At 44.0% G+C, this 144,179-nt stretch overlaps 3 protein-coding genes across 6 annotated transcripts in view; 2 read left to right on the plus strand and 1 right to left on the minus strand.

Annotated features, from left to right (window-relative positions):
• The first annotated feature begins 3,641 nt into the window (after positions 1 to 3,641).
• BEAN1 (brain expressed associated with NEDD4 1) lies at positions 3,642 to 72,186 on the plus strand. 4 transcript variants are annotated; one of them, XM_073605566.1, is made up of 6 exons: positions 3,642 to 3,789; positions 4,013 to 4,211; positions 15,385 to 15,533; positions 28,016 to 28,222; positions 29,037 to 29,160; positions 67,435 to 72,186. In XM_073605566.1, exons 3-6 carry the CDS (start codon positions 15,473 to 15,475, stop codon positions 67,736 to 67,738), a joined length of 696 nt encoding a protein of 231 aa, XP_073461667.1. In that variant the 5' UTR covers positions 3,642 to 3,789; positions 4,013 to 4,211; positions 15,385 to 15,472; the 3' UTR covers positions 67,739 to 72,186. The 4 variants fall into 4 exon arrangements, with proteins under 4 accessions (XP_073461667.1, XP_073461668.1, XP_073461670.1 ...); XM_073605567.1 differs by having other exon boundaries at positions 3,662 to 3,815; XM_073605569.1 differs by lacking the exon at positions 3,642 to 3,789 and having other exon boundaries at positions 3,831 to 4,211; positions 15,401 to 15,533; positions 28,170 to 28,222.
• Positions 72,187 to 88,768: 16,582 nt separating this feature from the next.
• Positions 88,769 to 104,746, plus strand: LOC141112609 (uncharacterized). Its single transcript, XM_073605571.1, has 2 exons — positions 88,769 to 89,099; positions 102,222 to 104,746. The coding sequence occupies exons 1-2, from the start codon at positions 88,797 to 88,799 to the stop codon at positions 103,521 to 103,523; spliced, it is 1,605 nt and encodes a 534-aa protein (XP_073461672.1). The 5' UTR covers positions 88,769 to 88,796; the 3' UTR covers positions 103,524 to 104,746.
• A 4,439-nt stretch (positions 104,747 to 109,185) lies between these two features.
• The window catches only part of TK2 (thymidine kinase 2), a 57,746-nt gene continuing 22,752 nt past the window's right edge, over positions 109,186 to 144,179 (minus strand). The window contains exons 7-10 of the mRNA XM_073605572.1: positions 131,643 to 131,731; positions 125,108 to 125,187; positions 118,903 to 118,983; positions 109,186 to 117,260 (exon numbers count right to left, since the gene is read on the minus strand). Of these exons, the coding sequence (XP_073461673.1) occupies positions 117,183 to 117,260; positions 118,903 to 118,983; positions 125,108 to 125,187; positions 131,643 to 131,731 (328 nt within the window). The 3' untranslated portion in view covers positions 109,186 to 117,182. The remainder of the gene's footprint in view (positions 117,261 to 118,902; positions 118,984 to 125,107; positions 125,188 to 131,642; positions 131,732 to 144,179) is intronic.

The following is a 144,179-nucleotide window of genomic DNA, read 5'->3' on the forward strand; positions in this document are numbered from 1 at the left end:
ACTGACCCACCTCTCAGCCAATCAGGTGCACTGGGTCTGGTTACCTGTCACCTGATTGGCTGAAGCGACAGGCGCTGTGATTGGATGCCAGGCGTCCAATCATAGCAGAAGAGGACGGGAGAAGACATCGAGGACTCGAAGGGAGCGTGGAGGACAGCGCTGACCCGAGACAGGTAAGTGCCACGCGGGGGGGCACACTGGCAGCAATTGATGGGGCAAACTGGTGGCAATTGATGGGGCACACTGGCAGCAATGGATGGTTACAGTAGCTGCGTTTGATGGCACAGTGGTGGCAATTTATGGGTGCAGTGGCTGCGATTTAAGGGAAAGTGTCTGCGCTTGATGGGCACAGTATCTGCGTTTGATGGCACAGTGTTTGCACTTGATGGGTACAGTGGCTGCACTTGATCGCACAGTGGCAGCGTTTATTAGGCACAGTGGTGGCAATTTATGAGTACAGTGGTTGCGTTTGATGGCCCGGTGGCTGCGTTTGATGGCACAGTGGCGGCAATTGATGGGCACAGTAGCTGCGTTTGATGGGCACAGTGAGGCTGCAATTGATGTTTATTTTTTTTTTTTCAGTTTGTTTGAGCCCCCCCTAAAAATTTTGAGCACCAGCCGCCACTGGTGGCCACACCAAATATTGACACTTTGGGCCCGATTTGGACATTTTCACTTAGGGGTGTACTCACTTTTCTTGCCAGCGGTTTAGACATTAATGGCTGTGTGTTGAGTTATTTTGAGGGGACAACAATACAAGCTGTACATTCACTACTATACATTGTAGCAAAGTGTCATTTCTTCAGTGTTGTCACATGAAAAGATAGAATAAAATATTTATAAAAATGTGAGGGGTGTACTCACTTTTGTGAGATACTGTAATGCCCCGTACACACGGTCGGATTTTCCCATGGAAAATGTCCGATCGGAGCATGTTGTCGGAAATTCCGACCGTGTGTGAGCTCCATCGGACATTTTCCATCGGATTTTCCGACACACAAAGTTGGAGAGCAGGAGATAAAATTTTCCGACAACAAAATTCGTTGTCGGAAATTCCGATCGTGTGTACACAAATCCGACGGACAAAGTGCCATGCATGCTCAGAATAAATAAAGAGATGAAAGCTATTGGCTACTGCCCCGTTTATAGTCCCGACGTACGTGTTTTACGTCACCGCGTTCAGAACGATCGGATTTTCCGACAACTTTGTGTGACCGTGTGTATGCAAGACAAGTTTGAGCCAACATCCGTCGGAAAAAATCCTAGGATTTTGTTGTCGGAATGTCCGAACAAAGTCCGACCGTGTGTACGCCCTATAAGTCTTATTAAAGTTATCATTAGTATGCCATTCGATTCCGAAACAATTGATTTGGTGAGAATTAACCATCAGCCTCTCCATGTGATACATAAAGAAAATGCAGGCAGATATGGATGGACAAATGACATTTGGGACAATAGTCAGTAATAATGAATGAACTGCCTATTAAATCTTAGATAAATAGTCCCCTAACTGGATAAGTCGTATACTGTATATTACTGCTGATAACATCCAATCAACAGTAGGTGGCAGTATATTACAATGAAGTTTCCATGCACAGTATGTGATATAAGTTTCATGTCACAGTTTTTGAGAATCCTAAAAATACAAACTGAACCTTTCATTTAATGGGAAAAGTAACTTTCTCACCATGTCCTTACCATTGCATGTCACTCTTAGAATTTTTTCATTTACAAATTGAACTTTTTGAGGGTAAGGTAACTTTCTCACAATGTTTCCTTAGCCTTCTGCCCCGAACACCCCTAAGAAGGTGAAGCTCACCCTCCTCCCAAAAAACTTGCTATACTTACCTTGATCCCGCTCCAAGGCCCCTGGCACTATTTACAGTACATTTTCCACATTTTGTTATACAATGTCTTGAAAAAGTATTCATACCCCTTGAAATTTTCCACATTTTGTCATGTTACAACCGAAAACATAAATGTATTTTATTGGGATTTTATGTGATAGACCAACACAAAGTGGCCAATAATTGTGAAGTGGAAGAAAAATGATAAATGGTTTTCAAATTTTTTTACAAATAAATATCTTAAAAGTGTGGCGTGCATTTCTATTCAGCCCCCTTTACTCTGATACCCCTAACTAAAATCTAGTGGAACCAATTGCCTTCAGAAGTCACCTAATTAGTAAATAGAGTCCACCTGTGTGTAATTTAATCTCAGTATAAATACAGCTGTTAGTTAACAAACAGCATCATGAAGGCCAAGGAACACACCAGACAGGTCGAGGATAATGTTGTGGAGAAGTTTAAAGTAGGGTCACTGCCTGTTACTGTCACAAGGGATGTTTACATCCCTTGTGACAGCAATAAAAGTGATCAGGAATTATTTTTTTTAAAGGGACAGTGTAAAAAAAAATGAATAAGGAAAAAAAAAATGTTTTAAAGCGCCCCATCCCTCCAAAGAAACCGCATACTTAACTCGCATCCGCAAATGTAAACGGTGTTCAAACCACACATGTGAGGTACGTCATGATCGTTAGAGAGAGACCAATTATCCTAGACATCCTGTGTAAGGTTGGATTCACACCTATGCATTTTTTTGTGCTTTTTGCATTTTGCAGATTTGCACTGCAGGTCGTGTTCCATAGGAAACCATGTTAAATGGACTGTAGTGCAAATCTGCAAAATGCAAAAAGCACTAAAACTGCATAGGTGTGAATCCAGCCTAACTCTAAACAGGTAACCGAGATTTTTTTTTTTTTTTAAAGCATCGCCTATGGAGATTTTGAAGCAGTGTAGTTTGTCGCCATTCCACAAGTGTGCGCAATTTTAAAGCATGACATGTTAGGTATCTATTTACTCGGCGTAACATCATCTTTCACATTATACAAACAAATTGGGCTAACTTTACTGTTTTTTTTTTTCCTTTTTATTCAATGAAGTGTATTTTTTTCCCCAAAAAAATTGCGTTTGAAAGACCGCTGTGCAAATACAGTGTGACATAAAATAGTGCAACAACCGCCATTTTATTCTCTAGGGTTTCTGCTAAAATAATATATTAAAATAATATATAATGTTTGGAGGTTCTAAGTAATTTTCCAGAAAAAAATACTGATTTTAATTTGTAAACCACAAATGTCAGAAATAGGCTTGGTCTTGAAGTGGTTAAAATAAGACCTAGTCATCCTGTCATGAAGGTCCTTGTGTGGGAACTTCCTTTGATAAGGAGGCAACCTCTGTCAATTGTGCTCCTGGGTTGTCACCCTGTCACACAAGCTTCCGATGAAAATTTCAAGTAGCTGTTTCAACACGTGTTACACTGGCAAGATCCGGTGTTGTCACCATCAGAAAACCTTGGCCTGACAAATGCTATACAGTCATCAGAGTGCATGTAGAGAGGACATGGCTGCAAAAAGGCTGCAATAGATAAGCAGCATTGAAATGAAACATATAAAAAGAAGTAAATACAAGTTTATTTCTTTTTTTTTATGCTAATTTTTAATGATGCACATTGCTTTAACAAGCTAAATGTCATTTAGGTTGAGTAAAATAAATGACATGTTAATTTTTTTTAGGCTCCCCTTTAATTTGGATATCTTTGTCCAAAGAACAGGTGTACTTTAAATACGCTCCAATTCCAGTTTTATATTTTTAAATCTCCTTTGTGCTTTCTCCTAGGCAGCCAGCATCCGTCGCTGTGATGAATATTGAATGATTCATCCATATAACAGCTCCCCTCTCTATTAAGTCATCAGGCATCTCTCGGCCTGCTTTGAAGAAGAGAAGCCAGGTGACAGATCTCATTGATTATATATGGTGCGAATGCTTTGATCTGTATGCTTCCCATTGATTTCATCTGTAAAGAGGTGTTTTACAGAGATCTGCTGTCGCAGCCCCCCCCCCTCCCTCGTTATCATTCCCAGCACATAAAGCTCACAGTCAGCATGAATCTATCCGCTCTGCTCTATTCTCACCTACAATACAGGGTTCTGATGGTTTTTTCTGTGATCTAGTGCTGGCTCCAAGGGAGGGATCCATCCATATTGAATGTGAGAGTCTCGAGATAACCTAATCCTGGATTTTCACACAAGGAACAGGCCAACCCCTTCTGTCCGTCGCTGTCATTGATTCCTATGGCAAATGCAGCTCCTTCCATCCACAACGTCCGACTAAGCTACATGGGGACATCAACTACGGAGCTGGATATCATTGGTAAGCCTACGTGTTTTATTTTTGTTTGATGTATCCACATAGTGCTGACTTTGTGTTCATTGCCTAAGGCAGTCATTCTCAATCAGGGCGCCATGAAACCCTAGGGTTCCTCCCGAGGTTGCTGGGGTACCTTGAGTGGTGGCTGATTGACCTTCCATTTCATGGTGCTTTCATAGTTTTTGGGCCAACGCCACTTGGCAGGGGAAGCGGCTTGACAACAATTAACTTTTTAGCAATCTTTAAGCATTATTGACCACCACTGAAGGGTTTGAAGTCTTCCCACTGCCAGTAAATTGGTTTTAACAGGGGTACCTTGAGACCTGAAAATTATTCCAAGCGTTCCTCTAGGCCAGTGGACTCCAAACTGCAGCTGGATGCGGCCCTTTGCTTGCCTTTATCCAACCCTTGGGGCACTATTCTTCCTACCGACACCAACATTGGGGGTGTAATTTCTGCCACTGACACCAACAATAGGGGGAACTATTCCTACCACTGACACCAACAATACAGCACTATTATTATTTAAGGTACTTATATAGCACCGTCAATTCATACATTGTACATTCACATCAGTCCCTACCCTCCAGGAGCTTACAATCTAAGGTTCTTAACTCACATTCATATACTAGGGCCAATTTAGACAGAAACCAATTAACCTACCAGCATGTCTTTGGAGTGTGGGAGGAAACCGGAGTACCCGAGGAAACCTACACAGACACAGGGAGAACATGCAAACTCCAGGCAGGTAGTGTCGGGGTTAGGATTCGAACCAGCGACCCTTCTTACTGCTAGGCGAGAGTGCTACCCACTTTTGTGGACATGGTTAAAAGTGGGTGTGGTTAGTAGGGTGTCCCTAGATTTAATTTTGAAAATCTGGTGACCTTATACTAGAATAAAAAGGTTGACAAAGGCTGGCCTAAGGATTTAAATAAGAACTGCTTTTTTCCCACAAATAGAACTTTCTTTTGGTGGTATTTGATTACCTCTGCAGTTTTTATTTGTTGCGTTATAAACAAAAAAAGACCGTCAATTTTGAAAAAAAAAAAACAATATTTTTTACATTCTGCTATAAAACACATCCAATAAAGAAATGTAAAAAAATCGAATTTCTTCATAAATTTAGGCCAATATGTATTCTATTTTTGGTAAAAAAAAAAAAAAAAAAGCATATATTGATTGGCTTGCACAAAAGTTGTAGCGCCTACAAACTATGGGATATATATATGGATTTTTTTTTTCCCAGTAATGGCTGCGATCAGCGACTTATAGCGGGACTGTGACATTGCAGCAGACAAATCTGATTCTAAGTGACACTTTTGACACTTTTTTGGGAACCAGTGACACTAATACAGTGATCAGAGCTAAAAATATGCACTGTCACTGCACTAATGACACTGGCAAGGAAGGGGTTAACATCAGGGGCGATCAAAGTGTTAAATGTGTTCCCAGAGAGTGCTTTCTAACTGTGGGGGAGGTTCTTTTACTGTGGGAAGGCAGAGATCTGTGTTCCTGCTTAGCAAAAACACAGGATCTACCTTTCCTACTAACAGAACAGCAATCTACCTTCTTTACATAGGCAGACTGCCATTCTGCCTCTCTCGGGAACAATCAGCGGGTCCCGGCGGACATCGAGTCTGCTGGACCCGCTGATTGGCTCCCGCTGTATCCAATCACAGTGGAAGCAGGTCGCTGACAGCGCGCCAGTGTGCCCCAGCCTCAGAAGTGCAAAATCACATACCTGTATGTGATTTTGCACAGGGAAGCGGCCTTGCCACTGTATATGTACAGTAAACGGTCGGCAAGCAGTTAAATTAAAAAAAAAAATTAAAATGATTTTATTTTATAATTTTTTTTTTAATTATTTATTACAATGTTTAAATATTTTTTTTTTTACAATTTGTCATTTTTTTATGGGACAGGGAAGCCTGCATCGCCGCGGGAGGGCGGCACAGTGACAGGGGGGGAATCCGAAGCAGGCAGAACAGGGAGGGGGATCGGTTCCAGGGAAACAATTACAGGAATGATGGCCTGTGTCTGTGTCTCTCCCTGCAGCAGCTCAAAGCTGGCGGGAGGATGAGAAACCAACTTTCAGCTACTGAAGAGAGCCGCACAGGGCATCCTTCTGTACTTGTCCCTCCGTCAGACCGCACCGATTCCCCCTTCGTGCCCGCGCCCCCTACAGAAGGACTTATGTTCCCCCCCTATCAGCGGCCCTGTTCACTATGGGTTTTCTATAAAGGCAGCATAGCAACTACTTTTTCATTGCACATTGTACCTTATGTAATTACGTGTGGTAATTAATAAATGTTCGAATATAGGCATGTGACGTCGATACTCATTTTTAGGAGCCCTACTTTTACAGAAAAGTAAAAAAGAAAGAGGAAAGAGGAATGAGTTACTTCTTTCTCATTCAGCTGTATGTGTAATCTAAGCTTCAGCTGTTGAGCTCTGTTAACAACAGTTTTTCTTTTTCAGTAAAGCAGTTAAGGTTAGCCTGGTAAACGTGAAAAGTAGCCCAAAGGTCTACCTGCTGGCTGTAAACTATAAATTGTTCATATAAAATAGGGTTAATTTACTAAAACTGGAGAGTGCAAAATCTGGTGCGGCTGTACGTGGTAGCCAATCAGCTTCTAACTTCAGCTTGTTCGGTTAACCTTTGACAAAAAACCTGAAAGCTGATTGATTTCTATGAAGAGCTGCACCAGATTTTGCACTCTCCAAATTTAGTAAATCAACCCCAATATTTTGTAGTTACTAAGGTAACTAAGGTAGTTTATAAGGTAACAAGAGTGGTAAATCTTGGCTTCAAGTAGCTTTGTCCTCAAATCAATTCCTATTCATTCATTTTTATTACAAAAGAATGAAATCCTGTCTTATTTACAGTGCTCTACCAAACAAAGTATGTATGGCCAGCATGTTTTGTTTTGGATGGAGAAGGGAAGGATTAGAACCCCTGACAGGATTGTATAACTTTCTGTGACCATTTTTGTCATTGTCAGCAAAACTGAAAGTGTTGGTGTAACAACAAGCCAATCAATCAACGTGCCCAGATGCAGGCGCAGCCCCTCTAACCCCATTTCCCACAATTCCCTGGGTTTCTGGAGTATAAATTCCTCAACTTCCCTCTCTTAACAGCTCAGAGAGGCCACACCTAATGAAGCAGAGGCAAGTGCTCTGCAGCCAGGTGAGAGGCCCTCCACTGTCTAAACCGGTGCAGGGTCAGAGCCTAATAGCATGTAACTATTTCCAAAAACTCACTTACCTCCCCAACTGTTACCAGAATACTCCAATTCCAGTTGGGTGCCCCCTTGTGTCTTTGAGCCTGGGATCCCTTGAACTGGTCCCCTGTGTTACCAGAGCTATGCTGGGGCGATCAAAGGGTTTACTGTGTGCCTGACCAGGGCCTGTGCTACCACTAGGCAAACTAGGCAGCCGCCTAGGGCACACGCTGCTGCCTAGGGGCGCCCGGCCACTGGTGTTCCTACTCTCTTCTCTCTGCAACAAGCAACTAAGTCTCAGCATCAGCAGGCAGCAGTTCGCACATAGTGTTAGAGACGCAGTGGCGGCGGAAGACTGTGTCTGTGTCCCAACTCCCAAATGAATGAAAGCAAGCAAACATTCGTTGATGGGCACTAGTAGGCTACATTGGTGAGGCTGCATTTGATGGGCGCTGGTGAGGCTGCATTTGATGGGCGCTTCATTAAAAAGGTGGGGTATACATGGGCAGGACAAAGGGGGTGGGGTCAGGGGTGGAGCCAAGGGGGTGCAGCAATATGAGGTCCGCCTAGGGCAGGGATATGCAATTAGTGGACCTCCAGCTGTTGCAGAACTACAAGTCCCATGAGGCATAGCAAGACTCTGACAGCCACAAGCATGACACCCATAGGCAGAGGCATGATGGGACTTGTAGTTTTGCAACAGCTGGAGGTCCGTTAATTGCATATTCTTGGCCTAGGGTGTCAAAAATCCTTGCACCAGCCCTGTGCCTGACTAGTGCTTTACTACTGTGGAGAAGGTGCTTTTACTAGTGGAAGGCATGGATCAGAGTTTCTGCTTTACAGAAACACAGGATCCACGTCTTCTGTACTGACAGAATAACAATTTGCCTTGTTTACAGACAGGCAGACTGGCATTCTGTCAGTGGACCGAACGATCAGCAGGGCCCCGATGGCTATCGGGTCCGCTGATCAGCTCCCGCTGTGTAAAATCACAGCGGGAGCACCCAAAACCTGGACATGCAGAATCACATATATATAAGTGATTCTGCACAGTGTGGCCACCCTGTAGCAGTAAATCTGCTATGGGGTGGTCAGAAAGGGGTTAATATAATTCCAGCCTTGAAAGGGTTAATCTTCAATAGCCCCACAACCTTGCTGCTCTCGCAACCAGCTGGCACTGACTACTGCGAACACACAAACAAGAGAGAAGAGCGCACAGGCTCTGGTGTAAAATCCTTTATTTTATGATAAAAACTAGATAAAAATGCACTCACAAGAAAAAAATAATCAGAGATTATCAATCACATCTTCCCACCACGGCACTGCAGCAAAATACTCTCACCACCCAGCTGACAGTATGGATATGGCAGCAGTCCTGGATCAAAATACAGGCGCCACTGTGCATGATCTCATGCATGCTGACAGTTCACATGCACAGGAAAACGTGCTTAGGGTCAAATGATGCAAGCAGCTGGCTGCTGATGGGGTGTGTGAGCTGTTGCTACGACAACACGTTTCGGAGGGTGCAGCCTCCTTTATCATGTCCACCCAGCACCATTGTAATCATCCTTAAATAGCCTGACTTGGTATTGAGGGATTAACCTCAAAAGACCAACTAGTGGCCAGATACTGACAACCGAAACACGTTGAGGGATTAACACGGTTAAAGTGATACTAAAGTCTCTTTTTTTTGTGTTTAAATATAACAAACATGTCATACTTACCTGCTCTGTGTAGTGGTTTTGCACAGAGCAGTCCAGATCTTCCTCTTCTCAGATCCTTCTTCGGCCTCCCTGGCCCCTCCATCCTGCTGAGTGCCCCCACAGCAAGCAGCTTGCTATGGGGGCACCTGAGCCGAGCCGCAGCTCTGTGTGTCCATTCAGGCATATAGCAGTCCATACAGCAGCGGGAGCCAAAACCTTCTGCCTTTAGAACCACTTTAAGGCTTGACATGTTTGGTATCTATTTACTCAACATGTTTCGGAGGGCGTAGCCTCCTTTATCAAGTCCAATCAGCACCATTGTAAGCATCCTTAAATAGCCTAAATTAGTATTAAAGAATCACTAAAGTTTTTTTTTTATTTTAAATAACAAACATGTTACACTTACCTCCACTGTGCAGCTCGTTTTGAACAGAGTGGCCCCGAACCTGGTCTTCTGGGGTCCCTCGGCGGCTGTCTTGGCCCCCCCCCCCCCCCCCGCAAGGACTCAACACCTTCATGTGAGCTCCATCGCATGGTGTTGAGTGCTTGCGGGCACGCTCCCATGATACAGCCGGCGGCCATAGCCTCTCACTGTATCACTCGGCCCCACCCCCCGGCACACCGCGTCATTGGATGTGATTGACAGCAGCGCGAGCCAATGGCTGCTCTGCTTTCAATCCATCCACTGTAACCAATCAACGGCCAGGCTGAGCGGCGAAGAGGATGTCGGGGGCGAGTGCGGGACATTCGAGGGGTCAGGTAAGTAAAACGGGGGGGCTGGGGGGGCCGGTATTGTCGGAAGTTTTTTCCCCTTAATGCATAGAATAGAATGCATTAAGGTGAAAAAACTTTACCTTTACAACCCCTTTAAGGGATTAACCCATCACAGATTCACTAGTGGCCAGATACTGACAACCAAAAATGTTGAGGGATTAACACGGTTAATAAAGCGGAACTTTTTTTCAACTTTCCATCTATTAAATCTACTGCCCTTGTTGTTTTAACTTTGGATAGTAAAACTTTTTTTCTGCCAGTAAATACCTTCTACAGCCCACCTGCTTCTTGTCTGGTAAAAAACCTAGGCTTATGACATCATGCACAGCTCTCTCTCACCCCCGTGAGACTTTGCCAGAAAGGGATGGGGGGTGAGTCATAAGAGGGCCAATGAGAGCTGCAGGGCTGCAGAGCTGGAGGTGTGCCTCTGCATGTCTGTGTAAATCCAGGAAGTGAACAGGCAGCAGCTTCAGCTGCCCACAGTTAAAATGGATGCAGCCAGACTCAGTGGAGGGAGATTTCTGCAGCATATTTGGCAAGTACAGAATCACAGTATATATAAAATAATATGCAAAGTCATACCTCCCAACATTTTGAGATGGGAATGAGGGACACCTACTAGCAAACGTATGTAGGCATAGGACACGCCCCCTGCCACACCCCCTTAAAGGAGAATTAACCAAAAAAAAAAAGGTTCATTAAATCCACAAGGGCTTTCCTAAAGCTATTCCTTTATATTGGCTTTTAAAATTTACAAATGCAGAAATTTAGAAATTGGATGAAAGGTTTTGCAGCGGGGAACACTTTTTGAAAAGTGCATATTATATACAACTATATCGATCAGACCAAAATGAGGGACAAATGAGGAGGGAAGAGGGACAGAGGGACATTGCTCCAAATCAGGGACAGTCCCTCGAAATCAGGGACAGTTGGGAGCTATGTGCAAAGTGGTTGGAGGGAAGCTTCAGAATGGCAAAGATGTTTTTATTACAAATGATGTGAGCAGACTGCAGTTCCTCTTTAAGGCTTAACATGTTTGGTATCTATTGACTCGACACAACCTCATTCTTCATATTTTACAAGAAAAATGGGTTATATATTGTGTTATTGTGTTTATGTTCCCTGAAATTAACTTTAGTGTATTTTTTTTACTGAAAATGTGGTTTGGCAAACAGTTACTCTGATATTGTGTGACATCAACAAATTGCGACTGACATTTTATTGATCGGGGTCTCTTCTTGCAGAAAGGGGTTTTATGTAATCTTCTGGTCTAAAACATTTGTATGAAAAAATGGCTCTGACAGTGTAAGAGTCAACAATAGCTCTGTATGATGACGTTACTCTCCTGCGTTATCATTAGATTTGTCAAAAGAATAGAGCCATCCTCATTATAAATACGATTTATTGGAGGAAGCACATATGTTTTTTTTTTTTCAGATCTGCTCTGTCCAAACATTCCATGAAATATTTATCTTGATCTGACCCCCGTCTCCCTGGAACTGAATAGGTGCCAGTTCTGTAAATGAGTTTGTTTGTTGTATGCAGGGAGCTGTAATGACATTTGGAATAGACAGGCAGAATATTCGAACGGTCTAATGTAATTGTCCTTTCAAATCAAGGCTTTGTCTATCTGTGGAGCCAGACATGCAGCTCATTATCTCATGCTTAGAGAGTGAAATGGAAAATGAACATCATGCGAGGGAGTATATTATACCCAGCGGGCAGCTGGCTCAGACGGGCGGGCATGCGGTAGATTCATTAATTTATTTTTTTTTCTCTTTCGAATTGCTTGCCGAAACCACTCAGTGTGATATTTTGAAGGGGGTGATAACCCATTATAATGTTTGTGTAAGGAGAGTGGGCGGAGCTGGGAATTCAGGTGCATCGATCTCACTGCTTGAGTCCCTAATGACATAGCTCCCAACTGTCCCTGATTTCGAGGGACTGTCCCTGATTTGGAGCAATGTCCCTCTTTCCCCCTCATGTGTCCCTCATTTTGGTCTGATCTATATAGTTGTATATAAAATGCATTTTTATCTTTCAAAAAGGTGTTTCCCAGTGCTAAACCTTTCATCTAAATTCTAAATTGCTGCATTTGTAAATGTTAAAAGCCAATATAAAGGAATAGTAGTGGTAAAAAAAGCCCTTGTGGATTTAATTAACTTTTGTTTTTTGATTAATTCTCCTTTAAGAGGGTGTGGCAGGGGGCGTGTCCTATGCCTACATACGTTTGCTAGTAGGTGTCCCTCATTCCCATCTCAAAATGTTGGGAGGTATTCCTAATAATGTTGACCTTACACCTGTAGAATCTTGTTTCGACCATTTAGACGAGAAGGTTTAAAAATCGCTAGTCCAACCATTTGATGGTGCCTTCATGGACTCAACACATTTTGCACGACTTTCCATTCGAATACCATGTCAACATCTCGATTTTTATAGAATAAATGTTCTACTTCCAGAACAAGTTTGACAAGTGCATGGGCCTAAAATTAGTTAAGATTTTTCAAATTCAATTATTGAAAATTCGCTCATTCCCATTAAAGTGATTGTATAGGTTGTGATAAAAAAAAAACGTCTTATACTTACCTGCTCCGTGCAATGGTTTTGCACAGAGCAGCCCTGATCCTCTTCTTTTTGGGTCCCCATCGGGCGGTCCTGGCTCCTCCCCCAGCTGAGTGCCCCCAATAGCAAGCCTCTTGCTATGGAGGCACACGAGCAGACTCACTCCCGGGCCATGCTCCTGTGAATGGAGATTTCCATTAAAACACTGAGTGTGGCTCGGCCATGACCTTGCTCTCTCCTTATTGGCTCACTGGCTGTGATTGACATCAGCAGAAGTCAATGGCTCCCTCTGCTGTGTGGGCCAATGAGGAGAAAGAGAGACCAGGCAGAGCCGCTGCTCTCATGCACAATGCTGGATCGAGATCGGGCTCAGGTAAGTATAAGGGGGGGGGGAGCTGCACCCAGAAGGTTTTTTACCTTGAAGCATAGAATGCATTAAGGTAAAAAAAAACTTCTGCCTTTAGAACTACTTTAAATTCAACAAAAATTTTACATCCTCATCCTTCGATTTTTCTTGTGCTCACTTTGGTCGAAACCAATTGTCAAATCTTACCCTTTAATCAAACTTACATTCTGAAAACTACACTTTTCTAATGAAATTCTGCAGGTGTAAGACTAGCATTAGCCACCATGGCAGACATGATTTTGGGCCAAATCCTCCTCTCCATTGAACTGTTGGCCAAGTAAAAACACTTGTTCACTGTGTATGGATTAACAGCTGGATGGAATTGAAACATGTCTAGGGCTACGTGACAGTGAGAGAGGGGACCCCATCTGACCCACATCTGATATAATTTGCCCCCTAAATCATAGAGGGCCCCTGTGAAGCTGCACAGTCTGCACAAATGATATATCTACTTAGATTTGGAATGGTGCATTTTCAAGGTAAAGCTGGCCATAGACGGATCAAATCTTCCAGGTTTGGAATACTTGGCCTCAGTATTCACAGTAATCAGCCCTGGGTCGTTGGCTTTGAAATCATGGATGGTGAAAGTGGAGAGAGATAAAGTCTAATAGGAGTAGAATTGGTGGAATTGTACAGACATACTTATGCATACAGTATATAGTTATTAATAGAGATACCTCTAGATGAATGTTGTGGCAAAGTCCAGTTGCAGGGGTCTCTGGGGATTACGCGGTGTCTGTCTTTGTGTCGGAGACCTGAAGACGAGATCAGCAGTCACAGGGGTATCCTCCAACTTTTGTCCAACAAGCCTGGAATGGAACTTCTCACTAACAGGAACTCTGGTGTTGCACTGGAACTCAGTCAGCCCCATCTACTCTGCACTTTAGTCCCTGTCTAGAAGTGTCTGGAATAACAAGAGGGGCATATAAACGATATTGCAATAAACAGGATTATTTACTAATATATAGCAAGGCGACCACTACATACATACAGTAGCACAGACTTAGCTATCTGGCACTGGGGATGTGAAATAATACGTTTTCATGTACAGTACACTAGCAGCTCCTAAACTTGCGTTTAGGAGCTTTTGGAGTTTTTTTTGCTAAAGCTCCTAAAGCCTATGTGTTAATGTACACATAGAGGGTTATTTACGAAATGCAAATTCACTTTGCACTACAAGTGCACTGCAAGTGCACTTGGAAGTGCAGTTGCTGTAAATCTGAGGGGTAGATCTGAAATGAGGGGAATCTCTGCTGATTTTATCATTGAGTCATGTGCAAGCTAAAATGCTGTTTTTCATTTTCCTTGCATGTCCCCCTCGGATCTACAGCAACTGCACTTGCAGTGCACTTGTAGTGCAAAGTTGATTTGCCTTTCGTAAATAACCCCCATAGGCTTTTAGCAGAATTTAGAAGCTGTTGAGGTTAGGTGAGGTTCAACCTTCCTCTCCTAAATGCGGAGAATTGCGTTCAGGTTAGGAACGTTTTGACCACTGGCCATGGGAAAACGCAAAATGCCGCAAAATCGTGCTGCGGTTTTGCTGCTATTTGGACACATTTTGGAGTTTTCCAGCAGCCGCAGTAAATGACCACCAAGTGTATATGAAGCCTAACAAAGACAGGGAAAAGAGACTCTGTCACAAAAAAATTTAGATATACACTCAGCAGCTGCAGTTAGACTATTAGATCATAGGAATACTTGCATAATAGTTCCTTTAGGTCTGGATTTAGCAGCATGGACAGGACATGTAGCTGAGACATTCACTCTCTCCCCACTTCCTCCTTCCAGGGTTTCAAAGCCAACAACCCAGGGGCAAGAAGTGCATACATAAAATAATTATAGGCATTTACAAATTCAGACAGTAGAGGGCAGCAGATCCCTACACAAATGTTCTCAGAACTCCAGATTACTTGCAACAAGGCACATTGTGGTGTGATCTAGGGAACTACAGCTGTCTTGTAAAAAACAGAATCCTTGGACGGGTATGATGTGTTACTTGTAAATAATTAAAACATCAGTATTCAGTTTGGTGGACTGTACCAAGAAGAAGTCCGCTCAAAGGTGAGGGGAAGTTTTAGATGGGGTCTAGCAAATGTGGCCACCCATGGGCTTCTTTAAAGTCTCTATGACCAGCCAGGAGATTTCCAAAAAACTCTGGGTTTCTGGCTTCTTTCTGCTTATGCAGCATACCTCTCTCAGCTCGTGGCTGAGCGGTGTGATCCTTTATTTGGCTCTATGAAGGATCCTGCATAGCACATGTGACCAGCCAACCCTTTGCTCAGACCACTCCTTAAAAGAACAGTTCAAGGCAACAAATGATAGAATTCAGTGAATGTCCTCCAGCAAACTCTGCAAGTGTGTTAAAGGAATTAAAGGGCAATTGTACTTTTGTTGCCCCCCCGACTTTTTTTTTTTGCTTTACTGAGTTACCCCCATTCTGCTGCTGCCCACTAGATGTTATTGCCCCCCAAGTAAATACAATTGTTTTCTTATTTATTACGTGCTGTCAGTTTTCTGTTTTTTTAGCTCATCCCCGGAGCAGAGAAAGCCAACTCCTCAGAAAGGAAGTGACGTTTATAGCCCAGCCTCAGGCGTTGAATGACTTCTTGCTCTCGGGTCCTCTGGACAGATTACATGTCCGTCAAAGTCACATGCACAAGTAAGTCTGATTCTCTGAAAATAGGTGGTCTGAGTCGGAGGTACTGCTGGGAGTGGCGAGCAGGGTGCGTGGACTCACTGCTGGGAGTAGGGAGCAGGGTGTGCGGACTCACTGCTGGGAGTAGGGAGCAGGGTGTGCGGACTCACTGCTGGGAGTAGGGAGCAGGGTGTGCGGACTCACTGCTGGAAGTAGGGAGCAGGGTGTGCGGACTCACTGCTGGGAGTAGGGAGCAGGGTGCGTGGACTCACTGCTGGGAGGAGGGTGTAGGTTGAGCTGACTTGCTGAGTCACTTCTGGGACGGGGAGCATGGAGAGCTTAACCCCATGGAGCTGGCACCTCTCGACCCTTTAAGGGGTTTAGGATTAGGGTTGCCACCTGTCCAGGATTCACCCGGACAGTCCGAGTTTTGAATCATGCGTCTGGGTTTCAGAGTGCCTGAAACCCGGACACATTATTCAGACTGGACTATGGCTTCCCAGAAGGGTTGCTGGCTGCAGTTGTCTAAGCTTAGAGTGTCTGTTACACTCTCTTTCATGCTGCCCAAAGCCAACACTAACAGTTCCCCCAACACACACAGACGGGAGAGGAGAGAGGGCTCGATCTGCTCCTCTTCCTCCCGCCCCTACCCCTCTGTGTCTGCCCACATTCCAATCCCCAGTGTTGTGCCTCAGAAAAGGAAAGTGCGGGCTGGAAATTTGAAGTCCAGCAGCCTCAGATAGATCTGGATGAGAGGTACTGACTGCCAAGGGGTGAGTGAGCTCACCATCCATCCCTGTCTGTGACTGAAGTCTCCCCCCTTCTCTCTCCTGCCTCTGAGTGAGTACACTAAGGTAAATCAGGGTTTTTAGAGCACCCCTTACATCAGAGTTCTCAGTGTTTCCCCTTAAATCAGGGTTCCCAGAGCATGCCTTACGTTAGAGTCCCCAGAGTTCTCCAGTGTAAGAAAACTCTGCAAGGTCAGATGTAAAAAGGGAACTATGCAGGTTTAGATGTAAAAGGGGAACTCTGTGGACTCTGATGTAAAGGGGGACTCTTGTTATTAACTTCATATGGTTATAAATGTTATTTATTAGCAAAATATATGTATAAAAAAAAGTTGCTGTGCGTCGCTAAAGTGTTCGGGTTTGACTTGAAGAAAAGGTGACAACCCTATTTAGGATGCCGGGAGACGGGCGGGGTTTTTTGATCATGTGACTGCCATGATTGGCTGTCGGCCCAGCTGTATTCACACAAATTCACGCAAATGTGCGGCCGCTCGGCGTCAAGGCCCACCCGCCGAGAGGCTACATATTTGCGTGTGGCTGGCGCCAAGGGGTTAATTAACTGCTTGGATTGTGAAGTAGGGGGAGATAATGGGGTTGATATACTAAAGGCAAATAGACTGTGCAATTTACAGATTGCAGCTGCACTCTGAAGAGCAGTTGCTCCAGAGCTTAGTAAATGAGATGAAGCTCTGCTGACTTTCATCATCCAATCATGTGCAAGCAAAAATACTGTTTTTTTTTTTTTTTTTTTTTCCTTCCATGTGATTGGGTATTCTTTGCAAAGTAAAGCTTTACCTCATTTACTAAGCTCTTGAGCAAATGCACTTGCAGAGTGAAACTGCACTTTGCAAAGTGCACAGTCTAGTTGCCTTTAGTAAATCAATCCCCATGAGTCACTGCTGATCGGGAAGCTGAGCTTGCTCATCACTGGGTGGGGGGTGCAGGGTGAGCTGAGCTGCTGAGTCCCTGCTGGTAGGAGGGAGCGGGAAGAGCTGAGCTGTTGAGATAATGACTTCATAACTTCTGTGAACTTTGAAGATGAATTGCTCCACAGTGCCTGCAGCTACAGTGGTCAGTCAGATCATGTTTTATAGCTTATTTACTGATTGTTATGTATATGTAAATACCTGAATAGCCGGACTACAGGGTCACTTTAAAGCCATTAGACTGGCGTTATTGAGGTCATAAAGTCACTAAAGGCCCCATTCATTAGGGGTTAACAATAATGACGTGGTTTATGACACTAGACTAACACAAAAACCTAATACATTTTGTTTAATCCCAGACTTTGCATATCCGCCATACTTTCCCTTCTCTCAGCATCATTTTCTGCTAAAACTTCTTTTTAGAGTCTAATGTGATATTTCACAGGGAGAAGAAGACAGCAAAAACCAGCAGATGCCAGCTGATCCCTCCGAGTATTCCTAGCAAGAAAAGCTATTTTTTCATGTAATTAGTAGGGTAATTTTATAATGGAATTAATTAATTGCAGTACTTAGCAGCTACCAAAAAATTACAAGTGTAAGGATTTGTTTTATCTGTGGCTTGTAATGTCCAAATGGGCTTATAAAAGGGAAATAAATTGCTTTACAAGAAAAATAATTGCAGGCACATCCTCATCAAAGGGGAAAAGGCGTATGTATAAAGGGGCAGAATAAAATCTCCAGGCATAAAAAGTGTTTCCCAGTTGCAGATTCTGATCATAGGAAGCTGTGCTGTAGATGTAAAAGGTAGGCTGGCCATAGCTATGCAGATGTCTTCCCAGCAATTACAGACAGAAGACATCTGCCAGACCCAGAAAGCTCAGGGACCAACCAAACTCCACCTTGAGACTTGACCAACGGCAGCCAGATATTGAAGTAAGAACAGGGAAGAATATGCTCTGATAAACAGAGATAGTCCAACAAGTTGGAAGTCATGTGATACAGTTGGGTGAATTTTTGTGAATGACTAGCGCTATTTATCACCCTTCCCCTATCCTAATAAGGCCCAGGATCTCCCTTAAAGCGGAGTTCTGCCCATTTTAACATTGAGCTTGCATTCACATGCCCATTCACAGTGCATTTCTAAACTGCTAGATGTTTTTTTTATGTCTAAATACCTTATTTTGATGTATTTTTGCAGCACTTCTGGTCCAGCAACTTAACTCATAAGACGACTCCCTTGGACTCCTGGGATATCAGCGTCATCTATCCCAGGAGTCCATGGAAATTGCCTAATACTGAAATCTTGTTATTTCAAGACCGGAAATGACTGGGTTGTCCTCTGATTGACAGGTTGCCATAACAACGGGGCAGGAACTTCTGCCGATGCTGCCATTGCTACGGCAACCAGTCATGAAGAGACTGTGTCATGCAGTGTCATTACTGCGCAGACGCACGATCAGGAGGTGCATGCTGGGTAGCCAGATGCACCGAATCCCAGAAATAAGGGGGCTCAATGGCCCCCTGCCTGGTTCCGAGATCAGGTTCAATTGTATTGATTTAAAAGTAATAAGAAAAAACCCATTAGTAATATTTAAAAAAAAATGATTATGGGGACTGGAGCTCTGCTTTTAGCTGGCCGTACCCATTTAGAGTTAAACTTTTGCAGAAAAAATGGCAGAACATTCTTTCTTGCTATCATTGAGTCAACTAATTCCATTTAAAAGCCCTTCAAATTGTGTCTAGTCTTGCTATTTGAATGGAATCCCAGATGTATTAAACAGGTTTAACAATGTACAATATTCCTGAACGAAAACCACATACAGTTTCATCCGGCTCCTTCGAATTTTCCTGTCACTATGGTCAGAATGGCTCATGTAGCATTTTTATATGCTATACAATTTTATATGATATATTTATTTAAACAAAAGTGGAATTTCCTTTGGTGATAGGCACCGCCTTATTTCCGCTAAGCCGCGCTCCATTACTCCAGTTTGTGCTGGCTAAGTCAGAACTTTGCACCTATACTTTACACAATCTAGTCTCATTGACCCTCTGTCATTTGCCCCCTTTCTGCTTTCACAACCTCATTAGTTCTTGTTGACCACCTCCTACCCCTGCCACACACATACACACACGCACCCTTGCACACCATTAAATCACACTATTCTTTACCATTAGCTTGTGCCCCCCCACACCCCTTACCATCAGCTCCTGTTTTTCCACCATCAGCTTTTGTTTCCCAATATCCATCAACCCTTACACCTGTGGGTAGGGTGCAGCATGGTGCACCAGCAGCAAGAATACACTCAGAGGCCGAAGAGGATGAAAAAAGTATATTGTGAGAGCTCCAACAACATACAAACAGGCCTAGCAGGTGGGCACAGCCGACCGAAGCCACTTACAAACAGTAGCAGAGGATCAAGGTCCCGGAAAGATGACAGCTTCTGCAGTGAGGAGCAGGAAAACGGCCTGGTCAGACCACACCCAAACAGTAGGCTTCCTACGAGGAGATAGCATGCTCTCTACACTTTCCCTATTCCTCAGGAACCTTTCTCTGCTTCTAAGCACTGTCCCTGCCAGACAGGGAACCTGTCCCTACACTAACCACTTGCATAAAGCGCACCAAACCCAGGAGCCGGGGTCTTAAAGTGGAACTACACTCAAAAGGGGAGGTTCTTTCTTTACATTTGGCACATTGTTTTTTTTTTTGGGGGGGGGGGGGGGGCGGGTGTCCGATTTTGACAGGTATCCATTCCCCCACTTCAAGCCAGATCGCTGCAATGATCTGAACGGAAGTTTGGCCCCCCTCCTTCCTCTGCAGCCTTCTGGCACACATTACAGGTCCCAGAAGACTATGGGACCAATCACAAAGCACAGCGTGGGTCACCCATGCGCAGTTGAAATCCAGCTGTGAAGCTGCAAGGCTTCACTACCAGCTTCCCTTAGTTAAAGAGCCAGCACCTGCACCTGAAGCTGGTTGAAGAATCAGCTTTAGTGAGGACATTGCTGGAACCAGGGGCAGGTAAGTAACTTATATTAAAAGTCAGCAGCTACAGCATTTGTAGCTGCTGACTTTATATTTTTTGGGGGGAGACTGCTCCTCTTTAAGTAGACTCTGCTTGACCAAGATGGCTGACAAGGTTGCGTGGAGCGACAGTGTACAATTGAACAGCTGTCTCTCTGTGACACAGGTAGTCATAGAAAAACCGGGCTCTCATGACCTCCGTCCCCTTCTGCATTGCCACTTTGGCCAAGCGCCATCTATAGTGGGGAATACAGACTGTGCCTGCCTGCACACCTCCACCATTAATTCCAGTTCCTTTCCTTCCACTATTATGTCTCCTTAGACCCTCCATCATCACCTTCCTCCCCTCACCTATTCACTTTTAGCTCCCATTACCCTCTCTGCCATGAGTTCCTGCTTCCTCCCCAGATGTTCTTTTCAGCTGTGGCTTCCAATTATAATGAGTCATTATCACTGCTATCGATGATGTGATATCAAAATAGGATGACACCACCCAACATCTTTTTTTTAGGATCTAGGGCTTGAGTTGCCTCATCAGATAACACTTTCTATGGTTCCATTTATGGTGGCAGCCATTGATAAATCATCGATAGGAAGGCAGAACTGGAGAAACCTCCTCGCTGGAACTCCAGATAGATATAAGAAGCGGGTGATTCAGTCCAATCTGATGAATAACTAAAAGCCATAAGGCCTTATCTCATAATGTAAACTAGATGCTTGCAATCATACTATAACCAGAAGCTCTATAGATGACAGATGAAATTATATTTTACAACTTTAGTCATTTTATAACATAGTGAGATTCTCCACATGTGTTTTAAATATTTATCCATAAATGTTTAAAACGCCCTTTAAATCATATACAAACCTGCCTTTTGTAGTCCCTTTGATGGTTTCTATGTAATATACACATGCTGATGTAAGCCTTTGCAGGTTTTCAGATCTCTATTCTTGTGATGGCTTGCATTAATGCCTATGTTTATTCTTAAAGATCTCACTGTAGGGTGTGCTGTTAAATAAGGTGATTTCCAGATTGATGATAATCCAGAAAAGCACCATAGAAGGACCACATCGCTGAAGTCTAACAATCCCTGCATTATTCTATTTTGGTTGTTTGTGTAGACCAGGAGTCTCCAAACTATGGCACGCAGGCCCAAAGCAGCCCACCACAAGGATCTATCTGGCCCACAGCTGATGTGCATTATCAGTCTCTGTTTACCCTAACCCAACAGTTAGGGGGAAATCTGATGTAATGGGGACACTGATGTATGTGGGACTCTGATAGGGACCTGAAAAAAGGAGGGACTCTCATGGAACCCAAATGTGAGGGGGGCTCTGATGGAATCCAAATGTGAAGGGGGGCTCTGACGGAATCCAGGGGTGAGGGGGAGCTCTGATATGGACATTGATGTTAGGAGGAACTCTGATGGGGACCCTGATGTAAGGGGGGACCCTGGTGAGGACTATAATGCAAGTGCAGTGCCTTGAAAAAGTATTCATACACATTTTTTCATGTTACAACCCAAAACGTTACATGTATTTTATCGGGATTTTATGTGATAGACCAACACAAAGTGACACATAATTGTAAAGTGGAAGGAAAATTATAAATGGTTTTCAAAATGTTTTACAAATAAATATGTGAAAAGTGTGGGGTGTACATTTGTATGGCGCCCCCCTGAGTCAATACTTTGTAGAACCACCTTTCTCTGCAATTACAGCTACCAGTCGTTTTGGGGATGTCTCTACCAGCTTTGCACATCAAGAGAGTGAAAATTTTGCCCATTCTTCTTTGCAAAATAGCTCAAGCTCTGTCAGATTGGATGGAGAGAGTCTGTGAACAGCAATTTTCAAGTCTTGACACAGACTCTCAATTGGATTTAGGTCTGGCCCATTCTAACACATGAATATGCTTTCTCATCAACTCTGTCCAGATTCCCTGTTCCTGCTGAAGAAAAGCATACCCACAACATGATGCTGCTACCACCATGTTTCACGGTGGGGATGGTGTGTTCAGGGTGATGTGCAGTGTAAGTTTTCCGCCACAAATAGTGTTTTGCTTTTAGGCCAAAATGTTCAATTTTCGTTTCATCTGACCAGATCATCTTATTCCACATGTTTGCTCTGTCCCCTACATGGCTCCACGCAAACTGCAAACAGGACTTCTTATGGCTTTCTTTCAACAATGTCTTTCTTCTTGCCACTCTTCCATAAAGACCAGATTTGTGGAGAACACGACTAATAGTTGTCCTGTGGACAGATTCTCCCACCTGAGCTGTGGATCTCTGCAGCTCCTCCAGAGTTACCATGGGTCTCTTGGCTCTTCTCTGATTAATGCTCTCCTTACCCGGCCTGTCAGTTTAGGTGGACGGCCATGTCTTGGTAGGTTTGCAGTTGTGCCAAACTCTTTCCATTTTCAGATGATGGATTGAACAGTGCTCCGTGAGATGTTCAAAGCTTGGGACATTTTTTTATAACCTAACCCTGCTTTAAACTTCTCCACAACTTTATCCCTGACCTGTCTAGTGTGTTCCTTGGCCTTCATGATGCTGTTTGTTCACTAAGGTTCTCTAACAAATCTCTGATGGCTTCACAGAACAGCTGTATTTATACTGAAATTAAATTACACACAGGTGGACTCTATTTACTAATTAGGTGACTTCTAAATGCAATTGGTTCCACTAGTTAGGGGTATCAGAGTAAAGGGGGCTGAATACAAATACACTCCCCACTTTACACATAATTACTTTTAAAAAAAAATTGTTTTCCTTCCACTTCACAATTATGTGCCACTTTGTGTTGGTCTATCACATAAAATCCCAATAAAATACATTTACGTTTTTGATTGTAACATGACAAAATGTGGAAAATTTCAAGGGGTATAAATACTTTTTCAAGGCACTGTAGGAAACAATGATGAGGACTCGAATGTAAGGGAGACTCTGATGATTATCCCAATGAAAGGAGGGTCTTTGATGGCGATACCAATGTAAGGGAGGCTCTTATGAAAAACGTGCAGACTGAATTTATTTTTGTTGGACCTTTATTAATGACTCAAGTTTATTTCAAATTTCTTTGCTTTGTTTTATTGAATTTCTTTCTATATTGTTCCGAATCATATCATGTTGATTAAAAAAACATATTTATTAAATTGTATTCACACCATGAATATTTGTAAAATATACAGTGTGGCCCTGGTGCTGAGAAGTTTGGAGGCACCTGGTGTAGACCCACTGCTGTATTTAAAACTGAACTGGGAAGTACATGCAGGGGAAGTTGAGAGTAGTCAGAAGACTCACTTTAGTGCAATCTCAGTCCTCCAGTACCCCCAACAGGTCCAGTTTTCTGGATTTCCTTCACCCAGTACCGGTGCTTTAAATTAATATCAGTGGCTTGGTATTTATGACAGCTATTTTATTTATGGGAAATTCCAAAACCTGGCCTGTTGGGTGTACTTGAGGAATGAGCTTTGGAAAAACGGATCTAGTATATTCCTTTCAAGGTGAATATAATCCAACATTTAAATGTATTTTCCAATTTGGTTTAACTTTTTAGCTGCCAGAGCCGTTTTTTAATTTTTTGCACACATGTTTAAAAAATCATTTTACACCTGAAGATTACATAAAACCCCCAAACCAATTTTTATGTCCCTTGATATTACCATAAAGATCTAGGAAATGAAAAATGTCTGTAAAAAACACACTGAAGGAGTTGTAGGGGAAACAAACGCAATAAACTACCCAAATGTTGGTAAAATATTAATAGATACCCAACATGTCTGGGGAATCTGTCCTCAATCCCTTTCTCTGTCTCAAAAGTGAGACATCAGGGGTCTGTTTAGACCCTTGATATTTTACCAAAGCCCCCAGCGGTACTCCTAAAAAACTGCAAAAAAAATTTCAAAAATAATATTGTAAAAAATAATAAAGTATAAAAAATAAAATAAAATAAAAAATTACTGACGCCGTCCACTGTCCTTCTGACACCATCCTCCGCCATACCAGGGAGGGGCGCCAAACTGTGTCTTTGCCCTGGGTGGAATAATGTCTAGCTTCGCCACTGCAAGAGGAAAACTCACTGCAGAAAATATGCTTGATGGGGTACATTGAACTCAGTACCCCAGTTCTATAAGGTACTGTACTATACATTAGGCAGTCACACTGCCAAAATATATAAGACACTCACAATGGTTATTAGATGTTTTGGTTCTCGTCGACTTGAAATAGAGCTAAAAAGTGTGCAGCAATGCTAGCTCTTTGAATAAAAAGCAGAAAAAGGACATGAGGGTTATCACAATGCCAACGGGAACAATTAAATATTTCCAATGCCTTACACAATAACCTCCAATCTAATTTGAACGCACAGAGTTCCTTGTAATCTCAGAGAGCCTGTCAGTCAAGTGTCTGACAGATACGTTTTGTAGCTCAGATGGCAATCTTTACACTTCTAAAGCGTTCGTTGTATAATGCCCGTATGAGTGTATCACAGACTTGACATACGCAGAGGTGGCTCGTAATTCTGCTGCTGGCATCTTCTTTTTTTCTTTTGTCATTTTAAGCCAGAGTAGAGTAGAGTATAGTAATTACATCCCTGGTGCCCAATACACTTGTAAAAGTGTAATATTAGCTATAGAAAGTAGAATGATAAATTTACAAACCTAATTTATCTACTGAATGAAGGTATGGACAAATAAGAGTAGTATAGTCTAAATCAGGGGTCTCCAAACGTTTAAAGCAAAGGGCCAGTTTACTGCCCTTCAAATATTATTGCGGCCAGACTGTGGCCAGTCGGGGCAGAAAATATCCTGGCATTGGGGGGGAGTAAACAATGCCATAGGCCTATTGGTCAGGGTTAAAGCAAACAGATACTTGCGGTTGGCAGACAGGCAGAGTGGATCAATGATAGTCCAGGTAAAAGGCAGGTAGAGTTTAGATTATAGTCGTTATCCGGTCCAAGGTCATACACAGAAATCCAATCTAGCACAGCAGGGCAGACAGACAGGGAGCTTGATCAGATATTACACACATTATCACACTCTCTCACAAGCATGTGACTGAAGGTTTGGCTGGCTTAAATCAGGCCGGATCTCTGCCCAGAGTCTGGCAACAGTCACCTTGCAGGTGGAAAGACAGACAAGGAGAATGCTATAACCAAAACCAGGATGCTGGAACCAGCAGCTATGATGGAGCAGGAGTTCACACGCTTCTGACAGTGGGAGGAACAGTGCCCATCATTGGTATCGGTTGGGAGGAATACTGCCCAATCATTTTTATCAGTGTGGGGAATAGTTACCCATTGTTGATGTCAGTGGGAGGAATAGTGCCCTGTCTTTGGTGTCAGTGGGAAGGAATAGTGCCTGATATCAGTGGAAGGAATAGTGCCCCAAGGGCCAGATAAAGGACAGCATAGGGCCACATTTGGCCCCTGGGCCACAGTTTGGAGACCCCTGGTCTAAATAGTCACCTCGGTCTGAGGAATTAAAGCTGACCATACACAGTTAGAATTTTGTTTGACAATGTTCATTTTCAGATGTTCGTTTATTTTGTAATGGTTGGTGGGCAACATACATTTTCGACCCCAGCGATGAGAAAATTGTACATATTGTGATGAAATTTCATATATATATACGTCTGGGATTCCATTCAGATATTAGCTCTGGATGACATTTTATGGGCTTTAGAATAAAATTAGTTGACTCAATGATGGTGAGAGAATGTTCCGGCAAGCTATTTTTCTGTGTAGGTTCCAACAAAAATCAAACTGTGTCGCAAGCTTAAAACTGTTAATGAATCTCTGACAGGTTCCTGTAGACTTGTGACTATGGAACGGATAAAAGTAATAAACAATCACCTCACACGCCATCAAAAGAATCCTCCAGACTTGGTGATTGCAAATCAATAGGGAGGGAGAAGTCATTCAACATTGGGACACCACATGGTCTGTGGTCATTACTAATTTTCTGGTGATCAGAAGGAATATGTTTTATCTGTCACAAGATCCAAACTAAGTTGTTGTTCGATAGTATGAATTTTGAGGTATATGCAGATAATGGTATGCCCTGATCTTATAGAACCACTTAGGGCCTGACTAAAGTAGTAAATAAACCTGCTCATGGCAGATATGTTGTGATTGGACTCACTATGACTGGGATGGTGCACTGGTGTCAGAATTATTAACTCTGACCCAGCCATCAGAACCAGCTGGTCTATATAACCTGTGGCCACTTTAGAGGCAAGAACTTTACTCACAACTGACTCGGTACTACCTTCAAAGGTGACTGGCCAAGAGGGAAGAGTCAGGCTCTTATTGCTACCTCTATAATTAAAGAAGATCTCTGGGCAATTTTTTTTCTCCCCTGCAGTGGGGCTGTGCCCGCACTGCATTAGTTAACTGCTCGTTTTTGTCTAGGGGATTTCAGAGCGGAGATATACTTACCTAATCCACACCGCGTGCTAGCAGTCTTGTGAATGAACTGTTCCTGATGTCATCATGCCCATAGACCGGCTATGGACGTGAGGACTGCAGGAACAGTCCACCGCTTGACGTGGGGGAGCGCAGTTTTCTGGATCGATTATTAATTAATGGGGTTCTGCTTTAAGTGATATGGAAATGAACATTGAGGGAAATTGATAAAAACTAGAGCAGACAGAATCTGGAGCAGCTGTGCATGGCAACCAATTAGCTTCTATTTTCAGCCTTTTCAGTTAGGCTTTGAAAATGAAAGATAGAAGTTGATTGGTTGCCATGCACAACTGCTCAACATTCTGGTCGTTCCACCTTTAATAAAAATCCCATTGGGTTCTGTAGCATCTTCTGAACAATGCATTGATTAGAATTTTCACGTGCTTTCCACAAACTGGAAAAAAACGATAATGCCCAAATGGTAAAGTTTAGCTCTGCTTTTCTCCCAATTTTACAATAGCCAATATGTCTGTATACCCCTTTTTTTTCATGCTGGCCTAGTAATCCTTTATGACGCTCTCTTAGGACTGATGCTTCCCTCCACTAGAAGGGTTTTTTAAATACAAAAAGAGGAATTCCCAGTGTCACACTTTATGCAAAGATATCAATAATTTATTGAAACTCAAACAAATCGAGCCAATGCGTTTCTTCAGAGCTATTGGTACTTATCAAAGGAGAAGGGTGGGCTCCATGGTGATACTTGTGTCTCTGTATAGAGCCTTGAAAGATGATGGCTGGAAATAAAGGCAGCAAGTACCACCACGGAGCCCACCTATCTCTGTTAATAAATACCAATAGCGCTGACTAAATGCATTGGCACGATTTGTTTATTCTTGATTCTCAATAAATGATTGATATCCTTGCATCAAATGTGGCATAACATTCGGACACCGGGCGCTCCTGTTTTCTTATTTGAAAATCCCTTATACTTAAGCGACATCAGAGGGGAGTCACAGACCTCCATTTATCCACAGAACCACTTAATACAGACTAAAATAATCCAATCTGTCCAGCATGGTCCCTAGCTCAAACCAACCACTTCCATTCACTGGATAAGTCTTGTAGAAATGGGTGGCAACCAATCAGAAATTACCTTTCGGTATTTTTGAATAGCATTTTGAATTGGTTTCTGATTGGATAGTGTGGTATACTACACCACACCACCTGCATTTTGTGGTATTGAAATCTTACATTGTGATAAAGATTAGTAACTATAACGCTATAGCTGCCAAATCTAACTCAATATTTGTGTTTTTTTTTTCTTTTAGTAATTGTTGTAGTTATACTTTCCAATCTGTTTTACAGAGATTTACCTAAACCAGAGTAACCCACTTCCTGAGTATTTTGGTTACATGAGAAGTAGCCATGATTCCACATTGCTGGTGTCCCCACTGGTCGTGGCAGGAATTGTAATTGGACTGGTTCTCTTTCTTTCATGTGTCACCATCATCATTGGTAGCCTGAGGAAGGATGGAAGGGAAAGAGACTTGCGCCTTCAAAATCCAAGTTATGGTATGAACTGACACTGCTCTATTATTCTTGGACAGAAAGGACATACTGTACGTATAAGTGAGTGCATCAAACCTTATGACTGTACTATGACTGCACTGGGAATAACATGTCTTAGAAGTCCATAAAACCTTGGTTCAATCAACTTACAGGGTGAGCTCAGGCGTGTTCGGATCCTAGTCCCAACCCACCTAAGCAATCCCACCAGGAAGCCATCACTGCACACCGCCAATCATATACAACTGAGGCATTTCCCGGCCCACAGCTGCACATGCCCGCTTGTATATATGTGCCTGCAGTCCTAGGAATGACTAGACTGCTCCTAATTGGAGGTGTGCAGTGCCGGCTTCCTAGCGGGATTGCTCAGGTGGGTTGGGACTAGGATCCAAACATGCCTGAGATCATCCCTACTTCTCAAGCTACTTATTCCATTGCCCTCCCTTCTCCATCCTGCAGATGGCGGGATATAACGAGCAGTGGAGTCATGGCTTTGGCAACTCAGGAATGAACACTTTAACTTTGTTCTCTATCTACTCTCTTTCAAAAACAGTGTCAGGAGAAAGTAGACTTCGTAGGCATGGATAGGGAAAAAAACTGAGCTGTTCATGAGTTGCTGGGGTTGGATTTTTAGAACCATTAAGAAAGTGTTTCATGGGGTTAATTTTCATTAAAATAAGGTAGGGAGCCAGATAACTTTATTTTCAATATTCCCATAAAATAACCCCACAGCATTAGTCCCACAATGGCAGCTTCTACAGAACAATAGGCTGGAAGGACCACCATTACTCTAAAGTGATATATTGTTATCTGTTCACAGATGGAATATCCTATGCACCTTCTTTCGGAGATCTGAGTTCCGTCTGTACAGGGGATATGTCTCCAGCCTTAGATTTTGCATCATATCTAGGCCTTAGCGTTTCCTATCCAGATTTTCCACCACGGTAAGAACTGAATTTGATGGATTCCAACATAAATTAGACGGAACGGAATTAATCCTATGTTTTGCCTGTTTTTTTGTGTCACATTAAAAATAATACAAATGTCAAATTGAAAAATATTTTATTTCATGTGTAAATAAATTCTAATTTAAATTTAATTTAATCTAATTTAAAAGGATTTGTAACAGAAACATAATTAAGGCTCTGTTAACACTAGTGCGATTTCAGGTTCGACTTTAGTCGCTCAGACACAAATATATGTCACCGGCACGCCAAAGATCTCCAGAATAGGTCCAAAGCTTTGTTTAGCGACCACGTCATAGTTACAGTTCTAGTCATGCCTGATGAAGGGGTCCTGCGAGGCTCTGAAATGTTGCCTTTGTTTTCAATCTTAGTTTATTTTCAAAAGTAAGAACACAAAGAATATAACAGAAAAATACCATTCTTTACAGTTTGGCAACACATATAGTATACATAGAATAGTGAGGTGTACTTTACCCATGTATAAACAGGAGTGATCATTTTAACATACAGCTTTCGGTGAACTACTGGTATATCATATTGTATATTGAAATCTTTATTCTAAGAGAGGAATAATATACGGGTGGGGGCCAACATATAATGAACCTTGTAGTTTCGCGGGTTGGTGTTATCTGAGGGTTCCCTCTCAACGAATTAGACTGCTGTAGAAGTCTTTTATTCACCTATTATAGATAATCAAGTCATTTAGCTAGTCCAAAGATATGATCTTTAACTATATATGTGAGTGGTCGGTTCAGTACTTAACAAAGAGGAGACAGAAAAAGTCAGAAATAAGAACGTGAGTAGAAGTGTGGGATGGCACCAGGCACTCCAGCATGGCTAATCGGCGGGTAAGGGTGGGGTATCTCTGACCCAAAGGGAAAACTCATCAGAATAGCGAAACATGGACCATGAGGTCCAGGTGGCGGTAAACTGCTCCTCCTTTCCCACTTCCTCCGCCAACAGGCGCTCCAGATCTCTTATCTGGTCCACTTCAACCACCCATTCTCCCAAGGAAGGCACATCTGTCGTTTTCCAATGTCGGGGGATCACTGTCCTAACTGCTGCCAGAAAGTGGCGCAGTACATCTTTTTTGATCGACTTGAGGGGGCCTGGGAGTATAGATAATAGGGCTATCTCTGGTGTGGGTTTGATTGATGTCGCCATCAGCCTGCTGTAAAGATCAAAGACCTTTTGCCATAGTTTCCAGATTGGAGGGCAAGCCCACCAGATGTGAAGCATTGTCCCGCTAGAGGACAGGCATCTCCAACACACGTCTGTCAAAGAGGGGTTAAACTTTTTAATATCTACTGGGCATCTGTACCACCTCGTTAATAATTTAAACCCTTTTTCTTGGTTCTTGGTTGCCAGGGAAATCCTATGCGTTAGGATAAAGCTTTTTTGCCAATCAGTGGGGGAGATGGAGTGTTGCAGCTCCGCTTCCCATTTCTGTGTATATGTTGGAAGGTCAGGGGCATATTCGTTCAGTAGTAGGGAATACAACAGTGATACTACATGTATTGGTGGGTCTGGTTGTAAAAGCAGTTCGTCAAAGTCTGATGGGTCGGCCAGTATCTCTGAGATGGATGAGAAAGTGCGTATGTATGACGTTATTTGACCCCTTTGTAACCACATTGTTGAGGTCCCTAATTCCGTCCGAGAGGGTATGTCCGTTCTCAAGGATGGGTCAGCGCGTAAGACCTGTGCTAAACGTCTATGGCTATCCCTACTCCAGGGTCCAAATCTTAACTTGTTCGCTGCTGGGGGGAAAGCCGGAGTCCCGAAGAGAGGGGTCATTGGGCCCTGGATTTTAGACAATTTACTCGCTGAGATCATGCGGTCCCAAATCTGGAGAGTTTGGCGAGTAAGAGCAGTGGAGAATAAGCCGTCCCCACGCCCAGCCATAGGGGTCCATGGCAGGGCGCAAAGATCAGCCTCATTAAGATATTTCTCTAGTTGAACCCAAAGTTTGGAGGAAGAGTGGTGGAACCAATCCACTATACGCATGAGTACCGCTGCCTTATGGTATATAGAGGCATCTGGGACCCCCGCACCCCCCCTGACTTTCGGGAGAATCATTGTGTCATGTTTTATCCTGGGGCGACGTCCCTGCCATATAAATTTAGAGAAGATCTGACGGAGCCTTTTGAAAAACGAGGTGGGGATATAGATAGGAATGGTCTGGAAAAGGTATAAGAATCGAGGGAGAACATCCATCTTCAAGACATTCACCCTACCCAGCCAGGAGAGCTGTTTAGAGGCATATGTGGTCAGATCCGCTTGAGTTCTGGTAAGTAAAGGGGTGAAGTTGCTGGAGAATAGTTGGGATGAGACTGTTGGAATATGGATTCCTAGATAGCGGATAGATGTGGAGCTTGTCTTAAAAGGGAAGGAAGTCGTAAGCTGTTGTAGAACCGCTGTTGGGAGTGAAATGTTGAGGATTTCTGACTTATTTAGATTAACTTTAAAATTACTAACCTCTCCATACCTCTGAAACTCCTGCATAATGGAGGGTAGAGAAATTTGTGGTTGGGTTACAAATATGAGTAGATCATCAGCAAATAGGGCAATTTTAGTGTGTAGTGGGCCTACTCTAACGCCATGTATGGCCGGATTGTTTCTAAGGGCAATGGCTAGGTGTTCCATGACAATTACATAAAGAATGGGGGACAAGGGGCACCCCTGCCGCGTTCCGTTGTGTATAGTAAACTTAGGGGATAGGGAGCCGTTTAGTCTAATCCTAGCGGAAGGAGATGTGTAGAGGGACATTATTCTGGAGATCATGTTTTGGCCTAGACCTAGTTGTTGTAATGATAAGCGGAGAAATTGCCAGTCGACACGGTCGAAGGCTTTTTCCGCATCGACTGTGAGAAGGCACAATGGGATATTGTGGGCCCGAGCATAATCAGCAATGAGGAGTGTTTTTAGGGTGTTGTCACGCGCCTCCCTTCCACTCACAAAGCCAACCTGATCTAGGTGTATTAAACGGGGTAACAATGGTTGCAACCTATTAGCTAAAATTTTTGCGTACACCTTTAGATCTACTCCTATTAGCGAAATAGGTCGGTAATTAGCGCAAACATTCAGGTCTTTGTCTGGTTTGGGGATGAGGGTAATATGTGCCTCTAAGGTTTGTGGTGGGAACACTGATCGTTCAGAGATGGAGTTAAATACTTTTGTCAAGAAGGGAGTAAGAAGGGTAGCAAATTGTTTATAGAATTTCGGAGTAAAGCCATCAGGACCCGGGCTTTTACCAGATGGGGTAGAAGTAATGGCGCGGGCAACCTCGTCTTCCGAAATCGGGGCCTCAAGGTCCTCTATCGTCTCGCCATCTAGAGTGGGTAATGCAGTTTGCTCGATGTATAAGGCTTGTGTTTCCGCTGTAGTGAGGGGAGGATCAGTGGAGCTCGCTGCAGGTATATTATATAGGGATTGATAAAAGTCCCGGAACACCTGTCCCACCTCGGAAGGTGATGAGACAGTTTTCCCAGAGCTGTCCCGTATATGAGGTATAAAGGAGTTAGGTTGTTTGGTGTGGAGGGTGCGAGCCAGGGATCTACCACATTTATCTCTAAATTTATATTGATGAAAAGCTAGTTTGTTCGCAAACGTGCGGGCTGATGCCTCATATAACTCTCTAAGCTGGGTGCGAGCAGAAGAAACCTCCGTAAGCAGTTCAACCGTCGGGGAGCGTTTATGAGTAGTTTCTAGTGTCCTTAGCTTATGTACTGCCGTAACTATCGCAGTTGAACGTTCTTTTTTCATGCGAGCACCCATCTGAATAAACCTACCCCGTAATACCGCCTTCAATGCTTCCCATTTCATGGGTGGTGAGGTGTCATCAGATGTGTGATCTGTGAAAAAGTTTGATATCGTCTCTGCTATCTGTGTTTCAAACCCTGGTTCAGTCAAGAGAGAGTCATTTAACCTCCATGTCCATTCTTTTATTGGTGTAGAGGGGATTGTAAGCGTCAGGAATATGGGTGAGTGGTCGGACCAAACCATAGGGTCTATTTCACAATTGGGGGACCAATCTAAGCAGCCGTGCTCGACTAAAAAATAATCTATACGACTGTATGATTGGTGGATGTTGGAGAAGTGTGTGTAGTTTCGTGAGTCCGGGTACAGTATTCGCCATACGTCTATGAGATGCATATTGTAGATGGTACGTTTTAGGGCCCGTATTTTTGGAAAGGATATAGACGAACGGGATGTCGATGAATCCAAAAGTGGATCCAGGGGAGTATTGAAGTCCCCTCCGAGTATGAGCTTGCCCTCCGTGAAACCCGCCAAAATCTTTAGGTATTGCAAGGCTGATGGGACTTGGTGTGTGTTAGGCAAGTATACGTTGGCAATTGTAAATTTAGTCCCCCATAATAAAATTTTTACAAAGACATACCTGCCTTGGGGGTCCGTCACCTGATCAAGCAGCTCAATAGGGAGTGTTTTATGAAACGCAATAGATACTCCTTTAGATTTTTGTGTCGGGTTGGTACTGTGTATCCATCTATTGAAATATCTATTGGAGCAGGAAGGAGTGGAGTCAGAATGGAAGTGGGTCTCCTGCAGCAAGAGTATGCTGACCTGTCTTTTGTGCATCTGATATAGAATTTGCCCACGTTTCGACGCTATGTTAAGTCCGTTTACATTATACGAACAAAGTTTCAGGTGTGGGCGCAAAGTCACCGTGTGAGCCATGCTGGAGTGCCAAAAGCTGTAAAAGGGAGAAAGTATTAAGATATGGAGGAAAGGTATAGGGAGCAGGAAAGAAAAAGAAAGAAGAGATGAAGAAAAAGATAAACAGACAAAGGAGGGGAAGAGAGGGAGGGGAGGAAGAAAAATGAAAGGAGCGTGAGGATAATGGAAGAAATACGATATAAATGAAAAGACACCTAAAAAGATGTGTCTGGAAAACTAATGTGTCCGCGAACGCAGAACACTGCGTGAAAATTCACGTTTTAGGCACAAACCGTGCCTGTCCTATTGTGGGGGAAAAGTCGAGATGAATGGGTCTGAGCCGTGTTCCCGACAGCATATCAGGCATGCAAGTAGTATGTGTGGCACACTTGATATTTAAAACGAGTGTGGGGCATAAGGCAGCTTAACCACAACAAATGATAACAATCAACCAAGTGTGTGCATTGGATTTAAATAAGTAACCCTGAGGTATATATAAAACTATTGCATTGTCTCATGTATATAAAGAAAGTTATTGCGCCAAGACAATTGGGTGGGTATATGGAGGGCAGGGAGAGTGGGGGATCCCTCCATGGGGGCAATCCTCTGCTCCATGTGTAACGTCCTTTAAACCCTATATTCTCTGTAGCAGAGACCGAGTAAAACCGGGTACCAAACCCCCCTCCGAGGAAGGTATCCCCCCACTCCCGCTACACCTCCCCCACTGCATATATCATCATGGGAAGGTCAGAGGAATCAATCTGAGACAATGCAAAACATCTTTAGAAAAACGTCAGATAAAAAGGAAAAAAGAAAAACACAAAAACATAGCATTGGTAGACATTCGCATTACCTGACGCTCTTCATAATGAGAGGCATAAGATTGACTCCAATCTATGTTCTCACCCGAACCCCAGCCAAATTGTAAATTGGCAAAGAGCAGGGAAAGAACCAGTGGAGACAAAACAAGCCATCAGTCTCTAATTAACTGTTGAGTTAATCTTCTGGGGAAGTAGGTCTTCTTATCCCTGGGCCAGAGGAAACTGATCTGGACCTAGGACGTCTGCGGCGCTGTGGAAGTGGACCAAGTCCCACCTGGCCTGATCTATCCTCTGGAGGGTCTAACCAGTTCAAAACTTCCACTGGATCTTGTTCGATAAAGAGGAAAAAGTCGGGCAGTTGGTCTGGATCAGAGAGCGTAAACCTGTTGCCGCCCCGTGTCACCTTGATGCTGAAGGGGTGACCCCATGTATAGGTAGCTCCAGCTTGCCGTATAAGGTCAAGTAGAGGGCGCACCACTCTACGCATATACAGCGTATTGCGAGATAAGTCAGGGTATAGGTGAATAGGGGCACCAAAGAAGTCAACAGGACCCAAGTTCCATGCCTTTCGCATGATCTCTTCTTTTAAAGTGTAATAGTGGACCCGACATAGAACATCGCGGGGGCGACCATCTCGGGCCCCCCCTGGTCCTCCTACTCTGTGAACACGATCCAGTTCAATTGGTGATGTTGCCTCTCTTCCCAGTGCTTTATTGAGGATAGTTATGACAGTGGGTTTCAATTCTGCTCCAGATGTTGCCTCCGGTATGCCTTGCAGTCTAATGTTATTTCTGCGACTGCGATTTTCGCTGTCTTCTATGCGGAGTTGCTGGTGACGTATGCGCCTAAGATGTGTCGCGGATGAGGATTCAAGGGCTGTTATACGTGCCTCGTGGTCATCCTGAGCCGTGGTTAAGACCGATACTGCTTCCTCGTTAGCTGTGACTTGTTGCCTCAGGGCGTTCAGCTCCACGTGGAGGGAATCTTCCATTTTGCTTGCCCAGGATTCGAAATCCATTCTGAAGGCAGAGAGGAGGGCAGCAGCTTCCGATCTAATGGGTTCTCCTGATAGGGGATGCGTAGCAGACTGGGATTCCCCGGTGCCTGTGTCGGACGATGAGACTGACCTTGTGGAGGAGGCTGAGGGCTCTCCCGTAGAATTCTGAAGTCTCTCATTATTGTCCTCTGCCGTGTGAGCTGCTGCTGAGGCGGGAGGCTTGGTCTTCCCCGGGTTGCGGCCGGGTGCCATCTTGTCTTTGGGAGTTCGGGGATCAATCGGCGTAGTTCTAAGTAGATACCTCTGTATGGTGCCTTGTTGGGGGTCGGTAAGCTCCGTGGAGTGTGAGCTAGCTGCCGCCATGTATTATGTGGGTGTGCTATGCTATGTAAATAGCCTGTAGCTGTCGGGATAGCACGGGACTCAGGGGTGCGGGTCTTCAGCCATCCATAGTTAGTCTCTCTCCATCAAAACCTATCTTCCACGGAGATGAGGGGGACTGGGGAGGGTGACCAGGCCTGCAGGAGCAGCGGTGTCACCCTATTAACATGGGCGCAAGGCTGGGACACCGTATGGGTTCAAGGGGGAGAGCACCGTCCAGCCAGGGCACAGTTTCTGATAGTGCGGGCCCGTCTTGTAAGCTAGGCCGCAAGATGGTAAGATGGCGGCCGTCACTGGAAGTCTCTAGTGTTACCGGGGTCAGCGATGGGTCTGAGCTGGCTATAAACTTGTCAGATATGCCCAGGGGGGGCCACTTTAAGTGAGGGTGAATTATATGACCCCCTTACCTCCGGTCGTGGCGCCAAGATGCGGTGATGCTGGGGGCCTCACAGGCCTCGGGCCTGCCGCAAGCATCCAGTGCCTGCTTTCTCTGCCTTGTCTGGTGTCCCCTCCGCTCCGGATACAGCACTCCCGGCCCCAGGGCCCCCGATCGCCCTCCGCGGCACCCGAGACCGGGGATTCTGTGTGTCTCGTAGGCCGCAAGATGGCGGCCGGCGTCTGTGGAGTGAGGCCGGCCGCGGCCCGAAAACAAGCAATCCGTCAGCCAATCTACTTAAATATTCTCAGGGAAGGACTCCTCCAGTGCCCAGTGGCTACCAGGTAGGCTTTGGGGCAGCTTTTGATGTCTGTGGAGGCCGGATGGCTGTAGATTGTAGAAGGCCGGCCGCGGCCTGAAAACAAAGTAGTCCGCCGGCTAATCTGCTCCAATGTCCTCAGTAAAAGGCTCTCCTAGTGCCCAGTGGTTATTAGATAGGCTTTGGGGCAGTTTTTGATGTTTGTGGATGCCGGATGGCTGTAGATTGTAGAAGGCCGGCCGCGGCCTGAAAACAAAGTAGTCCGCCGGCTAATCTGCTCCAATGTCCTCAGTAAAAGGCTCTCCTAGTGCCCAGTGGTTATTAGATAGGCTTTGGGGCAGTTTTTGATGTTTGTGGATGCCGGATGGCAGTGGATTGCAGAGGGCTAGACAGAGCTCCTCTGCAGTGCGTCCATTCACCTCGCCATTCGGACACGCCCCCCTGAAATGTTGCCTTTGTAACTATGATGTGATCACTGAATAAAGTTTTGGATCCGTTCTGGAGATCCTTGGTTTGCTGGTGACATATTTCTCGCCTTGAATGTCTTCAGTTTCCAGCTTGTGGTCACTCCTTTCTCTACTTTAGTTTTGGGAATATTGTGCTTGTTCAGTTGCACAGAATCGCATGACAATGGAAATCACATCATTTTCAATGATGCCGTTCACATCAATGCAACATGGCTACAATGCAATTTTGAAAACCACTTTGGCATGACTGCAATATGATTTTGGCCCCACAGACTTCAATGGAGTAGCACCAAAAATGCATTATATATACTGTACATTTTTTTTGTTTTTGCCTGCGATTTGTAATGGTTGTTAAGAGCCAGCACCCTCCGGTGTACTAACAACCAGTGTCTCATCTCTGCTGTCAATCAGGGGATTCCCGGCTGACAGCAGAATGTAAACAAATGAGCTGCCAGTAAAAAATACTTTAAAATAAAAATGATGTGGGGGTTCCCCCCAATCCAAACCAGGCCCTTAATGTATTATAATTTCCAATGGTCATTTTCTATATTTTAAATAGCTTTCACTAAAATAATACCTGGTAATCCTGCCGTGAAGGTCCTTATTCAGGCACTTCCTGTTATAGAGTAACAATGCTCCTGCATTGTCACACAGGCATCTGGTTAAGACTACAAGTGGCAATGCCATACATGGATTGAAATTTGGCCTGTTCAGCAGGGACCTGACAAATTTTGATCCATGTATGGGCTAACTTGTTGTAAAAAAGTAAATCTATTGATTAACTTGGGTACACCCAGCTTGCCAAGTTTTTCCCGAACGATCAGTGCCGTTGGCTATTTATGAGATTTTTTTGAGTAGGTTAACTTTACCCATGGGTGGAAGGAAAAAAAAAATAGCTTGATTCCCCGAAAAACACAGTCAGTATTAATGAGGGAATCTCTCCCACAGCGCTATCGTGTTCTGCTGGCAGCAAGCACAGTGAGCCTTCCCTGTCAGCAGAACGCAATAAATAGTCCCTGCTGAACCGGCCGAATTTCAATCTACATATGGCTGGCTTAAGGCATTTGTTTTAAATCTTTAAAGTCAATTTTATTGAGGATGGGTAAAGGGTGATAAGGGTCTAAACCAGTGATGGCAAACCTTGGCACTCCAGATGTTTTGGAACTACAATTCCCATGGTGCTCAAGTACACTGCAGAGTGCATGAGAATCATGGGAAATGTAGTTCCAAAACATCTGGGGTGCCAAGGTTCGCCATCACTGGTCTAAACCAACCTTTCTTAACCTTTTTATTATGAAAGACCCCTTGAAATAATGTTTAGGTCTCAAGGAATGTCTGCTAAATATATATATGCAGATCACTGTACTTTAGCTAGACCACATTGGTAGTCAATAAGAGAAAGGCCCCCTTACACTTGTGGTCATTGGAAAGAATGCCCAATATAGCGGTGGTCAGTGTAATGCCCCAATACATGGGTGGTTGGTGGGAAGAATGCTTCTTACGATACTTAGCATGATCATTAGTGTCAATGGTGTCTGAGATATGAAAGGAGAGGCTTCACAGGTGCAATTCCGATAGCTCTGCCAAGTGACACTGGTGAGAGAACTACACAGGCTCCATTTGCAGCAGATCAGTCCATGACTGCTCAAAGAACCTTGACCAATCATGGAATTATGGTTAAGAAAGGCTGGTCTAAACTGCACAGGACCATGGGGTTTAGCTGTAAATAAAATAAGCATAAAAACAGCCAATAAACTAACCAGCACCCTTTAGCCGCTTTCTGCACAAGATATGTCTTCACAATAAGACATTGATTGGTGGTAGGTTCTGGGACACTAATCATTTAATTGACTTAACCTCTACTCAATTTGCTGGCCACTGAGTTTGTCCATTTTTTATTTTACCATGTTTCAAATTAGATCTGAAATAAATACTGCATTAACTTCTTTTTTTTCTCTCTGAGTCAGTGAAGGGACGATTTACGTAAATCATAGTTGACAGGCGGGATAAATGGCCATCATGCTAATATGTCCTATTAGGAGAATGAATGAAATACCGGTGTGGTTGATATCATAGAGGCTCATCTGCTTTATTTGATGTGAAATGGAGAGGGAAAGATTAGAGGCTCAGACAGAAGACTTCTTGCTGCCCTTCACGGTGAATTTAGTTTAAATTAAGTAGTGGCAGAATTTAATAGATGAACTGTTTTGATCGCTCGGTATGATGGTGACATTAACCAAATGTCAGTGTGAATGGATCCTAAGAGGAATTAGGGGCTACGGTGATATTAAGTTAAAGGTACACTTCAGTCAAAATTGAAAATGACATCCTGAGGAGCAACCAGGGAGCATACCCAACCTGCTGCGTAGTGGAGCTTTTCAGTAAGGAATTATCGCAGTGCACCAGTCCACCCTACTCCCTTTGTCTGTAATCTAGTGATCCTGGAGCACACCTGCTTGTGATGTTGGAACACATATCTCACTGCCTCTCATACACAAATATTACTTGTAGCACCCTCTAGTGTGCAACTAGAGTAGGTCAATTTATTTTGTTGACTCATGTAGCTGAGTGAGTCTGTTATTGGGTCAGGTTACTCCAGGTCAGGCTGTAGGGCTCTGCCGGGCAGGTCTCTGATACCACCTCCTCGTTCTAGAACAGTGGTTCTCAACTCCGGTCCTCAAGGCCCACTAACAGGCCAGAATTTAAGAATTACCTTGGGGAGATGCAGACTAGAATACTGCAATCACTGAGCAGCAAATGATATCACCTGTGATGTATTTCAGTTATCCTACAAACCTGGCCTGTTAGTGGGTCCCGAGGACAGGAGTTGAGAACCACTGTTCTAGAAGCTTGGAGAAACTTCTGGAAGTTAGTGGGCGGAGGGTAGAAAGCCCTGATCTGCATACTTGAGGTAATGTCAGGAACGGTGTCATCTCCGGTTTCTCCTGCTGGTGGCACTATTACATTCAGCACCAAAAGGGTGTAATTCCAGTGGCCACCAGCGGGGGTCTCCCTGCCTGGTTTGCAGACTTGCCATCAAGCACACCTGTCATGGTTTTGCTGGACTATATAAACCCGCCCTGAACTAACCTCCAGTGCTTCAGTATTCCTCTGCTAGCCCTTGTCCCTGCCAGTACCTGCTCTTGTTCCAGCCTGTTCCTGTTTGTTCCTGAACCCCGTTTGTGTATCCTGTCCTTGAACCCTGTTTCCTGTTCCCTGTTCCCTGCTCCTTGGTCTGCTTCATTATTCCTGGTTTCTGTTCCCTTGTCGCTTTGGCCCATGCCTTATATTTTGCATGTTGGTTTCCTTGCTTGTGTATTATATTAGTTAGATAGATAGTTAGGTTGGTTTGGGGGTTTGCTGTGTTTTCACCATTTTCTTGTTTTTGGTTTGCTGTCTTGTTTTCACGTGTATCGTTATCATTATAATAAACATACTTTCTTTATTTACTCGTTTGTCCCTGATTCCTTGGTGCAGCCCAGCGATCTGATCACCTGCATTGGATGTTGTGTATAACATCCCCTGACAGAATACTGAAGCCATACTATCAGATCGGTTGCACCTGGGAATTGGGGCCTGAGTCCCAGCTATTGTTGAAAGATGGATTTTGAAAGTATTTTGTATTTATCGCTCCTGGCAACTGATGACAGAGACTTTTGTTATCAGACATTGGCTGAATACACTAGGGAACAATTGTTAGAATGCATCCGCCTAGCTCATGTTTTTATTGAGCAAGGCAGTTTTTTGTTTGGAGATGTGCAACCATTAATTAAGATCTGTACTGAGTTGGCCCTGTCTGATGTTGCTGAGGGAGGTGATGACTATACACCCCCTTTTAGTGCAGCTCAGGTAGAATCTTTAGTTTGGCTGTTGGAGGATGACTCAGCATTTTTTTTTGAACAATATTCAGCTTGTCCTCAGCAGGTGCTTGCAAAATGCATTGAATCAGTGCAGTCTCTGGTCAGACAAGCCAAGTGCAAACCTGATGCAGTGCAATCATTAATACAGGCCTGGTCAAGTCTGTTGCATTCAGCTTCTGTTAGCTCCAAATATACTTCTCTACCAATGAAATACCAGTACCCTGTTTCCTCCTGTTGCACCTACCCTGCCTTTAACTCCCCTGATGCTTCTCAACTGCCTCCATCAGCTCCACTAAATCTCCCTTCAAAACCTACTCCCTCTGTCTTGCCATCCTTTCACTCTTCGCTTCTACCAGCTGCATTCCCTACCTACAGCCCTGTACCCACTTATAGATCCCTAGTGGCTAAAAGCAAAAAGAAGCGGAAGTTTTTTCCAACCCATACCATCATGCCAGTATCCAATCCTGCCTCCCCACCAGCTGATCTGTTCCAGCCTGATGTGCCAGCACCTGTGCCCACTGTCCAGTCTGAAGTTCCAGTACCAGCTGCCCAGTTTGAAGTTCCAGTACCTGCTATCCAGTCCGATGTACCTGCTGTTCAGCCTGCTGTGCCAGCACCTGTGCCCACTGTCCAATCTGAAGTTCCAGTACCAGCTGCCCGGTTTGAAGTTCCAGTACCTGCTATCCAATCCGATGCACCTGCTGTTCAGACTGTTGTGCCAGTACCTGCTGTTCTGCCTGATGTGCCAGCACCTGTGCCCACTGTCCAGTCTGAAGTTCCAGTACCAGCTGTCCGGTTTGGAGTTCCAGTACCTGCTATCCAGTCCGCTGTACCTGCTGTTCAGCCTGTTGTGCCAGTACCTGCTGTTCTGCCTGATGTGCCAGCACCTGTGCCCACCGTCCAGTCTGAAGTTCCAGTACCAGCTGCCCAGTTTGAAGTTCCAGTACCTGCTATCCAGTCTGATGTACCTGCTGTTCAGCCTGCTGTGCCAGTACCTGCTGTTCTGCCTGATGTGCCAGCACCTGTGCCCACTGTCCAGTCTGAAGTTCCAGTACCAGCTGCCCGGTTTGAAGTTCCAGTACCTGCTGTTCAACCTGTTGTGCCAGTACCTGCTGTTCTGCCTGATGTGCCAGCACCTGTGCCCACTGTCCAGTCTGAAGTTCCAGTACCAGCTGTCCGGTTTGGAGTTCCAGTACCTGCTATCCAGTCCGCTGTACCTGCTGTTCAGCCTGTTGTGCCAGTACCTGCTGTTCTGCCTGATGTGCCAGCACCTGTGCCCACCGTCCAGTCTGAAGTTCCAGTACCAGCTGCCCAGTTTGAAGTTCCAGTACCTGCTATCCAGTCTGATGTACCTGCTGTTCAGCCTGCTGTGCCAGTACCTGCTGTTCTGCCTGATGTGCCAGCACCTGTGCCCACTGTCCAGTCTGAAGTTCCAGTACCAGCTGCCCGGTTTGAAGTTCCAGTACCTGCTGTTCAGCCTGTTGTGCCAGTACCTGCTGTTCTGCCTGATGTGCCAGCACCTGTGCCCATTGTCCAGTCTGAAGTTCCAGTACCAGCTGCCCGGTTTGCAGTTCCAGTACCTGCTATCCGGTCCGATGTACCTGCTGTTCTGCCTGATGTGCCAGCACCTGTGCCCACTGTCCAGTCTGCAGTTCCAGTACCAGCTGCCCAGTTTGAAGTTCCAGTACCTGCTATCCAGTCCGATGTACCTGCTGTTCAGCCTGTTGTGCCAGTACCTGCTGTTCTGCCTGATGTGCCAGCACCTGTGCCCATTGTCCAGTCTGAAGTTCCAGTACCAGCTGCCCGGTTTGCAGTTCCAGTACCTGCTATCCGGTCCGATGTACCTGCTGTTCTGCCTGATGTGCCAGCACCTGTGCCCACTGTCCAGTCTGCAGTTCCAGTACCAGCTGCCCGGTTTGAAGTTCCAGTACCTGCTATCCATTCCGATGTACCTGCTGTTCTGCCTATTGTGCCAGTACCTGCTGTTCTGCCTGATGTGCCAGCGCCTGTGCCCACTGTCCAGTCTGAAGTTCCAGTACCAGCTGCCCGGTTTGAAGTTCCAGTACCTGCTGTTCTGCCTGATGTGCCAGCGCCTGTGCCCACGGCCCAGTCTGAAGTTCCAGTACCAGCTGCCCGGTTTGCAGTTCCAGTACCTGCTATCCGGTCCGATGTACCTGCTGTTCTGCCTGATGTGCCAGCACCTGTGCCCACTGTCCAGTCTGCAGTTCCAGTACCTGCTATCCAGTCCGATGTACCTGCTGTTCTGCCTGTTGTGCCAGTACCTGCTGTTCTGCCTGACGTGCCAGCGCCTGTGCCCACGGCCCAGTCTGAAGTTCCAGTACTGACTATCCAGTCCGATTCACCTGCTGTTCTGCCTGTTGTTCCAGCACCTGCTGTTCTGCCTGATGTGCCAGTGTCTGTGCTTGCTGCCCAGTCTAAAGTTCCAGTACCGGCTGCCCGGTTTGAAGTTCCAGTACCTGCTATCCAGTCCGATGTGCCTTCTGTTCAGCTTGTTGTGCCAGCACCTGCTGTTCTGCCTGATGGGCCTACTGCCCAGTCTGAAGTTCCAGTACCTGCCGCCTGGTCTGATGTCTCTGTGCCAACCCTCCAGCCTGATGTCTCTGTGCCAGCCCTCCAGCCTGATGTCTCGGTGCCAGTGTTCCAGTCTGAGGTGCCAGTGTTCCAGCCGGAAGTACCAGTGCCTGCTCTCCAGCTTGATGAGTCCGCTGCCCAGCTTGAGGTGCCCATGCCTGCTGCCCAGCTTGAGGTGCCCATGCCTGCTGCCCAGCTCGATGTGCTTTTGCCTGCTGCCCAGCTCGATGTGCTTTTGCCTGCTGCCCAGCTCGATGTGCTTTTGCCTGCTGCCCAGCTCGATGTGCTTTTGCCTGCTGCCCAGCTCGATGTGCTTTTGCCTGCTGCCCAGCTCGATGTGCTTTTGCCTGCTGCCCAGCTCGATGTGCTTTTGCCTGCTGCCCAGCTCGATGTGCTTTTGCCTGCTGCCCAGCTCGATGTGCTTTTGCCTGCTGCCCAGCTCGATGTGCTTTTGCCTGCTGCCCAGCTCGATGTGCTTTTGCCTGCTGCCCAGCTCGATGCGGATGTGCTACTGCCCAGCGTGATGTACCTCTGCTTTCTGCTCAGCCTGATGACATGGTGCCTGCTAAAACTGTTCCTGACTGATGGCCATCTTGCCGCTGGGTCAATACTGTCTGTCGCCTCGCTTGAATGTAAAGCTCCTGTGTGGTCTGCCTCCGATGGTTTCTTTCCCGTTACCCTGCTAATTTTCATCTCCAGATCCAAACTTCCTGACCCGGGTGGTGGGGTACGTGTCCTATTTTCAGACTCTGATGGCACGTCCCCCATTGAACTAAAAGACTCTGACCTTGGAAGTGCGAAGAAGTCCGCAGACTCTGTAGGGAAACATTTTAAGGTGTTTCTGCACCCACTCGGACTGCCGTACCCAGGGCTGAATGGAGTGTCCGGAGGCCACTCCTTTAGGAGGGGGAACTGTCAGGAACGGTGTCATCTCCGGTTTCTCCTGCTGGTGGCACTATTACATTCAGCACCAAAAGGGTGTAATTCCAGTGGCCACCAGCGGGGGTCTCCCTGCCTGGTCTGCAGACTTGCCATCAAGCACACCTGTCATGGTTTTGCTGGACTATATAAACCCGCCCTGAACTAACCTCCAGTGCTTCAGTATTCCTCTGCTAGCCCTTGTCCCTGCCAGTACCTGCTCTTGTTCCAGCCTGTTCCTGTTTGTTCCTGAACCCCGTTTGTGTATCCTGTCCTTGAACCCTGTTTCCTGTTCCCTGTTCCCTGCTCCTTGGTCTGCTTCATTATTCCTGGTTTCTGTTCCCTTGTCGCTTTGGCCCATGCCTTATATTTTGCATGTTGGTTTCCTTGCTTGTGTATTATATTAGTTAGATAGATAGTTAGGTTGGTTTGGGGGTTTGCTGTGTTTTCACCATTTTCTTGTTTTTGGTTTGCTGTCTTGTTTTCACGTGTATCGTTATCATTATAATAAACATACTTTCTTTATTTACTCGTTTGTCCCTGATTCCTTGGTGCAGCCCAGCGATCTGATCACCTGCATTGGATGTTGTGTATAACATCCCCTGACAGGTAATCTGCCAATCCCCAGGCAGAAGGCCTGGCAGGGTGGCTGGGCCAACCCTTAAATATGGTGGAGCCTGAGCAGCAGGGGAGTCAGGTGGAAGATGGAGTGCTGAGGTTGGTTTCGTTTGGCCTGGGAGAGGACCCCAGGGCTCGGGGAGAGGGATCTCCATTACCTTTGGGTCTTGTGCAGAACATATCCTGGCTGGCATGTGAAGATCTGGACAGTTGGAGGCCAGACGTCTTGCCCAGTGCAGCAAGGGTCAGTGTGAGTACCTCAGCACACCCAGGACCATAAGAGGGGAGAGACTGCCAGACATATCATTCTTTCCAGGGACAATGTTGTGCTAAATCCCAAATCCTTTTCCTGGGGTATTCTTGAGGGCAGCCAGGTGGGCTGGTAATATCTACAAGCATCAGAGCTGTGTGAGGTTCTACTAAGAAGACTTTATACTCCTGCATACAGTTTGTGCAATTTCACTAAAGAGGACTGAGAGCTCTTGGTTCATAAAGAACTTTGTCACTGATCCATAGAGACTGTGATTATTCCAGAGGGAGTACAGTCCAGGATCTTTATTTTTTGTGTACGTAGAGAAGGAAGTTTATTCTCATTAGGGATGAGCTTCGAGTTTGAGTCGAACTCATGTTCGACTCGAACATCGGCTGTTCGCCAGTTCACCGAACATCAAACAATTTGGGGTGTTCGTGGCAAATTCGAAAGCCGCGGAACACCCTTTAAAAGTCTATGGGAGAAATCAAAACTGCTAATTTTAAAGGCTTATATGCATGGTATTGTCATAAAAAGTGTTTGGGGACCTGGGTCCTGCCCCAGGGGACATGTATCAATGCAAAAAAAATTTTAAAACTGCCGTTTTTTCGGGAGCAGTTATTTTAAAAAAGCTTAAAGTGAAACAATAAAAGTGTAATAGTCCTTTAAATATTGTACCTGGGGGTGTCTATAGTATGCCTGTAAAGGGGCACATGTTTCCCGTGTTTAGAACAGTCTGACAGCAAAATGACATTTCAAAGGAAAAAAAGGCATTTAAAACTACTCGCGGCTATAATGAATTGTCACCCGGTGACCCCGCCCACAGGGAAGTCCCCTGAATTCCCCGTGCGTCAGAGGAGGGCGGGGTCACCGGATGGCCCCGCCCTCCGTTTTATAAGAAATGTCAGAAAAAGGGAAGCGTCATACGGCTGAAGACTCCCACTGAGGGATGATCATGCGGACGGAGCGGAGAAGAAGCCTGGAGGAAGATGCAGGATGAGAAGAGCGGAGGAAGAAGAAGATGAAGAAGAAGATGAAGAAGATGGAGGAAGAAGAAGAACACCGAAGGAAGACCAGAAGAAAGAAGATGGAAGAAGAAGCAGAAAGAAGAAGAAATTAATAAAGGACTTGTCAAAAACCGTCTCTTGTGTTTTTTAACCATTTTGACACTTTTTTGTGATACAAAAAATACATTTGTACCCCATTACCAGTTTACACAGGGGGGGCCGGGATCTGGGGGTCCCCTTGTTAAAGTGGGCTTCCAGATTCCGATAAGCCCCCCGCCCGCAGACCCCCACAACCACCGGCCAAGGGTTGTGGGGATGAGGCCCTTGTCCCCATCAACATGGGGACAAGGTGCTTTGGGGGGCTACCTCAAAGCACCCTCCCAATGTTGAGAGCATGTGGCCTGGTATGGTTCAGGAGGGGGGGCACTCTCTCGTCCCCCCCTCTTTTCCTGCGGCCTGCCAGGTTGCGTGCTCGGATAAGGGTCTGGTATGGATTTTTGGGGGGACTCCACAACATTTTTTTAAAAAAATTTGGCGCGGGGTTCCCCTTAAAATCCATACCAGATTTTGAGGGGGACCCCCACGCCATTTTTTTTTTTCATTTTCATTTTTTCCCCTTAATAGCCATACCAGGCAGTATGGAATTTAGGGGGACCCCCAAGCCATTTTTTTAAAAATTTTGGTTCGGGGTTTCCCTGTGGGGAAATCCCATGCTGTTTTTATCAATGAACTTTTATGTGTTTTGTCGGACCAACAATTCATTAATAGCCACGAGTAGTTTTAAATGACTTTTTTTCCTTTGAAATGTCATTTTGCTGTCAGACTGTTCTAAACACGGGAAACATGCTCCCTTTTACAGGCATACTATAGACACCCCCCAGGTATGAAATTTAAAGGAATATTACACTTTTATTGTTTCACTTTAAGCATTATTAAAATCACTGCTCCCGAAAAATGTCCGTTTTTAATCATTCTTTTTGCATTGATACATGTCCCCTAGGACAGGACCCAGGTCCCCAAACACTTTTTATGACAATAACTTACATTTAAGCCTTTAAAATGAGCACTTTTGATTATTCATGTTCGTGTCCCATAGACTTTAACGGTGTTCGCGTGTTCGAACAAATTTTTTGCCTGTTCGCAAGTTCTGCTGTGAACCGAACCGGGGGGGTGTTCGGCTCATCCCTAATTCTCATCTGTTATTCTTAACCACTTCCGGACCGCCCACTGTATATATACGTCATTTTTTTGAAGATGGATATCTCGGTAACGGCAGCAGCTGCTGCCACAACCGAGGTATCCATCTTTTCAGCGGGCGGTTCCGTACACGATAATGGTGGTCTCTGCGGCGGGTTCGCCGCGAGATCACCGTTATCGGCGGCGGGAGAGGTGCCACCCCCCCTCCCGCCGCTCTCCCGCACCCTCCCGCCGCTTACCGGAGCCGTCGGTAGCGGCGGAGGCGATCGGGTCCTTTCCCTGCTGAGGTATGGAGACGAGTGAGGCCAAGATGGCGCCTAGCCGTCTCCATACCATGTGACGGCCGGAGCGACGTCATTACGACGGCTCCGCCCACTTCTCTTAAAGGCACAATTTTTTTAGTGTCATTTTTTTAAACGACTTTTTTTTTTTTTTTTTTTTGCATTTTAGTCTAAATATGAGATCTGAGGACTTTTTGACCCCAGATCTCATATTTAAGAGGACCTGTCATGCTTTTTTCTATTACAAGGGATGTTTACATTCCTTGTAATAGGAATAAAAGTGATCCAAATTTTTTTTTTTTAAAAACAGTGAAAAAATAAATAAAATAAAATAAAATAAATAATAATAAAAAAAATAAAATTTTTTAAAGCGCCCTGTCCCGACGAGCTCGCGCGCAGAAGCGAACGCATGCGTGAGTAGCGCCCGCATATGAAAACGGTGGTCAAACCACACATGTGAGGTATCGCCGCGACCGGTAGAGTGAGAGCAATAATTCTAGCCCTAGACCTCCTCTGTAACGCAAAACATGCAATCTGTAGAATTTTTTAACCGTCGCCTATGGAGATTTTTAAGGGTAAAAGTTTGACGCTATTCCACGAGCGGGCGCAATTTTGAAGCGTGACATGATGGGTATCAATTTACTTGGCGTAACATTATATTTCACAATATAAAAAAAAATTGGGCTAACTTTATTGTTGTCTTTTTTTTTTTTTTCAAAAAAGTGATTTTTTTCCAAAAAAAGTGCGCTTAGAAGACCGCTGCGCAAATACGGTGCAAAAAAAAGTATTGCAATGACCGCTATTGTATTCTCTAGGATGTTAGAAAAAAAACAATATATAATGTTTGGGGGTTCTAAGTAATTTTCTAGCAAAAAAACCTGTTTTAACCACTTGAGCCCCGGACCATTATGCTGCCTAAGGACCAGAGGTCTTTTTCCAATTTGGCACTGCGTCGCTTTAACTGCTAAATGCGCGGTCATGCAATGCTGTACCCAAACGAAATTTGCGTCCTTTTCTTCCCACAAATAGAGCTTTCTTTTGATGGTATTTGATCACCTCTGCGGTTTTTATTTTTTGCGTTATAAACGGAAAAAGACCGAAAATTTTGAAAAAAAATGATATTTTCTACTTTTTGTTATAAAAAAAATCCAATAAACTAAATTTTAGTCATACATTTAGGCCAAAATGTATTCGGCCACATGTCTTTGGTAAAAAAAATGTCAATAAGCGTATATTTATTGGTTTGCGCAAAAGTTATAGCGTCTACAAACTAGGGTACATTTTCTGGAATTTACACAGCTTTTAGTTTATGACTGCCTATGTCATTTCTTGAGGTGCTAAAATGGCAGGGCAGTACAAAACCCCCCCAAATGACCCCATTTTGGAAAGTAGACACCCCAAGGAAATTGCTGAGAGGCATGTTGAACCCATTGAATATTTATTTTTTTTGTCCCAAGTGATTGAAAAATGACAAAAAAAAAAAAAAATATTTACAAAAAGTCGTCACTAAATGATATATTGCTCACACAGGCCATGGGCCTATGTGGAATTGCACCCCAAAATACATTTAGCTGCTTCTCCTGAGTATGGGGATACCACATGTGTGGGACTTTTTGGGAGCCTAGCCGCGTACGGGGCCCCGAAAACCAATCACCGCCTTCAGGATTTCTAAGGGTGTAAATTTTTGCTTTCACTCTTCACTGCCTATCACAGTTTCGGAGGCCATGGAATGCCCAGGTGGCACAAAACCCCCCAAAATGACCCCATTTTGGAAAGTAGACACCCCAAGCTATTTGCTGAGAGGCATATTGAGTCCATGGAATATTTTATATTTTGACACAAGTTGCGGGAAAGTGACACTTTTTTTTTTTTTTTTTTCATAAAGTTGTCACTAAATGATATATTGCTCACACAGGCCATGGGCATATGTGGAATTGCACCCCAAAATACATTTAGCTGCTTCTCCTGAGTATGGGGATACCACATGTGTGGGACTTTTTGGGAGCCTAGCCGCGTACTGGACCCCGAAAACCAATCACTGCCTTCAGGATTTCTAAGGGTGAAAATTTTTGATTTCACTCTTTACTGCCTATCACAGTTTCGGAGGCCATGGAATGCCCAGGTGGCACAAAACCCCCCCAAATGACCCCATTTTGGAAAGTAGACACCCCAAGCTATTTGCTGAAAGGCATGGTGAGTATTTTGCAGCTCTCATTTGTTTTTGAAAATGAAGAAAGACAAGAAAAAACATTTTTTTTTTTCTTTTTTCAATTTTCAAAACTTTGTGACAAAAAGTGAGGTCTGCAAAATACTCACTATACCTCTCAGCAAATAGCTTGGGGTGTCTACTTTCCAAAATGGGGTCATTTGGGGGGGTTTTGTGCCACCTGGGCATTCCATGGCCTCCGAAACTGTGATAGGCAGTGAAGAGTGAAATCAAAAATTCACGCCCTTAGAAAGCCTGAAGGCGGTGCTTGGTTTTCGGGGTCCCGTACGCGGCTAGGCTCCCAAAAAGTCTCACACATGTGGTATCCCCGTACTCAGGAGAAGCAGCAGAATGTATTTTGGGGTGTAATTTCACATATTTACATGGCATGTTTGAGCAATATATCATTTAGTGACAACTTTGTGCAAAAAAAAAAAAAAAAAATTTGTCTCTTTCCCGCAACTTGTGTCGCAATATAAAATATTCCATGGACTCGACATGCCTCTCAGCAAATAGCTTGGGGTGTCTACTTTCCAAAATGGGGTCATTTGGGGGGGTTTTGAACTGTCCTGGCATTTTATGCACAACATTTAGAAGCTTATGTCACACATCACCAACTCTTCTAACCACTTGAAGACAAAGCCCTTTCTGACACTTATTGTTTACATGAAAAAGTTTTTTTTTTTTGCAAAAAAATTACTTTGAACCCCCAAACATTATATATTTTTTTAAAGCAAATGCCCTACAGATTAAAATGGTGGGTGTTTCATTTTTTTTTTTCACACAGTAATTGCGCAGCGATTTTTCAAACGCATTTTTTGGGGAAAAAACACACTTTTTTTAATTTTAATGCACTAAAACACGCTATATTGCCCAAATGTTTGATGAAATAAAAAAGATGATCTTAGGCCGAGTACATGGATACCAAACATGACATGCTTTAAAATTGCGCACAAACGTGCAGTGGCAACAAAATAAATACATGTTTAAAAGCCTTCAAAAGCCTTTACAGGTTACCACTTTAGATTTACAGAGGAGGTCTACTGGAAAAATTACTGCACTCGATCTGGCCTTCGCGGTGATACCTCACATGCATGGTGCAATTGCTGTTTATGTTTGACGACAGACCGCCGCTTGCGTTCGCCTTAGCGCGAGAGCAGGGGGCGACAGGGGTGTTTTTTTTTTGTTTTTGTTTTTTCTTTATTATTTTTTTGCTTTTTTAATCTTACTTTTAAACTGTTCCTTTCATATTTTTTTTTTTAATCATTTTTATTGTTATCTCGGGGAATGTAAATATCCCCTATGATAGCAATAGGTAGTGACAGGTACTCTTTTTTGAAAAAATTGTGGTCTATTAGACCCTAGATCTCTCCTCTGCCCTCAAAGCATCTGACCACACCAAGATCGGTGTGATAAAATGCTTCCCCAATTTCCCAATGGCGCTATTTACATCCGGCGAAATCTAAGTCATGAAATACTCGTAGCTTCCGGTTTCTTAGGCCATAGAGATGTTTTGAGCCACTCTGGTCTCTGATCAGCTCTATGGTCAGCTGGCTGAATCACCGGCTGCATTCTCAGGTTCCCTGTTGAGACAGGAGAGCCAGAGAAAAACACGGAAGACGGTGGGGGGGGGGGCATTCCCTCCCACGGCTTGTAAAGGCAGTCTAGAGGCTAATTAGCCGCTAGGATTGCTTTTACATGAAAGCCGACCGCTGGCTGAAAAGAATGATACCAAGATGATACCTAAACCTGCAGGCATCATTCTGGTATAACCACTCAAAGTCGTGAATGGCGTACCTGAAGACAAAAAAATGGTTAACAATGGTTAACAATAAAGCACAGTAAAGTGTAAATAATTACACACCTGAAAAACAAACATGATAAAACATAATAACAATAACAATAACAATAAAACATTGCAGAATAGAATACAGTAAAAAAGAGCAGAACAATAGAGAGAGAGAATAGAGAGAGAGAGAACAATAAAACAACAACTATTTTTTTTTATTTCATATTTTTTTTTTTTTTTACACTTTTTTTGTAACTAACTTTTATAACGGTAACCGGTTCCAGGTTCGGGTCTCTCAAAATGCGATGGCATCTTGGGAGACCCTGTGAAAGTGTGCCTAGTCTGTGCAATGCTGTACCCTACGCTAATACTCAACTAGTGAATGGTAGCGTTCAAAACATTCACCAATGCAAGACCAGGATTGTCAGGACAGGAGGGACAATAATAGCAGGTGTCACGCCTATATCCGCGCTCTTACTGCAGACACAACATCTTTTTTGGGGGTTCGTTGGGTAGGGGTACTCGGGAGGACATAAAAATGCCTCTCATGCAGCCGACTGCATTTGGTTGGGGATGTGAATGGGGGAAGTACGGGCGCTGCAGAAGCGGTGGGTTCCCAATTAGGATTGGCGAATGCAGCAGGAAGGGCACTATGGGCACGATGGGCCTGTGTTTGTCTTTTTGGTGGCAGCGGGACACTACTTGTGCTTGCCACCTCACCAGCTTCAACTGCACTTATGGGACTCGCCACGTCACCAAGTGTTACTGCAGTGCTGGTTTGACTACGACCGGGGTGTACTAGGCCGCTGGCGCTTGCCAGTTCACCAAAACGCTACCAAAAAACATTAGCGATCGCAGGGATCAGGCCTGACTCTGCGAACGCTGCAGTTATGCGTTTAGTGTTTTGTAAGTGTCAGTGATCGATCGATACTGCACTTGGGTGGGCCGGGCCGGGCGGAGGGGCAAAACGCAGGTGCTAGCAGGTATCTGGGCTGATCCCGCTAACACTGCGTTTTTGGGAACCCTAAACTGCTGGTGACGCTAGTATAGATCTGATCGGATCAGATATTGATCCGTTCAGATACTATACCACTAAGGGAGGTGTACGGTGCGTGCGTGGGTGTTAGCGGTACTGGCGCTAATCTGACGCTGCCTGGGGCTGGTGCTTGCCAGTTCACCAAAACGCTACAAAAAAAACTGTTAGCGATCGCAGGGATCAGGCCTGACTCTGCGAACGCTGCAGTTATGCGTTTAGTGTTTTGTAAGTGTCAGTGATCGATCGATATTGCACTTGGGTGGGCTGGGCTGGGCTGGGCCGGGCGGAGGGGCAAAACGCAGGTGCTAGCAGGTATCTGGGCTGATTCCGCTAACACTGCATTTTTGGGAACCCTAAACTGCTGGGGACGCTAGTATAGATCTGATCGGATCAGATATTGATCCGTTCAGATACTATACCACTAAGGGAGGCGTATGCTGCGTGCGTGGGTGTTAGCGGTACTGGCGCTAACCTGACGCCTGGGGCTGGTGCTTGCCAGTTCACCAAAATGCTACCAAAAAAACTGTTAGCGATCGCAGGGATCAGGCCTGACTCTGCGAACGCTGCAGTTATGCGTTTAGTGTTTTGTAAGTGACAGTGATCGATCGATACTGCACTTGGGTGGGCTGGGCGGAGGCACAAAACGCAGGTGCTAGCAGGTATCTGGGCTGATCCCGCTAACACTGCGTTTTTGGGAACCCTAAACTGCTGGGGACGCTAGTATAGATCTGATCGGATCAGATATTGATCCGATCAGATACTATACCACTAAGGGAGGCGTATGCTGCATGCGTGGGTGTTAGCGGTACTGGCGCTAATCTGACGCTGCCTGGGGCGACGCATATCACCGCCGGGCGATCAGGGGGCTAAACCTTTATTCGGTAATAAACGGCGGGTGCCCTGACACTATAAAAAATAAACGAACTAACCAGCGTCATCCGTAACGGTTATACGGTGATCAGTGGTGAAAGGGTTAACTAGGGGGCAATCAAGGGGTTAAAACATTTATTAGGTAGTATATGGGGGTCCCTGACGCTATAAAACGCTGACGGCGAACCTAAATATTTACCTCACTAACTAGCGTCACCAGCGACACTAATACAGCGATCAGAAAAATGATCGCTTAGTGACACTGGTGACAGGGGGTGATCAAGGGGTTAAAACTTTATTAGGGGGGGTTAGGGGGGTACCCTAGACCTAAAGGGGGGTAATACTCACTGTCCCAACACTGTAACTGTCACAAACTGACACTATGCAGTAATCAGAAAAAAAAAAAAACTGCTGGTGTCAGTTTGTGACAGGGGGGGGGGGGTGATTGGGGGGGGGATCGGGGGGCGATCGGGGGGGGGATCGGGGTGTTTTGTGTGCCTGGCATGTTCTACTGTGTTGTGTAGTGTTGGTGCACTCACATAGATGTCTTCTCTCCTCGGGCCGGAACGGAAAATACCGACCCGAGGGGAGATGACATCACTTCCTTTGCTGCTGTTTAGCATACAGCAGCAAAGGAGTGTTCTCATTGGCCGGCGGCGATCGCGAGGGGGGGGCCACGAACGGATGGTCTCCCCCTCATCACCGATCGCCGCTGGACAAAAGACGACCGCCTCGGGCACCGGGGGGGGGTCCGATCGGACCCCCCACCCGCGGAAGGCAAATCACGTACCCTGTATGTGATTTTGCCTGTCCGTGCCACTTTGCCGACGTACATCGGCGTGAGGCGGTCGTCAAGTGGTTAAACTTGTAAACACCTAAAATCCAAAACGAGGCTAGTCTTGAATCGAGTTGGGCATCCCATAATCCCTATACCCTATCCAAGTTGTTTTACCCAATAAAACAACAAAAACAAGCCCGTGGACTGATTTATTGTGTCTTGATGCAAGTTGAAAATGTGTGTTGCCTGGCTGTGCAGGAATAAGGGACTCAAGATCCAGCGACTCCTACAGGGGTATCGCTACATACTAAAAAAGAAATTCCCAGATTAAGGGCCACTGGTACACGGGGGCATCTAGCTACTGTGCATCCCTCCTGGCCTTTTAGTGCGCCCAGGAGGGACAGGTGCCGCATCCAGGCTCACTGCCTGCAGCCTGCCAAAGTCTATGACAGGCTGCTGCTGGATAGGGCTAAACACTGTACCAAGTGATACTTGCGTTTAGGGATCTATTTGTTCATGGACGAATACCCGAAATGTAGAAGACCTGCATTCTGGGCATTCGTCCCTAAAAGCATAGGGTCCTTAATGTGAGCACAACTTAATACAGCATTTTTGCCTTTCCAGCCGCAGGATCCTATGGGATTGATTTACTAAAGGCTAATAGACTGTGCACTTTGCACTCTGCAAGTGCGGTTGCTCCAGAGCTTAATAAATGAGCAGAAGCTCTGCTGACTGCCATCATCCAATCATGTGCAAGCAAAGATGCATTTTTTTTCTTTTCCTTGTATGCGATTAGGAATTATTTGGAAAGTGAAGCATTTCCTCATTTACTAAGCTCTGGAGCAACTGCACTTGCAGAGGACAACTGCACTTTGCAAATTGCACAGTCTCTTTGCCTTAAGTAAATCAACCCCTATGTGTTCAGGGCCGTATGTCCAGAATGCAGGTCTTCTGTGTTTCAAGTATTAGTCCCTGAATGCATAGAGCCCTAAATGCGAGTACCGCCTGTTAGAGCGCTCAACCCCATACAGTATCGGCCTGCTACAGACTGTGCTATGAGGTCCCACACTGGTTCCAGCATCTTCTATCCGGCTTCCTTAGAGTGCCAGTCTTCAGCTGGCCAGTGTGGGATGATGTCACTTCCACACATGCGCAGGAATCATTTATCCTGGTACACTAGTACTGTTCCGGAAATGTAAACCAAGCTGCGAATACATGTCTGAAATAAGGAGCCTGCTGTTGGCAAAAATGAAAATTGCCCTTAGTTTTGCTTTAAAGGGTGGTCCACACTGGTGCGATGTCAGAGATCGGATGTGATTCGCACTGCACTACAGTGAAAATCACATGCGATCTCTGTGCGATGCGATTTCAGCCATAAAGATCATATGGCTGAATTCGCATCAAACTCGCACAGGACCCTTTTTTTTTGTCCGCAGCAGAATCGGATCGCATGGGTGTTCACACCCAATGCGATCCAATTCCTGTCCCAGTTTGCAGATCGCACTATGATATGCGAACTGATTTGGGGGTGTCATTAACTTAACTTTTAACTGACACTCCCAGCAGTTCGTATAGGGCAGTGTGAACTGCCGCCAGGAAACATGCGATGCGGGAACCCGCAGTGGATTCGCAGGGTTCCCACATCGCAGCAGTGTGAACCGGCCCTAACCGGTAAAAAACATGTACAGCCTGGACCTGGGAACTAAAGAGGCTGCAAAGGAGTATATGGATCAAATTGGAGATTAAAATGGGTATTTGTAGCCACCAGAAGGTGCTACACCTCCTGATACCTTAGTAAGGCCTTGATCACATGGGTGTATTTAAGCATACAGCCATGCAAGGGTTGTGTTTGCCTACACAGGGATGCACAGGTGTTCCATGCATCACCCTGCAGGCAGTCCCATTCATGTCAATTGGGGCACAGCTACTACTCCCAATTTGACATCTGTGCTGTTGTGTGCGTGTGCGCGTATGAATGTACACTGTCTGCGTTCAGAGACCCACACGGCTGTCATATTTTGAGTAGAAGCTGTGTGAGTGCAGCTGCTTCATCCCAACTGACATGAACAGGACGATGCACGGAACACCTGTGCATCCCCGTGCGGGTGAATACGGCCCTTGCACCAACTTACGCTAAAGCCTCATACACACGATCGGATTTTCCGCAGACAAAACCTCTGACTTTTGTCCGAAAGCGTGTGCCTGGATTTTGTCTTGCATAGAAACGGCAAGGAATTGTTGGCCAACAAACAAGTACATAGTGACGTACTACGTGTTTTTTCAGCTCTTTAGTGCCACCCTTTGGGCTCCATCTGCTAATTTCGTGTTAGTAGTAGTTTGGTTAGTGTTGATTCGTGCTTTTCATTTCGCGCTTTTCATTTTGCGATTTTCATTTCGTACTTTTCATTTCACGCTTTTCAGCTCGCGCATTTCAGTTCATTTCTGAAAGCCCGTTTGTCAACCAGCCATGTTGCGGAATCGGAGGAGATAACGTGTTATTTATTATTGGCCTTGGAGTTATTGTTTTGACCCAAGTCCAGTCCAGCAACAGGAGGAGGAGGATTTCTTGGACCAAAAATTTTTTTAATCGTGACCAATTTTGTCGTATGCCTTTGCTGCGGGAGCTCCAGGAGAATAATCCAGATGATTTTCGGAATTATCTCCAGATGACAGACCCCTACTTTCACCAACTATTGGCATTGTTGACCCCCTATATTAAGAAGCAGGATACATGCATGAGGCTTTTATTTTATTTTTTGGTTGAATAATGATTTCATTTGGTATATTTTCTATATATTTGGATGCATAGAATGCACTTTTTGGTTAAGTTCTATTGGCAGATAGCATGTCTAATTTTATTTGTTTTCTTTTTTTAATGCACAGTAAAAAAATGGTGGAGAATAATACTTGTCTATGTGTTTTATTTCAAATGACAGTTTGAGAGTAGGCAGTTACATTTAAAAAAATACAATGTAAAATTGACAAGAGACACCAACATAGTTGTATCTTAAAAACTACGGGATAATGGTGTTGTGGTAACCTGCACCAAAAAAAAAATAACAAGCATAATAATATTATTCTTGATATCAGTAAGGAAAAAAAAGCCTTTAAAAATTTGTTTGCAATAACTCCATCAGTATCACCAGCAAAGCAGCTTCATTGTTATCCCATTAAAGAAGAAGAGAATTGTGCGCTGCATTTCCAGATTCTCGTCACGAATGTTAATTCTCCATTACGAACGCTACTTTACAAGACCGACCGCTTCTGGCTTGTCCTTACTTCCGAGCATGCGTGCTTGTACTTTGGACTTTGTCCAACGGACTTGTGTACACACGCTCGGAAAATCCGACAACAGACCGATGTCTGCGGAAAGTTTTAAAGCCTGCTATCCAACATTTGCCCCGAGGAAAATCTGACAACAATTGTCTGATGGAGCGTACAAACAGTCAGATTTTCCGCCAACAGCCTGTTATCACACAATTCCCATCGGAAAATCCGATCGTGTGTACGAGGCTTTAGGTACGGCCGCGTAAACGAGGCCTTAAGTAAACCTTTCCACCAAAAACAAAAATCTCTCACTGCATGCAACTCTATTTGCTATTCTCAAATTTCCATCTAGTAAGTTCTAAAAAAATAGATTTAGTTCTTTCTAGGGAAACTGTTCATAAAATGTGATATCTTGTTAAATTTTTGGGAAAATGTATTGCCGTCTGACTGTTCCTGTCCCGGGTAAAGCACTGAATGCATAGGATCTTCCTGTGTATCATCGGAGAGGAGAGGCAACAAGTTACGAGATGTAAAGGGAGAGAGGATCCTCTGCCCTTATTGTGAATGGCTGCTGGGAACAATCTCCAAGCTATTGAGGGAAAACCAAAACCTTGAGTTAAAAGTAAATACTGTATATGTTTTATCATTGCCTTTTTACATTTCTAATAGTGCCTTTTTTTAATTTGAATGATTGGAGAGAAGGTCTAAGTCAGGGTTTCTCAACCAGGGTTCCATGGTACCTTGGGTTCCTCTAGAGGTTGCTAGGGGTTCCTTGAGCAATGAGCATTTTCTGCCTCTCAGAGAAGTTCCCACTGAACATTTTAGCCATCTATAAAGGGGTGATTCTTCCCAATGACCACAAGTGTAAGGAGCATTCTTCCCCATGACCATTACATATAGAGTATCATGAGTTGTAGATATACTAATTTTTAGCAGGGGTTCCCTGAGACCAGAAAGTTGTTTCAAAGGTTTCTATGTGTTGAAAAGGTTGAGAAAGGCTGGTCTAAGTTAAGGCTGGCTATATGTGGAAGGGAGCAATCTACCCCCCAAAAAATACGGCATGATTATATAGAAAATTGCAGTATGAGAAAGCCGTCTGCCACCTTCCATAGAGTCTCTGAGATTCTGCAATCACCTGCATTCTATCAGTTTAATGTGATCTGTTGTGTATTCAGAAGAGAATTATTCCCGAAGGAGAGTAGTCTTTATTTGTTTTGCAGGATCTATGGAGCATCTGCTGCCATGAAGTAATCATCCCTCCGTATTATCCAGCAGCATATTTCAGACTCACAACGTTGTAATTGCTTTCAGATTCCTTTCAGATCTGAATTTACCGACCATCTGCTTTAGGCTGCAGACAGAGCAGCTTAAAAACATTGTGGGCAGAAACTCAATGGCGTAGAACAGCGGTAGTCAATGCGTTGGATGTAGATGACCTTGTGTTGCTGGGGAGAAGAAGGCTATTCATGGACACTTTTTCAACCTCTTAGGTCCATTATATGCATACAGCTGTGGGGCTGGGAATGCCCCAGCCACAGATGACAGCTTCCTGGTGGGCTTGCTCAGGTGGCTTCGGACTAGGACTCGAACATGCCTGAGCTCATCCCTACTGGTCAATAGGATGAGTAGAATGCTCCTTTCATTTCTTGTCAGTAGAAAGATAGTTCCTTAAGGTCCCTTTACACATTACAATCTGACTATACATTCTTTATAAAATCAGCTTTAGATTTATAAAATGTAATGTGAGGTCGTACCTAAACGATCCAATCAATTTGTGTCCAATCAGGAAGACCCTTACATTGTCATACAGGCAGCTGGGTGGATCCCAACAATATGGTTGGGATTCTTCTAAAGCCTGGAGCGGTTCTGTGATATCAGCTGACTCTGGGTCACAGGAGAGCAAAAGTAAGTGCACTCCAGTGGCCTACAAGAGAAGTATGGCCAAAAAAATCCTTGGCCATACTTCTCGTTTAAGAAACCCCTATCAACCTCTGCAGAAAGCCAAGAGTTCCCCAGAACCCTGGTCGAGAAAGGTTGCATTAGACCAGGGGTGTCAAACTCAATCTCATTGCGGGTCGCATCAGTGTTATGGTCGCCCTGAAAGGGTCAGTTGTATCTGTAAGACTAGATGGGCAGAGCACCCCCCCCCACACACACACACAGACACACATCAGAGAGCCCCCCTTCATCATAAATAAAGACCCCCCCAACCTCCCTTACATCACAGCGCACCCCCCTTACCATGTGCTGCTGCAAGGGTCTGGAGGAGGACCAGAGGAGGGCTAGAGTCAGCTGCCAGGTTCTGCTGAATGCTGAGAGGATCAGGCAGAGGAGGTCTGTCCTCCTCTCTGCTGCCGACTACTGAGACAAGGTGGGGACAGAGACAAGGAGATGTTGCAGCTGCAGGAGAGGTGCAAGGGCCACATGAAATGGCCTGGTGGGCCAAATTCCACCTGCATGCCTTGTGTTTGACACATGTGAATTAGACAATGCTCAGCCGACTTGAAAAAGGTGTTTTGTACAAACTACTATTTGCTTGAAATTAATCTTCCTAATAACTTCTTAGTCTCTTTCTGATCTGCAACGCATCTGTGAACAGATCCCTTGCTGACTTCAAGTGGAACAGAACAAATTTCACTTTTTTCATGCATTTGATAACCTGAGCTTGACTGGTCCACTGTTCACTTCTCCTTAAAATTACTGTAAATAACCACACCGACAACAAAATTCTTTTAACTGGGTTGATACTTTAACCACTTCCCTACCCGCCCATTGTCATATGATGTCCGCAGGTGAGATCTCCCATCCTGGGCGGGCGTCATATGATGTTCTCGGCTTCCCGGCGGTATAGGGGGTGCGTGCACATGCCCGTCGCGTCACTCGGGAGCCAATGCGCGTGCCCGGTGGCCGCAATGTCCGCCGGGCACCCGCGATTGCTGGTGGCAGAGCAGGAACGAGCATCTGTGTGTGCAAACACACAGATCTATGTCCTCTCAGGGGAGGGGAGACAGAGCGTGTGTTCCTAGTATATAGGAACACTGATCGGTCTCCTCCCCTAGTCAGTGCCATCCCCCCACAGTTAGAATCACTCTCTAGGGAACACATTTAACCCCTTGATCGTCCCCTAGTGTTAACTCTTTACCTGCCAGTGACATTTATACAGAAATCAGTGGCTATTTTTAGCTCCGATCACTGCATAAATGTTGATGGTCCCAAAAATGTGTCCGATCTGTCTGCCGCAATGTCGCAGTCCCGATGCTTCTTCCTCAGAGCCTCAGGTATCCCTTTGAAACGCATCAGCCAGCAGTGGTCCTCATGTCCTCTCCTTCATCACCTGGAGACTGTTGATATCAGACCAATTTAAACAAAGAAAACATATAAAAAGAAAACATATGTACACACCCTAAAGAGTTAACTACAGTATCATTTATTTGCTTAAAAGGAGCAAGATACAAAAAATCACAGCAAAAAGATCCCGCTTATCCCCTGTGTATAGGACAAAGAGGAGTTGCAACAATTCCCCAATGTTCTATATTACCCTACATCAATATGAACAGACAACCCATGTAATTATTTATCTCCAAAAATAAAGGAATAAAGTGGGTAAATACAGCAATCCACAGATCCCTCCCTTCCCTAAAGTAAAACGCACCCCCTACAATACCTATACAGATCCCCCAGACCTCCTGTAAACAAATGAATAGCATATATTTCCTAAGAGGGACAGTCTGTCTCTGAAAAATCCAGGTATTAATCACACTGTTCCATGATGGAATGATGCATAATCCACACTATTCTGATGCACTCATATAATTAGTCAAAAACACTAGTCAGTCAGTCAGTCAGTTAGTGGGGCAAAAAATACAAATTTATGGTCACAGTGAGAGGAGAAAGCCTATCCAAAAAAATTGTAAAAAATGGTAAAAAAAACACTCTCTCACGGATAGATATATTAGTTCTGCAGAATCAATAAGTCCCCATTGTTCTCATCCTGATGTTGAAGAAAGATGATATAGACAAAGATATATTTATCTCCATGTACCAGAAGGATTGTTTATTCACAGGTATATTGAGCATAACCACATGCTAGGTTTTCCACAACGTGCAGGTAAACTCCCATAGGCAGCTGATACAATGATACTATTTCTCAATCAATGGTGGTTACTCATGGACCCAGCTGGCTGCTCAGAGATCTCCACTAGTCTTGTGTGGAGATCAATCTGTCAGTGTATGTGCAAATACATACAATTCCTCAGCGATCTGTCAGTGTATGTACGACTGAATACAATTCCTCAGCAAGGAGTTCCTCATCTGTGATTTCTCTGTAGATTTTTCTGTAGCTTATGCAATCATGCAGTATTTCAATACAATCAAAACAAGCCGATGGTAATCCAGCAAGCAATAAGATCAATGTCCAGGGAATCTGGATGAGTCTCAAGCAAAGTATTCAGATTAGTTGTTCGGGTAATGCATCATTAGCCTTCAAAATGATGTCCCCAAGGGTCGGTATAAAACTGGGGTGCTGTCCCAGCGTAAAAGTTTACATGTTTCGTTCCTCTGAGACCGGAACTTCGATGTTATTGCATGTTGCGTACCACATGCAATAACATAGGTATCAAAATAGACATAAAAGAAGTTATAATGGGCCATATAAGACAATAAAGTATCAAAAAGATCTATGTACAATTTCAAAAGGCCGGCCTAAGCAACAATCTTAATTCCTCACTGTCTAGCTAAAATATATATACAGTAATAATATAGAAATGGGTTAGTGTTGACAGCAAGTTAGATCCCTGTCTCTCTTTAGCCAAGGAAGACGCATTGACACAGCAACACCTGAAAGAGAGAATCAACAGCAATGCAAATGCATCCTATCCTATAGTAATGTGGTGAAATCTATATACATACGTGATTAAACAGTTTTCAATTGTCCTTAGCCGAAGACAGCATAGCAGGGTGAATATACCCTATAAACATTTACATTATTCATGTTAAAAGAGTAGGTCCCATCCTCAATAGAGAATGTCACCCCCTCTTCAAAAATTTAGCAAACTTACACTTGGCACATAATGTGAATAAAGTAGTTTCTCAGGTCAACACTGTTCACGTCACCTGATGACCACACTAGAAACAGTTCAGATTTATGGTTTAGTCCATTATCCACATGCATGGTGGGGATTTACCCCTATTATTACAGCCTAATCTAACTGACTAACACTTAAAATCCAAGACAGATTACAATCCATCGATTTCCCTCTGGGTGGACTATATTTCCCAGCAGTTTCCCTTCTTCTCCAGGGACAACTCCCGGGACAGAAAGAAAGACACTGCTGCATTTCAAGCAACAAGCAGCCAGGTCTCAATGCAAGGGACCGCACTTCAGGACATAGGTCTCCTTGCAACGAAATCCTCAGCCTGTCCATGTGACAGCCAGGGACATAGAAGAAATGTATTCATTTTTTTTTCTTGGGAAGCATTAACCTTCTGAAGATCACAAGTCGCCCAACTTCAAACTTTAGCCAACGTGGCTCAAGTGGGCACTCCATGTATCTTCCGGCAGCATTCAGTCCAGCATAGTCCGGGTAGTAAGGCAATATTCCGTGTACAGTAACAATATGAGAACACGATTCCACCTCATATGGATGTACTCGCTGGTGAATAGAGACTAGATGCCTGTGAACCAGCATCAAGTGCCCAAATAATGAAGTGACTATATATAATAATATATATACTATATATAATCAAAATATAAATATAAACATATATAAATATTGGATTGTGGATGGTCCCAATCCACTTGCAGGATCCGCGGAGGTTGAGTTGGGGAGATAACCTCAAACAATTGCTCTCCGCGGTGTTCACAGACGATCCAAGGCCTCAACTGCGTGGCCAGGCCGGAACATTGCCCACAGATCAGTCCCAGAGCCTCGTAGCCTCCAGCCGTATACAGGGAAAGCCTGCCCTTCGGTGTATACCGCACTCCGGCTTCAGTCAGGACTTGTTGCACATCGCTCGGACTAAAACCAACACCAAAGCACACTTCCTAAAATCTACCATCTCGCTCACAAACTGTGCCATCTTTCTCTCCAACCCACAATCAGACAAGTGGCAGCACTTCCTTATCCTCCTCTGCAGAGCAGGAACTCCTCCCCCTGCGAACGGATTGGTGCAATTGTTCTCTGGGAACTGTGACGCCCGCCTACTTCATGCTGCGGCACGCTAAAACTGTACTGGAATCCATTTTGGAGTCTGTATTAACCCTCTCTGGGCTGGCAGGAAGTGTCAAAAGACCAGGCTGATCCTCTCCCCTGAGCTGTGAGACTTGATGGTTCTTCCCCACATTGGTAGTACACACGACAACACAGTCCACCTTCCCACGGAGCCAGATGAAATCCCGATGAAGCTGAGGCTGGTTGCTAAGGGCGACGGCTGCAGAGATAATGCCTTAGCCCCACGTTGGGTGCCAAATGTAGCAAGGTCCCAGGCCTCTTTTGATCTAATGAGGACCTCCAGGGATAGCTGACATCTTTCTGTACGTGGTGGGTTGTGAGGCATAGTGGGTGCAAAGTAGTTGAAATTATTGGGCGCCAAACACTTCTTGAATGCAAAAAGAAAGTTTATTTCTCTCAACAGTCTTTTTTTGTGGGAGAGAGGGTTAGGGCCAGGACACCCTTAGGTAGTTGCAAGGTCAATTGGCAGACTCCGAGACTTCAATAGGAGGACAGCCATGCAGGGAAAGGCATCCAGCAAGATGCAACATCTGCATGTGCAGGAATGCTGTCTACTATAACAACAGTTTTTTAAAGTTCCTAACACAAATGTAACAGTTCCTTCACTACAGTCTCTCTTTGTAGTTCTTCAGCACACTGAGCTACCGGTCTCTCACTAGACCCACTGATTCACTGCCACTGAATTCTTTGAGCTCCTCCAATCTTAACAGTGGTATCCTCCCCAAGCATCACCCCCGCCTCTCTGCTGGGTCCCTAGCTTGGCACTCTAGATACCTCTCAAGCTTTACCCACGCTGGCCTGCTCGGTCCCTGGCTTGACACACAAGGCTGCTCTGTAAGCGTCACCTCCGTTGGCTGGGTCCCTGGCTTAATTCCCACTGAAGTTTCCAGATTCTTCACCGTCCCCGGTTGGTGAGAATACTGCTCCGGTACTTGCTTCAGTTACTCACTGTGGTCCCTGGTAATAAGGTGGTTGGTACCTTATTGGCGACAGCTCCCCCTCTACCTCTGACCATGATAGGTTCTCCGGCTGCCAGAACCGTCACTTCTGGTTTGACTGCAAGCCGCAGTCCCAACCCTGCACTGCTCTCTCTTGCTTTTGGATAGGCCCTCAGACAGCCTAGCAGCCAAATGTGCCCGGGACAGGCCCAATCTCCGGCCTAGCAGCTCCGGCAGTACTAAACACGTCCACCCAGACAGCCGTCCAGGTGGCACAGAACAGCGATCACCTGACTCCACCCGAATATATAGGCTCTCCCAGCAGGCCAAGGGATCCAAGAAAACCCCTGCCCATTGGCTGAGATACCCCACATACCCATAACCTGACCTTGCGTTGCCCTTCTCATATCTAGTACCACCAAGCACCCGGCCACCTAGTGATAGAAGAGAAAAGTGCAACAAGGTCAAACTTAGGGAGAAATCAATAGATCTCTAACAATCAACCAGAATAATTATTCCTGGCAAGTAAATTTGTGAGGAGCAACCCTGCCTAAACTCCAGGGTGCTACATTAGTATGGTGCTTTCGACAGCCGATTCCGGTTTTTCGTCAGACAAAAGCTGGATGTGCAGACTATAAAATTTTTGTCAGATGTGAACTCAACATTCGATTTTCGTTTTAATTAGTACGGTTTTCATACGAAAAAAATCGTAAGAGCAAGACTACGCATGCTCAGGAACGAAAGAATATATACAAAACTATTTAACACATTACGTCACTTTTGTTGTACATATCACTTCTGTCATACAAAAATTTTCGTATTGTGAGTAACCTCTTCACTTTCGACATGAGACTAGCATGCAACAAAAAAAATGATGAACGGTCGTCCGAAAATCTGATCGTGTGTACGAGGCTTAAGATAGCTTCGGATCAAATCCATCAGATCTTAAAGGGGTCAAAAGGATCGTTAGTTAAATAAATGACTTGTGTGATGCTGCTAGAGATACCACAATGAATCCAGGTACAAGAAAGGACCACCCGTTGTATACAATCATTTGATTTCCTTCATTTTTTTGCTGATGCAGGGCAAAGCAACAAGTGAAATAGCTGGTACTTCTGAGTATAGAAAGTGTCCATGTGTCTCTCCCTTTCCTCCAATGATGCATTGCTCAATATCTGAGCAGCCAATCTTTAGGCCTGAGTGTTGTCAAATGGGGCAGAAGGAAAGTCTCTAGCCTTGTGTAAGCTCTGACCAGATGAAATTGCAGCTTATATGGTGCTTTTTCACTTTGCTCCAGCAGATGAACAGCAAAGTAGTGAATGCTACTTCCATGGTGCATTCCACCTACACTATATTACTAAAGTATTTGGACGCCTGCCTTCACACGCACATGAACTTTAATGGCATCCCCGTCTTAGTCCGTTGTATTCAATATTGAGTTGGCCCACTCTTTGCAGCTATAACAGCTTCAACTCTTCTGGGAAGGCTGTCCACAAGGTTTAGGAGTGTGTCTATGGGAATGTTTGACCATTCTTCCAGAAGGGCATTTGAGAGGTCAGGCACTGATGTTGGAGGAGAAGGCCTGGCACGCAGTCTCTGCTCTAATTCATCCCAAAGGTGTTCTATCACGTTTAGGTCAGGGCTCTGTGTAGGCCAGTCAAGTTCCTCCAATCCAAACTCGCTCATCCATGTCTTTATGGACCTTGCTTTGTTCACTGGTCCAAATCATTTGGTGGGGTTGTTTTTCAGGGGTTGGGCTTGGCTACTTAGTTCCAGTGAAGGGAACGCTTAAGGCGTCAGCATACCAAGACATTTTGGACAATTTTATGCTCCCAACTTTGCGGGAACAGTTTAAGGGTAGCCCCTTCCTGTTCCAACATGACTGTGCTCCAGTGCACAAAGCAAGGTGCATAAAGACATGGATAAGCGAGTTTGGGGTGGATAAACCTGACTGATTTGCACAGAGTCCTGACCTCAACCCAACAGAACACCTTTGGGATGAATTAGAGTGCAAGCCAGATCTTCTTGTCCAACATCAGTGCCTGCCTGACCTCACAAATACGCTTATGGAAGAATGGCCAAACATTCCCATAGACACACTCCTAAACCTTGTGGACAGTCTTCCCAGAAGAGTTGAAGCTGTTATAGCTGCAAAGGGTGGGCCAACTCAGTATTGAACCCTATGGACTAAGACTGGGATGGCATTAAAGTTCATGTGCATGTAAAGGCCCGGCATGCCAATACTTTTGGCACTATAGTGAAAGTGGTTTCTATTACATTATTAGGTCAGATTTCTTTTTTTCAGTAGTGAAGGATAATTTCTGGTTGGCTGATATGATTATTAAGACCTATGTCGGTAACCTTGATGTCTGTTTTTCTAGCTATGAAGAGTGTGTGGTTCCAGGAAGCTCAGGATCTTACCTCCCCACTGATGAGCCTCCACCGTACTCCTTGGAAGACCCACAACAGCTTCAACATGATCTGACATTCAGCGACAACACTGAAGAGATTGCTCTGAGATTACATGAAAACACAGAAAATAACCTGACTCCCGCTCCTCTGTCTGCTGCTGATCTCCGTGATGATTCGCCAAGTAGAACCACAAGCAAGACAAGCCTACACCTTCCTATTATACCAATGGACATCCAAAAACACATGGCATCACCAACCACTCTAGTTCTATAGGAAACTGCTCAACTCCATCCAAATTGTTTTGTTTTGGTGGGAGTGAGGATGGGTAGGAACCTCTGTCTGGTTTTATCTGTCATCTGTTGGGGAGATTTCACCTCACTTCCTCTCTTGGTGACCACATGGAAACTGAGGAGATCTCCTAGACACCAAAAAAAAAAAAACAGTCAAAAGGTCTTTCCCTTCCCTGCAATACTTTGTTTTATTACTGTGTGCCACGGCTGGAGAGATTTTGCTCACTTTCTGTTTCAGAAAACAGATGTGGGGAAAATCTACCCAAGAGTTATCCCAGAGTATCAGTGTTGTGGGTGGAGCCATCGGTAGAGGAAGCAAGCGGCTGCAGAGGGAGCAGAGCCGCATAAGCCAATGCTTCCTCTATAGCGCCGTCGTCTGTCCCAGGCAGAGTGATAATAAACGCACTACGCCTGGGACAGCAAGATTTTCTATAGCCTGCTGCCTGTAGAAAGTGGTGATTCATGCCGATGCACAAAGTGGATTAAAGGATTAAAAAGGTCAGTTTATGACATCACAGTGTAGCAATGGGCATAATATCAGAGGTCTGCAATGGTTATTAGACCGCTTTCACACTGATCCGCAGGTGCAGCACAGTGCAACCGTAGGTTATCATAGACTTCCATTAGACCCCTTTCACACTGGGTTGTTTTGCAAGCGCTATTGAGCTAAAAATAGCGTCTGCAAACCGACCCGAAACAGCCGCTGCTGTATCTGCAGTGTGACAGCCTTGGGGCTGTCACACTGGAGCGGTGTGCTGGCAGGACGCTGAAAAAAGTCCTGCTAGCAGCATCTTTGGAGCAGTGAAGGAGTATACACTGCTCCTGCCTATTGATATCAATGGGGCACCGCGGCTAAACTGCGGCAAAGCACCTCTGCAGAGGCGCTTTGCGGTGGTTTTTAACCCTTTATCCGCCACTAGCGGAGGGTAAAACCGCCCCCGCTAGCAGCCGCATACTGCCGCTAAAACGACGGTAAAGTGCCGTTAAAATAGCGGCGCTTTACCCCCGACGCACCTCCCGCCCCAGTGTGAAAGGGGCCTAATATCCTGTGGGTTTGGTGCACTTTCAGAAAGTGCACCACATCTGCAAGATATAATAGAAGTCTATGGCAAATGAAAGCTGCAGGTGCACAGGGCTGCTCCCGTGGTGCAGGTAAATTGCAGCGCATCAGTGTGAAAGCAGTCTTATGCCGCGTACACACAACCGGTTTTGCCGTCGCAATAAACTCCGAAGGTTTCTCCGACAGAACTCCGACGGAATTCCATTCAAGCGGTCTTGCCTACACACGGTCAACCCAAAGTCTGATCAAAGGCTGACCGTCCAGAACGCGATGATGTACAACACTTACGATGGGACTAGAAAAAGGAAGTTCAATAGCCAGTAGCCAATAGCTTCCGTCTCATACTTGCTTCACAGCATGCGTTGTTTTTGGTCCGTCGGAACAGCATACAGACGAGCGGTTTTCCCGATAGGAATTGGTTCCATCGGAAATATTTAGAACATGTTCCATTTCTAGGTTTGTCAGAATTTTCGAAAAAAGAAGTCCAATGAGGCATACACACAATCGGAATAGACGATGAAAAGCTTCCGTCTGACTTTTTCTGTCGGACATTCCGCTTGTGTGTACTCGGCTTAAGGCTCCATACACACTGAAGCTCATAAACTGACGTTTTTTGGAGTTTGGCCGTTTTTTTTAACAGCCAATAAACTCCACTCTATGTTATCCTATGTGTCCATGCACACATGGACGTTTTTGAACTTCTATCAGCAGTGGAGTTTATGGGCTGTTTTCTGAACGCCATAAAATCACGTTCAGGAGTAGTTTTTCTGACAAAAAATGCCAAACGCTGATAAACGCCGATAAACGCTCAAAAACGTGGCTCACCAACGTTTAACGTTTTTGATCCATTGAAACGAAATAAAAGAAAAGTAAAAAATGCTAACGCGGAAAAACGCTAAACGCTATTGCAAAAACGTTAAAAAACGTTGAAAGACTCACTGCAAAGCTACTGGCATTTTTATAACCTTACTTTAACGTCTAGTGTGCATGGAGCCTAACGGCTCATGTACACTGCAGCTTAAAAAAAAGCTGTTTTTACAGGCATTTGAGCTTTTATTTCAGCTTGAAGAAGCTTGTGCTTTTTTGTGCTCTTGTGCATGTTTTTATTGAGCTTCTTCAAGCTTCTTTAAGGCTCCATGCCAGGCATGTACTGGCCATTGGGACTACAGGGAGTTTCCCGGTGGGCCGATGGCTCAGTGGGCCTATTTCAGTGACAGTGGACCGCTGCCCCCCTCCAGTCCTCTGTCCCCCCCCCCCCCCGCAGTGCTCACCTCCTCTCCCTGGCTAGTTATGCAGCGCGCCTGAATACAGACATGATGCTCAGGAGTCAACACTTAGAAGCTCATCATACGATCTGGAAGGGGGGCGGCCTCACTTTCCTGCCTAATCTTGTTCCATTGCCAAACTGATTCTTTGCCCCAGGTGAAATAATGTCTAGCTTCCCCACTGATACTGCCTATAAGAGAAATAATTTAGAACGGCTAATAGCTAGTGGGGGGGGGGGGGGGCTTGGGTGGCAAGCCGGCATGGGAGAGACCTGTCAAAGTGGGCCAGTCTGGGTGAAGTCCAGGGCCAAATTTTTGTCCCAGTCCAGCCCTGCTCCATGCACACTGAAGCTCAAAAAACAGCCGGTTTTGGGAGTTTGGGCATTTTTTTTAACAGCCCATAAACTCTCCTCTATGTTATCCTGTGTGTCCATGCACACACGGACGTTTTTGGACGTTTATCAACAGTGGAGTTTATGGGCTGTTTTCTGAACGCCATAAAATTGCATTCATGAGTCGTTTTTCTGACCACAAAAAAGCCAAACGTTCAAAAACATGTCTCACCAGTGTTTTTTAATGTTTTTGATCCATTGATAAAAAAAATGAAAAAAAAAAAAAAACGCTACAAAACGCTGACGCGGAAGAACGCTAAAAAGCGCTAATAAACGTTATTGCAAAAACGTTAAAAAACATTGAAAGACTCACTGCAAAGCTACTGGCGTTTTTCTAACATTATTTTAACGCTCAGAGTGCATGGAGCCTTAAAAGGAAGTAAACCCTGATGGGTTTTTCTTCCTCTTTTGTTCCCTGCAAAGTAAAAGCATTGCACTTACCTGCAAATGAAGCCCGCGATGTCCCTGCTGGTGGCCGCATCCATCTTCGCCCTTCTTCCTTCTGGGGCCCTGGACTCCGGCTCTGTGACTGGCCAGAGCCACGTGACGTCACTCCCGCGCATGTGCGCCGGAGCCGCCACTCACGGCATTTGCTCACAGCGCATGCGCCGATGACATCATTGGCGCACTACAAGGTAAATTTCTCCTAAACAGTGCACATTTAGGAGATATTTACAGTACCTATAGGTAAGCCTTATTCTAGGCTGACCTATAGGTACAAGTTCTAAAAAGGGGTTTACAACCACTTTAAGCTTCTTTGAGCATAAGCGTCTTTTTTTCACAAACCCTCCTAGATAGTATTTTCTTAACCACTGTATAAACAAAACAAAAAGCTGAAACAAACATTTTTGTGCGATTTTCAAGATTCTTTGAGCTTTGTTTCTTTGAGTTTTTTCTGCCTGTAGGATCATATGCCTAAAACGCCTAAAAAAAAGCCATAGTGTGCATGGACACATTGGCTAACATGGAGGGGAGTTCCCAGGCAGAAAAAATAAGAGCTCAAAAGCCTGTAGCAGAAGCTTCTTTGAGCTCCATTGAGTGCAGTGTGCATGAGCCCTTAGCCCTCTTTCACACAATCGGTCTGATCGGGTGTTTACTATGCTTCCATTTATGAATGAACAGGAAGCCGCTCAGCACAGAGCACTTTCCATTCATTCGCTGTCCAGTACAGCTAAGGCCACAGAGAAAGACATGTGTGTTTGAGCTTTGGGGTGCACACCCTAATACAATAGTCTGCGCACACCTTTGCATAGCAGCTAGGTGGTTAGCAGTACATGGTCTGGGTTAGATTTCCTCCTGGGGCACTATCCGCATGTAGTTTATATTTCCTGTGTTTTCGTCAGTATCCTCTTGTTGCTCTTGCATCCTCCCCCTGAAAAAAAAATGGTAAAAGGTTCAATCCCTATCATAGAAAAAATACTTAGCACGGGGGATGCACACTTTAGATCAGTGCCACAGCTTCACATCTGGTTTGACAACAACACATTACACAACTGGCTATTTTGGTAAATCTAGGGGTTGCCAAACAAGTGACAATCTGGCCATACAATCAGCAAAACTATATAATATCCTGACCTAACCAATCAAGTTGTATTCAATCAGGCAGGCACTTGTACTATATACACTATATTGTCAAAAGTATTGGGACACCTGCCTTTACACAAAAGTGAATGTTAATGACATCCCAGTCTTAGTCCGTAGGGTTCAATATTGAGTTGGCCCACCCTTTGCAGCTATAACAGCTTCAACTCTTCTGGGAAGGCTGTCCACAAGGTTTAGGAGTGTGTCTATGGGAATATTTGACCATTCTTCTAGAAGGGCCAGTCAAGTTCCTCCACCCCAAACTCGCTCATCCATGTCTTTATGGACCTTGCTTTGTGCACTGGTCCAAGTCATTTGGTGGAGGGGGGTATTATGGTGTGGTGTTGTTTTTCAGGGGATTGGGCTTGGCCCCTTAGTTCCAGTGAAGGGAACTCTTAAGGCGTTAGCGAACCAAGACATTTTGGACGATTTCATGTTTCCAACTTTGTGGGAACAGTTTGGGGATGGCCCCTTCTTGTGCCAACATGACTGTGCACCAGCGCACACAGCAAGGACCATAAAGACATGGATGAGCGAGTCTGGGGTGGAGGAACCTGACTGGCCTGCACAGAGTCCAGACCTAAACCCGATAGAAAACCTTTGGGTCATCCATGTCTTTATGGACCTTGCTTTGTGCACTGGTCCACATTATTTGGTGGAGGGGGATTGTGGTTTGGGGTTGTTTTTCAGGGGTTGAGCTTGGCCCCTTAGTTCCAGTGAATTGAACTCTTAAGGCATCAGAGTGCCAAGACATTTTGGACAATTTCATGCTCCCAACTTTGTGGGAACAGTTTGGGGTTGGCCCCTTCCTGTTCCAACATGACTGCGCACAAAGCAAGGTCTATAAAGACATGGATGAGCGAGTTTGGGGTGGAGGAACTTGACTGGCCTGCACCTAAACCCGATAGAACACCTTTTGGATGAATTAGAGCGGAGACTAGGCCTTCTTGTCCAACATCAGTGCCTGACCTCACAAATGCGCTTCTGGAAGAATGGTCAAACTTCCCCATAGACACACTCCTAAACCTTGTGGACAGCCTTCCCAGAAGAGATGAAGCTGTTATAGCTGCAAAGGGTGGGCCAACTCAATATTGAACCCTACGGACTAAGACTGGGATGCCATTAAAATTTCATGTGCGTGTGAAGGCAGGCATCACAATACTTTTGACAATATAGTGTAGTTGGTGGTAGATCTAAACAAGATCATGCAATCAGATTGTATTGTGTGTGTGATGAGTTTAAAGTTGATTGTGCAAAGATTGTATGGTCAGATTGTAATGTGCATGGTGACCTTTACACAATATCATTGTCAACAACGATTACAGAAAGCCATGTAATCACAGGTTTTTAAAAACACATCTGAGTAAAAGCCACTGTTCTGGCCACAGTATTAGCCCTTAGTAAGTTCTAATGTCACACTATTGTGCCTGTATAACCATTTCTAGTGATATGACTAAGTACCTTTTAGAAACCAGTATAACCAATCTTTGGTTGTACTTGGTTACCTACAGAATTCCCACTCCCCCCACAATGTATGTTTGTGTAACACCAACGATTTCAATGTTCAGAATAAGAAGTGCAATTAGTTTATATCTAGCAATAATTGCAATAGATTTTCTATGATGTCTACCAGTAATAAAAATGGCTACCGCCTTTCAGAACATCATATAATCAAGGTGTCTCCTCTATGGAAAATAATAGGTTATCAAATAAAGCAATAAAATGCTAAACTGACTTAACTTTGTAAATGTCTTTTTTATATCTGTTTGTGTTATACTGAATAAAGTGCATGCAAATCGTAACATAGAACTTCTCTTAAAGTGGATGTAAACCCAAATTATTTATTTTTTTTATGTCATAATGTAGAGTATAAGATTTCCTATCATTTCAGCCCAGTCTTGCCACAAAGAGTTAATCCAGCTCTGAGTAATCCTCTTTTATTGTTCAGTGAGATAAAACTTGACAAACAGAGAAAAACTTTGCCAAATCCTCCCCCTTGCTGTGAGTGACAGGTGATTTACATATCTGGTGCACTAGCCTAAGACATGCATTATTTTTTAATTCCCTCCCCCACTCCTTCCTTCAGCAGCTCTGCAAGGATTGGCTGTTCCACACCTCACCATGATTTGGCATGCTGAAGTCATGTGGTTACTTTCCTGTCTTTTCACTGGATGTTAGAGATCATAGCAGAAGTTCAGTGTAAGAAATACACAGGAGAAAATGCATATTGACAAGGGGAGTGTAGAGGTGGGCGGGGAGTCTACTGACATCACGACTCCACCCACCGAGCTCCAGACAACAGACCCGCCCACAGAATCTGCAGTTTTTCGGGTCTCATAACAGACAGAGGGGAGACATTTGACAGGTAAAGTTACATGCAGGAGGCATGTATATCCTTATAGATAACCCCTATGGCAGTAGTTTAGAGAGTATGACATTGGGTTTACATCCACTTTAACCACTTCAATACCAGTCATTTTTACCCCCTTCCTGCCCAGGCCAATTTTCAGCTTTCAGCGCTGCCACACTTCGAATGACAATTGCGCGGTCATGCAACACTGTACCAAAACTACATTTTTATCCTTTTGTTCACACAACTAGAGCTTTCTTTTGGTGGTATTTATTCACCGCTGTTTTTTTTTTTTTTTTTTTTTATATATTTCTTGCTAAATAAACAAAAAAAGACAGATTTAAAAAAAATAAATAAGTTTTCTTCATTTCTGTTATAAATAATTTATTATTCTTCATAAACTTAGCCCCAAAATGTATTCTGCTACATTTCTTTGGTGAAAAAATAACCCAAATCAGTGTATATTATTTAGCCTTTAGGAAAGTTATAGAGTCCACAAACTAGACAGTCCAAGGTATTTGTGTTGGCGGGTTTTTTGAAGTTGTCTTTTTTTGTCATAATTTTTTGGAAAATGTAAGAATAAAAATCCCCCTTTTTTTTTTTTTTTTTTTTTTTTACATACCAGTGCAGTACAGCGTCATCATATAATTGGTGTGGTGATCAGGGACACTGACTGGTGACAGTACAAAAAATAGATGTTTTTTACTTTTTTTTTTTTTACATTTTTTTTTTTAAACACTGTAACCAGAGCAATATAATGTTACCTTAGTAACATTATACTACTCTGGGGAAGTGATCAGGATTTTTTTTTTTTTTTTTACACATTATGTTTGCTTATAGCAGGGAATTACATTGCTGTAAGCAAGCATTTTACTGAATGAAACAGATTCATTCAGATTGTTTGTTGTGGTTAGCTGTAATTGGTCAAAGCTAATCACATGGTACAGATGGGCTGTGATTGGCCCTGTCTGTACCATGTGATCAAAGTGATTAAAGCGGAGCGCCAAATTTTTTTTTTAAAAGTCAGCAGCTACAAATACTGCAGCTGCTGACTTTTAAAACATGGACACTTACCTGTCCAGGGCGCCCGTCTCTCCGTCCTCGGGTGCTGCCGCCTCCATCTTCGGTAAGGGAATCAGGAAGTGAAGCCGTGCGGCTTCACTTCCCGGTTCCCTACTGTGCATGCGCGAGTCGTGCAGCGCAATACGGATGGTCCCTGCTGCCTCTGGGACTCGTGTGTTTCCCAGCAGGCAGCGGGGAGGGAGCAGGAAGTGGCCTAAATAACCGCAGATTCTGCGGCTATCTATGCCGGAAGTGAGTACAGATACCTGTAATATACAGGTATCTGTACTCCTCTCCCCCCTGAAAGGTGCCAACTGTGTCACCGGAGGGGGGGGAGGAATCTGATGAGTGGAAGTTCCACTTTTGGGTGGAACTCCACTTTAATCACAGCTAGTAACGCAATTGTACACAATGGATGGCATGAAAGGAAACCATCCATTGTTTACAACTGTCATGTGACCTGCTGTGATTGGTCACGGTGGTCACATGGTACCAGCAGTGAGCCGGTACACGAATCAGTCATCAGCTGTGTCCAATGGACACAGCCGGTGACAGATTGCACTGCTGCGTGGCCACGCAAGTGGCGCTTTCTGACAGGGTGTCATATGACGCCATTCTGCTATAGGCATATGAAATAAAATCTGGAATTGAAATAACTTCTAAACTAAATATTATTGAGGGTGATTACGGATTCCATTTATTTATTCCATTCATTTGTCTATTCCTATAGTTAGCTAGTCTATTAAAACTCTGATAATGTTACTGTTGATAGCACAACAATATAAGCTATGAAAACAAGCACACTGCTTAGTAAAACAACGTCTTATTTATTTCCCAAAAAAATAGGAAAATACTAACATGAAAATACTAAAGGAAGATATTATAAAGCATATAACAAAAGAACATCAAAGATATTTATCAAGGCTGTTCCCCTGTTATCAAGGCTGTTCCACGGTCTCATCAGCTGGGCTCACGATGATGGTAACAGAGAGAGCTCTCTGTCTCGGTCAGCCCTTTTTATACTTCAATCATACACCGTTCAGACCCCCATTGCCGGCCTATCTAGACCTTTGACGAATCAACGTATTTACAGGGGAATCCTCCTCAATATATTATATTACTGTCCGTCCTGCTGTATTGGCCTCTAAGGGCAGCATTGTCCATGTATCATGTCTGTATCCTGGGTCAATCTTCAATGCCTTTGATCTCTGTAACCCACCTTCATATGCTACAAAGCTTTGATGTGCAACTTGTTACATTCCAGACAGCCCCCAAGAATGCGAAATTCTGGTATAGCCATAGTTAATATTTCAAACACCTCTTGTATTTATGAAATAAAACATGTTGCCTTCCAATAGCATACCTCCCAAAATTTTGAGATAGGAATGAGGGACACCTACTATCAAATGTTTGTAGGCATAAGACACGCCCCCTGCCACACCCACTTGAAGGAGAATAAACAACAAAAAAAGTTAAATAAATGGGCTTTTTTTTTACCACTACTACTCCTTTACATTGGCTTTTAAAATTTACAAATGCAGCAATTTAGAATTTGAATCAAAGGTTTAGCACTTGGGAAACACTTTTTGAAAGATAAAAAGCGCATTGTATACACAACTATATGGATCAGACGTAATTTAGGGGGAAAGAGGGACAGAGGGACATTGCTCCAAATCAGGGACAGTCCCTCAAAATCAGGGACAGTTGGGAGCTATGCTATAGGGAAGTAGATCTATCATAATTTTTATTTGACAATACTGCCCCCTATGGGACAAAGTACTTGTAGTGTTTTATAACTCTAGGTATGAGGTCTCTCCTGCCCCCTTCTCTCCTGCTGCGACCAATCTGACAACAGCTATGACAGAGATGGCTGATTCATAGCTGCAGCTTTTCTCATCTGTGAGCAATTTCTCAAGACAAGCAACGACAAGAGGAATGCATAGGCTGACACACCCTAAAAGTCTTAAAGTATGGTACTGTAAGTCCATGAGCTAAGTGCCTACTTGCATCGCCACCCAGTGCTGTGCCTTCCCCTGCCTGTGTGGCTTTCTGCTTCTCAGGTGATATAGACAGGGGGAGACTGGATTGCGTGGTCTGTTCGCACATGGGTGAGAGACAGTAAGGACACTCTGTGTCAGGATGGGGGATCTGTGGACCAGATCTTGGACCTTTTCTTTGGAGTGGACTTGGCCCATATGAGGTATAAGCATCACCAGTTGGGGACAACACAGCCATAGCCAGTGAATTGTTTGTTATGGAAGGTGATGACATGCAATATATAGAAAATATGCTCTAACTCCGTCCTCACTTGCCTCTTTTATTATTTCACTTATTCGCCTCTGTATTTTTCTCCTCCTTCCTTCTCACATCACTGTGTGAAGTGGTAAGGCTAACGTCATGCAGGAACATTGCTACAGCCTCATTGGCTGGAATTTCAGAAACCGGCATTGCTGCACAGGCATAGACTGCCTTTCAGCAATGCAGCGGTGCTGAGGCTGAGCCGGGTTGCGCACTATGAAGTGAGGTAATGGGCAGTATGGATGACAGGTCTCTCCCATACCGACCAGGCAAAAAAACCCGTCCCCCACAACCCGGCCAGCCAACCCCAATGGCCACCCATGCGCCCCCCACCTCCACTGGCCATTAGCCGTTCTACTTTATTTCTCTTATAGGCAGTACAGCGGTGCTCAGGGATAGGCACGGACCAACGCTGTGGTGGACAATTTCCAAAGTACAGACTTTAGTGAAGGACACTAAGGTACATTTCAAATTAAAACCATCAAAAAACACCCTGTCTACTCACTGGCCTAGTTCTACAAGTACAAATAAGTTTAAAATAACATTTATATAAAGACTGCTTGTGGTATATATACATATATATTATATATATATATATATATATATATATATATATATATATATATATATATATATATATATATATATATATATATATATATATATATGTGTCCACAAAATGCAGCCTCATTAATGCCCATCAATGAAGCTTCACTGTGCCAATCAAATGCAGCCTCATCAGTGCCCACCAAATGCAGCTTATCAGTGCCCATCATTTGCAGCTTCACTGTACACATCAAATGCAGCCTCACCAGTGCCCATCAAATTCAGCCTACCGGTGCCCATCAAATGCAGCCTACCAGTGCCCCTCAGTCTGTACCCATCAATCTTAAGAACATCAGTCTGTGCTCATCAATGCGGACTCTGAGCCCCTCAGTCTGTGCCTATCAATCCTGAGCCCCTCAGTCTGTGCCCATCAATGCTGACTCTGAGCCCCTCAGTCTGTGCCCATCAATGTTGACTCTCAGCCCCTCAGTCTGTGCCCAATGCAGACTCACCAGTGCCTGGTTCACACAGCGGTGTCTCTTGCTGTTTCAATTTTTCGGCGGCGTTGTAACAGGGTCCTGCCTCCTACACCGGGTCCTCCTGTGATAGACGGAACTTCATGCAGTCTGGGATGGGTGCAGAACCAGAAGAATGGACTGTGGTGTAATGGGTAGTGGAGAAGAGCAACTGCAGCCAGTAGGCCTGGCAGGGCCTGAAGATGGCTTACTGGGCTCAGTAGCCGCATGTAGGACAGCTAGCACCAGAGACTTTCTATTATGCTACACTATAGGGGTCCGCGGTCCCTGCCTGCAAAGGGCAATTGCTAAGGCCTGGCTGAGCCAGTGTAAGTTCTAACCACTTTGTGCTAGCTGTGCCTGAACATTAGAGAGGAAGCGATGTGAGAGGAATGAACATTAGAGAGGAAGCAATGTGCAGGAGGAGAGAGGAATGAACATTAGAGAGGAAGCGATGTGCAAGAGGTGAGAGGAATGAACATTAGAGAAGAAGCGATGTGCTGGAGAAGAGAGGAATGAACATTAGAGAGAAAGTGATGTACAGGAGGAGAGAGAGGAATGAACACTGGGGGGAAGCGATGTGCAGGAGGTGAGAGGAATGAACATTAGAGAGGAAGCGATGTGCAGGAGGTGAGAGGAATGAACATTAGAGAGGAAGTGATGTGCAGGAGGAGAGAGAGGAATGAACATTAGAGAGGAAGCGATGTGCAGGAGGAGAGAGGAGTAAACATTAGAGAGGAAGCGATGTGCAGGAGGAGAGAGAGGAATGAACATTAGAGAGGAAGCGATGTGCAGGAGGAGAGATGAGTAAACATTAGAGAGGAAGTGATGTGCAGGAGGAGAGAGGAATGAACATTAGAGAGGAAGCGATGTGCAGGAGGAGAGAGAGGAATGAACATTAGAGAGGAAGCGATGTGCAGGAGGAGAGAGAGGAATGAACATTAGAGAGGAAGCGATGTGCAGGAGGAGAGAGAGGAATGAACATTAGAGAGGAAGCGATATGCAGGAGGAGAGAGGAGTGAACATTAGAGAGGAAGCGATGTGCAGGAGGAGAATTGGAGCGTATGTAGTTGTCCCAGCAAGTTCTGCAAAATTCCATTGGGTATTCCATACTTGCTATACCCCATCCAAGTTCAAATCCCTCAATAAAACAAAAAAATAAGCACATGGTCTGTTTTTTCTGTCTTGGAGTGTGTGAGAGGTGAACGCCAGGCCAGGCAGGGTGACAGGTGGGCCACAACACTTAGCAGCCCCTATGGGGGTACTGCTACATATACATAATACAGTGGAGAGTATATATTGCAGTCCGTGTAGTATATATAATACAGTGGAGAGAATATAGTGCAATCCATGTAGTCAGGGCTTTTTTTCAGCAGGAACTAGGGGGGACTCAATTCCAGCACCTCTGGCTCAGGGCTTCTGCTCCCTGCTCACCACTATCACTTGGTAACACTGAAGTCCAGCTTCTGCGATTACAAGTGATAGCTTATCTCCCAGTAGCTCCCACAGGTCAGATCTCCTGCGCAGATCCCACTGAGTGCCGGACAAGCACAAGGGAGATACAGAACAGGTGCCCAGGGTTCAGTGCAGTCATGCACTGAAAATGTGGTCTCCATTTTTTCCCTGGTGACCAGTTGTTGGTGCTCCTACTGCGTGATCTCCCTTGCAAGCGACTGTAGTATAGTATAATATGCTGGAAGGTACTACAGCTGGATAGGTGCTTCAGCTTAATATTGCAACAAAAGTAGGAAATATGACAGATGGTGGAGCTTTTAAGGAAGGGGGAGAAGATGAGGGCAGTAGAGGGAGGGGTTGTATGCACTATTTGATGCCATTTTGCAGGTATGTGTGTGAAGCGGGCATGGTTGAGTTCCTGCACCTATTCTCTGAGAAAAAAAGCCCTGCATGTAGTATATATAATACAGTTCAGAGTATATAGTGCAGTCTGTGTAGTATATATAATACAGTTCAGAGGCATGCCTGAGAGGACTGGGAGGATGCAGTCTGGGATGGGTGCAGAACCAGAGGAATGGACTGTGGTGTCATGGACAGTGGAGAAGGGCAGCTGCAGCCAGGGGGGCTGGCAGGGCCTGAAGGACAGCTAGCACCAGAGACTTTTTATTTTGCTACACTATAGGGGCCTATGGTCCCTGCCTGCAAAGGGCAAGTGCTAAGGCTTGGCTGAGCCAGTGTCAGGCCTAACCACGAGGTGCTAGCTGTGCCTGGAAGCTGATGCAAGTAGAGTGCTGGAGGAGCTGAGGAGTAATAGTCTGCAGTAAGAGTTGTGCTGGAGGAAGAGAGGCCTGTATATACTAGACATGTGCATACGTTATCGTCCAAATTTCGGGGATTTTCGTGTTCGTTTTAACAAAACCATAACAAACGTGCAGAATCCGAAGTTCAAAAGATCCGAAAATAAAAAATGCTTTATTTTCGTATCCATTATATTTTCATATTGTTGCAACAACAGTTAGATTTAGAGAGATAGAAGATTCCACATGACGATGACAATAACGATCTTTGTCTATCGAACCTGCGGTCAAATGTGCCTAACCTAAAGCCATCGTCAGATGCTGCCATCGCCAGTGTGAACCAGAACCGTTAGGAGCGCAGAGCGAACAGGAAGGAAGTTATATGCTATACTATTTCGATACAACACAGTTCCTTTGGCTGTCGGGGTAGACCATTCGACATGAACAGAAACAACAAGTATCGTATTCGTTGCGATCAAAAATATGTATAATACCCTTCGACATGAAGATTCGACAAGCAGCTAAAAACATAAGATCGCCGCAAGCGGACATTTACGGTCAAATGCTCCTCCCATAGGCTATATAAGAAAATAATAATAATATATATAATTATTACTAGTCAAACAACATTAGAATTCTACTATAGCTTGTGGGTAGAGCATTAGACCGGGAATGTATGTTCGCGGCAGCGTACAGTTTAGCTGCTTCGTCGAATCATCTTAGAACATCCAACAGACACCATAAGTCTTCAATTGACAAATTCGATCTTAATTCATTTGGATTTTTGTACGAATGGACCCAAAAAATTGAAAAAAAATAAAAAAGCTCTACCTCGATGGGAGGCCTCCCAATGACTGCTGTCTCTTGGCTTTGACAGCTGTTATATAGGCAAGAGCGGGGCCACCGGGGGCGCACCCGGGGAGGGGTCAACCGGTTTCATCAGTGTTTGGCCCTGCCCTTGCCTGTATAAGAGCTGTCAAAGCGAAAAGACAGCAGTTGCCAGGAGGCCTCCCACAGAGGCGGAGTGATTAACGATGGATGTACATCGCGGGATACTTTTTTTTTTTTTTTTTAATAAAGGAATTGTCAAAAACTGTCTGTTGTGGTTTTTACTTTTTGACACCTTTTTTTGAGTGAATGGGTAAGGGTACCAGATACCCAAATACCCATTGACATAGGTGGGGGCCAGGATCTAGGGGACCCCTTGTTAAAAGGGGGTTCCAGATTCCAATAAACCCCCCCCACCTGCAGACCCTGACAACCAATGGCCAAGGTTGTCGGGAAGAGGCTTTTGTCCCCATCAACATGGGGACAAGGTGCCTTGGGGGGACCCTAAAGCACCCTTCCCATGTTGAGGGCATGTGGCGTTGTACCTCTCAGGCTACCTACCAGGTTAGGGGTCTGGTATGGATTTTGGGGGGACCCCCACGCCAATTTTTCATTTTAATTTTGATGTGGAGTTCCCCTTAAATCCATACTAGTCCCGAAGGGCCTGGTATGGACTGGGGGTGGGGGGGAGCTTTTTTCCTTGATTTTTCATATATATTGCCAGAAGCCGGAAATACATTACAGCCGCAAGCAATTTTAGATTACATTTTTTCCTTTAGAAATGTCATTTTGCTGCGACACTGTTCTACACATTGCACAGATGCATCACTTTACAGGCAGAATAAGGGGACCCCCAGGCACGGTGTTTATAGGAATATTTCATTTTTATTGTTTCACTTTAAGCATTATTAAAATCACTGCTCCTGAAAAAACTGTAGTTTTAAAACCTTTTTTTTTTTCATTGATACATGTCCGCTAGGGCAGTACCCAAGTCCCCATACACTTTTTATGGCACTAACTTGCATATAAGCCTTTAAAATTAGCATTTTGATTTTTCATGTTCGAGTCCCATAAACTTTAATAGGGTTCGCATGTTCGCTAGAACTTTTTGCCTGTTCGCTGTGTTCTGGTGCGAACCGAACCAGGGGGTGTTGGCCCATCCCTACTGCAGAGGTTGAAGGGGTGGGGGATCAGTCTGTCAGTGCTCAGACCATACCCCGCACGCTGCATCAAATAGGTCTCCATGCCTGTCATCCCAGAAGGAAGCCTCTTCTAAAGATGATGCACAAGAAAGCCCGCAAACAGTTTTCTGAAGACAAGCAGACTAAGGACATTGATTACTGGAACCATGTCCTGTGGTCTGATGAGACGAAGATAAACTTATTTGATTCAGATGGTGTCAAGCGTGTGTCTCGGCAACCAGGTGGGGAGTACAAAGACAAGTGTGTCTTGCCTACAGTCAAGCATGGTGGTGGGAGTGTCATGGTCTGGGGCTGCATGAGTGCTGCCGGTGTCCCCCGGCGGATAATGCCCTCCTTGTACTGCGCAGGCGCAGTGCTAGCGCAGTACGAACCACAACGGAGCCGCCGAAAATACCTGAAGATGAACAGCTGTGAGTCAGCTGTACACGGCGCCTGCGCAATGACCACGACATTGTTACAGACGCTGCCGTACGCTCCCGATGCTCGTGCAACTCTGCAAGGGGCGGGTGTATTACTGTTATATCGTGTAAGGGGCGGATGGCAACAGAAGAGGCCGAATTTTAAATTGATGGGTAGAGCCGATAACTTAGGGGTGGTTTTAAAAATAAACTACATGTCTTTGCAGGGCGTGTTTAAACAAATGAAGGGCGGGTTTTGCAATGATGATCCCAACTTATCAGCTCTGCCCATCAATTTAAAATTCGGCCTCTTCTGTAGCCATCCGCCCCTTACACGAGATAACAGTAATACACCCGCCCCTTGCAGAGTTGCACGAGCATCGGGAGCGTGCATCAGCGTCTGGCACAATGTCATCGTCATTGCGCAGGCGCCGTGTAAAGCTGACTCACAGCTGTTCATCTTCGGCTATTTTTGGTGGCTCCGTTGTGGTTCGTACTGCACAAGCGCTGCTCCTGTGCAGTACAGGGGGGGCATTATCCGCCAGGGGGATCTTTCTCGGCAGAACACCGGCACTGGGGAGCTACAGTTCATTGAGGGAACCATGAATGCCAACATGTACTGTGACATACTGAAGCAGAGCATGATCACCTCCCTCCAGGGACTGGTCTGCAGGGCAGTATTCCAACATGATAACGACCCCAAACACACCTCCAAGACGACCACTGCCTTACTAAAGAAGCTGAGGGTAAAGGTGATAGACTGGCCAAGCATGTCTCCAGACCTAAACCCTATTGACCATCTGTGGGGCATCTTCAAATGGAAGGTGGAGGAGCACAAGGTCTCTAACATCCACCAGCTTCATGATGTCATCATGGAGGATTGGAGGAAGACTCCATTAGCAACCTGTGTAGCTTGGAGTCTTTCAGGACTCCATGCGGACTTTCATGTGTCTTGCACTGAGGAGAGGCTTCCGTCGGGTCACTCTGCCATAAAGCCCTGACTGGTGGAGGGCTGCAGTGATGGTTGACTTTCTACAACTTTCTCCCATCTCCCGACTGCATCTCTGGAGCTCAGCCACAGTGATCTTTGGGTTCTTCTTTACCTCTCTCACCAAGGCTCTTCTCCCCCGATAGCTCAGTTTGACTGGACGGCCAGCTCTAGGAAGGGTTCTGGTCGTCCCAAACGTCCTCCATTTAAGGATTATGGAGGCCACTGTGCTCTTAGGAACCTTAAGTGCAGCTGAAATTTTTTTGCAACCTTGGCCAGATCTGTGCCTTGTCACAATTCTGTCTCTAAACTCTTCAGGCAGTTCCCTTGACCTCATGATTCTCATTTGCTCTGACATGCACTGTGAGCTGTAAGGTCTTATATAGACAGGTGTGTGGCTTTCCTAATCAAGTCCAATCAGTATAATCAAACACAGCTGGACTCAAATGAACGTGTAGAATCATCTCAAGGATGATCAGAAGAAATGGACAGCACCTGAATTAAATATATGAGTGTCACAGCAAAGGGTCTGAATACTTAGGACCATGTGATATTTCAGTTTTTCTTTTTTAATAAATCTGCAAAAATGTCAACAATTCTGTTTTTTTCTGTCAATATGGGGTGCTGTGTGTACATTAATGAGGAAAAAAATGAACTTAAATGATTTTAGCAAATGGCTGCAAAATAACAAAGAGTGAAAAATTTAAGGGGGTCTGAATACTTTCCGTCCCCACTGTATATACTCTGATGGGGCAACTAATCTATGGGTGCATTCTGATGAGGTAACTAATGTCTGGAGGCACTCTGATGGGGAAACGAATCTATGGGGCATTCTGATAAGGTAACTAATCTATGGGGGCACTCTGATGGGGCAACTAATCTATGGGGGCATTCTGATGAGGTAACTAATCTATGGGGGCACTCTGATGGAGCAACTGATCAATGAGGTTGTTCTGATTGGGCAACTAATCTATGGGGCACTCTGATGGGGCAACTGATCAATGAGGGTGCTCTGATGGGGGAAATTAATCTATGGGGGCACTCTGATGGGGCAACTCATCAATGAGGGTGCTCTGATGAGGCAACTAATCTATGGGGACACTTTGATGGGGCTACTAATCTATGGCCGCATTCTGATGGGGCAACTAATCTATGGGGTACTGTGATTGGGGCAACTGATTGATATATGTACTGTGATGGGAGCACTTGGATGGGGCAACTAATCTACAGGGGTACTGTGATGGGGGCACCTGATCTATAAGGGCACTGTGATGGGGCAACTGATTTATACATATATACTCTGATGGAACAACTAATCTTTGGGTGTACTGTGATGGGGGCAACTGATCAATGGGGCATTGTGATGAGGGCAACTCATCTTTGGGAGTACTATGATGGGGAATGTGCTGTCCTGGATGATCCATCTATATACTTGTTACTTGTTACTATTTTTTAGACCTGTGAAAGCACTAACAGACAGATGTTGCACAGTAAAACGCAGCAGTTTAGTGTACAGCAGCTGTCCATTTCGGCTGCAGTGAGTCGGCCGTGGTGCAGAAGGGACTTGTAGTTTATTCATTCACAAATCGCTGTGATGGAGGCTGAGGAGAGGAACCCGCTATAGTAACATGTTATATAATACACCCTAAATACAGTTGTAACAAGTAATATGTAACTAAAGATGAACAAAGAGGGGTACATGCAGATTGATTTTTTTTTTTAAATGGTGGCACCTATGCAGAATGCACACGGTTGATGAGCTTTGACATGCGTTTTGGGGGGCTTCTATTGATTTTATTGGAATACTGAGGAGGAATGTACGGGTGTGGGCACATTTATTCAGTCAGTGAGTGGTCTCCCTGAGGAATGTACAGGTGTGAGCGCATTTATTCAGTCAGTGAGTGGTGTTCCTGAGGAGGAATGTACAGGTGTGGGCACATTTATTCAATCGGTGATTGATCTTCCTGAGGAGGGATGTACAGGTGTGAGCACATTTATTCAGTCAGTGAGTGGTCCTCCTGAGTCGGGATGTACAGGTGTGAGCACATTTATTCAGTCAGTGAGTGGTCTTCCTGAGGAGGGATGTACAGGTGTGGGCACATTTATTCAGTCAGTGAGTGGTCTTCCTGAGGAGGGATGTACAGGTGTGGGCACATTTATTCAGTCAGTGGTTGATGTTCCTGAGGAGGAATGTACAGGTGTGAGCACATTTATTCAGTCAGTGAGTGGTCTTCCTGAGGAGGGATGTACAGGTGTGGGCACATTTATTCAGTCAGTGATTGATCTTCCTGAGGAGGAATGTACAGGTGCGAGCGCATTTATTCAGTCAGTGAGTGGTGTTCCTGAGGAGGAATGTACAGGTGTGGGCACATTTATTCAGTCAGTGATTGATCTTCCTGAGGAGGGATGTACAGGTGTGGGCACATTTATTCAGTCGGTGAGTGGTCTTCCTGAGGAGGGATGTACATGTGTGGGCACATTTATTCAGTCAGTGATTGATCTTCCTGAGGAGGGATGTATAGGTGTGGGCACATTTATTCAGTCAGTGAGTGGTCTTCCTGAGGAGGGATGTACAGGTGTGGGCACATTTATTCAGTCAGTGATTGATCTTCCTGAGGAGGAATGTACAGGTGTTTCTGAGCCTCTGAGGAGGATGCTCTGCTCTCTTCCTGTACACAACATTACAATGGACAGGCTCACATCACTTTCACTTTGTCTTCCTGACTTCCTGAACTCAGTGATTGATCTTCCTGAGGAGGAATGTACAGGTGCAAGCACATATTCAGTCAGTGATTGATCTTCCTGAGGAGGGATGTACAGGTGTGAGCACATTTATTCAGTCAGTGAGTGGTCTTCCTGAGGAGGAATGTACAGGTGTGAGCACATTTATTCAGTCAGTGATTGATCTTCCTGAGGAGGGATGTACAGGTGTGAGCACATTTATTCAGTCAGTGAGTGGTCTTCCTGAGGAGGAATGTACAGGTGTGAGCACATTTATTCAGTCAGTGAGTGATCTTCCTGAGAAGGAATGTACAGGTGTGGGCACATTTATTCAGTCAGTGATTGATCTTCCTGAGGAGGGATGTACAGGTGTGGGCACATCTATTCAGTCAGTGAGTGGTCTTCCTGAGGAGGAACGTACAGGTGTGAGCACATTTATTCAGTCAGTGATTGATCTTCTTGAGGAGGGATGTACAGGTGTGGGCACATCTATTCAGTCAGTGATTGATCTTCCTGAGGAGGGATGTACAGGTGTGGGCACATTTATTCAGTGAGTGGTGTTTCGGAGAAGGGATGTACAGGTGTGGGCACATTTATTCAGTCAGTGAGCTGTGTTCCGAGGAGTTATGTACAGGTGTGGGCATATCTATTCAGTCAGTGATTGATCTTCCTGAGGAGGAATGTACAGGTGTGGGCACATTTATTCAGTCAGTGATTGATCTTCCTGAGGAAGAATGTACAGGTGTGGGCACATTTATTCAGTCAGTGATTGATCTTCCTGAGGAGGGATGTACAGGTGTGAGCACATTTATTCAGTCAGTGATTGATCTTCCTGAGGAGGGATGTACAGGTGTGGGCACATTTATTCAGTCAGTGATTGATCTTCCTGAGGAGGAATGTACAGGTGTGGGCACATTTATTCAGTCAATGAGTGGTCTTCCTGAGGAGAAATGTACAGGTGTGGGCACATTTATTCAGTCAGTGAGTGGTCTTCCTGAGGAGGAATGTTCAGGTGTGAGCACATTTATTCAGTCAGTGATTGATCTTCCTGAGGAGGGATGTACAGGCGTGGGCACATTTATTCAGTCAATGAGTGGTCTTCCTGAGGAGAAATGTACAGGTGTGGGCACATTTATTCAGTCAGTGAGTGGTCTTCCTGAGGAGAAATGTACAGGTGTGGGCACATTTATTCAGTCAGTGAGTGGTCTTCCTGAGGAGGAATGTACAGGTGTGGGCACATTTATTCAGTCAGTGAGTGGTCTTCCTGAGGAGGAATGTACAGGTGCCGGGCACATTTATTCAGTCAGTGATTGATCTTCCTGAGGAGGAATGTACAGGTGTTTCTGAGCCTCTGAGGAGGATGCTCTGCTCTCTTCCTGTACACAACATTACAATGGACAGGCTCACATCACTTTCACTTTGTCTTCCTGACTTCCTGAACTCAGGGCGGAGCAGGCTGTCTGACTGACACGCGCTCCGACCAATAGGAGGCCTCGCGGTGTGCCTCTCCGACCAATAGGAGACTCGGTGTGTGCCGAGCCGACCAATCGGACGGCGGGAGCGGCTCGGCCGGGAACTTCCTGATGCCGAAGTCGGGCAGAGGGGAGCCAGGCTGGACAGACATGAAGGGGAGCCTCTTCCAGGACTTTATCCTCCACTATGAGGCCGGGAGCCGGGAGGGCAGCGCCGTGCTGTACGGGAGAGGGGCGGGCGGGGCGGCTCCGGGGCTCCTCTACACTCAGCTCATCAGAGACAACTTTGTGAGGAGGAAGCGGCAGGACGGGGCTGACATCATCGCACACATGATGAAAGGATTCGCCGTGCTGGAGCTCATCTGTGTCAACCTGTTCCTGTACCCCTGGAGGAAGGAGATCCGGACCCTGAAGGTAGCCAGCAGAGGGAGGGACATTTCTTGTTGCCCGTGACAACCAATCAGCTTCCAGAAGGGAGCAAGAAAGCTGGTTGCTACGGGCATCAGCAAATGAGTTTGTGCTTCATGATTGGCTGATGGGTGCAGCGTTCTGGGTGGAACGTTTCTTGTTCCCCCGAGCAACCAATCGGCTTCTAGAGCGGCTGGTTGCTATTGACAATGAGAAAGGGGCTTGCTGGCATGCTTTTCATGCATGGTGATAGGGGCAGTATATTTCCCGATGCCCAAGGCAACCAATCAGCTTCCAGAGATGAAACTGATGCTGGCTGTTGCTAAGGGCAACAAGAGAGCAACTCGCTGGCATACTTTGGATGCATGGCTGATGGGTGCTGTTTGCTGGGTGGAACAATTCTTGTTGCCCGTTGCAACCAATCAGCTTCCAGAGTGGAACAAGGATGCTGGTTGCTATTGACAACAAGCAAGGCGGCACACCTTTCATACATGGTGATAGGTGCAGGACATTTCCTGCTGTCTGAGGCAACCAATCAGCTACCAGAGATTAAAACATACTGGCTAGTTGCTAATGGGAACAAGAAAGGCTGATGAGTGCCAGTAATGCTTGTTGCCCCAATAAACCAATCAGCAAGTGCAGCAAGAATGTTGATAGCTACAAGCAATAGGAAAGGAGCTTGCTTTTGAGGCATGGCTGATGGGTGCGGTGTGCTGGGTGGAACATTTCTTGTTGCCCATGGCAACCAATCAGACTCTGGATTCGAACAAGGATGCTAGTTGCTACTGGCGACAAAAAGGGTCTTTTTATGGATGCTTTAAGTCCCTTTCACACTGGCGATCCAACCAAGTCCACCTGTTTTTCAGGCAGACCTGATCGGAACCTCCAGTCTCCTCTATAGAGCGTTGGATGTCAGTGGTCACATGTTCTCTATCACTCGTCACCATCCAATCCGATTCTGTCCGCCACAGACGGGTGGGGTACCTATTCCCCATCCATCTGGCGGATCGGATGGAAACGGGCAGGCGGTCCTTTTCCAACTGATTGTTGACTCTGCATAGCAGAGCGGGCACAGACCTGTCATTCACCTGCTCAGCGGTAATCAGCGGAGAGATTCCCCCCCCCCCTCCTGCTGAGCAAGCGGATCCCACTTCATGGAGGCGCCTATACACTATACAATCCAACTATACTTCAGATCTGCTGACAAGTATGTAGTGTAGGGCCATCCTGATTACTCACCCCCCCCCACCCCCCTTCCTGCCCAGGACAATTTCCAGCTTTCAGAGCTGTCACATTTTGAATGACAATTGTGCGGTCATACAACACTGTACTCATGTGACATTTTTATCTTTATTTTTTTCACACAAATAGAGATTTCTTTTGGTGGTATTTAATCACCGCTGGTGGGTTTTTTATTTTTTGCTAAATAAACAAAAAAAGACAAAACGTTTAAAAGAAAAAAAAATGCACTTTTCTTTGTTTCTGTTATGAAAATTTGCAAATAAATAATTGTTCTTCATAAATTTAGGCCAAACTGTATACTGCTACATTTCTTTTGGTGAAAATAAGTAACCCAATCGGTGTCTATTACTTAGTCTGTAGGAGGCCCCATACACACCTTTTTTTTTTTTTTTTTTCAGATTTACCAAAATCAAGTAGTGCAAGGGCCTGCCTGATGGCATCATCATATAACGGGTGTGGTGGTGATCGGGGACACTGACTTGTGACAGTATGTTAAAAAAATAATTTTTTAACTCCCCTTTTTTTTTCCCTCACAATTTTTGTTTTTTAACCACTTCCCACCCACCATATAACAAAATGATGGCCGCAAAGTGGTTAAGTCATCCTGACTTTATGTCCTATGATATCCAGCAGGATGAGCCGTGATCGCGCGCCCATCGTTGGTGTGGTGTGTCAGTCTGACGCACCGCATGCCGGGAAAGAGCCTCTGACGTAGGCTCTTTACCATGTGATCAGCTGTGTCCAATCACAGTGTAAACAGGAAGAGCCGTTTATTGGCATTTCCGCTACTCACACTGACAAATGCAAGTAGAGAAGAGTGGATCTGCTGCTCTCCTGACGGGGGGGGGGGGTCTGTGCAGCCCCCCCCCCCCCCCCCCGAGGATGCCGACGCATGGCCACCAGGTATGTGAATCAGAGCCCAATTGGGGGGGGGGGGGGGGGGGCGCGCAATCGGTGCCCGTCAGTAATGCCTGCCGGTGCCGTCCATCAGTGCCACTTATCCATGCCTATCAGTCTTGCATATCAGTGCTGCATATAAGTGACATCTCATTAGTGCCTGTCAGTGAAGGAAAAAAACTGTTTACAACATTTTATAACAGAAACCAAAAAAAAAGTTGTTGTGTGTGGTTTTTTTTTTTTTTTTCACAATTTTCGGTACTTTTTTATTTGTTTAGTAAAAAATAAAAACCCCAGTGATGATCAGATACCGCCAAAAGAAAACTCTATGGGAACAAAATGATAAGAATCTTGTTTGAGTACAGTGTTGCATGATCACACAATTGTCATTTAAAATGCGACAGTGCTAAAAATTGCCCGGTATTGAAGTGGTTAACATACAGTGACCAGAGCAATACACTGTACTACTCTGGGGAGGTGATCAGTATTTTATGTTTATTTTTACACACTATGCTTGCTTATAACTGCATTTTACAATTATAAGCAACCATTTTTTTTTCTCTGAATGAAAGCTATTAATTCAGTGTTTACTCCTGTGAAGAGCTATGATTGGCCACAGCTAATCACATGGTACCAATGGGCTGTGATTGGTCCTGTCTGGCCACAGTCATCACATGGTACAATCAGAGTTCATCACAATAGTGCTCAATAAAAAGCACGTAACAAAGCCTTTCATTGTGTACAACTGTCATGTGATCTGTTGTTGTTGTTGGCCACAGCAGTCACATGGTACTGGCAGCGGGCCGGTACAGTGATCTGTCATTGGTGGACACAGCGGGTGACCGATCGCACCGGAGTACAGACTGATTCTGGGAGGACATCAAATGACGTCCTCCCAGAATAACGGTGCTCTCGCCCAGCTGTCATGTTACAATAGGCTGGGCAGGAAGGGGTTAAGCTTATTGAAAAGAATTGGACGAATTCCCCCATCCCAAAGATTTGAGGTGGTTGAAGGAATCTTCCTCGCTGTGGCATTGTATTCTGACAGCGGTCATTCCTCCACCATCCGAATACACTGATCAGAGCTGCAGGATTTTCCAGCAGGCTTGTTCCAGAGCATTTGGCCCTTAGATTGACTGTTCTTGTATGGGAATGGCCATAGATGGATTGACAATTGTTCAGCCGTGCTGAACCCATCCCATTTCTGTCCATCTATTGCCAGCTTTTCAATCCATCTATCTGCTCCTATTGTTCAGTTCTGGTAAATCTAAAGAAGATTGTACACAAGTTGTACAATCAGATTGTATAAGGAATGACCACCTTTTTAGATTTACCTAAACAATCTGTTCAGTTTTATCCAATCAGTCAGGGACTTGCACTGCATAGTTGTTGGTAGATCTAAAGGAGATCTTACATTCTGATTGTATAGTGCATGGCCAGGTTTATACAGATGTATCGGTCCATTGAGAGGCGGATCATACATATACAGTTGTGCTCAAAAGTTTGCATACCCTGGCAGAAATTGTGAAATTTTGGCATTAATATTGAAAATATGACTGAGCATGCCAAAAAACTGTCTTTTATTTAAGGATAGCAATCACATGAAGCCGTTTATTATCACATCGTTTTTTGGATCCTTTTTAAATCATAATGATAACAGAAATCACCCAAATGGCCCCGATAAAAAGTTTGCATACCCTGGAATGTTTGGCCTTGGTACAGACACAGAAGGTGGCACACACAGGTTAAAATTGAAATTAAAAGTTAATTTCCCACATTTGTGGCTTTTTTTTTTATCACAATTAGTGTCTGTGTATAAATAGTCAATGAGTTTATTAGGTCTCACATGGATGCAGTAAGCAGGCTAGACACTGAGCCATGAGGAGGTAGAAAAGAACAGTCAAAAGACCTGCGTAACAAGGTAAAGAAAATTTACAAAGATGGAAAAGGATATAAAAAGATATCCAAATCCTTGAAAATGCCAATCACTACTGTTTAATCACTTATTAAGAAGTGGAAAATTAGGGGCTCTTTTGATACCAAGCCAAGGTCAGGTAGAACAAGAAAGTTTGCAGCCACAACTGGCAGAAGAATTGCCCAGGATACAAAGAAAAACCCCACAGGTAACCTCAGGAGAAATACAGGCTGCTCTCCAAAAAGACGCTTGTTTTAAGGAGCACAATTCATTGATACCTGAACAAAAAAGAGCGGCATGGTTGAGGTGTCAGAAGGAAGACTTTACTGCGCCAATACCACAATTCCTGTGGCAGTTGTGGCTGAAATCTTTCTTGATCTACCTGATCTTGGTTTGGTATCAGATCTCCAAATTTTACATTTATTAAATGGTTGAACAGTACTGACTGGCATATTCAAGGCTTTGGATATCTATTCATATCCTTTTCTATCTATGTAAAGTTTCATTACCTTGTTACGCAGGTGTATGCGTCTAATTGGAAGATGAGTTCTTTATTTTGGATCTTTACTCAAAAAAAATTCACAGGGGGATGGGGTTGTTTATTTTTCCAATCCAAACCATCACCCTCCTTTCTGACGTCCCAACTCCTCCTGGAGATTCCTGTAATATGCATGTCTCATATCCAGAGAGCCACCAGCCTCCACACACTGCAGATTGGGGGGGGGGGGGGGTTGGCTACCTGAACCTGGAAGAGACCACCAGCCCCTAATGACGTCGGAGAGGAAGATGGTGGCTCAGGACACAGCAGGGCGATGATGGACTCACGGGGCAGGTGAATATGTGAATTCAGGATAAAAGGGAAAGCTGGATTACCATTGATCAAATCGGTCGGTGTTTGCTGTCGGGGGCCCTGTCACCCCCCCTGCAGTCCAATAGGTGCCAGGTGGAAATTTGTCAGCCGGATAAGATAGCACCTATAATCCAATCAGATGTAGTTGCTGTCCAGGTATTTTGACAGCTGTCAGGATAAAAGAGGTTCTGGAGGAGATTTGTCCATCTGTGTTGTATAGCGTGGATGGAGGAATCTGTCTGCCATCCTGAATGTAAAAACATTGAAGTTTATGGCCAGTTTAAAGCAAAGCTCCCAGCTTCTTCACAAAAAATTAAGTCAGCAGCTACAAATACTGTAGCTGCTGACTTTTAGGCCTCATGCACACCGGACGTTAAAATTACGTTATAAAATTATTAGTTATTTATTTCAATGGATTAAAAACGTTAAACACTGGTGAGCCGCGTTTATCAGCGTTTTTTGACGTTAGAGTGTTTTACAGATGAAAAACTCCTCAAGACTGTGACATTGCGACGGACACTTTTGACACATTTTTGGGACCATTCACATTTATACAGCGATCAGTGCTATAAAATTGCACTGATTACTGTGTAAATGTCACTGGCACAAAAGGGGTTAACACTAGGGGGTAATCGAGGGGTTAATTGTGTTTCCTAGGAAGTGATTCTAACTGTGGGGGGCAGGGACTCGCAAGGGGAGGAGACCAATCGGTGGTGTTCTGTACTGGGCACACACCATTGGGCTCTTCTCACCTGACAGGACGTGGATCTGTGCGTTTACACACACAGATCCACGGTCCTGCTGTGTTCAGGGGCAATCGCAGGTGCATGGGGGACATCGCGGCCACCAGGCACGCGCATCGGGCCCCTAGAAGACCGGGAAGCCCAGGACGTCGTATGACGCCTGTCCAGGATGGGAGATCCCTCCTGCGGATGTCATATTACTGTAGCCGGGTAATGAAGTGGTTAAACCCAAAACAAAACTGTAATATATTGCAGCTTACCATTCATCAGATGTGGTGGCTGCATTGGTTTTTTTTTTTTTTTTGTTTGTTTGTTTTTTTTTTTTTTTTTTGTTTTTAGGCTTTTTATCTCCCTTTTTTTTTCAACTGGTGATCTGGCACATAACACCATCTAGCACTGAACTAGATGGACTAATTATGTAACCTCGTGTATTCAAGTGCCTCCACTCTTGAATGGAGCACAGGAGGGACAGCAGCATTGTCAGTCTGGGGGAAAAGGGAATGTTAGAAGTACTAGCAGGTTTAAATATAGCAACTAATTGAAGCCAAACTCCAGCTCAGGACCAGAAATTGCACATAACAGTTTTTTTGACTGCATGTTTACGTGCGTTTGAAGCACGTGACGTTTGACGTGTGCTTGAGTGCGTTTGCAGTGAATTTTTCTATACATTTTTGGGCTTGGCTTTCTTGGCTTAAAGGGGTGCAGTGTGTTTGAAGCGCATTCCCTGCATTTGCAATGCGGAAAAATGCAAAATGTGTTTTTTTTTGTTTTTTTTTTATCTGCACTGCAATGATGTGAACTATGCCCATAAGATTATGTTGATTTATGGGCTGTCTATGCAGTTGGAGTGAAGTTCAAAACAAATCCAACTGTATTCGGTATGAAAGGACCCTTACTTCTTTTATAATCCGTTACAGCAAGCATTTTTTTTTACCTTTTGGGATAAAGGTTTAGTATAAATAAAAGCTGATCATTATAATCACCCCTGCCAGTGTTAAGTGGTTTGTCTCATCCCTGTAAACTGATACATTCTGCTGGAGAGCTTTTATAAAACAACATACTTGCTGGCCAGATCACCAGATGAAGGAAGAAAAGAAAACGAATGCAGCCATCACATCTAAGAATTGCTAATCTGCAATATAACAAGTGGGTGTTTTTTGGTTTAATACTGCTTTCAAAACAAATGAAGACGGGGGAGTGAAGTTCCTCTTTTAATGTATGGAATCTCTAACAATCAACTTCTCCTTTTGCTCCCTTTGTAGTTTGTTAAATAAACCAGAGAAAGTGTTTTGTTATATCTGTTCTGTAAGTACAAAAATTAGCAGTTGATCCTACCAGAAATCCAGTCATTTCAACCCTCCTAATTTCCTGCAGTGAGATAACAATGCTGAACTGACATCCTAAATAATGTTATCAGTCCTGTGGACTACACAACTCCCCCGTGTCTTTATTTCATGGAGAGGAGAGGGCTTTATGTAGTCCTGACACACTTCCTTTCCTAGGGTGACAGCATTGCCTCAGATATTCAGTACAGTGAGTGAGTGTTGTCACCCTAACAGGACGTTACAGGAAGGTTCACCCGCTGAAGAAAAAAAAAAAAAAAGCCTGAAATATAGAAGACAAATTCTTCCCCCATATCTAATGATCACTGTCTGATCAGGAATTTTTGCTCCTGCTGTTTTAGGCCTGGTTCACACCTTTTTGCTTTTTTTTTCTTTGCAGAATTGCACTACAGTTTATTTAACACGGTTTCCTGCAGGACACATTCACATCTATGCTTTTTTCAGCTTTTTGGAAAGGATCAGGGTCTTTTTTAAATGCAAAACAACAAAAAACTTTTTTTTTTTTTTTTTTTGGTTCAGTGGAGAAGCTGCAGAAAAACATGTAGTGCAATTTTTGCCGTATTTTCAATTTTTTAATCTGCCCAACAACAAATTGGCTAAAGAAAAAGCAAAAAAAATTAAAGTTGTGACTAAAATTGCACGTGCTAAAACGATCAAAAGCAAACTGCATTGGTGTGAACCTAAAGCAGCAATCTCCTGCTACAACTGCTGCACCAGGTTTCCTGTTTTAGGGTGTCTCCTTTCTCTTGAAGTGTCCTATGGAGCCACCATAGGTGTGGGCAGCCTATTGCATTAGAGAGTGCACCACAAAGCTCAGACACACAAGCGTCTGTGTAAACTTATATAGGGCAGTAGAGCAGTGGATTGTGTCAGTAAGGCGGAGATTGGTTCAGTAGTTTATTTATTTTTTGTACAATTTTTTTTCGGAGCCCCATTGAGGGGCTTTGGTGAAATATCAGGGGTCCAAACAGACCCCTGATGTCTCACTTCATAGACAGAGAAAGGGGACTGAGGACAGAGATTCCCCAGTCTCTTTCTCTGCAGCCAAGCAGCAGAGGGAATCTGTGCAGCACGGGGTGATTAGGGCGTGCCCAGGCACACCTGTCACACCCTGTGCGCACACCTATGGGAGCCACCATTGCATGCAGAGACTAGAGTTCTGTCTCCATACACTGTGTGCTTCAATTGAAACACACTGTCCTTAGATAGCAAGGCACTCCCCTCCCCCCTCCTCCTCCCTCCCTCATCCAAGCTAACAGACTGACTCCAGACTGCACTGTCAATTGTTAACGCTTTCATGTGAAGGCTGAATGTTCAGGAGAGCAGCACTGAGAAAACAGGATCTAGCAGCAGTTGTAAACTGCAAGCGCTAAAATCAACCCAAAACAAATTTTCCTGACAATGGCAGCAATACCACATTTATATTATTTGATTTTTGTTCCTGTAGCAGGGCCCAGAAACAATACAAACAATTTAACCTAACACACTGACCCTGAGCATACTTTGTGATGTCATCGATGAGCCGAGATAAGGTGTAGTGTCTTCTGTGACTCACTGCAAGTAAAACAGATGTGGATATAAAGATCAGCAGATACAAGGAAACGCCTCCCGTTTAATAGGAAATTCTGGCAAGGCGTGGAACCATTGCCCTTCACTTGCTCTCATGGTAGCATAACCAGATTAGCATAACTAGATTCAGTTAAATCTTAACAGCTACAAAACCCGGCAAAGGTTCCGACCCGTCTTCACCCTACTAGTTATTGGCTTTTTATTGTTGTGTTCCTGTTGGAGGAAATTCCTGTTCTTGTGACACAGGAAGAAGTGAATGTAAATCTCCCTAGCGGGGACACAACAGTAAAGATCTGAGATTTTAACCCTTGTTTTCTTTTTCCATGGCTGGAGTTATGCCTTAAAGTAATACTAAAGGTAATTTTTTTTTTTTTTTTTCAATTACAAACCTGGTATACTGATCTTCTCTGTGCAATGGTTTTGTACAGAGCCTCCTCAATCCTTCTTTCTCCGGTCTCCTGCCAGCCCTCACCCCCCCCCCCCCCCCTGTTGCTTCGTGCGTGCTCGCTCCTTCCTCCAGTTACAGATATCTGGTCATAGGAAGACTATGCTCACTTACCGTAATGTATGTCTGGAGGAGCAGCCTTGCCACGCTATTACAAGACTACAGGACCCTTCCCCTCTCTTATGCACAATGTGGGGGAAGGTGCTTTGTAGTCTCTACGTAGATAGCTGGGAAGAATGTAATTGATAACTTTCTGCGTGCTAATCAGCTCACTGGATTTCTGGCAGGATCAACAGGTTGTTTTTCATTGCATTTATTAAACAGATATAACAAAAATAATTCTATTTGTAGAATAGAATTATTATGCAGGATTTAGATAACGCCAACAGTTTGTGCAGATCAAAAGGGATCATGTAGGAAAAGTTAATTATTGGGGTTGACATGCTCTTAATAAGCTGAAAGTGATTGTAAAAGATCAATTATATAAAAAATAAACATGTTATCCTTACCTGCTCTGGGCAACAGCTTTGATCCTCCACTCCTGACCCCCCCCCCCCCCCCCCCCAATGGCTCCCATTGTTGTCTCTGAGCCAAGTCTTTGCATTAAAAGAGAAGTATAGGGATTTTGTTTGTGTTTTTTTTGTTTTGTTTTTCAAAATTGTACTTGCCTAGGTGAATGCAGCATTGGTCCCCCGGCACCTCTAACACTGAGAATGGAGCGATCAAACACCGCGGATCGCTTGGTTTTCACAGCTCCCCGAGCAGAGCTGGTGATTGTCAGTCACAGCTCTCTGCTCTGCCCCTCTCCTCACTCACTGGAGCGATGGGCTGTGGTGGGGCGGTCGGCTCAGCCTCTCAGCAGCTCGCTAAGAGGCTGAGCCAGGTGTCGGTCCAGGGATCTGGCAGATCCTGACTCCGTGGTCCTGATGACACAGAACCTGGACCGACTTGTGTGACATCAGCAGAGAGCGGAGTTCAGCCCGCTGTCTGCTGAAAACGGGTCACAGGAGTGCAAAATGAAACACAGTCCTGTGATCCATAGGAGACATACAGCCAAACAAGCATTTGCTGTACTTCCCCTTTTAAGGAAAAAGACCTTCTGAGTGCAGCTCCCGCCCCAGACACCCCCCTTATGCTTACCTGAGCCCCCTCTCAATTCAGAGATGCATCAGAGCAGCTGCTGTCCTTGGCTTCTCTCTCCTCATTGGCTCTCACAGAAGTGGGAGCCATTGGCTCCTGGTGCTGTCAATCACAGCCAGTGTGCCAATGAGGAGGGGGCGGGGCGGGGCCGAGCCACACTCTGTGTGAATGGACAATGTGCACAAGCGCGGCTCAGGAGCGTGCCTGCTTGAGTGCACCCATAGCGAGCGACTTTGTATTGCAGGCATTCAGCAGGAGGGATGAGCCAGGACCGCCAGCGGGGGACCCAAGAAAAAGAGGATTGGGGCTGTTCTGTGCAAAACAATTGCACAGAGCAGGTAAGTATAACATGTTTGGTTGTTATTAAAAAAAAAAAAAATTTAAGCTAGCCGGTTATATTTCCTATTTTCCCTTCACTTTCCCAAGGAAAAACATCCCATATGCTGTCCATAACAAAACTGGGCCTTCACAGCTTAACCTGCGTGTGACCAGAAACTGGGGAGTCGATATTACCTGACCTGACACCCAGCCAGCAGCTTGTGTAATGTAAAACCACAGAACTAGGATTACCGGATGCTAGGCTAATAACTGAGCCCATTGGCTATCTTTTATATGTCACTATACCCAGAGGTAATGATCTAAAGCAAAGCTATGTCCTTCAATATATGAAAGATACATTTAAAGCGGTAGTAAACTCATAAAAAAACAAAAAAAAGGTTCCTCCTGCAAGGCAATGTTATGATGTGCTAGTATGCATCATCACACACTAGTACATTATGTGAAACTTTCCTTAAAACTAAGCCCCCCCTAGCGGTGTGTGGTCATCGCTGACAGGGCTTCGGTCTTCCCCCAGTCTTCCTTCCGGGTTCACAGGCTCCAGTCCTTTAAATAGACGAGCCGCAATGCCGGCATGCATGTGATTTGTTGTTCACGGCGCAGGGCTCTGAAGGAACAGCATACCGATGGCTTCACAAGTAAATATCTCCTAAGTGGTGCACGTTTAGGAGATATTCACTGTACTTACAGGTAAGCTTTATTATAGACTTAACTATAGATAAAAATCAACCAAAGGTTTTTACCACTTTATTATGTAATAATGACAAAAAACAGAAGGGCGCAAACCCCTAGTGCAGGGTTAGGCAACCTCGGCCCTCCAGCTGTTTTGAAACTTCAAGTCCCATGAGACATTGCAAGACCCTGACAAGCAAAGTCATGACTCCTGGAGGCATGATGGGATTTGTAGTTTCACCACAGCTGGAGGACAGAGGTTGCCTACCCCTGATCTAGTGCATTATCTCAAGCACTTTATTAAAAGGATAAAAGATCCAAAATATATTAGCTGACCAAAAATGAAATGGTAGTGTATCAAGATACAGAGTCCAGCAGTCCGCCTTCCAACCTCATGGTGTAGTATCAATATTCCCATTGCACACGTTCCAGGATATGTCTTCTATGATGTGATCATTCTTCAATAAAGATCTGGATGTAGTTGGCGATCCGTGGTGTGCTGGTGAATATGCGCATTTGATCTCCAACCTCATGGGACACATGAATGGTGGGGGATTGGCCCTCTTCTTCAGAGCAGTGACCAGTCATTTTGTTTTGAAATGCGCATATTCACCAGCACACCACGGATCGCCAAATACATCCAGATCTTTATTGAAGAATGATCACATCATAGGAGACATATCCTGGAACGTGTGCGATGGGAATATTGATACTACCATGAGTTTGGAGGACGGACTGCTGGACTCTGTATCTTCATACACTACCATTTCATTTTTGGTTTGTGAGTATATTCTGGATTTTCTAATAAAGTGCTTGAGATAATGCACTAGGCATTTGTGGCCAGTTTTTTTTGTTGTGAGGAGGGTAGCACCGCTGCAATTATCCAGCCTGGGTTGCACAGTGGCCATGCCGTTTGCACACTCTATGGCAGGGGTAGTGAATTCACGGGGGTCCGTTTTAGAAAAATTTTCTTCTAGCGGAGATCCGAGTGTCATATTGGTGCTATGAGTCCACATGATATCCTCCACATCGCAGCCTCCTGTGCACGTCACAGGCCCCTCATCTCAGATTTGATTGCTGGGACCGCCCCACTGCATAGCAACCAATCGCCCACGTCTTAACTTAAAAAGTCCTGCCCTTTGTCCAGAGCGGCCGCGCTTCTCATCTTGTGTAAATAGGACAGGCGGAGGGCGGGGGCAGTGCAGCGATCCGATACGGGGCAGCACAGTGATGTAGTGGGTAGCACTCTCGCCTAGCAGTAAGAAGGGTCGCTGGTTCGAATCCCAACCACGATACTACCTGCCTGGAGTTTGCATGTTCTCCCTGTGTCTGTGTGGGTTTCCTCCCACACTCCAAAGACATGCTGGTAGGTTAATTGGCTTCTGTCTAAATTGTCCCTAGTATGTATGAATGTGAGTTAGGGACCTTAGATTGTAAGCTCCTTGAGGGTAGGGACTGATGTGAATGTACAATGTATATGTAAAAGCGCTGCGTAAATTGACAGCGCTATACAAGTACTTGAAATAAATAAATACCGAAGGGACAGACAAACCTGTGCACCTTCCATGCTGTGAACATAGCAGCTGGCAGGCGAGCCAGCAGCGGGGAGAGGACTGGGACACACAGGCAACTATTTGGCAAGGCTGCAGTCCGGGTAGTATGGCTACTGGGGCCGGAACCAGACTGCAGTCTGCCATTTAGTGATGCCTGCTCTATGGGAAGCTTCTCTGAGCGTTGAAGTGTCAAGTTTTTTTTTTTTGTTTTTGTTTTGTTTTTTCTGGTTTTGTAACACGTAATGAATACAGAGCTGCATTCCTGTATATTTTATTATATCTGTCTGGATTTCAACTTTAAGTGAATTGGTCCCAATGCATTCCCTGCTACGTCTTACATCAAATTCTTTTCTCCAGGTGCGCATAGAAAATGTTCTACCCTAAACTGAATCGATTTTTTTTTTTTTTTTTTTCTTTGTGCAGAAATTTACAGGTAATTTTGTCTACTTTGTTGAACCCGTCATTCCAGAGAAGACCGTAAGACAGATCCTTCAGCAAGTGGGATACTCCGTAGTCACAGAAACTGAGTATATAATTGGAGGGACGATTAATATAGAGGAAGCCAAACTTACTGCCTTTGAACTATACCTTGCAAGACTTCACTGTGAAAAACTGCTTTGTCTGATCAAGGAGAATAGGTCAGACTGTGCAGATCTTCTGTTCAGTGAACTCAATTTAGAGATTAAGAATGAAAAAGAAAATTCCGAACAATGTAGGAAACGTAACAGCCAGATTGCCAACCCTGAGAACACCAATGACACAAACAATTTAAATGTGCAGACCAAAATATTTAAGAACATCCACAGAAAGGACTCCAAAAAGTCTGCCACAGGTTTTGGCCTACCTACAGCTCAGCATCGCAGGCAGGATGATTCCACTGTGGATTCCAACTACTTTTTAAGCAGGCACTTGGACAGCGATGAGTTCCTGACTAAATACAGTGATCTAAACTTGGCCCAACAACCACTCGTGCCTTTACAGAACAGAAAAACCTACATAAACCCTCGAGGGTTAAAAGAAGAGATATCTGATGAGCTTTTTGAAAAACCAAAGTTTTCCAAAGCCGGTATCCCAGAATCCTCCAGTAATGAACTTGAGCCAGATTTGTATAAGGCCAGAGATCTGGTGTACAGTGTACCAGTTGAGACCACTGACGCAGGGCCAACTATAATTGGTCACAACACACTGGACTCCAAGAAGCCTCTTGACATCAACATGTCTCCCATGGAAATGAATGTGCCAAATCAACAAACTCAGTCAGAGAGGTTGGTGATCAAACTGAAGATGGGGAAAACTGCTGATGAGATGGCCTACCCTGTCGAAGAAACATTACCACCAGATCCAAAAGAGTTTTCTTACAGTAGTCAGTTTTGCCCTAGGGATCCAAAATGGACATGTCTACAGAGCAGAGAGGCCATGGAAGAAGTCACGGGTTCAGCCTCATTTTCTTCGGGCTTCTCCACGCTCAATGCCACAACCGGCAATGGGGCAGAATGTGTAGGTGTTGACAACTTGCATCGACTTCGAGAACCTCCGAGCTCTATGTACATTCCACCTGAAGGAACAATGAGACAGTGCCTGAGAATCACTGACCTCCAACCAGAAGAAAATCATTACCAAGCTCCTTCTCTACCAGACATGGTTCAGGTCAATGAGACTTTGTTTAAAGTACTTGAGGATACAAAAGAGGATTTTGTGATGATAACAAAAAATCAGCAACCCTAAAGCTGAACTCCAGGCAAATATAAAAAAAATAAATAAATGTAAATATGTTAATTATTTCATTTATTTTTAAATGCATCTATTGTAATGTGCCAAAACTGAGTTTCAGCCTCTTGCAATACCCTGTAGAGCAAGGGTCTTCAAAATATGGCCCTCCAGTTGTTTGAGAACTACAATTCCCATCAGGCCTAGCCATGTCTGTGAATGTCAGAGTTTTACAATGCCTCATGGGATGTGTAGTTCCGCAACAGCCGGAGGGCCGTAGTTTGAGGATCCCTGCTGTAGAGCAGCGCAGGGGCAGCCAAGAAGCCATTCAGGTGTACTGCACATACAGATGTTGACAGAAGGATGACTATCAGTTTGCTTCTACTTCTTCACTGTCCAGTTGTAGGCTAGGGGCGGAGAGGTGACCTATATGCATTGCAAAACTGAAAGAGAACAAAGTCAGGTAATCAGTCTGGTTCTGTTCTCTGGCAGAGCTGTGTAAGGCTGGCTTCACATATGTGCGAATTGGATGCGTTCACACATGTCCGGCATGGCCGTGGTGCAGTTTTAAAAATAAGGGTCCTGTGTATTTTTGGGTCCGATTCAGGTGTGAATTCAGGCTCAAATTTGCACCTGAACCGGTACGCAATGAAGCCCAGACTGCAAATTTCAGCCACACATATGTGAACCTAGCCTAAGGCCGACCATACACAGTTTGAATCTTGAGCGGTTCAGCAGGAACCGTCTGAGATTCAAACCGTTAATGGGCAGGCTGAATGTACCAAGTTGATCAACTTGGGTACAACCAGCCTGCTGGATTCTCTAGTGATAATCACGGGCTTCCCCACGATACAACCTGTAAATGCAGAAAAGAACTTCGCTCAGTGTATGGCCTGCCTAATTCTGGGGCGTAGAAAGAAATAGTATTCCCTCTAAAACAGCTCTCTGTATTTCAACTTCTGTATTTAGCAGTTTGCTTGGGGTTCAGCTTTAAAATCTAAATTACGATTTCCTATGCACTTACACATTACTGTAAAGTCATCACAAATAAAGTAGCATCATCTTTGTTTAATACACTCAGTAAGACTTTTACTTGCCAATGCCTCTGAAATGAGAAGAAGATTTACCCCCTTCCTGCCCAGGGCAATTTTCAGCTTTCAGCGCTGTCACACTTTGAATGACAATTATGCGGTCATGTAACACTGTACCCAAATTAAATTTGTATATTTTTTTCACAAAAATAGAGCTTTTTTTTTGGTGATATTTAATCATAAAAACCTTGTGTAGTAAGTAAATATACATGTATGTGGGGGGCAATCATTTTTTATTAATTACATTTGCGGGCTCCGCTTCCTGTTTAATGCTGTACAGTAGTTGTGCAGTCTCTGTCACTATATTAAAGAGGAGGTCCAGTCTCCTGTGTAAAAATTAATTCAGCGGCTACACTACGACTGCTCATGTGCGAGTCGCGCTGTGCATTGTGAATGGTCCCGTAGTCTGCTGGGACCGGTCATGTGTCCCAGGAGACTGTGGGGAGAAAAACTTCCGCTTCTGATCGCCTAGGGCAGGGAGCCAGATGCCCTTTGCCTGCCTATATCTGGACCTTGGGGCACTATTACTCCCAATGATATCAACAAGGGGCCACAATTCTTTCCATCGACACAAACAATGGGGTACGATTCTTCCCACTGACATCGATGGGGCACTTTTCCTCCCACTGACACCAATAATGGGGCATGGTTTACCCCCCACTGATGCCAGGGCATTTTGTACCCACACTGAGACTGCCCCCCCCCAAGGCCTGAATAACAGTAAACTGGCCCTTTGTTTATAAAATTTGGAGACCCCTGGCCTAGGTGATCAGAGTGGAAGAGGACCAGGTACCTGCTCCCTCCCCCAAAAGTGCCATTTCTAAAAGAGGAGGTGGCTTTAAAGCGGAACGTTTCCTTTTGGGTGAAGTTTTGAACTTCCAATTGAAAGCTATACCCATTGCCTCTCCTGCTGCCGATGCCCCCCAAAGGTCACTCTGATCCTGAGAAACAGACACTGTCCATTTATCTTTAAGCTTTGATTGGTTATGTGTATCTAAGAGGTATTAGTGGTGTAGATGACATCAGGAGCAACCATTGAGCAGCACTGCAGCGGACCCAGGAGATCCAAACTCTCAAACGTGTTGGTTTTCCTGTGGAATTTATGGGACACTGGGGGTTATTTACGAAAGACAAATCCACTTTGCACTTGAAATTGCACTTCCTGTAAATCTAAGGGGTAGATCTGAAATGAGTGTAAGCTCTGTTGATTTTATTATCCAATCATGTGCAAGCTACAATGCTGTTTTTTATTTTCCTTGCATGTCCCCCTCGGATCTACAGCGACTGCACTTCCAAGTGCACTTGTAGTGCAAAGTGAATTTTCCTTTAGTAAATAACCCCCAATGACTCAGAGTACCATGGGCAGTGGGGAAGGTAGGTATAAAATATTCTTTTAAAGGTACAGTATTGTGTACGTGGGTGCTGCTGTCAAAAGCAGGCTATTACATTTGATCGCAGCACAAGCTCAAACAAACATTTAAACACAAAATGCTGCACTTGACCTGCTTTGCCTGTAATAAAAACACATCTCCAATAGGATATGCCACACTCAGGGCTAATGTAGCCTCAGAACTGTCATCTGCACTACACCATCAAGGTAAATAAAGTTCTACTGCCCTGCCATTAACATGTTTGAAATGCAGGTAAACCCCCATGTACAGAAGCCCCTAATCTGGACATGTGCTTTACAATCTGATTATCCGATCTCCTTTACCTGTAATGTGCAATCCAGCCACAAGCATGAGAGGCAGAGGCATGATGGGACTTGTAGTTTTGTAACAGCTGGAGGTCCGCTAATTGCATATCCCTGGTGTATCGGGATATGCTTTGTTCATATTTCATGTCTGAGGTTTACAACCACTTTAAGCTGTAATGAGATGACATACCCAGCCCAGACCTGTTCATTATTGTAATCTACAGCTTTGAAACTTTTCTACTTATTCCTTCTGAAACCACACATGGCCCAGAAATGCTTTTAATTTCTATCGTGTGAAGGATCAATAAGATATTTCTGCTGCTTAGTAGTGATCTAATCATGTAGAAATGATGCTGTTCTACTTGCACTGCCTGCCCTCCAGCATTCAGAAGCCATGCAAATGCCAGTAAAGCACCTGTGTGATTTAATTGTGAAGAGGTAACTCTAGAATTCTGAAGGTACAATATAAAATGGCTTTAGCTCGGCAACTGCAACACCTTTAAAAGCCTTTGGTGGTGCCTTTTGTTCTACTGTCAGACATTTTGGTATTAGTAAACCCGATTTCCTAGGTTAAAAATAGGGTTGCACTGATACCAAGATCAGTACAAATACTAAGCATTTGCACAAGTACTCATATAAATGCTCTGATACCTGAAACCGAGACCTTTGCTGTGTGTTTTGAGCCCATACAAAATGAATGCACTCAAATCACACTGCAAAGAATCGCATGTAAATTGAACAGGAATGCGGGGCGATTCCTATATGAATTGCATGCGGTTTCCCGCACCGCTCCTGTGTGAACCCAGGCTCCTCCTAGTTACTTCAGCCTGGCTTCACACAGGAGCAGTGGGGGAAACCGCATGCAATTCGGACAGGAATCGCATTCCTGTTCAATTTACATGTGATTCCTTGCAATGTGATTTGTGCCCATTCATTTTGTATGGTATCGATGAGTACTTGACCGAAAAAAACTTTATCGGTGCAACCTTAGTTAAAAATCAATGCTTGTGTATTATGTATATATTTTTTTTTACTAAGTAGCTACACAAAGCATCTTCTCCTAATTTGTATCCTGTTTTACAAATGATAAAATTATATCTGTTTTAATATAACTGTTCTAAATAACCACAAGAGCCCAGCTGTCATTTTGTTATAGGCTGGGCTGGCCTCTCGTTGATCCGGTTGGACGTCGTATGAACGGTGTGATCTGTTACTGGCTGTGTCCACTGGACACAGGTGATGACTGATCAGGGTACCGGCTTGCTGGCGTTACCATGTGACCCCTGTTACCAATCACAGCAGGTCACATGACAGTTGTACACAATGGATGGTTTACTTTCACGCCATCCATTTTGTTGCTAGCTGTGATTGGTCAGTGTGATCACATGGTACAGACAGGGCCAATCAAAGCCTATCTGTACCATGTGATTAGCTCTGGCTAATCACAACTGAATTAATCAGTTGCATTCAGTAAAATGCTTGCTTATAGCAATGTAATGCACTGCTATAAGCAATGGTGTGTAAAAAATAATTCCTGATCCCTTCCCCAGAGTACAATATCGCAATGGTAATATTATATTGCTCTGGTTACAGTGTGTTTTAAATAAAAAAAAAAAAAAAAAAAAAAAGTAATAAAAAATTTTAAATGTCCCTGATCACTGCTACTACACCAGTCATATGTTGTCAATGCACTGCACTAGTGACAGTATGTAATTTAAAAAAAAAAAGTGATTTTTTTTTATTTTAATTACTTCATTTTCCAAAAAATTACAACTTCAAAAAGCTTTCAATGCCTCTTACTAAATACCTTGGACTATAAACCCTAATAGTGCAGCGCTGCACTATTAGTGTTTAGAGTTGTGTGTTCTGTGTCTGGCCATTGTGCTTAGCTGCTGTAAGGGCCAGTTCACACTATATGCAGTCCAATGTGGTCTTTTCTGCATCAAAAACACATGGAAAGTAGGTTATATGGTTTTCAATGGCATAGTTCATACCAGTACTTGCAGTTGCGGTAAAAAAAAAAAAAGTAGAACATGCTGCATTTTCCTGTACTGGAACACTGTAACACACGTCCTTATTTAAGGTTGAGAAGAAAGAAGCGGGGATGCACTGGACTGCATCAAAAGCGCACTGGAACACATCAGACGCACTCAGACTGCATTTCTATGGTGTGAAGTGGCCCATACTAATAGCAACATCGCAACCTCTTTGCACAAGTGCACAGATTTAGTTATATGCACTTCAAATACCTTTGTACTGTCGACTTTCAAAAAAAAAAAAAAAAAGTCTTTTTTTTTTTTCAAACTACGTAGAGGGTTCTTTACTGTAAGAGCGGCAAGGATGTGGAATTCCCTTCCACAGGCAGTGGTCGCAGCGGGGAACATCGATAGCTTCAATAAACTATTAGATAAGCACCTGAATGACCGCAACATACAGGGATATACAATGTAATACTGACACATAATCACACACATAGGTTGGACTTGTGTCTTTTTTCAACCTCACCTACTCTGTATATGTATGTATGTATATATATATTATATATATATATATATATATATATACACACACACACACATACATATACATACATACACACACACACACACACATATACACACTTTGGCCTAAATTGATGAAGAAATTTGGATTTATTTTTTCAAAATTGTCTTTTTTTTTGTTTATAGCGCAAAAAATAAAAACTGCAGGAAGGTGATCAAAAGAAAGCTCTATTTGTGGGAATAAAGGACATAAGTTTTGTTTGGGTACAGAGTTGCGCAGTTGACAGTTAAAGTAATGCAGTGCTGTATCGCAAAAAATGGCCTGGTCATGAAAGGGGGTAAATTTTCTGGAGCAGAAGTGGTTAAAAATAAATAAATCACACAATAAAACGCCAAGGAAACATTTTATTTAAAACAGGTATATCAGAATACATAAATCCAGTATGAAGACACTGTACAAAATAAATCAGCTCTATTCCTAGGGAGCATCTTAAAGGATATCTAAATCCAATTCTGAAAATGTAACATCGCATTGTGCCAGAATCCACTTTTTTGTTTAGTACAGTTTTCCGTTAAATTGCATCCAAGCCCAAGTATATCAAAATAGGACCACTGAAAAACTGGGTAATAGCGCGGCCCACGGGATGATGGGACACTGGCAGACAAAAGCCCAGGATAACCCTTCCCATGATCAGCATATGTTTTACAGTATAGCAATGGCAGTCTATAAGTAAATAGCAGTGGGGACCTGTGTCTCTCAATGGACTCAAGAGAATTGGATTTTACTAGGAGTACAAAGCTCTCTTCCACTAAAAGACACAGAATTCTCGAATGAATGGGGCATCCAAAATCTGTCCAACAGAGGGTTGAGCACAGCTAAGGTTGAGGAGAGACATCCTCCACTCTATACCATGAGCAAAACTTAAAGCATGCTGGTCATAGGTGAGGTTATACCTGGAGCTGGCCTACAGGTGTCCAGTTCTCCTATAGGCAGCACTATATTCCAGTTGTTAAAGAATCTCATGTCCCTCAGTGGAGAAAAATCTTTAGTAAAAGTTACAACCTGTATAAATGCAGACATCCATCAGTGTATCGGTCCTTGATATACAACATTTTACTACCAAGACCATTCAGCGTTATAAAAATGAAATCCCAATCTATCCATTTTTTTTTCCACACGGAGGTCCATCCAAAAATGGAACTTCCGCTTTAAGTGAAGGTGACCCCCTGACATGCCACATTTGGCATATCTTTTTTTGGGGGGAGCGGATACCCTCTTTTTAGAGGGATCCAGCTCCCACTTCCGGTGTGCTTGAAGAAAGTTCACCTCTCCCCCCCCCCTCCCTCTCGGCAATCATACTGTGCAGCGTGGCTCGCGCAGTGTGTGCCCGGCTGTGAAGCCACAGCCAGGCGCCCACAGTGACAATGCCGGTGTGGCAGAGAGGAGAGGGGCGTTCACCCACATCGCTGGACCCTGGGACAAGTGAGTGTCCGATTAATAAAAGTCAGCAGCTACACTTTTTGTAGCTGCTGACTTTTATATGGGTGGAACTCCGCTTTAAGCTCTAGATGGTGGAGAAGAGCTGGAACTTCCAAAAAGCTTTTATTGAAGATCTCTGATCCTGCTAGGAAGTGTTCCTCTCACTTTGTTTCTTTGACACCAGGATGAACAAAAAATAAATCAGGATAAAGGAGTTCACCAAGACAGGAAACTACCAGAGACTCTCATCCCCCCACTGGAGAGATTTACCGTTATGGTCTGTCCCTGTGACGCTGTCAACAGGAAAATTAGAAAATGTCCCCAGTAGGCACAAAATTACCAACACCCAGAGGTTCTAATCCTTCCCTGAAGTCTGCTCTCTGCTGGACGTCACAGTGCCGGTCCAGGCTCGGGCGTCATCACAACCACGGAGTTGGGATCCGCCTGGATCCGCACCCAACTCAGCCTCTTAGTGAGGCTGAGCCGGCTGCTCCTGCCCCCTCCACAGCTCAGTGCTCCAGTGAGCAAAGGGGGGCAGAGCAGAGAGCTGCTGACTGACAGTCAGTAGCTCTCTGCTGTGGGAAATGAGCAATCGGCGGTGTTTGATCGCTCAGTTCTCAGTGTAGAGGCACCGGGGGGCATATGCAGCTTCGGACCGATGCTGCATCCACCTAGGCAAGTATGAATAAAAAAAACAAAAACAAAAAACAAACCCATACATCTAAAATTTTGAAAAAATGTTTCAGACGAAGTTGGGCTTTAAAAAAAATGTTCCATTTCATTCTAACAATCTGCTTTTGCAGACTGAAAGAGGGAGAATCTGATTGGCTACTGTGTACAAGAACACTGGTTGCCACTTTGTATACAACTGCTTGGGCTGTGGGTGCCATATTTAAAGTGCGACTTCACCCTAAACAGGAAGCTCCACTTTTATGAATCTTCCCTAACATTATTGGAGGTTTATTTTTTTGGGGGGTAGGGTTGGGAGTGGGCACCTAGTTTTGGCAGGACCCCATCCCACTTCTGCTGGAATTGCCTGGGTTATTCCAACGTAAATTCTGCCAACAACCCCATGCCCCTGCCACAGCGCAACTCGTGCATGTACAGTGTGAAGCCATAAGGAATCACAGCTGGCTTCCCATACTAAACATGCCAGCGCCGAGGACCCAAAGATGGGCAAAGAACTGGCCCGGGTGAGGACGGCGCTGAAGATCCTCTTTAACATACAAATAATTGTTGAATCTGAGATGCTTGGATAAGCCATAACTAGATACCAATATTCATATCACAAGTATTCATCACTCAAGCAAAAGGGTATAAATAATTTCACTTGCAAACATTAAATAAAATAAATTAAAAGCACTATCCTTGCAAAGAATATATAAAATATATAAATATAAAATGAAATGGAGTAAAGGTAAACTGTGCACTAGACTTGTAGAACCTGCAGTGAATGGTTACCCACCAATCTGTAGACCTGTCTACTACAATACAATCAACAGACTGCAACAGAAGCAAAACTGCCATGTGAGCAGGAATCATTTTTTGGTTATGAGAGTAAACATCAAGATAATTAACCAACCAGTAAGGCCCCTTTCACATGGGCAGACTGATTGGGTCCGCCTCTCAGTTATTTAGGCAGACCCGATGGGACCAGCCATTGCCTGCTATGGAGTGGTGGGTGTCAACATCTGATCCTACAAACAGGTGGATAGGGGATCCAACCCCCACCCATCTGGTGGATCGGATTGATGACATTCGGATGCAAAATGGACAGGCGGTCTGTTTACATCTGGCTGCCCATAAAGGACAGCAGGCTGTGTCCGCTCTGCTACACGAACCTGTCATCCAAGAGATTCTTCGCTGACCAAGCAGGTCCACTGCCAGAGTAAGCCCATGTGAAAGGGCCCCAAGTGCTCTATGAGCATATGAGTTCTTTTCTTAGGCAGAGCTGCCTGGAATGTAGTTTTCATTGCATCTTCATTCAGTTTATGTCAAGAGCACCATGAAAAAAGTTGCTTTAGAAGGACAACTTGAACCTTGTTCAACAGACAGCTGCACTGGAAGCCAGACAAGCACGTCAGCTACTTATGAAGTGCATGGATTATTTTACAAGTAGCACCAAACTCTGCAGCATTCTTCTAAGAGTCCAGGAAGGGGGCCAGATCTTTGACACCCTGGGCCCCCACAAAATGACCAGCTTTATTCAAGCCAGAAGTGGAGCTTCGCTGGATGAGAGACCTGCCCAACAACACACTCAGGATGCATGTTGGACAAAAAATTTTTTCTACATTCCTCAAATTTAGCCTCACGTTGACATGGAGCCTGACCTTTCCTAGCTTCATGGCCAATCTTCACCAACCCCTATTCAATGGCCTTATTGGCCACTGAGACATTCTCAGTAGACGGTAGAATAGCAGTTGGCAGTGTTAGCCCATTTCATTTGGGAAACAAGTCTTCAATAAAGTGAGACTATATCAGAAATAGGAACCAACAATGTTTTTCTGGCCAATAAACATAAAAGTTTGACTCTTGTGGTCTTTGCACTTAGGCAGGACTTTTAATAGTTAAAAAGTAGAGTACAGGTTCTCTTTAAGATAAAAGCTGATGTCCTACTTCTTCTGACAGGAGACTAGGAAAACCACAAGCACAAGTCTCCCCTGCCATGTCATACAGGAGCAGCCAGTCCCTAGGGTCTGGTTTGACGACACAAGGTCACCAGCAAGTAGTTTCGCTGATGGCAAGAAGATGACAATGACACAAGGTCATTGGCAAGTGGTTTCGCTGATTGCATGAAGCAGCTTTTCAAGTCAACAGAAGGAACATCACTGGGATCAGTAAAACAGACAGCCCTTTGTTGAAAGTGCCATTTCTTTTTATCAATTTGTTAAAAATCAAACTAAACATTCAAAAAGGGGGATATATAATCATATAATCTACCAACATAACCTTGCTTGTAAAAGATTACAAAAAAGGCAAAGAAAAAATTTTTAAAGTACACATATACTAAATAAATTAAATCCTACATTGCTTAACAGGAAAAGGAAATAAGTACAATAAAATTTGGATTATATGACCTGTATGAATAAGATTCCTTAAAGCTAAACTCTAGTCCACTTACAAAAAAAAATAAAAATGGAATTGAGGGTTGAGTTGAAGATTATATATATATATATATATATATATATATATATATATATATATATATATATATATACATATAACACTTTTAGCAGGGGTTCTTTGAGACCGGAAAGATATTTCAAGGGTTCCTCTGTGCTGAAAAGGCAGAGTTAGGGCAGCCATAGACAGAATCTCATCTGGTTCAGCATTTGAACTAACTGTGTGGGCAGGCTGAATGTACCAAGTTAAAAACGATCAACTCGGGTACAACCGGCCTGCAACATTCACTTGCGATTATTGCTAGTGGCTGGTATAGCCACTTGCAATAATCAGACAATGGCTCAGCAGGAGGAATTCCCTGTCTCTGTGTTGATGGGGAAATCATGGTAATTTCTTTCCTGTAACCCGTGGTTGTAGGAAAGAAATTTGCAGTCTATGGCCTGCCTAAGGCTGGTCTAGGGGTTTGTAAGATTACTTTCCTCATCCCACTATTCTGCAGGATTCCTCCACGCTGGTTTTTGTCTTGACCAGTCCCACAAAGCAGATGTCATCACATACAATTGCAAGATGATCGGCCACTGCTGGTCCTGCATTGTATGTGATGAGGTAGAGGGCCCTGTGCATAGCTCAGAATGGGAGCAAAGAAGAGCCCTGGCTACCACAGGGCAGAAGAAAAAGGCCAAATCTTTGTCTCATTTAGGACTGGCCATGCACAAGTCATTTTCTTTCATTCAACCTGCTGGTTGAATGAAAGAAAAGGATTCAATTCCCCCATCCACACACTTGATGTGTATGGAGAAATTCCCACCCGCCATGCCTTTGTATTCTGACAGCAGGGATACTTCCCTGCCATCAGAATACACTTATCAGTACCACTGGCGCTGATTGAGAACATTTTCCAACAGGCTGTTAGTACACAAGTTGATTGAAAGATTGACTTGTGTACAACCAGCCTGCCCATATAGGGATCAAAATTCAGCCAATCCTTGCTGAACCGGATGAATTTCAATCCGTCTATGGCCGGCTTAAAATATTCCCCCAGACTAGTGGTCTCCAAACTGCAGCCCTTTGCTTACCTCTATCTTACCCTTGGGACACCAATTCCTCCAACTAATACCAATGATGAGGCACCATTCTTCCCACTGACATCATTAATGGGGCACTATTCCTCCCATTGACACCAACCATGGGGCACTACTGTTCCTGCTAAAACAATGGGACACAATTCCTACTGTTAAAACCAATGATGGGGCAATGTTTACTCCCCACTGATGCCAGGACATTTTCTACTGCCACTGGCCACAGTCCGTCTCCCCTAAAGCCTGAACAAAAGTAAACATTATTTAAAAAGTTTGGAGACTCCTGCCCTAGACTAAAGGAAAATTGGATAATGAATATTCGGGCAGGCCCCATTTTTTTTTTTTTTTTCTTTTTATGTACACTATAAGCAGAGTTCAGCCGTAAAAAAAATGTGTATAGGGATTACTAATGCACAAACCACATAGGGTGATAACAAAATCTAAAACTAATTAAAGTAGCTGCCAACAAAAAAAAGGCGTTCACACACTTTGTTTGCACAATTATTGCACAATTGATATTTTGCACACTTATTGTCTGCCAGATTACAGCACTATTTTGCACTTTATTTGCCTATTTGTTATTGTTGCACATTTTTTGCACAATCACTTTCGGTGGATATTTGATATGGTTTTATTTGCAGTTATTATTTATCATTATTATTATTATTATTAATGTTCATTTAGTTTTAGCTCAGTAAGCGCCACATTCCTATTAATTTCAGCCGTAAAAAAAAAAACTTTTTACCTTTGCATTATTAACTGTCTGCACATATTACTAGTTTGTTAGTTCCTCTCGAGTGCACAGAAGCCCCCAAATTGGAGTGCACTAGGTACACAAATTATAAGCTACAATCTTGGCTCTGGCACATCCTGTGTGCCTCATAATGCCCTGTGTAGCAGCCATATACTTGGGGAGAATTGCAGCATTGCATTATGGGTCACTTCACATTGGGGTCCCCTGCCATGCACTTGAGATCTGCATATACCAGCTATATGTTCATATTGCCTGCAATATCTGAAGATTGCATGCCATTTCAGGCTATCATCTGACAGACTGCCTCGAAATAGCTTGTGAGCCTAGCTGATGATGCACATGGGATGGTAAGAGAGGGCTTAAGGCAAGAACATGTATATCAGGGACTGGTGTTGGGGTTATACACTTGTACTTTCTGCCAGTCAAAGCTTAGCACCAGGCATTAAAGTTAAATCAAACCAAACTAAAGAAAATGCGGACAGGTGGGACTTTTAAGGTAGAAAAGAGCCTATCGGTCCCTCTGGTTATAAACCCTTCTTCCTGGTTGCCAGCGTTTGTGTACACTGAGCCAGCATACATTTGTGGCATGACTCCGTGCCGTGATGATGTGACTCCCATGCACATCCGTGGGAGTTATATTATTACGAACCGGCCAACCAAACAGCCAAGATGTCTGGACCAGGAGAGAAGATGGCAGCGCCCATGATTGATGGGATGGCTGACAGCGCAGTGCTGGAGGGGATTACTAGCCAGGTAAGTCTTCCATAATGTTCTAATGTGCTGTGCAGTATAGCACATTACGGCTCAGACTCCATTCACACTTGCATGACTTTGGAGTGCACCTTTGACTCAGTGCGACTTGGGCTTTGGCCAATGATAATGGACAACTGTTGCACAACTATCGCGGGTATAACATTCAGGTGCAACTTTTGAGGGTTTACACTGCAGTCTATGGCAATGACGAAAATTGGACTAAAGTATTGCAAGAAAATGTTTTAAAGTCGCACATATCTGAACAGTTGCCAATTGAAAAATATGGGGTGCGGCTTGTCATGTGATTTTAGTGTCCAAAGTCCAAGTGTGAAAGGAGCCTAAAAGGTCCCGGGGCCCAGTGTTTGCTTAAAAAAAAAAAAAAAAAAGCTGTTTTGAGGTTCGATTCCTCTTTAAGGCCCACACAGTGACTTTCTCCTGCCTAATCTCAGGGGTCGAAACTAAAACACTTCTTTTTTTTTTTTTTACTTTCCGCAAAAGAAAAGTAACATCTTCCATTAGCAGAGTCTGTAGGGCCCATTCACACTTTGCATTCATGTGCACTGGTTTAAGACAGTCTACTCAAATGAATGGGTTGCCAATGCACTATGACAGATGAAATAAAAAGAATAAAGACACCGAGTGTTCTGTCCAACAAAATGCAACGCACAGCAGTGCGATATTGTGATGCGCTGCAATGCATGTGCATTGGGGGTCTGTTGGATTAGTGCATTTGGAGTGTTGGTGAAGATAAATGATACAGCATGCCACTAATGCATGCATTAAGACACTGGAGGGGTGGGAATGGGCCCAGAGTTTCAAGTTATCCAGTGCTTTTGTTATATGACAGATTTTTGATTATCTGGTATCATTGTAGAGATTCACAGCATTAGAAATAAACATCCATTACTGATTCTATATACAAGTTGGTCCACTGAAAGCAAGTCTGTTTCTAAATGCTTGGTCCCTACATACTGATCCAACTTTTTTTTTGCACAAAAACTGCATGTATAGTATGCAGGCAACTGTCTTGTGAAATTAAAACTTTACAGCCTATTAATGCCTTGTGATCGCACAGGTTGCATGTTTAGAAACATTGGTTTGGTGCAGCAAATGGCTGCCTACACAAAGAGCAGCAAAATGTACTTTTGTAAGGATGTCACTATTGCTCTTTGGAATGTTGCAGGAAACAATGTCCTTGTGTCAAGCAAACAGGATTTTGCCACGGTTCTCTTCATAGTGCTGAGTCATCTCTTCCATGTTCTTGTCCCCATCGATCACCTGTGAAAAGAGAAGACGTGGATCTTTACTCTCCCCACGTACGCTTGTCATCTCACCCCTACAGCCAAATCATATATAAGATAGTGCCGCAAAGTATTCGATAAAAGAAACCATTATCACTTCCAGCCCAAGCCGATTCTGGCACTCCTCTCGTGTAAAAATCATAATTTTTGCTAGAAAACCCTAGAGCCTAGGGCAGTGATGGCGAACCTTGGCACCCCAGATGTTTTGGAACTACATTTCCCATGATGCTCATGCACTCTGCAGTGTAGTTAAGCATCATGGGAAATGTAGTTCCAAAACATCTGGGGTGCCAAGGTTCGCCATCACTGCCCTAGGGAATAAAATGGCAGTTGTTGCAACTTTTTAGGTCACACGGTATTTGCGCAGCAATTTTTCAAACGTGAATTTTTTTTGGAAAGACAAACGGTTTCACAAATAAAAAACAAAAACAAAAAAAAAACAAACCACAAAACAGTAAAGTTAGCCCAATTTTTGTATAATGTGAAAGATGATGTTACGCCGAGTAAATAGATAACCAACATGTCACGCGATAAAATCGTGCACACTCGTGGAATTACTACAAATCAACCTCCTTCTTAGCCCAGAGATAATTATTTCACAACATTTAGCAATGCTGTGATATCTCAAATCCAAAATGATTTGCATATGAAAGAATAGAGTGATTTTTTTTTTCAAATTGTAATATTTTATATTCTATACAAATTATAATTTTAACAGCATTGACAATGTAGACTATATTTTGGCTGGGAAAGTATACTCTGACCAACCGTTTCCCTGCACACATGAACAGGATAAATTAGGCGAAGCCTACAGTCATAAAAATGTTCCTCAACCCAACTGTGAACAGCCACATTAAATTGACCATTTTCTACTGCATGGGTTTCATAACCAGGACCAAACATATACAGTATCCTTAAAAGGTATGGAAGCAAATGATAGTGGTAAGAGACTGGACTGGATCTCTGAATCATTTTTAAAAAACGAAAAACAGGATTCTCAGCTATGTTAAACCTGAAAGTAAAGTTGACAAAATTGGCCAGATGTGTCCAATGACATGTCTAACACTGTTGGTAACTGGACCTCCATTACATTATTGGTTGCAAAAAAAAAAAAAAAAAATGAAAATCTCAATAGCTGAAGCTACCTTGTGCATTTGTGATCTGCCATTTTTAATATACATTATAATAATAATAATCTATATATATATATATATATATATATATATATATATATATATATATATATATATATATTTTATTATTATTAATTATATATGTTATTATATATACACACATACACACACACACCTCTTTACTTCAACCGATCTTTTCCTAGCTACCCATATGTAAAGGTGAAACCAAGAAATTGATATCTTTTGAAGCCATACTAATACCCAATAGGACTGGTGAGGATGATTTTGGCGAAGGGTATACGGGATATATAGGGCAATCCACTGGGGTCTCTAATCTTAAGAAGAAGAACCCCTGCTCTAATATCCGTATGCACCTTACAGAAGGAAAAGCCCTTTCAAGCTTGGTCTTCTCTTAAGCTGAATAAATGGAGATATATCTCATGAAGCAGTAATTGGAGCAATAAAGCACACGTCTACAATACTTACCAAGACCTGAGCTGGCACAGGAAAAGAGGTCTGCTTAATGAGCCACTCTTCATAAAGACTGTGAATAGCGTACAGATATTCCTGCAAAATAAAAATGAGATGTTTTGTCCTTGGGGCACAGAGTCGGCAGTTACATTGTTCACATCCATATTTAATAAACAAGTGTCATGACAAAGCCTCTCTTCTCTTAACCTCCTACTGTTCACCTCAGTGACCAAACAATGCCTGTGCTGACCCCTCGCCAAGTTTTCTGCTGATCCTCATTAGCTCCTTGCTTGCCAGTTCCTTATAAACTGGCACAGCAAATGTCAGTCTGGTGCTGTAATTGCACTTCTACAACTACCTGCTCTATTACTCTTCTCTATAAAGTGGCTGACCCTATTCATTCAAGGCAGTGCTCTTTGAGATAAGTGAACTATTAACCACTGCGGTAATAAGTGATGGCTCTCCGAGAACCTTGAATAACCGTTATTTATTCAACACCTTTACAATGAAGGCTTTTCTCTGTACCTTAAATATTGAGCATTTTATAAAAGGTTAAAACTGATGGACTGGAAATGCTATAGACAGAAAAACATACATACATACATACATACAAGCATAATGGCAGCCAAAGCAGTAGCATATGAACAAAATATTGTGGACACCTGACCATTACACCCACATGAGTTGGATACCTGACCAACACACCTATGTGAATTGTTGAAAACCTGACCATTATACCCTACTTGAATTGTTGGGGCACCTGACATTCACGCTTACATACATTGTTGGACACCAGTCCATCATACCTATATGAGTTGTTGAACACCTGACCTTTGTATCTACATAAGTTGTTGGTAAACTTGACAAATTGCACCTATGAGTTGTTGGGCATCCTCTTCCACAAAATCATGGGCATTATAACAGAGTTGGTTGTTCCTTTGTGGCTCATCAAGGTCTGGTACGGATGTCAGATGAGAAGACCCGGCTCATAATCGTTGTTCCAAAGTATTCCAAGACACACTCCCAAAATCTTGTGGAAAGCCTTACCAGAAGATGAGCCACAAAAGGAGGAACCAACTCTTTTATAATGCCAATGGTTTTGTGAAAGATGATGTCCAACAACTTATCTAGGTGTGAATGTCGGGTGGCCCAACGATCCATGTAGGTGAGCTTTGTACCTGCATGGGTTGTTAGGCCACTCCACAATCACACCTACAGTATGAGTTGTTGGACATCCTTTTTCACAAAACCATGGACATTAGAACAGAGTTGGTCTCTCCTTAGTGTATCGTCTTCTGGAAAGTCTTTCCACAAGATTTTGGGAGTATGTCTGAGGGACTTTATGCCCATTAAGGTAAAAGAACATTTGTAAGGTCTGGTACTGATGTCAGATGAGAAGACCCGGTTCATAATCTGTGTTACAAATTATTCTAAGCGGATCAGTGTGGATAAGGTCAGGGCCACTTAAGTTCCTCCACACCAAACTCATCCAACCGTGTCTTTACAGAGCTGTTTTTTTTTTTTTTTAAACAGGGGCACAGTCATGATGGAGCAGAAGAGGGCCTTCCTCAAACCGTTGGCATAAGGCTTGTCTAAAATCTCTTTGTATGTCATAGCATTAACAGTACCTTTCACTGGAAACATCTGAACCAATAATTTGGAGTGGTGTCCCCCCATATGTTTCGCCATATAAATAGGCGTAATAGTCAAATGCTAAATGCTAAACATTTGGCCATTCAGTGTACATGCTTCTCTTCGCAATCATTCTCCCGTACTTGAAGGAACCTAAAATAGTTTTTTTTGCCACTTCCATGGTCTGCCGCCCTCCTCCACCATTGGCAACAAATCTTTCACAGTTTCACCTTTCTACCCTTTAGACCTCGTAGACATAAGCATTGTTTAATCTTCCTTTGTCGTCTTTAGCCTGAGAGGCTTCCGACCCAGTAAACAGTTACAAAACACTTAAGCTTCAGTCTGCTTTACTGAATAGCCCTTAAAAGGAGAAGTTCATGTCTCCAAAAAAAATAAATGCACTTTTTTTGCAGGTAAAAATATGCATTATTATTTCTTTTGTGAGGGACCTGTAAAGCATTGCATCCATGATCAGCAGATCTATGAATATAATGCCACTGTCCTGCAGACTTTATATGTAGCCGTCTGCCCGTACCTCCGATACGAGCAGGCACTTACATTCTGACAAGAAGCTCAATGAACTACCTGGAGAGCTTAACAGTGCTGTGGTAGTTCATTGAGAACTACAAGCTGACAGCTACAAAGGATGTTGGGACTTGCAGTTTTCCCATTTACAGAACACTGTGAATGAATAATGCGGCTGGGTGGGCGGGGCCCCACTCTGCTGTGTATTTCTACAATGGTACAGTGGGAGCGAGGGGATCCTCTGCTGTCATGTCAAAACCAGCGACTTGGTGGGGTGCGGAGGCCGATGCACTTGTAACATGTTACACCCTGAACATGGATGCAACATGTTACAAAAGGTGAACTAATCCTTTAAGCCACCCTTTATTCACAGTCTTGTAAAAGGTGAATACAGGTATTTAGGAGGACCTATTGTTAATCTTTCTAACCTATATTTGTGTCCAGAAGTCATTCATGCCTAGATGAATAGGCTAAATTTGGCACCATAAATTTATTTGACAAGATCTTTAGGACTGGCTTGTCTACTTAAAAATGTAACTTTTGTTTTCAAAGACATAGAAGGCTTTTAACCACTTCAATACCAGGCACTTTCCTCCCTGCCTGCCCAAGCCGACTTTTAGCTTTCAGCGCTGTTGCTTTTGAAATGACAATTGCGCGGTCATGCAACACTGTACCCAAACTATATTTTTATCATTTTGTTCTCAAAAATAGAGCTTTCTTTTGGTGGTATTTGACCACCTCTGGGGTTTTTGTTTGCTAAACAAATAAAAAAAGACCAACATTTTTGAAAAAAAAATATGTTTTTCTTCATTTTTGTTATAACATTTTGTAAATAAGTACGTTTTCTCCTTCACTGACAGGCACCAACATGCAGCACTGATGGGCATTGATAGGCGGCACTGAAAGGCTGCACTGATGGGAATCACTGTAAAGGAGGCACTGGCAGGCATTACCGATGGCCACTGATTGGCATCATTTTTGGGTACAGATTGGCATCCCTGGTGGCATACCTGGTGGTCAGTGGTGGGCAAAAAAAAAAATAAAAAAATGAGCATGGTAATAAATTGGTATACTAGTTTAAACACTTCCTGCCTGGCCTATAGCAAAATGACAGAGGGCTGGTTCCAGGGGGGCTGCGCTTATAAGTCAATCCTGTCAGGAGAGCAGCCGATTGGCTCTCCTCTACTCGCGTCCGTCAGAGCCGATACACTGTTTACACCGTGATCAGCTGTGATTGGACATGGCTGAGCACGTGATAAAGAGTATCCGTCAGACTCTTTAACGAGACCAGTGTTGCGTTGTGTCAGACTGACACCCCGCAACAACGATAGCTGTGCGCCCCTGGGGGCGTGCGCCAGCCGTTATCCTGAAAGACGTCCAGTCAGGATAACAGAACCACCGTCCTGCAGTCATTTTTCTATAGGCCGGGCGGGAAGTAATTCAACTAGTATACCAATTTATTATTACCATGCCAATTTTTTTATTTTTTTTTATTTATAGGCTAATGGGACAAAAAACATTTTTTTAAATTAATTTAAATTTAGTTTTGTAGATTGATCAATCTTCAAAATCTTTTGTTGCACATCGTATTGCATTGTGACAGCTGTGGCCTGTCTGCTTTAGCGAGCACCGACGGTTGAAGCCAACAGGTTTGTTCCTGTTGATCACCACATTTGGATGTTATCAGGAACCACGCAGCTATCCTAATCATTAGTATAGACACGTGGCTTTCTGTGACTGAGCAGTCCTAGAATTAGAAGCATGCTCAGCTACACTCAGCTAGGGATTGATTTACTAAAACTGAAGTGCGCAAAATCTGGTGCAGCTCTGCATAGAAACCAATCAGCTTCCAGGTTTTTTGTCAAAGCTTAATTGAACAAGCTGAAATTAGATGCTAATTGGCCACCATGCACAGCTGCACCAGATTTTGCATTCTCCAGTTTTAGTAAATCAACCCCACAGTTCTACAACATAACATATATAAAACGATCTATCTGTACAGGAACATAGATTTGGCCATCCTTCAGAAAATACTGGGTGCCTGGCTGTCCTGCTGATCTGCTGGCTTTAACAATCCCTGACTCACTGGCCTGGAATATACAAATAAGGAGCTCTGCCTCCATTAACTGCATGCACATTGCAGGTCACTGGCTCAGAAAATACTGAACTCAGATTATCAGCATTACGGCCAGGCAACTAGCATTTTCAAAAGGCATTTTGCTTTGCACAGGTTTCCCTAAGGAACTCTTCAGACCTATGCTTTGTTGTGCAGTGTATGTATTAATGTATTACAGCAGAACACAACACACATGCCATAAGGTGTGGTGCGCTGCTTAAAAAAAAAAAAAAAAGAAAAAAAAAAAACACACAACATGCTGCATATGTGCTTTCTGGACCATTTCCATGGCTTGGCAGTCCATTCAAAAATAATTTAACCCCTTGGTGCTGGCGCCATCCTGGCCCTTTAAGGGGTTTCAGATGCCTGGATTTATGATCATGTGACCACCGTAATAGGCTTTCCGTTAACTGCCAGTAACTGTGCTGGGGGAGCGCGCTCTCAGCACAGCTGTGTTTACAGTGTGGTATGCGAATATGCAGCCACTCGGCGCCAAGGCCCACCCACCAAGAGGCCGCATATTTGTGTGCTATAGGCGCCAAGTTAAAAAAAATGGTTAGTTTTAATACAACACAGAAATGTCAAATGTTAACATACATGCAATAATGCACTTTATAGTGTAAAGGGGCTTTTAATGTTTCCGGATAACCTGATAAAACTATGTACATTTAGCTTACCCTTTATCAACGTGTGTTAAAAGTGGATGTAAGTCAGAAGGTGCATTCTATGCATTAAGATAAAAAAAAAAACCCCTTCTGTGTGCAGCAGCCCCTCCAGCACCCCCCAATACTTACCTGAGCCCCATCTCTCCAGAGATGTCCATGAGTGCCTCGGCCGTCCGGGACTCTCCTCCTGATTGGCCGAGACACAGCAGCAGCGCCAATGGTGAATGTCAAAGTCAGTAAGCCAATCAGGGGAGAGATGGGGTGGGGCCGAACAGGTGCTCCGTGTCTGAATGGACACAGGAAGCTGTGACTTGGCTCAGGTGCCCCCACAGTAAGCCGCTTGCTGTGGGTGGCACTCAACAAGAAGTTATTGCAAAACCACTGCAAGAACAGGTAAGTATAAATATGTTTATTACAGTTTTTTTTTTTTAGAAAAAAAAAAAAATAATAATAATAATACTTAAAAACCTTTTCAAGTTCAGTTTGTAATCCATATGGGGCAGTACAGAAAGCCATCCATAGATGGATCCAAATTTTGTCAGTTCAACAGAAACCAGCCTGAAATTCCATCTATGGGCAAGCTGATTGTACCAAAGTTGATCTATCGATTGACTGCAGTACAAGCCGGTCTTTTTTTTTTTTCGTTCGATGGCTGCCGGCGGCTATAGCCACCAGCAGGGATCCTTGTATTCTGATGGCCAAGAAACCTCCCACTGTTAGAATACAACAGCACACAGAGGGATTCCCACATCAACACTAACTGTGTTGATGGGGGAATCAAGCAATTTTCTTTCCTTCAACCTGTGGCTAAAGGAAAGAAAATTGCACAATGTATGGCCTGCCACCGCAGAGGGGGTGGGGGGACTGCCCCCACCGGGAGGAGAACACCGACTATTGCTAGCGGCTATAACAGCTGCTAGCAATAATCACATGTAAAATCCGGAAGGCTGGTTGTACCCAAGTTGATCGATCAGTCAACTTAAGTACAGCCAGCCTGTCCATACATGGTTTGAATCTCAGCCGGTTCCTGCTGAACCAGCTGAAATCTGAACCATCTATGGCCATCTTCAGGCTTTGCTTTCTGCTGACTGAATCAAAACAGTAAGTGCCCTTTAATTGAATAGCAGGCTATAGATTTTTATGTTCGGAGCAGACTCCCATTTTTCCATTGATTGGTTGTGACTTTCTGCTCCATCACCTGAACAGAGTAAAAGGTCAGCGTAGACGGATGCTTATAGGAAGACAAGCTAATGGAAACCTTTAACCAATCATAAGGTCTTACCAGCGGTATCACCCGCTCCTCTTCTCTGCACCTCATTTTTAACCTTTCATAACAGGTTTCTGGAGACGTCCGCAGATACACTGTTGGGGGAAAACACATGTGCTTTATTAATTATTTATAGCTGTGAGCTGTCACATTGTACGGCAGTGAGCAATGAGTATGTATTTACTTCCAGAGGTCCTCCCAATGGACTGCTACCCCAGCTGCATAGATAACACAAAATCAATATTCTATACTGGCAGTAGCAATCTGCTTGGTGTAGGACAGGTCTACAGCTAGCTATGGCTGCTTAAAGAGAACCTGTCCTCCACTATCTAAACGTGGCGACTCTCTACTTAAAGGATAAGTCCACTCATATGCCCCGTACACACGGTCGGATTTTCCGATGGAAAATGTCCGATCGGAGCGTGTTGTCGGAAATTCCGACCGTGTGTGGGCTCCATCGGACATTTTCCATCGGATTTTCCGACACACAAAGTTGGAGAGCAGGAGATAAAATTTTCCGACAACAAAATCCATTGTCGGAAATTCCGATCGTGTGTACACAAATCCGACGGACAAAGTGCCACGCATGCTCAGAATAAATAAAGAGATGAAAGCTATTGGCCACTGCCCCGTTTATACGTCACCGCGTTTAGAACGATCGGATTTTCTGACAACTTTGTGCGACCGTGTGTAGACAAAACAAGTTTGAGCCAACATCCGTCGGAAAAAATCCTAGGATTTTGTTGTCGGAATGTCCGAACAAAGTCCGACCGTGTGTACGCCCTATAACACTAAAATCCCTGCGTCTACAGACATTCACAACCCAACACTAACCTATATAACCCTGTAAAGAAGAAATCACTATACATACCTTTTTTAAAGGCGATCTGACCCGATCCTGCGCTGAGCAGTCAGCCGTGGCTTCGCTGTCGAGGCGGGTGCAGAGGACACAGCGGACAACGGAAGCCCCATAGTAAGTCTATGGGTGACGTCACTTCCCATCCGTTGTCGGCTGTGTCCTCTGCAGAGCTTCGGCCGCTGGAGACCGGACTGGATCGGCTTCAGAAAAGGCATGTATACGGATTTCTTCTTTACAGGGTTAGATAGGTTAGTGTTAGATCGTGGATGTCTATAGATGCAGGGATTTTAGTGTTAGGCTGGACTTGTGCCGATTTAAAAAATAAAAAAAAAAGGCTTTAAAGGAGAAGTCCAGCTTAACACTAAAATCCCTGCATCTACAGACAGCCACGATCTAACACTAACCTATCTAACCCTGTAAAGAAGAAATCGGTATACATACCTTTTCTGAAGGCAATCAGGTCCGGTCTCCAGTGGTGGAAGCTCTGCAGAGGACACAGCCAACAACGGCTGGAAAATGAATGGGAAGTGACGTCACCCATAGACTTACAATGAGGCTTCCGTTGTCGGCTGCCTCCTCTGCATCCGCCTCCACACCGAAGCCGCAGCTGACAGCTCAGCATGGGATCGGGTCCCAGTAAGTAGTAAGTCTATGGGTGACGTCACTGCCCATTCATTTCCCAGCCGTTGTTGGCTGTGTCCTCTGCAGAGCTTCCGCCGCTGGAAACCGGACCAGATCGCCTTAAAAAAAAAGGTATGTGTACCGATTTCTTCTTTACAGGGCTAGATAGGTTAGTGTTAGATCGTGGACGTCTGTAGATGCAGGGATTTTAGTGTTAGGCTAAGCTTACACTTAAAAAAAAAAAAAAAAAAAAAAAGGCTTTAATCAACACAAGGGACAGTACTTACTATCAATGCGAATTGTCCCTTGTGCCGATGGCCGCGGCTGCTGCTTTAGTTGAAATCCAAAAGTTTTCTTTCATTAACTCACCCATCCCCCATTTATAGATTTTTTTCACTCATGGAAGCTATAGTACAGGTTCTATAAACAGAAGGCGGGTGACGGACAGGGCGATCATAAGCTGGCACTCCTCAGGAATGCCTGTTACAGGTCAATCAGCTCTATTAACCCTTGCAGCACCAGAAGATTACCGCTGGGAATGTGGGAGAGGAGATCGGGAGACTTCAGATTTCAACTATACGGGCCAGTTCCCACCACATGCAGTCCGGTGAGTTTTTTTTTTTTGCTGCATCGCATTAAAAATGCATGGAAAGTAGGTTATAGGGTTTTCAATGGCATAGTTCACAACAGTGCGTCTCAGTTCCAGAAGAAAAAAAAAAAAGAAAAAGTAGAACATGCTGCATTTTTCTTTCACTGGAACACTGTAAAATGCATCGAAAACGCACATGACCTTATTTAGGGCCAGTTCACACCAAACGCAGTTCCATTCAGGTCCGTGCGCTTTTTTTCTGCACTAAAAATGCATGTACAGTGTTTTCCATGTATTCAAATGGCTCTAGTTCACACCATGCAGTTAGTTTCTGGTGCATAAACTGACTGTATCGGTGCAGAAAAAAAACGGTACTGCATCTGGTGTGAACTGGCCCTTATGTTCTAAAAATAAAGTGCAGCGCTTAATGAATTAAGTGGAATCTGTGAGTTACACAGTGTATATGGGGTTAATGAAAAATGATGCTATTAAAATCACAAATACTAATTAAAGTCCAATAAGTGGGGAGGAGGGAGGAGGAGAAATTACCAAATATCTAAATAAATGAATCAAAAAAATCAAAAATCAGAAAAGCTGCTGCTAGAAGTGGGATACACACAATAAACACAAAGATAGAAGTAGCAGCGCTAAATAACTCCTAAAGTAGAAATCACACACACCAATATAAATAACGTGCAAAAAATAAAAATATTGAAAATTAGCAAACAAATGAATAATTGTCCATTTCAGAAAAGTATGCTGAACTTGAATAGACAGAATGTGCATGTACTTCACTTCTTAAAGTCCATCCTCCACCGCACCACGAGTGAAAAATCACAGAATGCTCGCTTACCAGACATCAAGCTCAGATTAGCTTGCGACCTATACCCGGCCAGGGCCTTTACCAATGGAGGACGAAATCCAGACACAGCCCTTCAGGTTGATCAGCATGTATAACAGAGACCGCCAAACTCCCCAATCATAGATCGTATATATGGTCAGAAAATTATGGCATTCATTTGTTCCCAGAATGAAAGAAGATCACCATAGCGTAATACTGATATTCTTTTTATCTAATAAATATGTCTGTCACTTACAATGTTCCAAATAATTAAAAGCGAATCAGCCGGTCGGCTAGTACAACACCCGTCCCGACGAAACGCGCGTTGGGAGGAGCTGATGTGCTGACGTCTCGCATGTACTGTTCGAGGGACGGGTGCTGGCCGGCTGATTCGCTTTTAATCATTTGGAACATTGTAAGTGACATTCTTTTTAATCTAATAAATATGTCTATCAGTATTACGCTATGGTGATCTTCTTTCATTCTGGGAACAAATGAATGCCATCATTTTCTGACCATATATACGATCTATGATTGGGGAGTTTGGCGGTCTCTGTTATACATGCTGATCAACCTGAAGGGATGTGTCTGGATTTCGTCCTCCATTGGTAAAGGCCCTGGCTGAGTATAGGTCGCAAGCTAATCTGAGCTTGCTGTCTGGTAAGCGAGCATTCTGTGTGATTTTTCACTCGTGGTGCGGTGGAGGATGGACTTTAAGAAGTGAACTACATGTACATTCAAGTTCAGCATACTTTTCTGAAATGGACAATTATTCATTTGTTTGCTAATTTTCAATATTTTTTTTTTTTTGCACATTTATATTGGTGTGCGATTTCTACTTTAGGGGTTATTTAGCGCTGCTACTTCTTACACTGTTATATATGCTTGAGACTTTTCAGCCTATATAGCTTTTCTGTTATCCACAATTGATGGTACTTATTGCATTTTAATTAGTATTTGTGATTTTCAATTGCTGAATTTTTCATTAACCACATACACTGTGTGACCCACAGATTCCACTTTATTCATGAAGCGCTGCACTTTATGTTTATATTGTTATTGTGCCCGGTGTCTGGGTTATAGTGCACAGCTGCTGTTTATTTTACGTTTCTAGCGGAGGTATATTTTTCACAATATCCTTATTTAAGTTGCTTCCTGGTCCAAGACAAAAATGTCAAATCCCAGGAGCAATTTTTTTTTTTTTTTTTTACGCATTGTGGCGAGTTGGGCTCTTCTATACAACGCGTTGCGGTGACATTCACAAGGACTGCCACACAGAGCAAGTGTGTTGCTATGTAAGGTGGTAAGGCATGTAATGTGCGTTGCCACAGCACACAAGTGTGGGCCCTAAATATCAAACTAGATTAACCTGAAAATACCGGTCACACAAGGATTCTTATCCTTAGCTCTGTAAATTGAGCCTCGGCGATGATTTGAGCTATTTTCTTTGTCGCACTCTCGGTTGTTCTGGTGATGTATGCATGGCGGAGATTGACAGGTGGTGTGACATCTGCCAACGCTCCAAAGGGTCTCCATACCTCTGAGGGCCCGCCGCAATCTTTTCTCTCATCTAGCTGATGGATGAACGTGGAACGCACTCCGTGAAATGCTCAATTCCTCTAAAGCCTCCATACAGGCAGAATAGATCACAGCTAATGTTTTTTATACTAAGCAGAGCGGGCAGCCAAGAGATTTGATAGGATGACATTCTTTATTGCAGAAGCGGTAATAAACCCAAAACCAAAAATGTAATATATATTGCAGGTTACCAATCAGATGTGGTGGCTGCATTAGTTGTTTTTTTTTATCTGTTTTCACCTGGTGATCTGACCAGTAACATACCTCTTGTATTAGGGTGCCCCCACTCTGGATGAAGGAGCACAGGGGGCACCTTTGGACAGCAGCATTGTTAGTCTGGGGGGAGTGGAGTGTTGGATGTACTAGTAGATTTAGATAAACTAACAAACTGAAACCAAACTCCATCTAATACCTAAAGTATAACTAGAGGCAAAACTCTTTTTTTTAAGTTTTGGATAGAGTGGCAATGGATTGGAACCACTGTTAGTTTTTTTTTGGCTGTCTGTGTCCCCATTAGGGATATCATTGAAAGTGAAACTGAACACAAAATAAAGAAAAAGAAGGAAGAAGGAAGAAGGAAGAGAAGGAGAAGGAAGAAGGAAGAGAAGGAGAAGGAAGAAGGAAGAAGGAAGAGAAGGAGAAGGAAGAAGGAAGAAGGAAGAGAAGGAAGAGAAGGAAGAAGGAAGAGAAGGAGAAGGAAGAGAAGGAAGAAGGAAGAGAAGGAGAAGGAAGAAGGAAGAGAAGGAGAAGGAAGAAGGAAGAGAAGAAGAAGGAAGAGAAGGAGAAGGAAGAAGGAAGAGAAGGAGAAGGAAGAAGGAAGAGAAGGAGAAGGAGAAGGAAGAAGGAAGAGAAGGAGAAGGAAGAAGGAAGAGAAGGAGAAGGAAGAAGGAAGGAAGAGAAGGAGAAGGAAGAGAAGGAAGAGAAGGAAGAAGGAAGAGAAGGAGAAGGAAGAAGGAAGAAGGAAGAGAAGGAAGAAGGAAGAGAAGGAAGAAGGAAGAGAAGGAGAAGGAAGAAGGAAGAGAAGGAGAAGGAAGAAGGAAGAGAAGGAGAAGGAAGAAGGAAGAGAAGGAGAAGAAGAAGGAAGAAGGAAGAAGGAAGAGAAGGAGAAGAAGAAGGAAGAAGGAAGAAGGAAGAGAAGAAGAAGGAAGAAGGAAGAGAAGAAGAAGGAAGAGAAGAAGAAGGAAGAAGGAAGAGAAGAAGAAGGAAGAGAAGAAGAAGGGAGAAGGGAGAGAAGAAGAAGGGAGAAGGGAGAGAAGAAGAAGGGAGAAGGGAGAGAAGAAGAAGGGAGAAGGGAGAGAAGAAGAAGGGAGAAGGGAGAGAAGAAGAAGGGAGAGAAGAAGAAGGGAAAAGGGAGAAGGGAGAAGGGAGAAGGGAGAAGAAGAAGAAGAAGAAATCACCAAATTCGAGTTGTCCCCAAGTAAAGTAATAGGAGGGAAATCTTCCAATGGGAACACTAGTTCTAGTGACCTGGGGGTCCCCAAGAGATTCTCTTAGTTTGCAGGGATTTCCTCTGACTTCCTGTTTTGGCTATGGGACAGGAAGTGAAGGCAAATCTCCCCAATGGGACACAGATGGCAAAAATAAACTTTACAGGGGTTATAACCCCCCCTTACTCTATCCAAAATGGGAAAAGAAAAAAAAAAAAAAAAAAAAAAAAAAACAGGTTTTGCCTGTAGTTCTACTTTAGGTTACAGCACACAGTTGTTCCTTTTGGGATAAAGATTTTACATAAATAAAAGCTGATCATTGTAAGCACCCCTGATTTCTCAGCAAAACAAAGCAAAGCATAGAAACATGGATGAATGGGGGGAGTTTGCTTTGAATATTAAAAATGAATTAAAATGGCATTTTCAGTTGATGGTGCTCAGATACAGGTAAGTCTCGCTTTAGGGGCAAGAAATGGCCAATTTACTGAAGTTTCTACAGCAACTCGTTCCTGCTGATGACCAATGGTCTATAATACAAAAGTTCCTGCTCCAAGGGCTTGACACAATGAAAACCACACACCCCAATCATATCTGCACTCCTAGAAATATAGAAAGTGGAGAATTTCAGGGCTTACCTATGAGGTCTACAGAGAGGTCAATGTTCTTTATGATCCAGTTAAACCACTCCGTTAAAACCACATAATCCACTTCAGGCATCTTCCCACTGCAGAATACACACAGGGCAGACCAGTTAATGGAGATGTCAGTGTGAGATGTCTCCGTCACTCCGGGGATTACATTTCACCAAAAAGGCCGAGTTATCGGAGCGCCGGAGACTGACAGCCAATGTATCACAGCCGCAGCCGTATACACTCTCTGGGGCCCTCGGAAAAAGCAGAGAAATTAGATTTGGGATTACTGGAACAGGAGGGGAGAGGCTTAGAAAGACAGAAAGACACAAATACAAGATGGTCTGCTGGCTGACCCTTATTTAAAGCACACAAAAATAGGATTGTCTACACATGCACTCTGTTGGAGTAGCAAAGTGTTAGAACCCCTGTGCGTTTGTTTTTATTTCTGTTTGCGTTACCACTGGGGTGATTCGCCCTCTCTGTATACCATGGTGACCTTTGTCACCAAGACTGCTCAACACGTTCCTCACCTTATAAAACAAAAAAACTCCGCAGTTACAAATCCTGTACTGTAGCTACTGACTTTTAATATTAGGACACACACCTGTCCAAGGATCCAGCGCCGTCCTCACCCGAGCCGGTTCTTTGGCCATCTTCGGGTCCAGGCGCTGGCCTGTTTACCTTGGGAAGCCGGCTGTGACTGCTTGCAGCTTCTCACTGTACCGCACTTTGTGAACGGTCCTGCAGCTTTCTGGGACATGTGACGTTTCTCAGAAGGATGTGGGGGGGGGCAAACTTCTTCTTGGATTGCTGCAGCGATCCAATCAAAGTGGGAGCGGGTACCTGTCAAAATCAGGTACCCCCCCCCGTAAAAAAGGGCCAAAAATTAAAGAGGAGGGAGGCAGACAAGCAGAACTTCCCCTTTTTGGTGACGTCCCACTTTAATGGCAGGGGTGGGGGTAAATCTTCCAATGGGGAACTCTTGGACAGCCAAGAGGGGAATAAACCGCTTGCCGACTGGCTCACACGATATACGTCGGCAGAAGGGCACGTACAGGCAGAATAAGGTACCTGTACATTGCCCTTTAAGAAGCGGTTTGCGTGCGCCCGCCGTGACCTTTGTGAGTGTGATCGCAGGTCTCGCGGACTCGATGTCTGCGGGGATACCCATGATCGTCTCACAGAGAGGAAGAAATGCTTGTTTACATCAGCATTTCCCCGTTCTGCCTAGTGACACCGACACTGATCACAGCTCCCTGTAAATCGGGAGCGGTGATCAGTGTCATGTCACACATAGCCCCTCCCCCCCACAGTTAGAATCACTCCCTAGGACACACTTAACCCCTACAGCGCCACCTAGTGGTTAACCCCTTCACTGCCAGTCACATTTACACAGTAATCAATGATTTTTTCATTGGACTGATCGCTGTATAAATGTGAATGGTCCCAAAATAGCGCCAAAAGTGTCCGATCTGTCCACCATATTGTCACAGTCACGATAAAAATCGCTGATCGCCACCATTACTAGTAAAAAAAATAAATAATTAATAAAAATGCCATAAAACTATCCCCTATTTTGTAGACACTATAACTTTTGCGCAAACCAATCAATAATCGCTTATTGCAATTTTTTTTACCAAAAATATGTAGAAGAATACATATCGGCCTAAACTGAGGGCAAAAAAATTGTTTTTTTATATATTTTTTGGGGATATTTATTATAGCAAAAAGTAAAAAATAATGTGTTTTTTTCAAAATTGTCGCTATTTTTTTGTTTATAGCGCAAGAAATAAAAACCGCAGAGGTGATCAAATACCACCAAAAGAAAACTCTATCTGTGGGGGGAAAAACATCGTACGACCGCGCAATTGTTAAAGCAACGCAGTGCCGAATCGCAAAAAGTGCTCTGGTCTTTGGGCAGCCAAATGGTCCGGGGCTTAAGTGGTTAAGCAAGCCATGGACAGTTTGAATCTCGGCAGGAACAGACTGAGATTCAAACCATGTATGGGTAGGCTGAATGTACCCAAGTTGACTTGGGTACAACCAGCTTGCTGAGTTTAACATGCGATTATTGATAGCAGCTATATGCAATACCCATAAATCTCTGGGTATTGCATACAAGTGTTTTGGGGTACCATCTTGCTTTCAAGGGGGTCTATATGGTTCCTGGTTCCAGCTCTGAAGGGGAGATGGTTAGTGGTCACATTTAGTTTAGGGGGAGGAGGCGGGGGGTTTTGGGTTAGTGATAGCGGGTCTCTGCCATCTAGGAGGGAAGGGCGTTGGTTTTCATTGGGGGGGGGGTGGTAGGATTATGTGGGGGAGGTTTCACTTAATGGAGATGTTTGTGATGCTTCTATACCTATCCTTCATTAAACTGGTATGAGGAGATAACCCCTGGGTGTGCACTTTTTTTTCATTTATTTCTTGTGTCATTATGCCGTTTGTGAACACACCCTACCACTATATATGGAGGTACCCTCATGTTTAGGTATATATCAGGCTCTCAGTTTGTTTTTCTTTTTGCATATTCTTGGTCACCTCCCTGACTAAGGCCCTTCTCCCCCGATCGCCCAGTTTGGCCAGGCGGCCCGCTCTAGGAAGAGTCATGGTGGTTCCAAATTTCTTCCATTTATGGATGATGGAGACCACTGTACTCATTGGGACCTTCAATGCTGCAGAAATTTTTCTGTACCCTTCTCAGATCTGTTGCTCGATTCAATCCTGTCCTTGAGGTCTACAGACAATTCCTTGGACATCATGGCTTGGTTTGTGCTCTGACATGCACTAACTGTGGGACCTTATATAGACAGGTGTGTGCCTTTCCAAATCATGTCCAATCAACTCAATTTACCACAGGTGGACTCCAATCAAGTTGTAGAAACACCTTAAGGATGATCAGTGGAAACAGGATACACCTGAGCTCAATTTTAATACAGCAAAGGCTGTGAATATTTATCGACATGGGATTTTTTTTCGTTTTTTTATTTTTAATAAATTTGCAAAGATTTAAAACAAACTTCTTTCACGTTGTCATTATGGGGTATTGTTTGTAGGATTTTGAGGAAAATATTTTGGAATAAGGCTGTAACATAACAAAATGTGGAAAAAGTGAAGCGCTGTAAATACTTTCTGGATGCCCAGTATAATAAATAAATATTATATATTTTTTATATATATATATATATATATATATATATATATATATATATATATATATATATATATATATATACACACACACACACACACATATACATACATACATACACACACACACACACAATATATATATATATATATATATATACAAACTATATTACTAAAAGTATTGGGACGCCTGCCTTTACACATGGACTTTAATGGCATCCCAGTCTTAGTCCTTAGGGTTCAATATTAAGTTGGTCCACCCTTTACAGCTATAACAGCTTCAACTCTTCTGGGAAGGCTGTCCACAAGGTTTAGGAGTGTGTCTATGGGAATGTTTGACCATTCTTTCAGAAGAGCATTTGTGAAGTCAGGCACTGATGTTGGATGAGAAGTGCACAGTCTATTTGTCTTTAGTAAATCACCCCCTGTGTGTTACTGGAGTTAGTTCCTCATTGCTGCAGAGAACTTGGCAGGTGGCTTACCAGTAAATCTTCACTTTTCATAAAAGGGAATTCCCAAAAATGACATTTATATTACACAGACAGAAATGTGCCCCAGTTTGATTCCACTTCTATTTTACACTCACTATGGCCCTTCAACCTCAATTTACAACAAAGTAACTCTACGACTTTATAAAGTGTTATGTAAACCTGAACAATGTACTTCTCTTAATTGTTCCCTTTTGGTCTGTTAGATTTACCATTGAACAGGTTTTGTTATATCTTTTCAACAAGTGCTAAAAAAACAAAAACAAAAAAAAAAAAAAAACCTGTTGATCCTGCCAGAAATCTCTGAACTTCCTGTGCTGCATATTTTTCAGTTACAATGCAGAGGGGTTTACTAAAATTAGAGCAGACGTGCATAGCAGCCAATCAGCTTCTAGCTTTATTTTTTACAGTTCTACTAAACAAGCTAGAAGCCGATTGGTCGCCATGCACAGCTGCTCCAGATTCTGTCTGCTCCAGTCTTAGTAAATTCCCTGCATTGTCCTTTGCCATCTCTGAGGACTACAGAAAAACTCTCTGCTATATATTTTACCAGCTGACACCAAATCACGAACCTGTACGTCATTTGACTTCAAGTGGTTGTATCGGGGTGATGCCTGCAGCTATCATCCCGGTACCGTTTTTTTTAGAGCAGACCATTGTCTCTCTTGTAATAACAACCAATGCAGCTTGCCTGGGCTCTCCTGTCACATGCCTATTACTGTAACAAGGGATGTTTACATTCCATGTAAAAGTAATAAAAGTGATCAAAAAATAAATAAATAAAAATATAAAGCAACAGTGTAAAATAAAAAAAAAAAAAAAATTATAAATCAATAATACTAATAATACAAAAAAAAAAAAAAAAAACAAAAAAACACAACCCAAACAAACAAACAATTTAAACCTGCCCCCGTCCACCCCGTGCTAGCTCGCAAAGTCAAATGTGTGCATCGGGCCTAAACCCACACAAACCGCGATCGTCCCACACATGTGAGATATCACCGCAAACGTCAGATCATGGGCAGTAATTCTAGCACTGGACCTCCTGTGGACATCTAAAATGATAACCTGTAGGCTTTTAAAGCGTCGCCTAGGGATAGTCAAATTTTTGCTGTTACCGTTGTGTGGGCATGCGCAATTTTAAAGCATGACATGTTTGGTATCTTTTTACTCGATATGGCATCCTTTATATTTTGCAAAAAAACTGGGTTATGGATTATTTTTTTGTAGTAAAATTTTTTTTTTTTTGAAGGGCATTTGTTCCCCCAAAAAACTACTGTCCAAATACTGTGTGACATATAAAATTGCAAAACCCACCAATTTATTCTCTAGGGCCTCTGCTTTAAAAAATATATATATATGTTTGAGGTTTCTAACTAATTTTCTAGCAAAAAAAAATAAAAACCACAGATCTTCACATAAACAAAAATTGCCAGAAAACGCCTGGTCTCCAACTGCCTAAGGACTGGTAAGCTGCAATGTATTATATTTTTGTTTTTGGGTTTATATACACTTGAATACAAAAAGTGTGAAAGGGTTTGAACCAAAGGTTGTGCCCCTATTAGGATTTCCCCCACTTCCTGCCACGACAATACAAAATACAACCTCATACACATCTATGGTAATAGTCTACCTCAATTTCCTGGGCAGGGAAGTCTAGACTAAGTCAGATTTTGGGCATCCCCTGCAACAAAAATGTAATTTTTGGTGGGATACTCCCAAAGGGAAATCAAATCTAAAAAGGGGTGCAGACCCTGCCACTTTCCTCATTAGAACCCTGCAAATGCAGGAACTGATTGATAATTAGAAGACCACTCCCATTAGATTTACTCTGCACATGGGCACTGAAAAACTACTATTTCTTCAGAAAAACAAAAAGGGTAGAAATCTGCAACAAAGTTTGTTAAAGAAGTACAGCCAAAGCTCGTTTGTCTGTACTTCTCCTGTGGATCACAGAACTGCAGTTCATTCTGTATTCCTGTGACCTGTTTTCAGCAGACAGCGGGCTGAAGCCTGCCTTCGGCTGACGCCACAGAGACGGTCCAGGCTTGGGAAAGTTTGCGACCATATGGTCGGGATCTGTCCACATGCCTAGACCGCCACCCGGCTCAGCCTCTGTGCGAGCCACTGAGTGCCTGAGCCAGCCTCTCCCACCCCTTCCACAGGCCAGCGTTCCAGTGAGTGGGGGGAGGCAGAGCAGACAGCGGTGACTGACAGTCACCGGCATTCTGCTCACGGAGCTCTGAGAACCGAGCGATCGTCGATGTATGATCGCTCAGTTCTCAGCCTTAAAGCTAGCGGGGAACAAATGCAGCATCCACCTAGGTAAGTATGATTCTAAAATAAAAAATAAAAATTCCCCATACTTCTGTTAACCTCTTCCTGCCGATGTGGCACATTTATGTGGCCTCTCAGGCTTTAATGCAAGAGGTTGCATATACGCATCCCCATGTAATCATTTTTCTGTGCTGAGCGCATGCACCTTGCGCGCTCCCAGGCAGAGTCACCCATAGTAGCCGGAAAGCTCCCGATGCTTACTTTTCAACCATGTGACAGCCAATCACAGCAGTCACATGACCCGAATGAGCCTTAAAGGGCCAGGAGGTGGTGGCGGGAAGGGGGTTAAAATCCCTTCAATGTACATTGGATTTCCGAGAGGGGAGCGTTTCTTTCCCTCAACTAAAGTGGAGTTATTCTTTAAGAAACTATCGACACCCGCAGCAGATCGCACCTCCAGTGCGTTTTGAACATGAAACGGTAAATGCGTATGAAACACGCTTTTCCAGCAAGGCATTCTGCTGTGAACCGGCCCTAAAAGCATTCAATGGTTTATACGGATTTTTATTTTTTTTCCCCAAATGGCAATTAAAAAAACAAAAACAAAAAAAAACCCATAAAGCAAACACACAGATCCCTTTTATTGCTATACGCAGCCTATCCAGGTCTTCCCATAAAATCTCATGCTGCAGAGAGCACATGTAAGAAGAAATCTTGTTTCAATGTATCATTTCTGTTCACTAATCACTTTTTGGATCAAATCAACCCAAAAATAGATTATTAAATGGTGGATTTAAGCCGACAGGAGCTCTGATCCCGGGAACCTGTGTGCTGCCAGATGGTGGCCTATCTAGAAGAGACAGAACTCTGCGTTTACAGAAACTATGATGAGAATGGCCGGAATTTCCCATGTATAGGTTATGACGCACATACTGAAACCATTGTTATTAATAACTGGAAAGGCAGAAATAAGAAAGTAACCCTTTATCTCCAATTAAAGAGACACGACGGTCAAAACAATTTCCCTATTTACAACTCTGCCGGCCGGCACTATCTGCTGTTTTTTTTTTTTTTTTATGCTCAGCGGTCTATTGTTCTGTTAGGGGCCTCCACATGCTGTATGGATTTTGAACCCATAGGGCTCATTCACACAAACATAAGATACTGAAATCTATGCAGGACTTTGTGGGCCAAAAGATCCTGTGCAAAAAACGCATGTAATGATCTTGAACGCTGGAGCCTCATGGCCCTTTAATCACTTAAAAGGACCAGGCCTAATTTTCCAAACTTGTTGTTTACACGTTAAAATCATATTTTTTTTGCTAGAAAATTACTTTGAACCCCCGATTATATATTTTTTTTTTTCAGACACTCTAGAGAATAAAATGGCGGTTGTTGTAATACTTTATGTATTTGCGTAGCGGTCTTACACACACAATTTTTTTTGAAACAGTAAAGTTAAAGCAGGAGTCCGGCGAAAATTTTTTGTTTAGATGTAAAAAAAAATAAGGTCACTCACCTGTCCCGGGGTCCAGCGATGTCGGCACCCGAGACCGTCTCGTCCCTCGATCCTCGGGTGCTGCCGCCGCCATTCTGAGTGAGGGAATCAGGAAGTGAAGCGTTGAGGCTTCACTTCCTGGTTCCCTACTGCGCATGCGTGAGTCGCGCTGCGAGTTCTCAATGGTCCCCGCTATCTCCTGGGACCTGTGTCTTTCCCAGGAGACAGCGGGGGAGTGCGGGAGGGGGCGTGACTCCCGCGGGAGTCTATTCCCGGAAGTGGGTGCAGATACCTGTATTATACAGGTATCTGCACCCCCCTCCCCTCCCCCCTGAAAGGTGCCAACTGTGACACCGGAGGGGGGGGAGGAATCCGATGAGCGGAAGTTCCACTTTTGGGTGGAACTCCGCTTTAACCCAATTTTTTTTTTTTATTGTGAAAGATAATGTTACATAAGGTAAATATACTTAAGCGCTGATATGGAATGGTGGTATTGAGTCAGAGGGGGCAGCTGCAACTATTCACAAGTGATCGGAAACCAATAATTTTATAATATACATACACATATATATATATATATATATATATATATATATATATACACACACATACATATATATACACATACATATATAAATTTATTAATTAGTGCGCTAAACCCAAAATGATATAAAATATAAAGGAGGAGCAGGCGATAATTCCGGTGGCTCGTGTCCCAGGAAGCGCAGCGAGGAGGAGAGCTGTCACATTTTAATTGATCGTACAAGGCTTTTTTACAAGTATTGAAATGCGAGTGCATCTTTATAGAATATTTTAAATAAATCAAGCATTATATACAATCTTGCACGATGATGATCTTTTCCTTTATTTATATTTGGAGATTTTGATTCCATCATTTGTGGAGAAGTTTGCTGGATCCTGAAATCAAACAGCTGTCTGTTGCTCCTTGTTTGGCTGATTATCTGGATTATTACTAAAAAAGCATGACTAGACCCAAGGGGGTCTTTCTTTGAGGTGAGCAGGCATTGCACACAGTGACAATTATCCTTTTTATCACCTGTATTCTCCAGAGGGTGTCACGGAATATGGAGGCATCTGAATTCACGTTTTTTTTTTTTATCACTGAAATTTTTTATTTTTGTGGACTGTTGCACAACTATATTTTCACTTTTATATTGCATTATCTATTGTAATATATTTTATATAATTTTGGGTTTAGTGCACTAAAATAAATATAGATAGATATAGATAGATAATATACAGATTCTATCTAAATATTACGCCAAGTAAATTGATACCAAACATGTCATGCTTCAAAATTGCGCCCGCTCATGGAACGGTGATAAACTTTGACCAGCATAGGGGATGTTTAAAAACGTCCACAGGTTACCAGTTTTGAGTTACAGAGGAGGTCCTTTGTTAGAATCATTGCTCTCGCTCCAACGATCACGGCAATAACTCACATGTGTGGTTTGAACACAGTGTACATATGCGGGCGCGACTTATGTATGCGCTTGCTTCTGCGTGTAAGCATAGAGGGACGGGGCGCTTTAAACATTTTTTTTTTTTTGGGACAGTGTAAAAATAAAAAAAATAGCAAAAAGAAGAAAAAAAAAGTATTTTTTGTTCAATAAAAAAAAAAATTTCCCCTTAAAGGCCGTTGGGCGGAAGTGACATTTGACGTCGCTTCCGTCACCGAGTTGAGTGAGGGGGCCTCACTCGACTCACAGCCTCTGAGGGGGAAGGATCGAATAGCGGCGGAGACTTACAGAATGCGGCAGGAGGGGGGTGGGCAACTCTCTCGCCGCCGATAAAAGTGATCTTGCGGCAAATCCGCCGCAGAGACCACTTTTATCCCAAAGAGGACCGCCCGCCGTTTCAGAAAATACTGGGGTTATGGCAGCTATCTGCTGCCATTACCGCGGTATTCTACGTCAAAGTACTGACGTACAGCTACAGCGGTTTGCGGGAAGTGGTTAAGGGGTTTCTGATACTGGGAGGTGGGGCGTGGGTTTATGATCAGGTGACCGCCATGATCGGAAAGCTACTTGCGCCTGGGAGCCGGAAACACGCTCTGGGCACAGGTTTCTTTACATTCAGGTATGCATATGCATCCTCTTGGCATCAAGGCCCACCTGCAGAGAGGCCACATATTTGCGTAGTCTGGGCGCCAAGAGGTTAAAATGTTTACACTTGTAGCTCAGTCTATGCATATACAAGTGTAAGTCAAATACTGATTGCAGAAATCTGATTTTACAAAGTTGAAGATTACAGAGTGCAGTGCCTGGCCCAATATTATACAAGGATGCCATTAGGAGCCCAGGGTCGCGCCCCCCCCCCCCCCCCTCCTCCTCGTGCTGCCATTAGGAGCCCAGGGTCCTGTGGAAAAGGATAAGAATTCTCACAGCACTTTTTAGTGATCCTGCCAATGGTAAGTTATCTCCAGTGACATGATCAAAAAGAGGTTGGAGGCATAAAATCCCCTAACAATGGAAACAGATTTTGCCTTTTTTTTTTTTTTAGTGGACTCTTCCATAAGGGATGCACCACTTTAAAATGTTCTTAATAAGTAATTTATGTCTGTAGGCGTGTGGAAGGCGTATTCAATTTCAATCTGGGCTGGGTACATGCTGTCAGTGCTTACAAGTGGTTTGTACAGCACTACTCAGCATGGTCCTGCTATTTGAACCTAGGAATAAGCATGATAGACGTGTAATATGTAGATGTACAGAAAGGGGAAGTGTTTAAAAAAAATAGAAATGTCTCAGTTTGAAAATAGCAGGAAGTGATCAATACAATAAAAAATACAAATATTTTAACCTGGAAAATACTTTATTAGATAAAGTCCCCTGTCATTCATATCTACAGAGCTCCCTCTGCTGGTGAATTCAACAATTACTCTGCATTGCTTTAAAATGACACTAAACTCTAATTTTTACATCAATTGTTCAAAAATAAAAAAGTACAGCATAGCTGTTTTTTTTTGCTTTTTGTTTAAGTCTCACTGTTTTCAGGCTTTTTTCCTGTGCACGCTCCCCATCCTCCACTGACACACCTTCCCGTAATTATAGGGACCAGTGCCATTATTTCTGGTCACGTGATCCATTGTTCTAGTATTACAATGTGTGTGTGATTGTGTGTGTGTGTGATTGTGTGTGTGTGTGTGATTGTGTAGTCCATCTCAGGGCGAGCAGGAGAGGGTGGCTCATACACATAAAGAATGAACGTAGCCACCCTTAAACAAGAAACTAGCAGAAAAAAAGTTTGCATTTGAGAGATGAAATAAAGAAGACACTGTGCACATGGGGACTGACAAACAACTATTTCTTCAGAATAACAAAAAGGTAGGAATCTGCAACAAAGTTTGTTAAAGGTGAAGTACAGCCAAAGTTCATTTGGCTGTACTTCTCCTGTGGATCACAGGACTGCAGTTCATTCTGCACTTCAGCAACCAGTTTTCAGTAGACAGCGGGCTGAATCCCGCTGTCGTCACAGAGCCGGTCCAGGCTTGGGAAAGATCGCAACCGTATGGTCGTGATCCGCCCACATGCCCGGACCACCACCCCCCCCCCCCCCGGCTCAGCGAGCCACTGAGAGCCTGAGCCGGCCGCTCCCTCCACAGCCCAGCGCACCAGTGAGTGCTGGTGGGGCAGAGCAGAGAGCCGGTGACTGTCACCAGCGCTCTGCTCAGGGAGCTCTGAGAACCGAGCGATCAGTGGCGTTTGTTCGCTTGGTTCTCAGCCTTAAAGCTGGCAGGGGATTAATGCTGCATCCACCTAGGTAGGTAGGATTCTAAAATAAAAAAAAATTTTAAAAATTCCCATACTTTTTAACTTCTTCCTGCCAACGTGGCACATTTATGTGGCCTCTCAGGGTTTAATGCGCAAGGCTGCATGTATGCAGCCCTATGTAAACATTTTCCTGTGCTGAGTGCACGCGCCCTGTGCGCTCCCAGGCAGAGTCACCCATGGGGGCTGGAAAGCTCCCGATGCTTACTTTCCAATCATGTGACCACTGTGACAGTCAATCACAGCAGTCACAACATGACCGAATGCCCTGCCTCCGCGCATTTAGAAAGTCTTAAAGGGCCAGGAGGTGGCGGCGGAAAGGGGGTTAAAATTTCTTCAATGGACATTGATTACCGAGAGGGAAGTGTTTCTTTCCCTCAACAAAAGTGGAGTTACTCTTTAAAAACCTATTATTGACACCCGCAGCAGCATCAACATTTTATGGAATTTTTGTTGTGGCGAGACCATGCTAATAGAACCTTGTTTTTCAAAATGACCAAAGGCACTTCAACAAAAAATAAATAAAAAAAAGATATAAAGAATCTCGCTAAATGTACAAAAAAAGAAATAGATATTGTCCATAGGTGAATCTGCATACATTGTGATAGTACATCAACACTCTATAAGTGAATTCACACGAGTTGTGATCAAAGCCTCCTTAGTGATAATAACCACCATGAACCGCAGTGCCTCTACCAAAAGCTGTAGAAACGGCTTACCAGCTCCAGTGGACTCCTTGTTACAGGGGGTCGGATCTGCGCCTGTGGCTTAAAACCCAGCCTGGGCCCTTTCTCCGCATCTTAGGGCTCCTCCACTATTCGGATGTCCCTCAGTGAATTGGATAGGGAGTTCTCACCCAAGAGACAAAAAGCTCCAAATAGCGTAAAATCCTTGGCAGGTTTATAGAGTATAAAATATTGCACTTGCAACAGCAAAAATGGATAAAACACCTTAATTTTGGTGTGACACGAGGGAGATGGTGACGTCAGCACGTCGCTCCGCCCTATGCATTTCGTCACAAAGGTTGTTGTCCAGGGAAGAGCGACATGCTGATGTCACCATCTCCCTCGTGTCCCGAAGGACGGGTTTGTTTGGTTTTGTGCTGGCCGACACACCAAACTTAAGGTGTTTTAATCTATTTTTGCTGTTGCAAGTGCAAGATTTTATACTCAATAAACCTACCAAGGATTTTACGCTATTTGGAGCCTTTTGTCTCTTTTGGGTGAGAACTCCCTATCCAATTCACTGGAGTGACATCCGAATGGTGGAGGAGCCCTGAGATGCGGAGAAAGGCCCAGGCCGGTTTTTAAGCCACAGGTGCAGATTGACCCCCCTGTAACAA

The sequence above is a fragment of the Aquarana catesbeiana genome, linkage group LG11, assembly GCF_042186555.1.
Source record: "Aquarana catesbeiana isolate 2022-GZ linkage group LG11, ASM4218655v1, whole genome shotgun sequence".
Lineage (NCBI taxonomy): Eukaryota > Metazoa > Chordata > Amphibia > Anura > Ranidae > Aquarana > Aquarana catesbeiana.

What these genes read in the sequence shown, in the direction of transcription:
- BEAN1 (XM_073605566.1), top strand. Translation starts at nt 15,473, where the DNA reads ATGACTTCTTGCTCTCGGGTCCTCTGGACAGATTACATGTCCGTCAAA. An exon ending in CGTCAAAGTCACATGCACAA is followed by an intron (nt 15,534 to 28,015) that starts GTAAGTCTGATT and finishes TCTGTTTTACAG; the next exon opens with AGATTTACCTAAACCAGAGT. An exon ending in TATCCAGATTTTCCACCACG is followed by an intron (nt 29,161 to 67,434) that starts GTAAGAACTGAA and finishes CTGTTTTTCTAG; the next exon opens with CTATGAAGAGTGTGTGGTTC.
- LOC141112609 (XM_073605571.1), top strand. Translation starts at nt 88,797, where the DNA reads ATGCCGAAGTCGGGCAGAGGGGAGCCAGGCTGGACAGACATGAAGGGG. An exon ending in AGGAGATCCGGACCCTGAAG is followed by an intron (nt 89,100 to 102,221) that starts GTAGCCAGCAGA and finishes TTCTTTGTGCAG; the next exon opens with AAATTTACAGGTAATTTTGT.